This window comes from Muntiacus reevesi, chromosome 2, assembly GCF_963930625.1.
Source record: "Muntiacus reevesi chromosome 2, mMunRee1.1, whole genome shotgun sequence".
Lineage (NCBI taxonomy): Eukaryota > Metazoa > Chordata > Mammalia > Artiodactyla > Cervidae > Muntiacus > Muntiacus reevesi.
This window is the reverse complement of record NC_089250.1, coordinates 224,033,926-224,176,656: the sequence shown is the minus strand read 5'-3', so window position 1 is coordinate 224,176,656 and position 142,731 is coordinate 224,033,926. Positions and strand designations below refer to the sequence as shown.

Genomic DNA, 142,731 nt, shown 5'->3' with positions numbered 1-142,731 from the left:
CTTCACCGTATGAAATTTGAGGGGACATGAACATTCAGACAATAACATCTGGCTGTGGGTCTTACCCTTCTGACCTGGTTCTGTGTCCTAACTGTGCTGCCATTAACCCATCTTCACTGTGGAAATTGCTCAGTTCTTCTAGGGAGTCTCTGGATGTGGGCATGGCCCGGGGACCCCTGCCAGCATGGGTGTGTGTGATTTCTTGTTTTAAGTTTCTGGCAGGTTGTTATATTACTCTTGTGTGGAACAAGCACATAGGCTTTAAGATTTTGTCAGATGAATGCACACCCATGGTATTATTTCAGGAACAAGATCACGTTCTAAAAGCAGCATCCGCATGGATGTTTCCAGCAGCTGCTCAGCTGGGTGGTTTCCTTCCTACCCTTGGCCCTTGGCTCCGACCTCCCTCCATTGAGGAGATGGTCGGAACCCACGCCCGCCTTTCCTCCTGCCATGGCAGCCAGGAAATGACGGGGGTGTCCTGGAGTGGGGCCTCACCCCCTGGAAGGGAACCAAATGTGCTTCGCAGCCAGAAGCCAGGACTCCCGAACAGAAGAGAAGGGCTGTGAGCAGCCCAGGAGGCTGCTTCCAGAGACGGCACCAGGGTCCTCAGCGGCTCCGGGGGAGTTCCTCTCAGGGATGCAGAGGCGGGACGGGCCATTCTTTTCTGGAAACGTCACTGCTCGCTTCACATTCACTGTCCTGTTTGCGCCCCTGAGTGAGAGGATCAGAGCAGAGTGACTTCAGTAGGCAGAAAGCCATTGTGTCAACAATGCAAACCCAGCAGCCCAGATAGCTCATACATTGCAAGTCGGTGAATTGTGTTTCTCTGTCCCACCAGTTCTGGCCTGCCTGCTAGGACAGCTCATTTGTCCAGAGTTTCCCAGCTGGTCCCCAGGGGGCTGCGCTCACCCAGGAGATGACCTTGTCCTGGCCCGTGGAAGCCAAGGCTGGTGGAGGGAGGGAGTGGGAGTGGGCCTGGGGGTCCTCTTCGAAAGGCAGCAGACAAACCCACGGTCCCAAACGGGCAGGTGGAGTGACAGAGCAGGAGAGCACAGTGGTTATCACAAGGGCTGGGGCACCAGACGACTCGGGCCCCGCCCCCACCCCAGCTTTCCACAGTCACAGTGACTGGGGCATCACAGGGCCTCTCTGAGGGTCTGTTTCGCCATCTATAACATGGTGACTGTGGTTTCTACTTCACCCTGAGAGGCACTGAGGCTGAAATGAAATTGTGTCTATGAAGTGCAGGCGTTGGGCAACCGTTGTTAACTGCTGGCTTCCCAGGGTCATCTCGATCATATGCTGGGCAAGGGTGGAGGGGAGGAGGAACTAGCCTTTATCAAAGTCAATAATGTACCAGGAACTTCGCATTTTATTCACGCCAAACAAGAATCCTGTGAAGTGGGAAAAAAAACAAAAACAAAAAAACTTCCCCGGTGGTCCAATGGTCAGGACCCTGTGTTTCCACTGCAGGGGGCACACGTTCGATCCCTCATTGGGGAACCAGGATCCCATTTGCCATGTGGAGGGGCCAAAAATAAAATTAAAGAAAAGAAAGAAGAGAGGCAGGGCAGGGCTTTTCAAAATTTAATGTGCATACAAATTCCCTGGAGGATCTTGTTAAAATGTGGACTCTGGAGTCTGGGGCGGGAGTGGGGGCTGGGGTTCCGCATTCCTAACAGGCTCTCAGGCCATGCTGGTGTTGCTGGGCCGTGACCACACTGTCCCGCAGAGTGGCCTGATCCGCCCTCTCTTCTATTGTCCATCTCCTAAGCCCTCACCCTCCCTGATCAGGTGCCATCCTTTTGTGACCCTTTCTCCTCTCCCTGCCCTGTTGTACTATACTCAGAGCCCTTGTGATCAAGGGATTATGTCCATTTTACAGATGGGGAGACTGAGGCCAGCTGAAGAGCTGGTGCAGGTCACACAGTGAGGGAATCTGCAGAGCTCAGCTCCTCAGCCCTCTCTGGGGGATGTTAGGTGCATCACAAAATCTGTCCGATGGGTACTGGTCAAGGGGATTTTTGCTTTTAAATTCAGTGAATTTTGATCCTGTTCATGAGCCAAACCTGCTCTCTATTTCCTTTCTTTCCTCTGTGGCATAGGGCAGCAGTTAAGCTCACCAATTCTGAACCAGATGCTTGAGTGTAAATCCCAGGTCTGACCTCTTCCTGTGATTTCCAGAAAGTCTGTTAGCCTTTCTGTGCCTCCGTTTCCCCAGATGTAGTACTTGGCTAATGCCCAAACCTACCTCCTGGAATTGTGGAGATGATCAAATAAATCTGCCATTGAAGGGCCCAGAGCAGCACCTGGGCAGGTCGTGAGCACGATTCCTGGGTTTGGTGTTGTTATGTTTGAAAATAACAACAAACCTATGTTTGCACAAAGAACAGAGCTCTGTTGGAAGACTCTTTTGGTTGGTCCCTTGGTGGCCGGACCGGCAGTCTGCTCCGCTTGGAACCAGAGGTCTAGCTCTAGCCCTGGCCCTGCCCTCTCAGCTGTGTGACGTTGGGCAAGTTCCTAGACCTTTCTGAGCACTGTTTCTCCCATCTGCGAAAGCAGGGCTCATCCTCCCTGCAAGATTCCCCCGAGCAGTCAGAGAAATCCTGAGTCTTCAGCAAGGGGCTGAACCTGAGGGTCTCTTCCTCAGAACCAAGGATCTAATTCGCACGGTATGACTTCCGAGGTGGAATCATGTTTCTCTGAGCCTGGAGCGAGCACCGCTGGAAGGCCCCCGGGTCGTTGGTGGCTCAGCCTCAAATGCTGCAGGCACTGTCTCTCCACTTCCCACACTGTGGGCTGCGGAAGGACAGGTTTGTCACGTCCACGGTGGGGTTGATGACATTAGAAGCGAGCGCGTCAGGGCAGCTCTCAGTACTGACCCAGGAGGCAGCTCACCGGCAGTTCTCCCAGACCTCGGCTTCCACTGAGAATGTGCTAGGGCTCAGGCCTTTCACCCCTGCTCTGGTGTCACGTGACTTTCTGGAGCTGGGGGTTCCAGAAGGTCCGGGCAGCCTCTTGGACAGGCATGGCTGGCGAGGGTGGACTGTGCTTTCCGAGGGCGACTGACATGGAATCTTTTGACTTCTTAGCTTGGCTGGCGCGGCTGAACAAAAGAGGGAGACAGAGCCCTGGGCCGCGTGACTGTGGGGAGGCGAGGAGGGGGCTTGGGGTGAGCAGGAGAGGGGAAACCTCCCCCGGCCCGGGGTTGAGATGCTTCTCTGCACACAGGCTGCGAAGGCTGGGAGCAGCCTGACCCCCTGCCCCTGTTGTCACTGCCGAGGTCAGGCTGGGGAGGGGGGCTGTGGGGGTCAGGGCTAATCACTGAGGGGGCACGCCTAAGAGGGGGCTCCTGAAAGTGTGGTCTGGGGACCACTGGCTGGTCAGGGGGGACCTTCCTTGGGTTCTTCTGGGCTGGTGCTCTGCTGTTCCCTGGACTTTCATCTTTACATGAAGTAAGGGGTGTGTGTGTGTGTGTTCAGTCGTGTCTGACTCTTTGCAACCCCATGGACTGTAGCCCACCAGGCTCCTCTGTCCATGGGATTTCCCAGGCAAGAACTCTGGAGTGGGTCGCCTTTTCTTTCTCCAGGGGATCTTCCTGACCCAGGGATGAACCCACGTCTCTTGCATCTCCTGCATTGGCAGGCGGGTACTTTACCACTGCACCACCTGGGAAGCCCAAATAAGGGATGCTTAGCCATAACTCAAAAAATCAAGTTATTGAGTCCTTGTAATAAGTTGGTGTCCATGGGGAAAATCTTAACAAAAGTATGCACATCTGTCTAATCTCCCCAGTGGGACTGATGACAGGGCTGCTTACTGGCCCCTGCCAAAGCTTTATAGCTCTGAGCAGGGAAACGGGTTATGTTTTTTTTTTTGTTTGTTTGTTTCTGTATAACTTCATTTGTTAAGTACACACATAGCATACATATTTACCACTAAAAGTACAATGATATGAAAAAGTCATGTAATCACCACCCAGACCAAGAAACAGAAGATATAATGTACCCCAAACCTCGTTTACATTCCTCCTTTCCACAAGGGCTATCAACTATTTTGACTTCTGTATTATTCACTCTCTTGATTTTTAAAAATACCATCTTTACTACTTATATCTTACTTAGTATTGCCTGCATTAAACTTTATATAGATGGAATAATGCAATATGTTTCTTGTAAGTTGCCTTTTTCATTTGATGTTCTAAAGTGTCGGTGGGTTTGATCATTTCATTTTCACTGCTGTGTGATATTCCACTGGAGAAAAATACCGCAGTTATTTCTATTGCATTCTTTTATAAAGTTCTGCTGTGACACAGCCTTACTTATTTGTTCATGTCCACTTCTGTGCCCTTATGGCAGAGTTGAGTAACTGTGACAGAGGCCACACAGCCTGAGAGCCTGAAATGTTTGCTTTTGTACAAATGGGTTGTGTTTCTATCAGAAACGGAGCTGTGGAAGGATGCCCAGAAGAGGAGACAGTGTCTTTAAAAGGAGGGGAGAAAGCCTGGAAGAGAGGGGAGAGCACGGAGTCCTGGGGAGGGAGGGATGGGGTCGCTGCTTCTTGGGGTGGGGCTTTGGGAAAGAGACGAGCACAGAGGACCCTTGACGTGTGGTGGCCACACGCGCCTCAAATCCCATTCCTGGCTGTGGGGACCCACCCCCTGCTGAGTCTTGAGCTCAATGCCAAGTTGAACTCTGTGTCAATTCAGATGCCTGGTTGGACTTAGACATTGCCAGAGACTGATCGGGTGGGACACGTGTGATAGATTGTCGGGGAGGGAGCAGGATGGGAGAGACCCGGTGCGGGTCTGATCCCCAGGGAAAGGAGAGGGAGAAGGGAGGCCTGCAGGGCAGTGAAGGTGGGCTGACAGGAGCCCCACGTGGGGTGGCGGTGGCTCGGTCCTCCGGCTCTGCCCCTGGCTGGGAGCAGGGAGGCCACCAGGTCCTCTCTTGGAGGGCATCCCCTGCATCGGCAGGCAGGTTCTTTACCGCTGAGCCAGGGTGGGTGAGCACCTGCCAAAGGAGTTCTTTGAAAACAAAATCCAGCTGCCTTGAAAAATCTTATCAGGTGCCTGCTTGGAATTCCCTTCCCCGGCAGCTCGCTGGCCCTTCTGCCTGAGAACGAGGCTTATTTGGCTCTGGAGGTGCCTGGGGCAGCGGGGCAGTGGTCCCTAGGGCAGGATAGGGCACCTCGTGGAGCCTCTCCTTATGGAACGATGCCCTTGGGGGTGCTGGGTGAGTGCACATGTGTAGTCCTGGGTCCCTGCTTCCCTCGAAAGGTGGTGTTGAAAACCAGCCCGGGAGGAAGTTACTGCAGGTCTGGAGTAACTGAGAAATGCAAAGTCTTCTACAAAGCAATGCGTGTCGGGTTTTTTGCTTTTGAAAAATATCTTGTCTTTCAAAGATTTCAGTGTTAAAGTGATTTTGCTTTATGAAACAGAGGTGATGATAAATGGTAATTTTTTTTTTTTTAATGTTCTCATCAGTAAAGAAGAAGCAGATAGCCTCGTATCGGCCCCTCGGTGTTTTTAATTGGTTCCTGAAATCCACAAATCGGGAGACCTCAGGGTTCGGCCGTTGGTATAAAGGTACACGCACTAGGGTGTTAAGTGCAGCGTCACACGTAGAAGCAAAAGACAGGGAGCATTCGTGGGGCACTGGCTTCATCAGCTACATGTCCTCAGACAGCGGCATGTAATGAGAACAGAGGCTGGTAGGGCTCCATGATGAAGTGGAGGATGGAGAGGTACAAAAGTGTAGTTGGCCGCTGGAGTATGTGTTTAAGGGGAGTGGATAGTGGCGAAGATGGATTCATAACAAGAGTTCTGAGAAAATCCACAGCAAGCTTCTGGCCATGGTGGCCTCTGAGGAGCAGGACTGGGCACCATGGTGAGATTTCCTCCCTCTCTCAGCCTGTTTGGACTTGTTACTGCATTAGCATGTTAAGGTTTCAACCAACAAGTTAATTAACAAAGAAACTGGGAGCCAGAGTTGGAGGAGGATGTTGATCAGGAAGGAAGTAGCTGGTTTGTGGCCAGTGATGGATTTTTCTTCTTTATGCTGATGGTTCTGAAATTCCTACCGGCCAGTACGGTTGGAGGCTGTTAAATGCGCACAGAGTTCGGGGCTTTCACCTTGCTGAGGCTTTGTTCTCAAAACTTGAGGTGTGTGGGAATCACGAGGTGGGGGCTCCTTCACACACAGCTGGCCGGGCCCCTCCCCAGAGTCTCCGAGACAGGTCTGCCCGGGGCATGAGGGTCTGAATTTCTCCCAGGCTCCCAGTGATGTGCACTGCTGGTCCAGGACCCCTGCTTTGAGTGTGCCGGCCCTGGACTTGGGTGTTCCTTTCCCCAGATAACTTGCTGCTGTAGCGCTTGCCCACGAAGCATTAGGCGGCCGATGGGGGATGCGCCGGCCACTGTGATGGTTAACTGGGGAGGCAGAGCAGTGATCCCAGACTGGCTGAAGCTGAGAACCCCTGGGAGTGTAACAGACACCCACACCTGAGCCCACACCGCAGACTGGCTATGTCAGACGTTTTCCATGTGGGCTCAGTTAGGGGCAACTTTGAATACCGAGTGTCCTAGGGCTGGTGCAGCGGAGTATTGCAAGCCGCATGGCATGAACAAGAGAATTGTGTCCTCTCTCAGCTCTGGGAACCAGAAGTGTGAACTTATGACTGTGGGGAGATCTGCTCACCAGGTCTTTCTCCTTGGCTTGTAGTCACCTGTCTACTGTTTGTCTTTCTCCTTTTTTCAATTTTTATTTTATATTGAAGTATAGTTGATTTCCAATGTTGTTAGTTTCACATGTACAGCAAAAGGAATCTAGTTATACATAAATAAAATATCTATTCTTTTTCAAATTATATTTCCCATTATAGGTTATTGCAGAGTATCAAGATCCTTGTGCTATATAGTAGGTCCTTGTTTTTGTTCGTTTTTACGAACAAGAGAAAATCAAACTTTTAATAAGATGTATACATAGGGTAGATCCATAAAAATTGAGCAACTCCCCCCAAATAGCCCAAACCCTCACCTTTTAAATAATATCTTCAGCTAAAGACAAAAGAGGGTGTTCAGGGTAGGGGTTTGGGACTTCAAAGCCGAGGAAGCAATTCACCTGGAGATGGAACAGCAAGTGTTTGGTAAACACTTACTGGGCCATGCAGAGACAGTAGGACACAGAGTGGACCCTTATCTGAGGGCTTCCCTCCCATTCCTAGCCCGTCTTCATTGCAGGTGTCAGTGATGGAGGCGCTCTTACATGAATCTGTTGTTTAGTTGCTAAGTTTTGCGACCCCATGGACTGTAGCCCACCAGGCTCCTCTGTCCAGGCGAGCATACTGGAGTGGGTTGCCATTTCCTTCTCCAGGGGATCTTCCTGACCCAAGGACTAAACCTGTGTCTCCTGCATTGGCAGGCGGGTGCTTTACCACTGAGCCACCTGGGAAGTCCAGGCAGTTAGAGGAAAGTCAAAAGTTCTTCCTCCATCTTTTGTGGTTTGATTTTTTTTTAAAGCTCAAAACAATCCACGTGTCAAAGGCATTTTGGTGTGGCAAATTTTGTTCCTCTAAAGTCCCACCTTTGAAACTTTTAAGTTTCACATTCCAGGTGCTGAATTGGTGGATTGTTGCATCTCATGAAGGAGTCTTAGTGCTGACAGTAGGTCAGTCCTGTTAAATTGATTGCCAGAGGGAGTACCATATTGTTTTGATTACTGTATCTTTGTAATATAACTTGAAATCAGAAAGTATAATGGTGATCTCACTTTCTCGAGGTTGCTTTTGGCTATTTGGGCTCGTCATGGAATGTGCATGCTCAGTCGTGTCCAACTCTTTGCGACCCCATCGACCCCATAGACCTCAAGCTTCTCTGTCCGTGGCATTTTCCAGGCAAGAATACTGGAGTGGGTTGCAAATTGTATTTATTATTATTATTTTTGGCCACATTGCATGGCTTGTGGGATCTTAGTTCCTTGACCAAGGATTGGACCCAGACCACTGCAGTGAAAGCACCAAGGCCTTACTTATAGTAGGTCCTTCTTGATCATCTGTTTTATGTATACTGCTGTGTATATGTTCATCACAACCTCCTAGTTTATTTGCCTCTCTCACCTTTCTCCTTTGATAAGTATAAGTTTGTGTTCTATGTCTGTGAGTCAATTTCTGCTTGGTATTTTAAATATAATAATTTATTATATATAAATAAATTTATATTAAATATATATATTTATATTAAATAAATAAAATTTATTATATAAATAAATATAATTTATTGACTTATTTTTGGCTGTGCTGGGAGTTCATTGCTGCATGGGCTTTTCTCTAGTTGTGGTGCATGGGTTTCTCGTTGTTGTGGCTTCTCTTGTGGTGGAGCATGGGCTCTGGGTGCACAAGCTTCAGTAGTTGTGGCTCCCAGGTTCAATAGTTGTGGCACACGGGCTTAGCTGCTCTGGGACACGTGGGATCTTCCCAGATCAGGGATCGAACCCGTGTCTCCTGCAATAACAGGCAACTTCTTTACCACTGAGCCATCAGGGAAGCCCCCAATTTCTGTTTTTTAAATAAGTTCATTTGTATTATTTTTTAGATTACACAAATAAGTGATATCACATGGTGTTTGTCTTTCTTTTTCTGACTTCCTTCACTTAATAAGATAATCTCTAGGTCCATCCATGTTGCTGCAAATGGCATTATTTCATTTTTTTTTATACTCTGTCTCTTCACATCCTCTTCCCTTTATGCACATCTGTCTCTAATTTTTAAAATAAGGGCACTAGTCATGTTGGATTAGGAGCCACCCTCTGCCACTCTGACCTCATCTGAACGAATTATGTCTGCAGTGACCCTACTTCCAAATAAGGTCATAGTCTGAAGTCCTGGGGTTAGGACCTGGATGGGTCTTGAGGGAGACAGTTCTACAACAGACTGGATATAACGCTCGCTTCTCCAACTCGCAGGCACACAAATTCTTGGGAACCTTATGAAGATGCAGATTCTGACTGAGCAGGTCTGGGGCAAGGCCCAGGACTCAGCATTTCTAATCAGAGTCCACGGAGTGAAGACCAGCTTATATTAGGGAAATATTGTTGATGGCATTGTGGTTAGGTAAGAAAGTATCATTTTTCACAGAGATGCAGACAGATAGATTTAAAGCTAAAATGTTAGGATGACTATCATTTTCTTTCAAATACTCCCAAGAACAATAGGAAATAGGGCAAAATGTTGACGATTGTTTAATCTAGATGGCGGGTGTTAAGAAGGTTGGTTAATCTGCTTTTCCTCATGTTAGAAATTTTTCTCTTTTTTGCATGTGTGAATGTTTTTTTGTTGTTATTTTGTTTTTTAAATTGAGGTATAGTTGATTTATAATGCTATTAATTTCTGCTGCTCAGCAAAGTGATTCAGCTTTATATATACATACATTCTTTTAAAAATATTCTTTATCATTGTGGTTTATCATGTTGTTCAGTTGCTAAGTCACGTCCAACTCTTTACAACCCCATGGACTGCAGCACACTAGACTTTTTTGTCCTTCACCAACTCCTGGAGGTTGCTCAGACTCATGTCCATTGTGTCAATGATGCCATCCAACCATCTCATCCTCTATCGCCCTCTTCTTTTGCTCTCAGTCTTTCCCATCAAGCATCAAGGTCTTTTCCAATGAGTTACCTCTTCACATTAGGTGGCTAAAGTATTGGAGCTTCAGCTTCATCATTAGTCATTCCAATGAATATTCGGGATTGATTTCCTTTAGGATTGACTGGCTGGATCTCCTTGCTGTCCAGGGGACTCTCAAAGTCTTCTCCAGCACTGCAGCTTAAAAGGTTTGTCGTAGGATACTGAATATAATTGCCTGTGCTCCGCAGTAGGACCTTGTTGTTTATCCATCCTATAGACACCAGTTTGCATCTGCTAACCCCAGCCCCTCACTCAGTCCCTCCCCCAACCCCTTTTCCCTTGGCAACCACAGTCCGTTCTCCATGTCCTTGAGTCTGAGGTGGGTGGAAGGACAGGTGGACGCATGGGGGATGGGAGGTGCCTGGGAGTCAGGCGCCGGAGTCCAGGGCTGGCTGCTGACTTCTCTGCCTGGGAACCGCAGCTGTGTGTTCATATACACGTCAGCATCCTCCATACACCAGCGCTTTTTTTCTCCCCCACTGCCACTTCCTTTGGCTTGCCTCCCCCTGAGTTCTGAGAGGTGGGAATTCAGGAAGGGCCTGGGATGCTGGGATCCCCTGCTGGATTTACGTGCCGTGGGGACAATTCCTGTCTAAGCCAGAGTCTTTGCTTCTGTGTCCCCAGCCCTTAGGATAACGCCTGGCACACAGCAGTCACTCAATAAATGCATTGATTGAATGGACAGTTGTACATTTACTCTGAAAGCCTGGTCTGCTCCAGAGGAGCCAGGCTCAGGGAGGTCAGGTGACCTGTTCTAAAGGCCGAACTGGGTCTGAACTTCTAAGCCAGAGCTGTTCATAGGAAGGGGGCAAGCCCCATACATGATTCTAATATAGTGGCGCATTTTCAAAGTGAAAAGAAACGGGCAACATTCATCTTAATGATCTCTTTTAAAAAAAAGTTATTTCCTACATTTGACCATGCTGGGTCTTAGCTGTGTTTTGTAGGATCTAGTTCCCTGAGCAGGGATTGAACCCATACCCCCTGGGAGTGCAGGGTCTCAGCCACTGGACCACTGGGCAAGTCCCTTAATGATCTGTTTTTTGTAACCCAACACAGTTGATAATATTTGAACTTGTCATCTCTACTTTATAATCAAGGAAAGATAGCACAAGGGGGACCTTTGTGGTATGGGAAGAGTCCTGTATCTTGATCGTGGTGGTGGTTACATGAATCTACGCAAGTGATGAAAGGCATTATACACACATGTCAGTTTCCTGGTTTTGATTCTGTATAGTAATTACAGTAACTACATAAGATGTCCCCATATGAAGCAGAGCAAAGGGTACCAGGACCTCTGGGCACTCTCTTTGCAGCTTCCCATGAATCTATACTGATTTCAAAATGAAGCTGAAAAATTTGGAGATATTTTAAAATTAAAATCTCCTTAACTTAAAAAATTTAAAAATATATACACCCAAGACTCTGAACTCCAGCGTGGGTTCCACACTCACAGCCCATCTTGGTTGGGACCAGTTGAAAGGCTTGGTAGCCATGCGTGGCCTGAGGCTGCATTCAACAGTGATCCTTCTCAGAGGGGTGTTCCTGGGGGCCTCTTCTGTCTCTCCCGCTTGACAGTTGTCTGGTAGAAAAGTTACTTCTCTTAACCTTAGGTAAGTCGCTGCCCTCCTCTGAGCCTCACTTTTCCTTCTCTGTAAAGTGGGACTAATGGTGGTACTTATGCTGCTCAGCTGTGTGAGCAGTGAGAGCTGCGTGTCAGGCACCCGGTTCAGGCCTGGCCCATCGTTCGCAGGGAGCTGACATGTGCTCGAAGTGTCATCATTGAGAGCCCAAGCTGCAGCTTCATGTGCTTGCCCTAATGTTCTAGCACCCTCCTGCTGGCCGCCTGCTTCCCTTGGTGACGGATGCCCAAGCGTCTCTTCTGGTTTTAACTGCCAGGCAGGAGGAAGGCCTGTGTTTCCACACGTCTTTGGCATTTAACTCCTGCTTGTTAGCAGATACCCTGAGACACCCTTAGTGAGCTGGCTGCGGGCTGGTAGGCCAGACGTGCAGAAACCTCTGCAAAGCTTCTGTGAAACTGAGGACTTCCTCTTTGAACCCTGGACTGAACCCGCAGCCGCCTGCTTTTCACCTTATAAGGCAACCCCTGGAGGCACAGGTGAGTCGGGCTGCAGGGGCCTCGCCCGGCCCAGCCCCCACGGCACTCCCAGCGGAGCCTGTGCGGAGGGGGATGTGACACCTTTTAAGGTTTTCGAGAAGAAAAAGACCGAGCACCACAAAAGCAGAATCCCAGAGCGTTATCGTGATGAGAAGGGCTGCGTTGACCTCTCAGATATTTACTGCAAAACCAGGATGTAACTAACCCCGCAGAGAGCCTGGCTCACAAAATACCATGAAGGTGGCCGCTGTGTGTGCCCATGGGAGGCAAGAGGCAGCCACAGGAATCAGCTGCAGAACTTAAGCCTTGGGGGACAGGGGTGGGGTGGCATCCTTGGGGTCTTCCCTGCAGGCCAGCTTAGGTTTTCCCACACAGCCTTTGAACCCTGTTGAGTCTTCAAGGGACACCACCCTCTCAGCTTCCACTTCACTGCGGCATCTGGGGCGGGGGCAGGAAGGTCTCTGGGAGGTGGACTCTGACCCAAGGCCTGAAGGTGAGGGTATGGAGGAGGTGGGACCCTCGTCCTGGCGGTGGGAGGGCCCACGTGAGCTGGGGAGTCAGTCTGTTCCTGGCCTGAGGGCAGAGAGCTGGCTTGGCCCTGCTGGGGGGCCCACAGGGTCTGCCTTGGTTGGTGGGAAGCTGCTGGAGTGTTTTTTAAGTGCTTTAAGAGAGGTGTGATCTGGCTTAACAGGTGGAACCTCACTGAGCTAAGGAGGCCGGCCTGGATGGAGTGGGGTGGGGGGCAACCAGCCCCCATCCTGCGCGCCTCCTATGGGGCCGGGTGTGGGGGCGCATGCTTGATGCCAGGCTCTCTGGACCCCACACGCCTGGTGCTGCTCCCCGGGCAGGGTCGTACGGTCTGCTGTCTCACCGTTCTCCCTGGCTGCCCCCTCCTGGATTTTTCCTTCCTGTGACCCCTTCAAGGACACTGATGGTGTTTAACTTGGATCATTGGTGGGGCTGGAAGAAGCAAGAACCCCAGGTAACTGTCTTAGGGTCCAACCTTTGTCAACCTTGGGCTGTATGTCTCCACTTTGTTCTCACACCATGTGACAGGCAGCCCTGGCCCCCTACTTTTTACCCCACCCCCAGTCTCCTAACTGAACCAGGAGAGACAGGAAATGGTTTAAAAAAGTAAAACCTGTGAGAGTTCCCTGGCGGCTTACTGGTTAGGATTCTGGGCTTTCATTTCTGGGGCCTGGGTTCAATCGCTGGTTGGGGAACTGAGATCTTGTAAGCCACTCAGCGCAACCCCCCCACCCCCCGCAAAAAAAAAAAAGGAAACCTTAAAACACACACACACACACACACACACACATGATCCAAGGAGCTTATTATGGAAAAGGGGAGCAAGTGTACAGAGTATAGACTGGACAGGGTTGACCTTGGCTGGGTGATCAAGGTCAACCCCAGCAGTGAGGATTCTTGGGGACGGCATGGACCCTTGACATGCTGTGTTGTGAAGGGCACTGTACCTCTGGGGTCTTCATCCCCCAAAGTCCAACCCCAGTCTAACCATGAGAAAAAGCTCCGACGAATCCCCTTAGGCACCTTACCAAACACCTCTCCCAGTTATCATTAACCAGGAAAGTCTGAGAAACTGTTACAGCCCAGAGATGCCTAGAGATGTGATGATTAAGGATAATGTAACGAGGAATCAGTATTGGTTCATCAGTGGTGATGGATGTTCTTCACTAATGTATGATGTTAGTCACAGGGGAAACTCAGTCTGGGACTGAGACATACACAGGAACTCTCAGTATCCTCTTCTCAACAAGCTTGTAAATCTAAAAACTGTCCAGCAATGTTCATTGTGAAAGCTGACCAGCGCACAGTTTTGTGGTGATTATGAGCGCCACCTTGTGGGCACCTGTCTACATTAGCTGTGCCGCGTCTGGGCTTGGGAAATGGAAATGTCCTGCTTCTAGCCCCTCAGTGGTTCCATGTTCTGTGGGAAGAGCAAGCACAGGGTTCCTTCCTTGCGGCAGCCAGCATCTGTTTGCACCTTGACCGTGGGTTGGAGACTGAGCTGATCCATCCTGTTATCACTGGTCCAAGCTAGCAGGAGCCATCACAAAGCCAGCTTTATTTCCTGCTGTCCCTCATAGCTTCTCAGTGTGAAGGAGGCAGAAAGCCACCTTTCTGTCCTTAGATGAAAAGCCCAGATTTCCCTGGGTTTTTTTCCTCTCCATTCTTAGGAAATTAAGTCCCAGGGCCACTTTAGATGGAAAGTGGTCCCAGGTCACTCATTAAAACTGTGCCATACCTAGCTAACAGGTGTGGAGCTGGATTTAACATGAAATCTCTCTGCTCCCTTGGAGTGCATGCCCTGGATCTTAGGGGAAGGGTGGTTTTCTTCTTCTCTGCTCCATTCTTCTGCAGCTGCTGTTTCTGGCTAGGGTTGCCCGGTAAAACCAGGATGTCAAGTTAAATTTGTCTTTCAGATGAAGAAGGAATCCTTTCTTTTTATTTAAGTATGTTCCAGGCAATATTTGCTTCCCTGATGGCTCAGATGGTAAAGAAATCTGCCTGCAATGTGACAGACCCAGCTTCGATCCCTAGGTTGGGAAGATCCCCTGGAGAAGGGAGTGGCAACCCACTCCAGTATTCTTGCCTGGAGAATTTCATGGACAGAGGAGCCTGGTGGGCTATAGTCTGTGGGGATCACAAAGAGTTGGACACGACTGACTAACCCTTTCACTTTCAGGCAATATTTGGGATTATTCATACTAATAAATATTCATTGTCTGAAATTCAAACTCTACAGGGTGTTTTGTATCTTTATTTGCTACATCTGGTGACTCTGTTCTGCCCTCTGCAGGCTTGTGGGGGAGGGAGGAGAGGTGGTGACAGGCAGAAAGTTTTTAATTGACCCGTGAGAGTTTATTGGTTTCCCATTGCTGCTGGAGCAAAAGACCACGCATTTAGTGGCTTAAGATGTTCATTAATTCTGTTATAGTTCAGGAAGTCAGAAGTCTGAAACCAAGGTGTCTGCAGGGCTGTGTTCTCTCTGAAGGTTCTGGAGGAGAATTCCTTCCCTGCCTTTTCCAGATTCTAGAAATCCTTCATCTTCAAACTAGTAGGCTTAGCCTCTTCCAGTCCCTCCCTCCTACCAGTCCTCTCCCCCTCCCCACCTCTTCTATCATCACATCTCCTTGTCTGATTCTGACCCGCACACTCTCTCAGGAGGATCTGTGATGACATCAGGCCCACCTGCATAATCCAGGATGATCTCCCATCTCAAGATCCTTAACTTAATCAGGTCTCCAAAGTCCCCTTTGCCGTGTCAGCTCACATGCCTGCAGGTCCTGGGAATTAAGACATGAATGTCACTGGGGGCTGCTGATCGCCCTCCTGGGGGGCAGGCTGGCTTCAGGCCACCTGGGTCTGTCCCGTGATTTGAGCTGACTTTGATCCCTTCTGTGCTTCTTTGGGGGACTCCTGGGCCACTGCAGCTCCCCTGACCGGGCAGTGTCTGTCTCCACACTGGCAGCTCCCAGTCTGCCCTGGGCTGGCTGAGCCCCTGTAGCCTGTCACCGTGGGGCCCCGGGAAGAGTCACCATGATTCTAGGTGGCTGCGCCCAGTGTGTGTCCTGAGTCCTGTCCCAGATCCCGTACCTCTGACTGCTGCCTGGCACGATGGTCACCACCAGGAGCAGACCCCGCTCCACTGCCCCCACACCTTGGCTGTGGCATGTGCGATGTGGCCACTGACTGGAGCCCTTGGAGGGACACTGTGGCCCCCACCCCACAGCCCTGAGGTCAGAGGCCAGCTCCCCGCCCGCCTCCTGGGGATGGACTCAGCCCTGCAACACGTCTCTCCTCAGATCCCCCCTCAGCTCTGTGACCTTGACCCTCTGATACCTTCCTCCTTGGAGGCGTTCACCCTCCCTTCCATGGAGATGTGAGCTCATGGAGAGATGATAGAAGGTGCCTAGGCAGTTGAAAGAGCTGTGCCCAGTGGGGCTGGCAGAGATGGGGACTGTGCAGAAGGTCCAGAGAACCACAGGGGTCAAGGGTCCTGTGCCTGCAGGCCAGCTTGCAAAGTGGAGAAGCTGCCTTTGCTGGGTCCGTGATGGACTGAGGGTGCCCCAGACCAGGGTCACAGAGGGGCCTTCTGGTTAGAGGGGCCTCTTCTGTCCACACAGTTTATCACTGCTTTTTTTTTTTTTAATAATTAATTTGGCTGCACTGGGTCTTAGTTGTGGCATTACAGCATGCAGGATATATATATATGTCTATATATATATATATATATATATATATTTTTTTTTAAGTTGTGACACGTGGCATCTTTAGTTATGGCTTGCAAACTCTTTAGTTGTGGCATGTGAGATCTAGTTCCCTGACCAGGGATCGATCCCGGGCCTCTTGCATTGGGAGCAAGGAGTCTTAGTCACTGGATCACTAGGGAAGTCCCAGTGTATCACTGTTGATGTCAGTCACTGCCTGCGGTGGCCTGGTCAATCTCGTCGTCCATACAGTTCATTCCTGTCCTGTCCTCTTTGGAAGGAGGCTACTGTGTGCAGCCCAGGCCCAAGGAGGGGGAGCCATGGTCTACCTCCTCCCCTTGGGAGCAGCTCCGCAAATTACTGGGGTTCTTTGAGAGGGAGATTTGTCTTCTCTTGCACATTTATTTTGTCCATCACGTGTATATGAACATGTTTTATGAGCTTCGCCTTCCAGAAGCAACAGCTATATGAATAGAGAAAGCCTCAGGCTACATTTGACAGAGATTCACACAAATTTCATTTCATGGTACAGTCCAGAAATGGAAAAACCATTTATACTTTAGTTGCTTTGGAATTTATTCTAAAAGCTTTTTAGATTGTTCTGCAGTTGAGACTTTTTAACACAAAAAGTCCAAATGGTCGTGTAGAATAATGGCGCTGAAGTAGCCTATGACCTGTTTCCTAGTCTTCCCCATCACTGTGTTTCTGATACTTATTTCAAATCTGTTCTTTCAACCTGGGAATACATACCACAGGAGGGGCTGGAAACCCAAACTGTGCTGTAAGTGAGCTTGGAAAGTTCTGGGTATTTCCAAACTTACTATTGAGAAGTTGGAGCAAGACCTGTAACTGGGCATTCTCCAAATAAACACAGTTTTCTTGTTTAAAAAAATTCCTTTTTACTGATGTATAGGTGATTTATAAATATCGTGTTAGTTTTAAGTATACAGCCCAGTGATTCAGTTATTTGTATGTTTGTGTGTGTGTGTGCTCAGTCGTGTCCAACTCTGCCACCTCATGAACTGCAGCCCACCAGGCTCCTTCCGTCCATGGAATTCTCCAGGCAAGAATACTGGAGGGGGTTGCCATGCCCTCCTCCAGGGGATCTTCCCAACTCAGGAATCAAACCCGCATCTCTTGCTTTGGCATGTGGACTCTCTACCAGTAGCACCACTTGGGAAGCTATATATATATGGCTGGGAAACTGTATATATATACATATACACGCACATACACATATATGTATATATGGGCTTCTCTGGTGACTCAGACAGTAAAGAATCTGCCTGCAATGCAGGGGATCTGGGTTTGATCCCTGGGTCAGGAAGATCCCCTGGAAAAAGGAATGGCTACCCATGTCAGTACTCTTGGGGCTTCCCTGGTGGCTCAGATGGTAAAAGAATCTGCCTGCAATGTAGGAGACCCGGGTTTGATCCCTGGGTCAGAAAGATGTCCTGGAGAAGGGAATGGCTAACCACTCCAGTATTTTTGCCTGGAGAAGTCCACGGACTGGCAGGCTACAGTCCACGGTGTTGCAAAGAGTCAGACACGACTGAGCGACGAACACTTTCATTTTTTCAGTTTCATAATTTTTTATCATATTGCTTTTTAAAAAAAGATATTTAGTTATTTGACTGTGCTGGGTTTTAGTCAGGGTATGTTGGATCTTTAGTTGTGGCCTGGGACCTCTTAGTTACAGCATGTGGGATCTAGTTCCCTGACCAGGGATTGAACCCTGGTCCGCTGCTTTGGGAGCGTGGAGTCTTAGTCACTAGACCATCAGGGAAGTTCCCAGATTCTTTTTCATGATAGGTATTGAATATAGTTCCCTGTATTATATAGTAGATCTTTGTTGTTTATCTGTTTTATTTATAGTTGTGTGCGTGTTAATCCCAAGGTGTCCCATTTCCCTGCTGGTAACTGTAAAATTTGTTATCTGTTTATGGTTTGTATTTATGAGTCTATTTTTTAAATGTTTGTATTATTTTTTAGATTCCACATGTAAGTGATAGCATATAGTATTTGTCTTTGGCTTACTTCACTTAGTATGATCACCTCCAGGTCCATCTATGTTGCTGCAAATGACATTATTACATTCTTTTTTATGGCTGAGTAATATTCCATTGTATGTATGTACACATCTTTTTTTTGCATTCTTGTATTATTTCTTAAAATTTTATTTATTTTTTAATTGAAGGATAATTGCTTTACAGAATTTTGTTGTTTTCTGTCAAGCCTCAACATAAATCAGCCATAGGTGTACATATATCTCCTCCCTTTAAACCTCCCTCCCATCTCCCTCCCCATCATCTAGTATCATAATGATACTATACATTAGCCATTCATCTGTTGATGAACATTTAGGTTCCTTCCATATCCTGGCTGTTGTCAACAGTGCTTCAGTGAACATTGGGGTGCATGTATCTTTTTGAATTATGGTCTTCTCTGAATATATGCCCAGGAGTGGGATTGCTGGGTCATATGGTAACTCTATTTTCAGTTTTTAAAGGAACCTTTGAACTGGTTTCCATAGTGGCTGCACCGACTTACATTCCCACCAACAGCGTAGGCGGGTTCTCTTTTCGCCACACCCTTTGCAGCATTCATTGTAGACTTTTTGATGATGGCCATTCTGACTTGGGCTTCCCTGTGGCTCAGCTGGTAAAGAATCCACCTGCAATGTGGGAGACCTGAGTTCAATTCCTGGGTTGGGAAGATCTCCTGGAAAAGGGAAAGGCTACCCACTCCAGTATTCTCGCCTGGAGAATTACATGGACTGTATAGTCCATGGGGACACAGAGAGTCGGACTCGACTGAGCAACTTTCCCTTTTGCTTTCATTCTGACCAGTGTGAAGTGGTAGCTTGTAACATTGATGCATTTCTCTAGTAATTAGCAATGTTGAGTATCAGCTGCCTTCTGTCTGTCTTCGGAGAAGTGTCTATGTAGGTCTTCTGCCCAGTTTTTGATTGGGTTTTTCTTTTTTAAGTTTTATTTTGCATTGGATTATAGTTGATTAACAATGTTGGTTAGTTCCAAGTGTATAGCAAGGTGATTCAGTTTTATATATACATGTATCTACTCTTTTTCAAATTCTGTTTTGTTTTTTATTGGGTTGTATGAACTGTATGCATATTTTGGAAATTAAAACCTTGTTGGTGGCATCATTTGCAAATATTTTCTCCCAGACTGTAGGTTGTCTTTTCATTCTGTTTATGGTTTCCACTGCTGTGCAAAAGCTTATGAGTTTAATTAGGTCCCATTTGTTTATCTTTGCTTTTATTTCTTTTGCTTTAGGACTGAACTAAGAAAACACTGGTATGATTTGTATCAGAGAATGTTTTGCCTGTGCTCTCTTGTAGGAGTTCCAGGGTGTCATGTTTTATATTTCAGTCTTTAAGCCATGTTGAGTTTATTTTTGTGTATGGTGTGAAGGAGTGTGCTAACTGTCCTGATTTCCATGCATCTGTCTAGCTTTCCCAGCACTGCTTGCTGAAGAGACTGTCTTTCCCACTGTATATTCTTGCCTCTTTTGTCAAAGATTAATTGACCGTAGGTGTGTGGGTTTATTTCTGGGCTCTTTATTCTGTTAATTGATCCAGGTGCCTGTTTGTGTGCCAATCCCATATTGTATTATTTAGTTATTTAGGCCGCCCTGGGTCTTCACTGTGCTGTGTGGGTACTTCGTTGCAGCATGCAGGCTTTCTCTAGTTGCAGAGTGTGTGGTCTCTGTAATTGCGGCGTGTGGGTTTAGTTGCTCTGCAGCATGTGGGATCTTAGTTCCCTGACCAGGGATTGAACCTGTGACCCCAGCATTGCAAGGTGGAGTCCCTGGGCCACCAGGGACGTCCTGGTGCCATGTCGTTTTGATTCCTATAGCTTTGTAGTGTTGTCTCCAGTCTGGGAGGGTTATACCTCCTGCTGGATTCTTTCTCCTCAGGATTGCTTTGGCATTTCTGGTTCTTTTGTGGTTCATGTCAATTTTAGGATTATTCTAATTCTGTGAAAAAATGTCATGGGTAATTTGATGGAGATCACATTAAATCTATAGACTACTTTGGGTAGTATGCCATTTTAACAATATTAATTCTTTCAATTCAAGAACATGGCATATCTCTCCATTTCTTTGAATCATCGTCAACTTCCTTTATCAATGTTTTACACTTCTCAGCATATGGGTCTCTCAACTCACTGGTTAGGTTTTTTTTCCTAGGTATTTTATTATTTTTTGGTGTAATTTTAAACAGGATTGGTAAACCCAGGTTTTCATTTTATTTGTTAATTTTTGGCTGCGCTGGTGCTGGGTCTCTGCCGCTGTGTAGGCTCTTCTCTAGTCACCCTGTGAGTGGGGGCTACTCTCTAGCTGTGGTGTAGGCTTCTCATCGTGGTGGCTTCTCTTGTTGTGGAGTACGGGTTCTAGGGCATGTGGGCTTCAGTAGTGGCAGCATGTGGGCTAAGTAGTTGCCGCTTCTGGATCTAGAACACAGGTTCAGTAGTTGTGACATAGGGGCTTAGTTGCTCTGCAGCATGCGGGATCTTCCCAGACCAAAGATTGAACCCGTGTCTCCTGCAATGGCGGGCAGATTCTTTACCATTGAGCCACCAGTTTTTAAAAGGAAATGGAACAAGCCCAGGTTTTAAAGGAAATGTAGTAAAAGTGCACAATTTGGGGACTTCCCTGGTGGTCCTGTAGTTAAGATTCTGTACTCCCAATAGAGGGGGCAGAAGTTTAATCCTTGGTTGTTGAACTAAGATCCCACATGCTGCATGTTATGGCCAAAAAAAAAAAAAAGTACAATTTGAAACTTATATAAATATCAATTAAAAAATACATAGATTAAAAAATATAAATATTAAAACATGACAGTAACTGCAGTTTGGCCACTGTCTGCTTTTATAAAGCCAGTGAGCTAAGAATGATTTTCTTAAACAGTTGGACACAAAATCAGAAGAATAATATTTTCTGATGTGTGAAAATTTTATGTGAAATTCACATTTCAGTGTCCTTAAAGAAAGTCAGAGAGGAACACAGCTATGTCCAACTGTTTTTCTATTGCCTGTGGCTATTTTGGTGTCAACAGCAGCTTTGAGTAGCTGTGACAGAGATGGTATGGCTTGAAAAATCAACAATACTTACTATCTGGCCCTTTACAGAAAAAGTCTGCCAACTTCTGGTTTAGTGCATAGCCCAATAAAAGGCTTTTTCAGGGAAGCAAATAATATCACTTGACGATGCTTAGAATTGCTGGCGCTTGGTGATGAAAATCAGACTGATTTTTAGTTGGTTTTACTGTTGTGATCTCTACAACTGGGGTGCCCCCAGTGGCCCCCACCCCCAATGTCTGCCCCTGGGACCACCATGGCCTCCCGTCCTCAGTGGGCTACAGGAAATTGCCTTTTGGCATAGAATGCAGCCACCTTGGATATTCCTGAAGCTACTGTCATGAGTTTTGTACTCATAAGTTCAGTGGATCTAATCCTCTCACTCCACTGGCTGCAGGTGGCAGAAACCTGAGTGAGCAGAGATGGAGAGCTGGGGTTACTGCCTCATGTCCCCTTCCGCAGGAGGCTGGGGGCTTCTGGGCTTCGGGACACTTTGCTCTTATGGGACAGCCTCTGTGCTCAGAGTCGTCTCTCCACGAGGGACCAGGCATCACCAGCTAACAGCAACCAGGCAGCCCCCAGGCAGCAGGCAGGAAGGGGCTCTGGCCAGGAAGCATCTAATGGGCAGGAAGATGGGGATGAGGATGGACAGATAGAGCTTGGAAGACAGTAGACCCTTGATGCAGAAGAGGAAAATGTCCAGAGGGCCTTGAGTTCTTTCTTTTTTAAATTGAAGTACAGTTGATTTATACGCAATGTGTTAGTTTCAGGCATACAGCAAAGTGATTCATATTATATATATATATGTGTGTGTGTGTGTGTGTGTATGTATATATTATTTTTCAGATTCTTTTCCCTTATAGGTTATTACAACATATTGAGTATAGTTATCTGTGATATACAGGAGGTTCTTGTTGGCTATCTATTTTATATATAGTAGTATCTGTTCATTCCAAACTCCTAACTTATCCCTTTCCCCTTTGATAACTGTTCATTTATTTTCTGTGTCTGTGGGTCTATTTATGTTTTGTAAATAAGTTCATTTGTACCATTTCTTTTTAAGATTCCACATATAAATAATATCATATTTGCCTTTGACTTACTCAGCCTGATAACCTCTATGTCTGTTCTTGTGCTACAGATGGCATTATCTCATTCTTCTTTATGGCTGAGTAACATCCCGTTTGTGTACATGTACCACGCCTTCTTTATCCCTTCCTCTGCCGATGGACACTTAGGTTGTTTCCGTGTCTTAGTAGTAGTGTTAGTCGCTCAGTCATGTCCGACTCTTTGCGACTCCACAGACTGTAGCCTGCCAGTCCCTGGGATTTTCCAGGCAAGAATACTGGAGTGGGTTGCCATTCCCTTCTCCAGAGGATCTTCCCAACCCAGGGATTGAACCGTGGTCTCCTGCATTGCAGGAGAACTCTTTACCATTTGAGCTACAGAAAAAACATTTTGAGCTACAGGGAAGACCTATGTCTTCTATGTCTTGGCTATTGTAAACAGTGCTTCTGTGAACATAGGGATGCATGTGTCTTTTCAAATGATATTTTTCTCCAAATATATGCCCAGAAGTGGCATTGCTGGATTGTATGGCAACCCTATAGTTTTTTAAGGAGCCTCCGTACTCTTCTCTAGCTCTGAGCTCTTTGTAAGCCTGAAAGTCTCTGTGTACCTTATAACAGCCCATCTGTTTTCCCACCATAGCCTCTCATTGTCCTGGTCTTTCTCCCCCTTATCTTCCCAAGCCTCTCCTCCACAACCACACTCCCCCCTCACAACTATCACCTCCCTTCAATTTAATCCTCCTCCTCCCCACTCATTCAGCAGGTGGAACTGAGTGATAACGGACCCGCGGCTGAGGGGGTGGACTGTGACATGCTCACGTTGTGTCACCACGCCTGGCCTGCAGTAGGTGGTCAGTACTATTTGGGCACCTTTGACCAGCAGGGTTCAGTCCCACAGGTCCCTGAGCACCAAGGTCAGCCCTGCAGTCGGACAGATCAGGCCTGCACCCAGTGCATTGGGAATCCCGGACAGCTGAAACTGACAGAGGCAAAGAGAGTTTTCATAGGATATTGTAGAAAGGTGGAATTTGGATGAAACTTTAAAAAAGCAGTGTTTCAACAGGCTCAGGGTCAAACAGGGCCAGGTGGGAAGGGGCCAGCATCCCATCTGGGCTGTAATGTGGACCCGGCTCCTGTTCCCATGGGAACCACAGAGTTAGGAGGGCTGTGGACCATCATGGTCAGAAACCACTTATCTGGATCTGCACTTTGGTTGAAAATCCAGGCTGCTCCTGTGTCAAAGTTAAAATTCTCCCGGGGCGGAAAGTTTCATTCTGAATGGTAGAATTGCAAACAGCAAAGTGTCTGCTCATCTATAATTTTAGAGTTCAAAGTTTCTTTTTGAGTAAAACAGTCACAACACAAGAAAAGGGTTGTTAGGATGCTTTACAGTGGCAGCTGCGTTTTCTTGAGAAGTGCGGTTCCCTGTGAACTTGAGGACAGCGAAATCCAGCAGCTGGTTTTTTCTGTGTCTGTTACCCTGCCTGATCCTGTGATGTCATCTCTGTCTTGGAGGCAGGATAAGGACTTCTGTGCTGACTGTTCTATTGGCTCTGGCTGGAGCAGGGAAGGATGCTGTTATTGGGCTCTGGCTCAGACCAGGGGGCTCCGGGGATGCAGAGTGAAGTGGGTGGATGCCGGCCAAACCTTGGAGGCAAAACAGATTCAGGAAGTAATGGAACATGGGGAGAGAAACAGCAGGAGGGGCCTGGGGTGGTTTCAGGTCTCTGACTTGGGCCTGGAAGGTGGTGGCCAGCCCTCAGGAGGGAGGAGTTTGGGTTTGGCTGGGCTGAGTTTGGGTGAGCCTTGTGGATGTATGGGGTCAGGGTGCAGGCTAGACTATCAGTTGGACATGCAGGTTTGGGGGTCTGCAGCACAGACAGGTGGGAAGTGAAGTCACCAGGAAGGCAGAGAGTGGAAGGAAGTGACCTCACAGAGGATGTGTGAAGTATAAATTATCGGGTGGGGGTAGGGGAGGAGAAAAGCCAGGGCTGGTGACCTAGATCCCCAGGAAGGAGAGTTTTTATAAGGCAGGAATGCTGACTGTGAACTCCTGCACGTAAGGACTGGAAGTGCCCTGTTCAGGTCAGTTCAGTCGCTCAGTTGTGTCTGACTCTTTGTGACCCCATGAACCGCAGCACGCCAGGCCTCCCTGTCCATCTCCAACTCCCGGAGTTTACCCAAACTCATGTCCATTGAGTCGGTGATGCCATCCAACCATCTCATTCTCTGTTGTCCCCTTCTCCTCCTGCCTCAATCTTTCCCAACATCAGGGTCTTTTCAAATGAGTCAGCTCTTCGCATCAGGTGGCCAAAATATTGGAGCTTCAGCTTCAACATCAGTCCTTCCAATGAACACCCAGGACTGATTTCCTTTAGGATGGACTGATTGGATCTCCTTGCAGTCCAAGGGACTCTCAGGAGTCTTCTCCAACACCACAGTTCAAAAGCACCAATTCTTCGGCGCTCAGCTTTCTTTATAGTCCAACTCTCATATCCATACATGACTACTGGAAAAACCTTGACTAGACGACCTTTGTTGACAAAATAATGTCTCTGCTTTTTAATGTGCTGTCTAGGTTGGTCATAACTTCCCTTCCAAGGAGTAAGCGTCTTTTAATTTCATGGCTGCAATCACCATTTGCAGTGCCCTGGAGATTTAGTGAAAGGGTCCCGGAGACCGGGTTTCAGTGGTTTGGGGAATGAATGGAAGGTTAATAAATCTGGACAGCAGTCCTTAGACATTATGGAGTGAAGCTGGGGTGGAGGGCATGGGGGAGGGCTGGGGTGGCAGAAGTTGGAGAAGGCCTGAGGGTCAAGGAGAGTTAATTTATCAGGACTGGACAGACTTAATCACATGAAAATGCTCCTGGAAAGGACTGGTAGAGAACGCAGGCCGAAGTGAGGGTTCCCAGGAAGGGGTAGGGTCTGGGCTGTGGGGGAGCAGAAGTCGGGGGGACGGGGAGGCGGGAACCCAGGCTCGGGGATGGGAGGCTACGCCCAGGTTAGTTGAGGGGAGCGGAGGGGTGCCAGAGTGAGTGGAGGGTTCCATTGCTGGGTGACCTACCTCTCACTGGGTCTCCCTGGAGCCCGCTCTCATCTCTCTCAGCTCCTCCCTCATCCCAGCCACACCCCTGCTGCTCCCACAACCGCGGGTTTCTTCGCTCCAACCCGGAAAACCCCGCCCTCCCCACGTGCTCCTCCCTGGCTCCTCCCCTCAGCCCTCAGCCGCTCTCTTCTGGAGTCCCGCCTCCAGCTCCCTTCCCAGCTCCTCCCCCTGCGCGGCACTTCGGGAGTCCCACCTCCTTTCTTCCTGCATCTGGCCCCGCCCACGGCCCCGCCCTCTCCTCGCCTGTGCATATCCATTGGCTGGATTTTTATCACGCCCCGCCCCTGAGACTTTCACTCCTGCGACTGGGACAGAGAGCTGTCTGTCAGCGCCGTCGCGGTTGGGCCGCTCCAGAGGTAAATCTGTGGACTGCAACCAGAAAGGCAGATCCGGTGTGCTCTGGGGAGGAGCGCTAGGACCTCGGTGAGCGGAGCGGTGGACTTGCTGGGAGTAAGGGAAGGTCACCGGCCTGGGGCCGCAGAGGGAGCAGCCTGATCAGCGAAGCGATTGGGATGATGACCTTCGTCCCGGGAGCAGTTAGTGCCGGGGTGGACCTGGGCCCTGACCTTCCTGGCATCCGGTGCTTCTGCCTTGGGGTGGAGTGGGGAGTGATAGGGGGACAGCTGCGAGGGAGGGTCTCCCCGCTAGGTCACTGGGAGCACAGAATTACTCCTCTCCTACTTTTCACGTCGTTGAGGTCAGAGGGTTCTAGGCCGGTGCCTGCCGGAAGGTCCCCAGGGTGGAGGCCAGCTGTCAGGAGGGAGAGCGAGAAAGAGCTGTGTAGATGCAGGAAGAACCTGCGGAGCATCTTTAGGAAGAGGCGAGGCAGGGGGTTGTGCTGGAGTGTGTACTGGGTTGGACACAATCTGCTTGCTTTGTCCCAGGAGGGTGGAGCTGACGGCTAAGTTCAGGGCAGAGGAGAAAGTGCCCCCTCGCAGATCAGTCACCGGGGCTCCCTGGAGGGCGGGAGGCCAGCATGGGGGCAGGGGCGAGACAGGTCACCTTCTGGCCAGCAGGGACTCTGTGCAGCCGGTGGCTGGCCCAGGCTCAAGCTGACCCCTCCTGGAGGGCTGCTGGCTCTGGGATGTAAACAAAGCTTGATGCAGATGAGGTGGTTGGAGTCTTCCCAGAAAGGGCGTACCGAGGGACAGGGGGACCATGCTTCCTTGGAGGAGGTGGGGAGTCCAGGGTGTCTCCTGAGGATGAGAACCTTCAGAAAGGCTCTGAAAAGAGTCATCTGAGCCTTCCTTGGATGCCAGACAGTTTACTGTGGCCCATTCTGCAGGACAAACAGCTCCTGGCTCCCTCCCCAGTACTGAGGGGTTTGTTTTTTCCAAGCTGGGCTGTTCCCCTTGTTGCAAGGCAGATGTATAGATCTGAGTTCAAGGTCTCAGATCTTGTTGTTTTGAGCTCATGTGTCTCCTCTGGCCTCCAGAAAGCTGAGTTAAATGCCCTATGTTACCTCATTTAATCCCTCCCCCCAGCTCGTTACAGGACTGGAGGCACTTTCCCTGTTTTATGAGGGCTGGAAATGGCTTAGTAACTTGCCCACAGTCACACCAGCCAATGTCAGAACTTGAACTCAAATCTATGCATCTTTGCGTCCCCTGTCCAGAGAGGCAAACGCTGTGGAGATCAGCGCACTCCAGTGCCGACTGTCCTGCTCTGCCCCTCAGCTCCACCAGTTTCTCATCCCCAGCCCTCCTGACATTTGGGGCGGGGTCCTCTTTGTTGTGGGGGCTGTCCTGTGCCTTGTAGGGTATTTCGTAGGACTGCTGGTTTCTAACCAGTAGGTGGCAGCAGTGGCTAGAACCACAACCTCCCTGGCTGTGCCAAGCAGACATCATTGCCAGCTGTCCCCTGGCAGACAAAACCACCCCCCAGTTGAGAACCACTGGGCTTAGCAACCTTAAAGAAACATTTAGGTGTGTCCCCTTGACAGAGAACATGATATACTAAACCTGCAGGAGACCCAGGCCAGCTCTGGGTGGTTTTATGCACGACTTGCCAGGAAAAAATTCTGTTGCACGTATCAAGGTGCACCCAGGACCGTCCTGTGAGAAAACCATTTCAGGGACTGAAAGTTCAGAAATGTGCCTTTGGGGAGAAGTAAGGGCATGTCTAAGGCCTTCAGTTTCTCCCCAAAGTTAATTGAAAAGGTTTCAGGCCTGATTCAGGTGATGGCGTCCAGGCAGGATGAACTCGGGAACGTTGTACCACTGCCATCATTTCATCCTGCCTTTTGGGGGGCCTTTTTAGCAGGAGGTGGGGTATCCTTAGAGCTGTCTTTTCTTTTTAAATTGCATTCACTTATTCAATCATTCAGCCAGTTTTTCTGATTTTTTTTTTTTTTTTTTAGCTATGCTGGGTCTTCATCGCTGGGTGGGCTTTTCTGTAGTTTCGGTGAGCAGGGGCTATTCTCTAGTTCTGGTGCTCGGGTTTCTCATATCAGTGGCTTCTCCTGTTGTGGAGCACGGGCTCTAGAGCATGCCAGCTTCAGTAGCTGCAGCACGTATGCTCAGTAGTTGGGGCCCCCTGGCTCTAGAGCTTGGGCTCAGTGGTTGAGGTGCACAGGCTTAGTTGCTCCGCGGCACGTGGGGTCTTCCAAGATCAGGGATCGAACTCATGTCTCCTGCATTGGCAGGCCGACTCCTCACCACCGAGCCACGAGAGAAGCCTCCTAGAGCTGTCCTGAGATGCGTCCTCTCACCGGTGCCCTGTGGACACCCAGACTGGTGGGTGGGGCCAGGGGGCGTGGCCTCAGAGGTTGTCAGACTGGAGGCTGCCACACCCCATTCTCCCTCCTCCTGAAAGGAAATCCAGTGTTGCCGACTGCCCCGCTTCTGGGCCTTTCCTGGCATCTCCCCCAGGCGCCGCCTTGAGCTCTCCCCATGCCATGGGCTGCACGTCTCCTTGCATTTCTCCCCTCTGGTCCTCTCTGCAGGCGCCTCGCCCAGCCTCGGTCCTTTCCTGTGGGTGTTCGGGCCCCCTGGAGGCCAGGCTGCTGTCTCCCGTCAGCAGTGGAGGAGCCTGTTTCTGGTGGGTCAGAGGAGGGGGCTGGGTGGGCTGAAAGTGAGGGACTGGGTAGAGGCAGAGGAGGGCCGGCCTTGCTCTGTAGCTGCCTCAGGCGCCCTCCCCACACCAGACCTCGCCTGGACCATCTTGGATTCACCCTGCGCCTTTGTGCACTGTGCTGGCTTACTGGCTAAGCCACCTCTGGGTGCTGGAAAACCCAGCTGGATTGTGTCCTTCGGGACCCGTTCTCGCTGTTGCCTGTGTTCTGCTCACCCCCTCCCCGCCGATCTCCACACTGTTTGCTGGACGGGACGCTCCTGCAGGCCCTGTCTGAGGCTTCTGTCTGCCCGCCCCCTGACGGGGCCTGGCCCAGGAGACGCCGTCATCTGTGGAAGGACTTAGATGCCTGTGCCAGTGTCAGGAAAGCCAATGTCCTGGAGGCGGCGGGCCCGTGACCTGGTGGGACAGCCCCTGGCTGCACTGGGTCGTCAGCCGTGGAACACTTGGGGACGTCTGAGGAGAGGCGTTTACGGGCCGGCAGCCTTTCAGCCCCAGATGTCCCCCTTAAAGAGGCTGGTAGCCCCTGGGAGAGCGATTCCTCAGTCCTGAGAAGGAAGGCCGCTCTCCCAGGATGTGGGGAATCTGAGGTGCAGCATTTAGAGGCATCACCGTGAAAGGGGCTGGAGGAGGTGTTGGCTGGATCCTCTGCCTGCTTCCTGGGGACCCAGGTGCTGTGGGCCGTGGGGTGCAGAGGTGGGCAGGGACCGGTCACGAGTGGTAAGCTGAGAGCATTGATCCACGGGGCTGCTGAGTGCCTGGGGCCTAGGAGTGTGGCCCGTGGGGGCCAAATGTGGGGGCCTGGTTTTCTCAGGACCGGGGCCAGGCCGGCCTCCTGGGGTTTGCACCCAGGATCTCATGAGGTGGTGGGGAACGGGCTGTCCACCTGAGGGGCGGGCGAGGAACAACAGGCCTTGGACCAGTGTGTCCGCGTGTCCGCATGCACCAGGCTGGCTTGGGTGCCGGCCACCAGGTAGCCAGGGGGCAGAGTCTCCTTTATGATTTTCAGATTCTACGGGTGTGTGAGTCAGGCATGAACCTGGGGGAGGGTGGGAGGTGGAGGTGGGGTCCAAGCAGAGTGAGCAAGGAGGGGTCTGTGTCCCTCAGGGCAATAGTCAGTTCTCTGAAAGTCAGGAGCGCTGGGTAGTCTTGGAACCCAAGGCTGAGTAGCTGGTGAGGTGTGCAGAGGTGGACAGGAGCGCCCTCCGAGTCAGATGGGGGGCCCAAGGGAACTGCTCAGGGGGACTGGCGTCTGACATTTCGAGTGGACCCACATCTGCCAGGTTGGCCTTGAGAGCCTACGGGGGTGGGAACGGCTGTCTGCCGGCTCGGAGGGTCCAGCTCTGACACAAGCTGTGTTAACATCTCAAAAACCCCCCAGGTGTTCAGAAGGCAGTCATCTCTCCCAGCGTTTAGGTGAGTCATGGGCCTTCTAGTGTCACAAACTTTAAAGTTTTCTAGAGGATGTGAAAAGTCGTGATGACCTTTGGTATGAAGACCCTGAGAACAAACTGGAATTCCTAGGGTGTATTTTTATACACTTGCATTTTCAGGATTTCAGCAGGATAACAAGATAGGGATGCAGGGAAGGCTGAGGGATAAGTTTTCAGTGATTTGATAAATTAGCAGAGATCTTGAGAGAAATCTTGAATTTCCCTGCTTGGGGAGGGTATGAATCTGAAAATATTTTTGACTAAAGCTGTTGTGATTTACCAGTAATGTAAGCAAAGTGGGAGTAGCAACAAGCAGAAGCAAAACCACAGGCAGATCAGGTCACCGTGCGGGGTCCCAAAATAACCCACAACCCCCTTCCCAGTCAGAACAGTGCAGATGGCTAATCTCCTCAGCACGTCCTACTGATCAGATGGTATCTTGGGCTCTTAGAAGAGTTGACAAAGAGGATGGGTCTGCCTTGGCAAGGCCGCTTGGGCTGTGCCCCCCTGAAGGGGACCAGGCACCAGCGGGTGCCGCCCCCTTAATTTCAGAGACAAGGAAGCCTCTCACAGACTGGAATCCAAGCCGGGGGCTGGAAGCTTTCCTTCTTGGCTCTTAAGCTGCTGAGAAAGCTGAGAAGTGGAAGCATTTAGATCAAATGGCCTGTGAGTGACAGTTCCAAACTGGGCTGCATAAGCCCCCGTTTGGAGCAGCCTTTGTGAGTGTACTGGAGCGCCTCCTAGGAGCCCTGTGCTGGAGGCGTCCTCTTCAGGGCAGATGCCCCCCCTGCCCCACAACAGTGGGATTAAAAAGACGGAAAAATAACAAGAATGTTGGAGAGCATGTGGAGAAATGGGAACCCTCATGCTCTGCTGCTGGGAATATAAAACGGAAAACAGTTTGGTAATTCCTCAAAAAATGAACATTAGCTTACACGATCCCACAATTCCATTCCTAGGTATATCCATCCCCCTCCTAATTTGAAAATAGGAACTCGAACAAGTACATGTACACATATGTTCACAGCACCCTCAAGATAGAAAATAGCTCAAATGTCCATCAACAGCTGAATGGATAAGCCAAACACAGTATCTTCACACACTGGAATATTACTCACCCAAGAAGAATGGAGTCCTAATCATGCTACAATATGGATGAACGCTTCAAATGTCATACTGAGTGGAGAAAGCCAAACCCCAAAGACCACGTGTTGGATGATTTCATTTACACGAGGTGTCCAGAACAGGCAAATCCACAGGGACAGTGTGTTAGTGGTTGCCAGGGCCTGGGGAGCCGGGAATGGGGTGTGACCACTAATGGGTGTGGAGTTTCTTTTCGGGTCATGGAAATGTTCTGGGTCTAGATGGAGGTGGTGGTCTCACCACATTGTGCATGTACCAAATACCACTGAATCGCTCACTTTGAAATGGGTCATTTTGTGGTGTTATGTGAATCTCACTTCAGTAAGAAGAAAGGCCCCACGTGTACCCCGCTTCCTCTTGAGGTCTGTGATCCATGCTCCACCTGGATTGTGGACAGCCTGCCCCCTCCACGTGACCTGTGGGGAGCCTGTGGGCTGTTGCTTTGGAGGGGGAGGTGCCCCTCTCCCCAGCAGTTTGACCATGGTGGGGCCCGGATGAAGTCTAAAGACAGCAGTTAGGAAGTTGTGGCACTCTGCCGCCTATGTGGTTGTTTCATCTCGGATGTGCTTTTCTGTCTGAATCCGTGGATCGGATGGTGCTGGACCCCTTTCTGTGATGAGGTCTGGGACCCGAATGCAGCCCCTGGGCCAGCTGCTTTTGGGCGCCAGCCTCTCTTAGTATCCCTCCCAGAGATGAGGCCTGGGCTGGGTTCTCACAGCTTTGGCCAGCGTGTGCCAAGATCCCATCCATCTGAGGTTGGGCTGTGATTATTCCCACTTTACAAATGAGAAACCTGGGGTGCAGAGAGTTTTGGTCACTTGCCTGAGGCTGCCCAGCTGCCACGAGAAGCCAGGATTGCAAAGGAAGAATGTGTCCCACGGCACTTCAGCTCTGTAGTGTAGTGCTCTTCAGTTATGTGCAAGGTGTTGATTTTATTTAAATACGTGTAATCATCCACCCTTACAGATTATTTTTTCAACTCAGGTTTTTTTTTTAAAAAAAGAATATTTAGATTAAAATCCTGATTTTTCTACCTTTTAGTTACATTAGCTTAGAAAGTATTTTGGAACAAAGAAATCCAGACAGTTGGTTGGCAGTTATGAGCAGTCTTTGAGAAGTCAGAGGAATCTGATTGAGTTTTCCCATTTTATTTGTGTCAACTAATTTGTCCCCTGGAGAAGGAAGTGGCATCCCACTCCAGTATTCTTGCCTGGAGAATCCCCATGGACAGAGGAGCCTGGTGAGCTACAGTCCATGGGGTCACAAAGAGTCAGACATGACTGAGCAACTAAAATAATAATAATAATAATAATAATAATAATAATAATAATTTCTACCACATTGAAACACTACATAGGTCTGCATTTTTGCTGCATTTTGCAAGTATATCAGTGTTGCTTACCTTGACCATATAATTACTGACATTTATTTTCTATGATTCACATATTTTGGGGCTTCCTTGGTGGCCCAGTGGTTAAGATGTCACACTTTCAATGCAGAGGGCATGGGTTCAATCCCTGGTGAGGGAACTAAGATCCCACATGGCATGCGGCAATAAAATAAGATAAAACAGCAAAATAGTTAAAATATATATGTGGTTTAGTCGCTAAGTCATGTGCGACTGTTGCAACCCCATGGACTGTAGCCTGCCAGGCTCCTTTTGTCCGTAGGATTCGCCAGGCAAGAATACTGGAGTGGGTTGCCATTTCCTTTTCCAGGGGACCTTCCTGATTCAGGAATCTAACCCAGGTCTCCTGCACTGCAGGCGGACTCTTTACCGACTGAGCCACCTACACATATTTGATTTCTCTCTCTAACTGGGTGTGAATTTCTCTCCTGCAGAGTCCCACCAGCCACAGGGACAGATGGGGAACAGCAAGAGTCACCCAGAACAGGAGTTTTCCTCGCGGTTTCTCCCCGGGGAGCAGGCTGAGGTCAACAGGCTGTTTGATGCTCTGTCGTCGGAGAATCTTGGCTCCAGTACCTCGCACAGATCCTTCTCTCTGCAGGCACTGAAGGTAAGGGTAACAGTCGGGAGTTCATGTTTAGTTTGGAGCAGGGGTCAGGCTGCTGCTGACCCTCGGTTCCTGTAAGGCAGGTGTGGGAACACGGAGAGATGTGTTTTCTGTGAAGGAACAGATAGTACCTACTTTCACCCTTGTGGGTTCTGTGGCCAGTGTGGCAGCTGCTCCGCTCTGCCTTCACACTGTTTGGGGACTTTTCCCACCTGAGGTTGACCAGAGGGGCTGATTGCTTCCCATCTCTTGTACCACCATACCCTGATTTCTCCCCGCAAGGGTTGATGGGCTGCCCAACCTGTCCTTGTGGGTCTGATAACTGCCAAGTTTCAAGACCACCTTGGCCTTCAGGATTTGTAAGTGTTTGATGTCCTAGGAATTTTGTTGTTTCCCCAACAAAATAACGAAGTTTCAGGGTCAGGGTGCTCCTGACAAGGAGTGAGGACTGCCCGCTTCCCCATCTTTTGGCTCCGTTCCTTGGGGCTCTTAACCACGTGCATTCAGGTGCTCAGAGTGCGGACATCACAGACATCTTTGGCCCCTCTGGTGACTTTACAATCTTGTGTTAGTTTCAGGTGAACAACAAAGTGAGTCAGTTATACAAATACATGCACCCACTCCTTTTTAGATCCTTTTCCCACAGAAGTCATTACAGAGGATTGAGTAGAGGTCCCTGTGCTGTGCAGTGGCTCCTTGTTAGTTACCTGTTTTATATACGTGTTTGTGTTAGTCACTCAGTCGTGTCTGACTCATTGCGACCCCTTGGACTGTAGCCCACCAGGCTCCTCTGTCCATGGAATTCTCCAGGCAAGAATACTGGAGTGGGTAGCCATTCCCTTCTCCAGGGGATCTTCCAACCCAGGGATCGAACACAGGTCTCCTGCATTGCAGATGGATTCTTTACTGTCTGAGCTGCCAGGGGCTGATTTTATATATAGTAGGGGGTATATGTCAATCCCAATCTCCCAGTTTATCCCTCTCCCACTTTCCAATGGATATTGAGCACAAAGAAGTTGGATAGATAGTTAATATATCTGGAAATCCCTGATACAGAGGAGACCAGTGTAGCACTACACAGACCGTGTATTCCATAAGGAGATAAATTCAGACATGCACATGACAGCTGCTCGAACTAGAATGGAGAAGACATTAGCAGAGTGAAAAGCAGCTGATGGCCAGAGGCAGGAAGGACATGGCCAGTCTGCGAGACTGGGAAGTCTGGAGGGCAGTATGGGAACCGATGACAGAAGAGTTTGATGGCCAAGATGAGCCAGGGGCCGGGACACGTCAGGTGTGTGGGTCCTGGGGTGGTGTGATGCCCTTAGTGGGCAGAGATGGTGCACTGGGGGCCTGGGAAGGTTCTTTGCTGGTAGCAGCAGTTGGTCTTGGTCCCTTACCTGTTTTCCCGTCATCCTACCGCGTCTGACTTGCACCCTGTCTGGGCTTTTCACCCGCTTGTCCCCTCAGGGCCATGTAGGGGACGCTCTTCCCCCAGAGATGGTCACCAGACTGTTCGAGGGCATGCAGAGGGTGGACGGCAGCAGGAAGGCGAAGGGGCCCAGCGAGCACATCTCCCAGAAGCAGTTCACAGTGTCCATGTCCCACCTGTTGAAAGGAACTGCCGAGGAGAAGAGTCTCGTGATCCTGAACATGATTTCTGCTTCAGGAGGTCCTGTGAAAGCAAGAGATGTCTACAAGGTGAGAGGCCAGCAGGTGCTTCGCAGCCACCCCGGGCAGTGTTGGTGTGCCTTGCTGGGGGGCTCAGGATGATGCAGCAGCTGATGGAGGCCTTGTGCAGAAGTCCCCCCTGGGGGACCCTGGACCACATAACCGGTTGAGGTCACAACTCCTGGACAAAGAGGCATCAGCCAACTAGACCAGCTGAGGGCATCATTGGAAAACTGAATAACTACCCAAATCACGTGGTTCTTCCCACCCTGGGGTCCGCCACGTTGGCCTTAGTGAGACAAGACGCCCTTCTCCATGTTGATCTGATGTGGGTCAGAGGTACAACGGTGGTGTGATTAACGGTGAAATTGTGATCTTCCAAGTTTACAGAGGACCTGGTTGGCTCTGTGGTGCACGTGCTAAACTACAGACGGGAGCTGCGAGGCTGGAGTCAGAAGCCACCCCCAGGCTCCCTGTCCAGGGTGCAGTTGCTGGCCGCCCAGCTGTGCTCCGAGATGAAGCTTCAAGGCAAGTGCCCTGCCCTAGTCCCTAGACCTTGGCGTCAGAGAGTGGTTCCACGCCATCTTGTATTAAAGTTTGAAATCAGCAAAGTGTGTGTCTTTCAAATTTGGAGAACGGTTGAGATTATCTCTTCCTTGGCACACAGTTGTTCATAGTATTTCCTCATAATCTTTATTTCCGCCAGGTCCTTCATTTCTGATGCTAGTCATTTGAGCCTTCTCTTTTTTTCTGGGTCAGTCTAGCTAAAGGTTTCGTCACTTCTTGTTATTTTCAAAGAGCCAGCTTTTGATTTTGTGGACTTCCTCTGTTGTCTAACCTCTATTACATTTATCTTTAAGTCTTTTATTTCCTTTCTTCTGCTTCCTTTAGATTCCTTTAGATTTAGTTTGGTCCCCCCCCCCCGCCCACCTTTTTTTAAATGGAAGTACTGTGGATTGTGTTGTGTTGATTTCTACTGTACAGCACAGTGACTCATTTAGATTTAAATATATTCTTTTCCATTATAATTTGTAACAGGATATTGAGTATAGTTCCTTGTACTCTACGGTGGGACACTATTGCTTATCCCATTCCATATATAATAGTCTGCATCTGCTAACCCCAACCTCAGGCTTCCAGATGGCTCAGTGATAAAGAACCCACCTGCTAAGGCAGGAGACACGGGATGCGGTCGGGAAGGTCCCCTGGAATTGAAAATGGCAACCCGCTCCAGTGCTCTTGCCTGAGAAATCCCATGGACAGAGGAGCCTGGTGGGTTATAGTCCATAGGGTTGCAAAGAGTCGAACATGATAGAGTGCGCATGCATGCATGCACAACCCCAACCTCCCAATCTGTCCTTCCCCCATACTCCTCCCCATCAGCAACCACACATCTGTTTGCTGTGTGTGTGAATCTGTTTTTGTTTCACAGATGTGTTGGTTTGTGTTGTATTTCAGATTGCACATATAAGTAATATCATACTTTCTCTTTCTGACTTCCTTCACTTAGTATGATCATCTCTGGGTCCATCCATGTTACTGCAAATGGCATTACTTTGTTCTTTTTTATGGCTGAGTAATATTCTATTGTACATATGTATCATATCTTATTTATCCATTCCTCTGTCAATGGACATTTAGGTTGGTTCCATGTCTTGGCTGTTGTGCTGCTATGAACCTTGGGGTTCATGGATCTTTTTGAATTATAGTTTTGTCTGGGTGTGTGCCCAGGTGTGGGATTACTGTTTTTAGTTTTCTGAGGAACCTCCATATTGTTCTCTGTAGTGGCTGTAAACCAGTTCACATTCTCACCAGCAGGGTAGGTGGGTTCCCTTTCCTCCACACCCTCTCCAGCATTTATGTTTTGTAGGTTTTTTTGATGACGGCCAGCAGATGTATTCTTTTTTTAACTACTTAATTTTGGCCGCACTGGGTCTCTGTTGCAGTGCGCAGGCTTTCTCTGACTGTGAGTGGGGCTGCTCTCTAGTTGTGGTGCGTGGGCGTCTCATTGTGTTGGTTTCTCCTTGCAGAGTGTGGGCTGTAGGCACGAGGGCTTCAGTAGTTGTGGCCCGCGAGCTCAGTAGTTGTGTCATGCGGGCCCTAGGGCACATGGGCTCGGTGCTGTGGTGTGTGGGCTTAGTTGCTCTGGGTCATGTAGGACCTTCCCAGACCAGGAATCATACCCATGTCTCCTGCATTGGCAGGTGGATTCTTAACCACCCGACCACCAGGGAAGTCTTGTAGATGTACTCTTGATGTATTTGCGGGAAGAGGTGAGTTCCATGTCCTGTTACTCTGGCAGCTTGATTCTGATGTCTAGTTTGGTTTTCCTTGTCTAGTTTCTCAAGGTAGAAGGTTAGGCTGTTGATTTGAGGTCTCTCTTCTTTTTCATATAGGCATTTATGGCTATACATTTTCCTCTGAGCGCTGCTTTAGCTGAATCACATTTGGTATGTTGTGTTTCTGTTTTCATTCAGCTCAGTGTTTTCTTTTTTTTTCTTATTATTATTTTTTTAATTTTTAGGTGGGTTTTGTCATACATTGATATGAATCAGCCATAGAGTTACACGTATTCCCTGTCCCGATCCCTCCTCCCACCTCCCTCTCCACCTGATTCCTCTGGGTCTTCCCAGCCCACCAGGCCTGAGCACTTGACTCATGCATCCCACCTGGGCTAGTGATCTGTTTCACCATAGATAATATACATGCTGTTCTTTCGAAACATCCCACCCTCACCTTCTCCCACAGAGTTCAAAAGTCTGTTCTGTACTTCTGTGTCTCTTTTTCTGTTTTGCATATAGGGTTATCGTTACCATCTTTCTAAATTCCATATATATGTGTTAGTATGCTGTAATGTTCTTTATCTTTCTGGCTTACTTCACTCTGTATAATGGGCTCCAGTTTCATCCATCTCATTAGAACTGATTCAAATGAATTCTTTTTAACGTCAGCTCAGTGTTTTCTGACTCCCCTCATGATTTCTTCTTTGGCCTATTGGTTGTGCAGAGGTATACTCTTTAATTTCTATGCATTTGTGAATTTCCTAAACTGCCTTCTGAGTTGTAATTTTATTACATTGTGATTGAAGAACATACATTACATGACTTCAGTTCTTCTCAGTTTATCCAGGCATGCTTATGGCCTAACATATGGTCTGCTCTGAGGAATATTCCAGACCTGCTTGAGAAGAATGTGTTCTGCTATTGTTGGCAGAGAAACAGTATTTATTTCAATCTACTTGGAATTTAAAAATACCTTGAGGTGAATCTTGTAGACTTGTCAACATATAAAACAAAGTTGACTTATTTTATAAAAGCTTTACTGATTTATTATAAAGCTGGATTTCTAAACACAGGTCGTTGGAACTTAGAAAGAATAATAACATAATATACTGTTAATATATAAGACCGTAATATATGTGTGAAGTCCCAATAGTTTGTCTTCTGGTGCCATTGCCACGTCACCTCTATTCCTGGTAGGTAAGAGACAGAAATTGGAACCATAGGTGTTGGTCAGAAACAATGAAGCATAATTTGTAGTTAATGAAACCTGTTCTCCCCAGATAAATCGAGGGGTGCCCAGGAAATTACCAACCACTACCCTGATGTAGGGCTTCCCAGTTAGCTCAGTCAGTAAAGAACCTATCTGCCAATGAAGGTGACCAGGGTTCGATCCCTGGGTCGGGAAGATCCCCTGGAGAAGGAAATGACCATCCACTTCAGTACTCTTGCCTGGAAAATTCCATGGACTGAGGAGCCTGGTGGGCTACAGTCCATGGGGTTGTAAACAGTCGGGCACGACTGAGCGACACAGTCAAAGTTGGTGTAGCTAGCCCTCTCAGGAAGGGATGCTGGGGAGTTTCAGGGCCCCAGGTGGGGGGTATAAGTGTCTTCTGGGCCTCTGAAATACAGCTGGGACTGCAGAGAAAAGATAAGAGCATTGATGTTGAGTTGTTTAGATGAGCACATCCAACAGGGGTAGGATGTGAACTGCAAAGCAAACCACATGTAAAATTGTAAATATTCTAGTAACCACGTGAAAATAGCAAAAAGAAACAAGTGAGATTAATTTTAAGAGAATTTCCAAAAAAAAAAAAGAAAATTTCCAAAATATACTTTAACCTTGGCGATGTTAAAAAAAAAAAGAAAAAGAGTTATTTTACACTCTTTTTTTTCACACCAAGTCTTTGAAACGGGGTGTGCATTTTACACTCACCACGCATCTCGATACGGATGAACTGCACGTGTGGCTCCCCTGTTGGACAGAGCAGGTTCAGGAAACAGACAGAGATGATGTCATTGCCCGCCCCCCCCAGCACTGTTTTCTCCTCCCCTAGGTGGCGGGAAGCTTCTGGGGCCTCAGTGGCTGGACTGTGACTGTGACGAGGCCGTGCTCGAGGACTGGGTGTTCCGGGCCCACCATGTGGCCACGTTTCTGAGCCTGATCATCCACCAGGGCTTCCTCCTCCTGTGCTCGACCCTCGAGCTGGCCACCCTGGTCCCCGAGCGCCAGGTGGACCCGCAGCGGGAGTTTGCCAGCCTCCTGGACGTCCTGTCCGTCATCTACATCAACTCACACCTGCCCCAGGAGCGGCGGCTCCGCTGGCGCCTGCTCTTCGCGACTGAGCTCCACGGGAACAGCTTCGCCCAGCTCTGCGGGCGCATCACACACAAGGGGCCCTGCCTGGTGCTGCTTGAGGACTGTGACGGCCACGTGTTTGGGGGCTTTGCCTCCTGCTCCTGGGAAGTCAAGCCTCAGTTTCAAGGTGAGACTTGGCCGCCCAAGCCCCACGTGGTAGCGCAGCGCCCCTGGCAAGTTCTGGTCCCTCGGCCGCCACATGGAGACCTCTGAGCCCGCCAGAGCGTGTGCGCTGTTTGTTCCATCTCCTCCCCCAAGCATTTTTTTCTAGACATGTTTGGGAGGATGGGGAAGCATGGTGTTTATGGAGGTTTAACTTCACGGATTTCTGTATAGACTCTGGCTGCCAGGTCAGGTAAGCCGGACAGGTGTCCTCACCCCTGGATTTCAGGTGAGGAGACAGCGGCTCAGCATCATTAAATGGTGCAGTGCTGTCCAGCAGGGCTGTGTTAGAGCATCAGTGCCCAGCGTTATTTTTTTTTTACTGGGGAGCCAGCCATACCAGCACCCTCTGCCAACACCCACCCGTGCCCCAAACATGGAGGAGGACTGCAGGAGCCCAGCTCTGGCTCCTCTGTCTGCACACGGTTTAGGACAGAGAACTGCTTGCCCACCTTGTCACAGCATCACGGGGAGGGGGCCCTGGGGGTGATGAGCTGCATCTCTGTGTGATTGGAAGCTCTGCTCAAGGACGTGGAAGAACAGCCCCGAGAGTCATTATTATCTAGCTGAAACGTGCACTTCTTCCAGCTCCTCTCGTATTAACCCAAAGGTCAGCTCTGCTGCGTCTCCAGCTTACATTTATGAGAGCAGCATTCATTCCTCTGCTTGAAGAACCGTGGGAAAATGCAGTTACCAGGTTTTCAGAGGGGAGCTCTTTCTGTCGTGAAGTGTGAGGCCAGGATTCCAGCAGGGGGCAGCCCAGCCTCACAGATGCCTTTCACGTCCTGGGCGTTTCTCATCTATTGGTGCCCCAAACAGTCACCTAGAGTATTTGTGCCTTGGAGAGACGTGACACCCACAGGGTCACTTCATTTCCCCTTCTGCCGGCCGAGGGGCAACCAAAGGCCCATAGCACTGGGTGGAGTCTGGCTCTGTCCTAGGCGGGGTGCTTTACCCTCTCTGAGCCTGGGGTTCCCAGAACTATGGGGATGGTAGCCTGTAAACCATGGGGTGATGGGGGGTGGTGTGGTGGCGAGAGTCGGGCTAGGAGCACCCCCCCCCCCCCCGTGGGACTGACGCCTTTGCAGGTCATGTGACTCCTCGGTGCTTGCCCTGCGCCCTGGAGTGGAGGGTCATCCTCCCCAGGTGGCCCGTCCCTCTGGGCACGGATCCCAGGATGGACTAGCATGAGGTCCATGCTCTGTGGCCCGAACACCTCACTCAGCACCCAGGAGCCAGGAAACACTGGCCGACAGCCAGCCTTGGGACCGGCATGTGAAGTGACGGTCCCGGGGCTGGGTGGGACCAGGACGTTACTGGAGGCGAGACCCGCCCTTCTGGGGCACGTGGACTCAAGCCCGAGTCTTTAGCCTGGAGGGCAGCCCTGTGTCTCCTGGTCCCTGTGGCCTCCCCAGGCTCACCTCCCTTCCTCCCCGACTCCAGCGCCCACAAACCTAGCTCTACGGCCGAGGGGTCCCGCTGTTCCCTTGTGCCCGCCTCGTCCCCTCGGGGGTCCCTCCTCTATGGAGGGGCCCTCACCCGGCCGTCTCCATCTTCCCGGCTTCAGAGGAGCCGAGTCCCTGTGGAGGCCCCCGGGTCCATCTGGAGGGGAGGCCTGGGCATCGCGGGTCCTGACTCTGCCCATCCAGGCCCGCCTGCCGCCCAGGGCCGTCCTCCTCAAGGCCTCCTGGGGCTCAGAGCCCACTTCGTGTCACCCTCCATACTCGGGCCGCCTGCCTGCTTCCTGGGGCTTCCTCCCCCAGTGCCTGAGCTGGGTCCAGTGTCAGGTGCCCTCACACTATCCCCGCGGAGGGGCAGTGAAGATCCCACCTGGCTGGGAGGTCCCCGGGCGGGGTGTGTGTGCCCTCGGTCACCACCCCGCAGTGAGTGCATGAGGGTGGGGAAGGAGTCTGAGGGAGAGGGCTCCTCATTTCTGGAGCTCTGATTGCACCTCCGCTGAGTGGAGCGTGCCCACGCCTGTGCCCAGGTGAAGGTGCAGGGTCACCTCTCCCAGGGTGTTCTCCCCCTTCCCAGCCAGCTGCGTCTGCAGGCATCTTCCGTCCCCTGGGTGACGTGCCTGAGGCCATGCGGGTGCCCAGCCGGGGCCTGCAGTAACCACCTGCCCTTTGCTCCCATGCGGAGACGAGGCTGCCCTTTTTGACTCTGGGTGGCGGGGCCGCGTCCCCAGCAGGCAGACGCCACGTTCCTTTCTGGCGGTCACCCTCGCCTCCCAGCCACAGCTCATCCTACGGGCCCCGGGCAGCCGTGGGTCTGGGATCTGCCCACTGGTCTGAGGGCTCCGCTCCCACACGTGGGAGCCCCCCCGCCCCTGCCCCGCACGCCGAGGACCCCAAGAAGCTCCTCCAGCTCAGCCTCTGAGTGGGCCTGTTTGCGTTTCCTGCTCCTCCACGTGCCCGGCTGCGGTGGGTGATCCGTCTTCTTTGCGCTCTGCTCACTTTCAGGGGACAACAGGTGCTTTCTGTTCTCCGTCTCCCCCAGCATGGCTGTGTACACCTGCACGGGCTACAACGACCACTACATGTACCTGAATCAAGGGCGGCAGACCATCCCCAACGGCCTGGTAAGGACCAGGGTTGGGGGTGGCCGGGCGCGGGCCCCGTGGTGCTGTCCATCCCTCGGTGACGGCCCCAGCCCCAATGTGCCCCGGGGCACTCACCCCCTCGTTGGGCAGCGTGTGGTGTCCAGTCCATCCTGTCCGGATCTCGGGGTGGTGATGCCGGGAGTGACAGCCACGACCAAACTTCTCCCTCGGAAAAAACGGGGCCTCTGTTGGGGCATTTTTGGGCTTTGTGTGCGAACGACGGGTTCCACCAGGCTCCTGGTCATCAGGTGGTCGGTCCGTGGCCTTTGTGACTGGAGACGCTGCCCTGGCACTCGTGCCGGGGGCAGGGCTGGGCTCCCTGGACCCGTCAGGCTGGACTCAGCCTCAGGAAGAAGCGGGCAGGGGTGAAGGCCACAGGTAACGGTGGGGGACGTGGGGACAGGACTGGGCGAGGAGCTGGGATGGGCACCCGCACAGATGCTTAGCTTGGGTGCGAGAGGTGTCTCCTAGCAGCACCAGCCTACTTCTCTTCCCTGCTGCTTAATGAAAAGCATCTCTCGGGAAACTCCCAGTCCCGAGTCTGCAGCACCGAGGGGCGGGGAAGGTGGGTCAACCTCATCGGTGTGGAGCAGGCCCCGAGCTCCTCCCTGGTTCTCTCTGGGGCTCCCTTGGGCCTCCTGATGGCTTGAGATGCCTTCTGAGAGGGCAGTTTGGGGTCGACAGGGGCGAGGGTCTCGGCCTCAGTGGGTCAGTAGTCGGCTGGCGGGGAGAGGTGGCCCTGAGCTGGGCTGGTGTCCGCGCTGGTCTCCTGCTCAGTGTTAACTCCCGGGCCCGGGGTAGAGGCGGCATCCAGAGAAGGGGACCAGAGGTTGAACAGCAGTTCTGTTCCTGCCAACCACTCTCCTGGAGCCGGAAAGCTTCCTCCTTTGCCCCCTGCCATCACCGCCCCGAGTGAGTGACATGTCTGCTCCAGCACAGGGGCCTGAGGCCTGGGGACCGGACACAGCTTTCCCAGCCTTGAGCGCTGGGAGTTCCTCTCCCCTCGTTTTACAGACTGCAGTCTCTGGGTCTGATCATCTGGATTCTTCTGTCCTCTGTTGTCACTTGCGTTTCCTTTTGAGATATTTTATTTGTTTGGCTGCGCTGGGTCTTTACTTGTGGCAGGCGAACTGAGCTATGGCAGGTGGGATTTAGCCCCCTGACCAGGGATGGGGTCCGCCCCCAACCCCGCACTGGGAGTGTGGAGTCTTAGCCTCTGGACCACCAGGGAGGTCCTGACTTGTGTTTCCTGCCAGTGCAGCCCCTTGAGAAAGAGCCACTGGGTGGGACTCAGAACACCTGGATGAGTGTTCTAGGCACCTGCAGTGGGATCCTTCAGTTGTACCAATCTATATTATTTCACAGTTCCAAAAAAAAAGTTGCATTCGCTTCCCACACGCCCTTGTGGCCTGAGGGCTTCGGTGGGCTTTGGGGTGTGACGTGCCTCCCTCCGCAGGGCATGGGAGGACAGCACAGTTACTTTGGACTGTGGATCGATGTCGATTTCGGGAAAGGACACAGCAAGGCCAAGCCCACTTGCACCACGTACGGCAGCCCTCAGCTGTCGGCCCAGGAGGACTTCCAGTTCCAGAAGTTGGAGGTGTGGGCGGTGGGAGATGCCCCGAAGGCAGAGCCGGTGAGCGTGGGGGTGCTTCTCCCCTCTCAGCTTAATCTGTTGCACACGTTTCACACCTCCACCTGGAGATGGTTTTCCCCAGACTTGTTTCCAGCAGCCATCGCTGGCCAGAGGAATCCCCGTGGGTGCACAGCCAGGCAGGGAGTCCTGTCTGGGATCTGTGGGGGGTCTCCTAAAAGAACCACCCCAGGGAGGTGGGGTCCCAGATGGATGGGGGCTCCTTTGCAAGCTGAGGAGGGTCTGGGGTCCCTTCCAGATCCAGGGTTCAATGATGAGTTGTTGGCCTCCTTGCACTGCATCACCTCCCAGCAATGGCCTCCCAGGGTTGGGGGTGACACAGTGGGGGCGGGACCAGAGCCCCCGCCCCCCACATTTCCCTTGTGGCATCAGTAGGGCCCAAAATTCGCTCTGAGAAACATGCCAGCAGTGGGACGCCACCGGCTGGTTTTGGTCACTGAACACACCCCTCCTTCCTTCTTTCCAAGGCCAGGAACAGGAGCATTCTGGACGTCGACCCCGAGGCCCGGGCCCTGCTGAAAGTCAGTGGGCGGGGCTGCCACAGCGAAGGGTTCCGGGAGGTCCCCGATGAGCAGTGAGGATGGGCTGGTGCGCCGGCGCGGGCCACCCTGGAGCCGGAGTGCAGCCTGCCCACCCTCCCACATCCTGCGGAGGCCTGACTTTGGTCCAGAGCGTGCGGTTCATGTCCTGGTGGTGCCCAGTCCGCACAGAGTACAGTTCCTCTGTTGCCATATGTCCATCGGTGGGGGTGTCTCCCCCGGAATCCTGAGCATACAGCTAGCAACCTGATCCTTAGACTTGGCTCGTTCCCTAGGGATGAAATCCAAAGAGGACGCTGAGATGTTGAGACTGGCCAGAACTGGCGTCTTTGGGGACTGGAGTTCTTGTAGTGGTGGTGGGGGGGGCGTGTTTCCACTCACTAGGGGTCACTGGGCCTCTGCTCAGGTCCCCCAGTTAAGAGCTTTGAGGCTCCATTTCTTCTGGTCAAGGGAATCCCCATGCTTTGGGGAGTAGCTTCCTCTGATATGGAATTTCTGTATTTCTAAAAAAAAAAAAAGCGTTAGCAGTATACTAACAGCGTATAGCTGGAGATTTTGAAGGTGACAGTGACCTGGGTCTTCAGTGAGGTTGGATGTCGGCCTTTGTTAACTGTTCTAAGTGGGTCTGTGCTCTAGAGCACATGGGAAACCAGGAGGTGAGCAGAGAAGCAGAGTGGTGGTCCTGTTTCTGATGTAGACGTGGGGACACTCAGGGCTGAGAGTCCTGCTGATACAGGCCTTTCGCAGGAGCTGGGGGCGAGTGCCTTAACAGGACCAGCCTGGGCTCCTGGCCTCCCAGCATCACCTCGTGCTGCCTCCCCGGGGATGGTGTGTATCTTGGCCATGCTAGCAGAGATGTGGGTGGACTGGGCCCTGTCCAGTCCAGCCCCGTCCCTCGGGGGTGGCCCAGAGAACCACCTGACACGCTGAGCATCGAGCTCAGGGCTGTTGCAGGCCCGGCCCTAAGACTCCTGCCCCAGTCCTCCCTGCTCCACGCTGTCCTGCTGCAGATCTGACAATAAATGCTGCCTTATTCTCGAGTCGGCCCCGATTTTAAGCCATAGTGACCGAGCTGTGTGCACTTGCGGGCTCTGCGTTTTCTACTGGAGACTCATGAGACCTGCTGCTGAGCCCTGAGCAGAAGGCCTTGCAAACGGGCCTTCACAAGGAAATGCACACTCGCAACGGTGACACGCACACTCTGTCCTGACTGACTTTCCTTATAAAAGGGCCAGTTTTAACAGCTTCTCAGGTGCTTCTGTGGCTGCCTAACTGATGGGAGGCAGACACAGGATGTTGCAATCCTCAGATATCCGTACCATAATCTGAAGAATTAGGCCCGGAGTCTTCAGTCTGTTACAGACTTTTTATAAAAATGCAGTGGAATAATACCTCGCCAATTAAAGGTTCCTTCAACACCATTTACTGTCTGTGGCTGTCAGAGAGGCTGGAGGTGTTTCTGCGGCCTGTTTTCTGCTTCGTGTCTCTTCTCACAAGAGTGCAGGTCATGCCCAGGGGCCTGATGGTTTCCCAGGACAGCTCAGTTACAGGATGGAAGCAGGTGCCCGGCCCAGGCGCTAGGCAACCTGGGGGATGTGTGCCCTCGTGGAGGGCACGTGGGCGTGGGGCCGCCGTGGGACCCCCATGAGCTGAGGGCCTCAGTGCACTGACCGGGGACCGGAGGAACCACGCTTCTCCTGGGCCTGGGAAACCTGCAGTGCTAGTTTTAACACATGAGGAATTTGCTCTTTGATAAAAAGGGGGATAAAAGTTCGGGTTGTAAGGGAGGCGGTCTCCCTCCCTTATCAGGACACAGATCAGGGTCCGTGAAGGTGCCGGAAGGAAGGGCTGAAAAGTGCTGTGTGTTAACTTTTTAACACATGGCTTTTAAATAGCATAACTTTTAAAACAACTTTTCAAAGCATGGCTGTTGTTAACTTTTTTCCCACCATAGTTATTTTTTGGAAATTTTTTTCTTTCTGTTGAAGGAAGTTTACTTTAAATTCTCTACTACTTTACAATCTTCAAAAGTCTCTCACACGTGATTTTGTAACCCCATAATTTTCCCCCACCCCCCTCTATCGCCCCTCTCCACTGGTAACCCCTAGTTTTTCCTCTGTATTTGTGAGTCTGCTGCTTTTTTGTTTGATTCAGTAGTTTATTTCTTAAATTTCATGTATAAGTGATACCAGGCCATGTTTATCTTTCTCTGACTTCACTCAGCACAATGCCTTGTAAGTCCATCCATGTTGCTGCAAATGGCAGAACTTCATGGTTTTTTTATGGCTGAGTAGTATTCTATCACACACACACACACACATCACATCACATCTTCTTTATCCATTCATCTGTTGATGGACCCACTATATTTTTTAATTAAAAGATTAGCTTATGCATACATGGCAAAAAAGGTCAAAATACAAAAGGGTGTAACTTGAAAGCTAAGTCTAACTCCTGTGCCCCTCCAGCCTTTCCTTCCCTAGAGGTAAAGTGTTACACACTCTGGTCTGTCCCTCACCCTTTTTTGGGTAGAAATGGCTCGGTATCTACCCCTTTGTTCTCCCCAACTGTGTGACGTCCCGTGAGATGGATGCCCCATTCTTTCTGGCGTCAACTATCCCCAGCTGGGGAACAGTCTGTCTGTAACTATTCGCCGCTGGAGTGAACATCGTTTATGCTCATCTTTCTCTGGTTCTGTCTGGAGGATGCACCTTTAGAAGCCAAGTTACTGGATCAAAGTAACTTTTTTATTTAGATATTAACAAACTAACACACCTCTTTCAAGCTGTTTATACTTTTGAGACCTGGAGTGCCCATTGGCCATGTTGTCACCAACAACTGTATTAAAATTTAGTTTTTCTGTACCTGCTGCTCAAAAACCATTTTTTAATGCTGTGCTTTCTAGTCCTTCTCCTAAATCTTTGCTCCATTCAAAATGTATTTCCTTTTTTAAAATTTTTGATTCTCTTTAATATTTTTTAAATTTTATATTGAACTATAGTTGATTTAGAGTGTTACATTAGTTTTAGACATACAGCGAAGTGATTCAGTTTTATGATAGAAAGATATAAGAGCTATTTCTGTTACTACCTTTTTTTTCCCCTTCAAATGCTTGATTCTGTCTGATCGTTGGTAGCACTTTGACTACTTCTAACATGTTTGATAGGGGACTTTCCTGGACATCCAGTGGTTAAGACTCCATGGTTCCCCTGCAGGAACATAGGTTTGATCCCTGGTCGGGGAAGTAAGATCCCCCATCCCCAAACTGGTGGTCAGGGACAGGGTAGTGCCAACTCCTGCCCAAGCCTCCGGCCTGTCCTGCAGACTTCAGTCTCGCCAGCCCCAACAGTGAGGTGAGCTAATTGCTTAACACAAGTGTCCTTCTCTCTTTCTCTGCTCTCCTTCTATGGTTTGATTTCTCTGGAAAGCCCTGAGGGAGGGGGAGGTGATAGCTGTGGCCGCATTGCATGGCAGGTGGAGTTCCGTTTCTGGTTCCCCGTAGTCGGTTCTGCCTGGCTGCAGACCTCTCTGCCATCTTTCAGCTGCAAGGGTGTACGTGTGTTGAGAGCAGTCTTGGGGACTTGCCTGGCATTCCAGTGGTTGGGACTTTGCGCTTCCACTGCACTGGGTGTGGGTTCCATCCCTTTCAGGGAACTAAGATCCAGCGTGCCGCACAGCGTGGCCAAAAAAAAAAAAAAAAAAATACCACCAACAAAACCAGTCTTGGGGCTCAGGCTGTGGGAAGTCCTGGTTCTGGGAGGGGAGAGGTCACCCCTGCTCAGCTTCAAAAGCCCAGGCCCTCTTTGCTGAGGCCGCTCAGGCCGTGACTGGCTCTCACCACGTGCTCCGGGGTCACGAGCATGAGGCTGTGTGTTCCCCACTTGGCCACTTGTAGGAAAGCACAGACTGAAGCCAGCAGAACGATCGTCAGCCCCTGGCATCACCCTTAAAGATACCCAAAGCCCCCATGTGGTGGATGAGACAGGCAGAGTGACCAGAAGCCCAGATCCTGCCCCCTGCTCCTCCGTCCCCGCCCCCCACCCCGTGTCCCCCTCCTACCAGGGGCTGCGCGGCACCCAGCTATGGCACAAATACGCAGCCACACGTGGTTAATAAAAATCACTGTGATTTAATAAATAGTGCTGTGTTTCTTGGCAGACTCCTCACGGCTCATCCCAGGGCCCAGCAGGACGGAACAGTGGATGCACACAGGGACCGAGGACTCAGGGCTGGCCTGCGCTCCCCACTGGCTCCCCAGGAACAGCCAGGTGAGCGGACCCGATGCTGTCGTGTCCTTAGACACCTCTCAGACGGGACGGGGCAGGCAGAGGGCCACAGTCACATAAAAATAGAGATTTAGGGACTTTTCCACGGGTCAGGGTCCACTATACATCTTCCTGGGGGGTCTGGGCTTTCTGGGCTTTGCAGCAGAACTTTTCACATAGCTTGAAGAACTCTGACAAAATGAACACGGATGACGCCAATCCAGTTAAAAGCAATAAATCTGCCAACAGACAAAAAAGAGAAAAAGGTCAGAGAGTGCATGGCATACCCTCTGGTCCCTAGCCCCTCGATGCCCAGCACTGGCATAGTGCCCAGCATGGCCACAGAGCTCTGTCCTCTGCCCTTGTAGTTTGGGGCAGTTGCAGACAGAGGTGAGGGGCCCGGACCCAGGAGCTGAGGGCCAGACTGTCCATGCCCCCTGAGCGGGCAGAGATCTCCCCAGCCCGGGATGCAGAACACTGCAGAGCCAGCTCCACCAGGACCTACTGGTCTATGCAGGCAGCTCAGAGCCAGACTTCCCTGGTGGCTCAGCGGTAAAGAATCTGCCTGCAATGCAGGAGATGTGGGTTTGCTTCCTGGGCCGGGAAGATCCCCTGGAGAAGGAAATGGCAACCCACTGCCATATTCCTGCCTGGAAAAATCCCACAGACAGAGGAGCCTGGTGGGCTACAGTCCACGGGGTTGCAAAGAGTTGGACATGACTGAGCAACTAAACAACAGAGCCGGGGAGCAGGCCGGCCAACTTCTGCTGTAAAAAGAGCCTTCCTGGGGCAGACACCCCGACCGTGGCTCCCAGTCCAGTCCCACCCTGACTCATCCGGGTGGCCTGGCCCCTAAACTCCCCACCGAGCCTCTGCTTGGCTCCCTGTTGTCGAGGATTTGTGACAGCCGTGGTGCCTGGCACGGACCTTGCACTTCTTTAGACAGGCTGAGCTGATGGAATTCCCAGTGGATGGAAACAGCTGTAAAAACATTGTTGTTTTTTTTTTTCTTTCTTTTGTCTGCACTCTCAGAGACCCTGCTTTTTAGATTTCGGGGAAGAAAAAGCTGAGAGTCTCTACGTGTTTAGCGTCCTTGTCTCCACCTTCTCAGACACAACCGATGGTTTTGTGGTCCTCGGATCCTAGGCAGGGCCGGCAGTCTCACCAGCTCCCTTGCCCACTGGGATCAGATGTCCCCAGTGGAAAGCTGGACTGGTGGTCACCCCGGAGCCCTCCCCACACAGGCTCTGCTCACTGCCGCTCTCCAGGCCACTTCCTCCCTCTCTGTTCCCTCCCGTCAGTGTTTCAGGCACCGGAGGCCCAGCTACCCCGCACAGCTTTCACAGAAAGACGGTGGGGCTGCCGGAAGCCTGGGGAGGATGCTGGGGAGCACGCCTGGGGCTCCGCCCAGGGCGGGTGTGCTTGGGACCCGGAGGGCCGCAGTGGTCTCTACGTGTGGCCTTCTCAGTAGGAACTGCCGGCCGGCCGTCTGGTCTCCAGGTAAGCAGGGTCCCTGTCACACAGGCCCTGTTACAGCCGCTGGTGGGCTTACACACTCCTAAGGCTTACACACTCCTAGGCCCAGGCAGCATGTCAGAGGCTGAGCCAGCCACCAGTAGACTGTGGTCCATCCTGCTGCCCCGGGGCCTCACCGCACCCACCTGGGGCCTCCTGTCCCGGGATGGAAGGGGGGTGGCCAGGGTGTTGCGACCCCTCTGCCCTCCCCTGACTCCCAGCAAGGGCTCCAGCCCCTGAGTCTCACGCCTTCTTCACACCCACACTGCGCCCCCCCCCTCCGCCCCCCCCCCCCGCCGTCTCCCGCCTGGTGCTCATGTTCAGGCACAAGCCCAGTCCCCTGGGGACAGAATGGCCCCTTGAGGGGACTTCACACCCCGGGCAGGCAGTGAGGACGCCCCCAGTGAGCCCTCCCACTCACCAAGCGCCCCCAGGCTCTCCGTCTGGAAGACCCTCTGCAGGGGTGGCGTGTAGATGACGGCTAGCTGGCCCAGGATGGAGCCGAGCACAGAGTAAAGAAACGTGCGGTTCCGGAGGAAGCCGATCTCGAAGATCAGCTTGGTCTGCGGGGGAGAAGAGCAGTCAGCGCATATGAGCCGCTGGAGCACTCGGGCCGGGAGGCCGCGATCCCATCCTGCCGGGGGCTCACCTGGGAGCGGCAGGTCAAGGCGTTGAAGAGGTCGAAGAGCACGAAGCAGGTGAAGGCCATGGTCGTGGTGCGCGGGGTGCTTGCCCTGTCCTCAGGCATCTGGAACATGAGTGCGCAGGGTGAGGAGGTGCGGGGGAGACGGGGGATCCCGCTCTCGGGACTGTGTTAGAACCTGTGCCTGGCTGAGTGCCTGGACTGGACAAAGGTGGGGCCTCTCCACTTTCCGGAGGTCAGGATGCAGGAAGGAGCCAAGCCGCGCCTCTTGGGGTGGGATGAGGGCATGCTCGAGAAAAGCTGAGAAATAGGGGTGATCCAGCACCCCGGCCAGCCTGCACACAGGCGATCGGGTGCTCACACGCCGGCCTGATTCTCTCCCTAGGTCACTGGCTCTCTCAGCACAGGGGTGCCTGAACCTGCGGGGCCACAGAAAGGTGACCCATGGAAAGACCCCCTGCCTACAGAGGAGAAGAGTCTCTTCAGACTGGATTGCTACAGGTAAAAGAGTGAAATCAGAACATTCTCTAACACCACACACAGAGATAAACTCAAAACAGATTAAAAACCTAAATGTAAGACAGGATACTGTAAATCTCAGAGGAGAACAGGAAAAACACTGGCATAAACCATAGCAACACTTTCTCTGATCCTCCTCCTCAAGTAATGAAAGTAACAATGAAAATAAACACGTGGGACCTCGTTAAACTTACTTCAGAGCGCAAAATGTAACATGGCAGGGGTTTTTGTGTGCTTGACATCGTGTCCGGGAAGGAAGGGCCTGAACCTGGAAGCTTTGGGACCTGCTGGTCCAGGCCTCACAGGGCTGGCTGACCCTCAAAGGCCCAGTGGACCTTGGTCCAAAAGGTAAGTTTGTTGCTTTGTAAAGCCATTTTAGTGTCCTTGACCAAGAGGACGATGCAAGAGGCATCGTTGCCTGGATGAACAGAGGGTATGCTTTCAAGCCCTGAGACCCTGAGTCTAACAGCGTGAATTTTTTCCCCACGTATTTTTAATTGGAGGATAACTGTGTACAGTGTCGTGTTGATTTCTGCTGCACATGCCGTGAATTGGCCGGAAGTATGCACGTGCTGCCTCCCTCCTGAGCCAGCATCCTGCCCATCTCGGTCATCACAGAGCTCCGAGCTGAGCTCCCCACGTGGTGCCGCAGCATCCCACTAGATGTCTCTCTCACACCGGGGAAAGTGGATGTCTCAGTGCTACTTCCCGGAGCTGGATCCTCACAGAACATTTCTCTGAGGACTTTTCCGGTTGTCCTTCATATTTCTAAGTCAATGAGGAATACCCAGTTTTCAAGTCTTAACAGCTACTTCTGGGGACTTGGCCCCCATCTCTGGGATTTGAATGGGAGGGAGTCACGGCCCACCTTCCTGTCTTAGAAGCTTACAGTGATCATGTTTCTCTGCTCCCCTTGGGGACTCCTCTCTTTCTCGCCTCACAGTTTGCCGCTTACAGTGGAGGTTCAGCGGGCAGGGTGACAGTGCTGCAGTTCTTTCTGGACCTCTGGCAAAAGGGAGTCAGCAGGGAAGACCACTGCTCCCCCAAGGCTGGGTGTTCTTGGTACGTGCTGTCCACAGCCCTTCACTGTTCTCGGAACCCTTGGCCAGTGCACTAATCTCTTTGGAGATAGACATGTTAATTTTCTTTTGCACAATACTTAGTACAGTGTCTGAATTAATTATTAACATTTATAAAATATGTTCTTTCTTAACTCCCCCATTTGCTTTGCTCACAGCCTATTCTGTCCCTTCGTGTGGCAGAATTCTGCAACCTCACCCACTGCTGAGATCGCTCGGTCCCTGATGTATTGGTATTGATTTGCTTCTAGTGGCAGCTTGTCCTAAAATGTGGGTAACAAGCAGCTGTTTCATAATAAAGTTGTTGCGTAGTACATGCTCTGTGTGGAATGCAGAGAAAGATCCAGATTCCGCGTAACAGTGCCAAAAAATATAAGTAGCCATTGTTCAATTCACAGCAGTGCTATTTCTCTTTCGTGGCCTTTTAGACTTTTTGTTGCCCTAAAATTTCATTTTGTTGGGAGCCCGCATTTTCTACCTGGTATTTCTTGACAGGATTTTTTTTTTCTACTTTAGTTTCTAAATAAGATTCTGTATTTCAAGAAAGAAAACACTTTTGCACAGCAAAGGAAGTCATAAGCAAATGAAAAGATAACCCTCAGAACGGGAGAAAATATTTGCAACTAAAGCAACCAATAAGGGATCAATCTCCAAAATATACAAACAACCCAATAAAAAAATGGACATAAGAACAAAATAGACATTTTTCCAAAGACGATGTACAGATAGATGGCCAAGAGGCACATGAAAATATGTTCAACATTGCTAATTGTTAGAGAAATGGAAATCAAAACTACAATCAGATACCAGCTCCCACCAGTCAGAATGCCCATCATCAAGAAGTCTATAAACGCTGGAGAAGGTATGGAGGAGGGCAACCCTGTTACACTGTTGATGGGAATGTAAATTAGCGCAGCCACTATGGAGAACAGTATGGAAGTTCCTTAAAAAACTAAAAATAGAATTACCTTAAGATCCAGCAGTCCCACTCCTGGGCATATATCTGGAGAAAATCACAATTTGAAGATACATGCACCCTGATGTTCATAGCAGCACTAGTCACAATAGCCAAGCCATGGAAGCAGCCTGAGTCTCCATCGGCAGAGAAATGGAGAAAGATGTGGGGTGTGTGTGTGTATATTATATATAACGGAATATTACTCAGCCATAAAGAATGAAACAATGCCATTTGCAGCAACATGGATGGACCTGGAGATTATCACACTAAGTCAGACAGAGAAAGACAAATATGATATTGCTGGATGTGGAATCTAAAAAAAAATGATTCAAAAGAACTTATTTACAGAACAGAAACAGCCTCACAGACTTCAAAGACAAACTTCATGGTTACCAAAGGGGAAACGTGGAGGGCAGGGATAAACTGGGACTCCGGGATGAATTTATATACAAGGGCTTACTGTATATAGCACAGGGAACTCTACTCAATATTCTGTAATAAACTGTAAGTGATAATCTGAAAAAGGATGAATGTATGTGTCACTGGATCACTTTGCTGTACACCTCAAACTAACACACTATGGTAAATCAGCTATCCTCTAAGATAAAATAAAAGTTCTTAAAAGAGGTAAGGTCTCCCAAATAGCCACCTCCTGGGACTAAAACAGGACTTTCTCTCAGAGCTGAGGTTGTTTCCCAGGGGTAACAGCAAGCAGGAGAGGCACCGGGTCCCACCCTGTCTCTGGCGGCGCGACCCCGCGGCCTGTCTGCCTCCGCCCACCGCCTGCTGCCCCTCCCCCACACCCCACGGACCCTGAGCCCCGGGGGTGGACCGCACCGCCCGGCTGGCCAAGCCCGCGAGGACGCCCTCACCTCCTTCCAGAAGATGAAGAGGGTCCCGCTGATGATGGCGGTGGCCGAGAGGAGGATCCGCAGGATAAGGGCTCTGCTCAGGATCTGGTCCTTGACGTTCCGCGGCGGCTGCCGGAGTGTGTCCTTGTCCACTGGCTCCACACCCAGGCTGCTCGGGACAAAACCGGACGCTTTGAGATAAACCACTGAAAAGACGTGTAGAGGTTGAACGCACAAGATTACGCTGAAGTGACACGCCAGGGTCCACATGGAAGGCCTGGACAGGTGTGGGCAGCGCCTTCAGGTCATCTTGGCCACCTCCCTCATTGCCCGGGTCCCCTCGGCTCCTTCCCGGGTACCCCCCACGGCCTGGACCCCACGGACAGCCCTGCAGGTCCTCCACCTGCGGGGCCACAGAAAAGCCTGCCCTCGGCCGACCTAATGATCCTGAACAGTGCCTGGCCACCCATCACCTGGGGGACCCTTCCACCCCAACTTGGGCCTGGCCTCGTCCCAGCTGGTCTGGAGAAATGGGGTCTGCCTTCAGCCAGCTCTGAAATAGGATCAGCCAGCAAGGCGGTGTGGGGACACCGAGGAGGTAGCACGCTGGGGGAGACCCCTCTTAGGCAGGTACAGCTGCGGTCCATCTGTGTGCGCACCCCGTTCCCAGGAAGAGCATGGAGAAGAGGTCAGCCTCTGGCTGGCCGTGGGGGGAATGAAGCTGTCACTGGCGATGATTAGATCAGTAATAGTAACACTTTAGCGGCCCCACCTCCCCTGTGCTCAGACACAGGCAAGCCCCCCCCCGTGTGCTCACATGGTCCTCCCCGCCCCCAGAGCCCATCCTGCCTCCTGTGTCCCTCTGCTGGCCTCACACCCCCTCCTCACTCATCCAGCCACTAATTCCCTAAGCGCCTGCTGTGTGCCCAGCACCACTGCAGAGCCGAGGACCCTGCAGGGGACAAAGCCTTCCCCCACAAAGCTGCATCCTAGAGTGGAGATGGATCATGATCAGATAAACAATGAAACAGTTTCCCCTCTAGGCAAAAATAAAGCTGGGTAAGGTGGCTGGGAGGGAGGAGGCTGCTGCTGGAGTAATCAGGGAGGACTTCTTGGAGGCAGTGACCAGACTTCAGGTAGCCCCGGGAGAGCCTCTGAGGCAGAGTTTGCCATCGCCTGGCCCGCCCCCCGGATGCCTCCTCCCGTGCCCGTCGTGCCCCCTGCATTTCCCCACAGCCGCTGCCTCACCTCTGTGCCGGCGGCCCATCCATGATGATGTTGATCCACAGGATCTGCATGGCGTTGAGGGGGTTGGGTAGGTTGCACACGGTGGACAGCGTGATGAGGCTCAAGGCCGAGATGCTCCTGCGGGGTACACACACAGCCGGTCACCAGCTGCTCCCAGGCCCGGCCGGTAGGGGGCGCCGGCCTGGACTTACGTGCTCAGCTGAAAGCGGACAAAGTTCTTGATGTTATGAAAAATCCCCTTGCCTTCCTCCACCGCGTTCCTGCAAGAGAGGAGAAAGTGTTTACTGAGAAAGACGGCAGGGTGGGAAGAGTCAGCCAGCTCCATCAGTTGCTAAAGGAAGTGATGGTGTCACGAGTGGTAACATTTCTCCTTGCTGGCATTCTCAGGAATAGTAGAGGACGGGGATGTCCTAACAGGTGTCACCAGCCCCTGGGGACAGGTCCCCGAGCCACAATCACCCTTCTGTCCGAAGACTGCACATAGATTATTCTCTCATCTGAGCCCCGGGACGCCAGCCCTCACCCAAGACTCCCAAAGTGTTCACCAAGCAGAAGGGGTCCCTGACCCTGCTTTCCATGGTGGGTGGGCCTGGGGACACCGTGTATATCTGCCACAGCAGAGCAGGGGGCCGCCACCCCAGGCATTTCTGTGACTAAGGAGCCACCTGAAGGGAAGCTTACATGACGGCCGAGAAGTCGTCGTCCACCAGGATCATGCTGGCGGCCTCCTTGCTGACGTCTGTCCCCGTCTGCCCCATGGCGATGCCGATGTCTGCTGACTTCAGGGCGACCGCGTCGTTCACCCCATCCCCAGTCATGGCCACGATCGCCCCTGTCTCCTGCAGAGCCTTCGGAAAGAGGAGCCCCGGGGGGGCCTGCAGCCTGAGCACCTGCCTTCCAGACCCTTTTCCCCTGTCGCTCCTAGTCTCCCACCGCACCACAGCTGGGGCACCAGGTGAGCTGCGACCCTCTCAGCCTCAGCTTTTCCTTCTGCAAGGTGGGATCACAGCCCCTCCTTTTCAGGGCTGTGGTGAGCCCTAAACCAAGACCACAGAGGGGACAGTGCCAACAACAAAAACTGTCTGGCCACCTGCTTCTACAAGGATGAAGTCATTGGCCACTGCAGCCGCTGACCTTCCACACCTCCTGAAAGCTGCTCAGGGTGGAGATGGGGAATGAGGGAGAAACCCACAGAACAAGCTAGCTATTTTCAGGAGTGGATGTTAAGAGCCTCGATTCTTACATCCTTTCATATCCAGAAAAGCCCTAAAAAGTCATCAACAGAGACATCTGCCCCTCGTGACTAGCAGCAAGCCTCCACTAAAACGTGTGCTTGTCAGCACGTCACCAGAGTCGCATCTCTGGTGTCACAGAGTCCCTCCATCTGTCCTCCCCGCTTTGGGGTGGTTCCTCAGCGCTATCTGAGATGCTGTCTCTGGGCTATCGTCCTCATTCTGCCTCAAGTAAAACTTAACTCGCAACTCTCACAGGGTGCTTTTTTGTTTTCTTTCAATTGACAACCATCAACAAAGAATAATCAGCTTGTCCCCATGAATCCATGTCATGCTCAACAGGTATTAATATTTTCTTTGAAGAATGACTGGCACAGAGATTCACTCTGTAAAACTAAAAACACCCCAATAACACAAAAGAGAAAAACACAAGCATTAAAGAGCAACTTTTCAAAGCATCTGTGTGCAGGAAAAGCACACATCTGCAGGAGTCTCACTCTAGCCCTCTTGTTTATGATGCACCGTCGCACCAGCTCTCTCCTGGGCACTGCTGCACGCCAGGCAGCTGCCAAAGGCTTCATGGGCCTGGCTTCGTTTCACCCTCTCCTCTCCTGCCTGTGAATTAGCTGGTATTGCTCACATTCTCCCCAGTTTACAGATGAGGAAACTAAGGCCTGGAGTTAATACACCAATACAGGACTACACCAAGCAGCAGCAACTAACCAAGGCTGCGTTCCTCCCTTTGCACCACCCCGTTCCCACTCCCTGCCTTTGGTGGACACGGCACGGGGCCCGCCAAGTTCTCTCCCCAGAGGCCGGGGCAGCTGCCCTGGGGCCCCCGCTGGGCCACCCGTGAGCAGAGCCGCCACCCCTGCGAGCTGTGCCCCGAGGGACCAGAAGAGGCACATGACTGACCTTGATGATTTTGAGTTTGTGCTTTGGGCTGGTCCTGTAGAAGACAGACACCTGGAGCCAGAGACGGGGGGGACAGAGCATCAGCGCTGAGGACGTGGCAGCCCTGCACCCCACGCCCTGCCAGCGAGCCCTGGGGGGACACCACCTTCCCGACGCGCTCGGCCAGCTCGCTTTGCTCGACACTTTCCACCTCTTCCCCGGACATGGCGCTCAGCTTCCCGTTGCACAGACTGATGTTCCTTCCTGGAGTGGGGAGGGAACCGTCCCTTCTGAGGGCCTGGGACTGTGGTCCCTGCCCTCGGCCCTCGCTGCACCCGCCTGACGTCGGGCCCTGCCCCGGCCACTGGGAGAAACAAGGACAAAACCGCCGCCACTCCGGCTGGAGAGCACCTGCTGTGGTGTGCGTGCTCAGTCGTGTCTGACCCTGCGGCCCTGTGGACTGCAGCCCGCCAGGCTCCTTTGTCCATGGGATTTTTCAGGCAGGAATATTGGAGTGGGTTGCCATTCCTTTCTCCAGGGGATCTTGCTGACCCAGGGATCGAACCTGCGTCTCTTGCATCCCTGCACTGCAGGCTGATTCTTTACCCCTGGTGCCACCTGGGGAGCCTGCCCGCTATGGCATGTGACCTTAATTCCATCCTCAGAACAAACTGGCAACAAAGGCCTTATGATCCCCACTTTAGAGATGAGGAAACTGAGAGGGTGGTGGTTTTCCCAAGGTCATAGGGCAGGGACGTGCTAAGACTGGACCTGCCATGGTTCTTTCTGTCTGATTCCAGAGTCTGGGATCTTCCCCCAGTGTAAGGCTGCCTCAAGACAAGAGGGGGAAGAGAACCAAGGTGCGACACCCCACGCAGAAGTAACAGACACATAGGAGGAGGAGGGGGCTGGTCCTCTGCCGAGGCAGAGCCTGAGGGTCAGAGTGGCTCACTGGTTTGCTAAGGGCACAGGGCAGACTGGGTGTGCGCTGGCAGCGATGCGGCCCGTGCAGATGTGTCATCGTGGGCGGACGGACAGCCCGAGGACACACAAGCTTCTCAGTACGCACGGGGTCTTTCCCTCTTTGGGAGAACCTGCCAATGTTTGAGGGACAAACAACCACTCGGGCGGTGGGATGCAGGTCCTTGAACATCAGAAATCTCTCCTTAGCACGTGGAAGGCAGGCATGAACTCTGCTGACCAGGTCCCTCGAGGAGTAAGTGGTGGCAGTGACCCATACCGGAGAAGGCAATGGCACCCCACTCCAGTACTCTTGCCTGGAAAATCCCATGGATGGAGGAGCCTCAAGGGCTGCAGTCCATGGGGTCGCGGAGAGTCGGACATGACTAAGTGACTTCACTTTCAGTTTTCACTTTCATGCATTGGAGAAGGAAATGGCAACCCACTCCAATGTTCTTGCCTGGAGAATCCCAGGGATGGCAGAGCCTGGTGGGCTGCCGTCTATGGGGTCGCACAGAGTCGGGCACGACTGAAGCGACTTAGCAGCAGCAGCAGCAGTACGGGTCACCCATACCCTCCCCCTCTCCCCCCGGGTACCTATTGCCAAGGCTGTCTCCAGAGCATCTCCCGTTATCATTTTCACGGACAAGCCCGACTCCGAGAGAACCTGGACCGCTTCCTTCACGCCAGCCCTGGGAGGGTCGATGATTCCGATGAGACCCAGAAACGTCAGCTTCCCCAGCTCGGGCCCGGAGGCCAGGGCCAGCACTGTGGACAGAGCAGGAAAGTTCAGGAGATTTTGATCCCCAGTCGGCCCTGACCCCACCCCATCCACGAGGGGCTGGGGCGCTAAGTTCCTGGGCCACAGCAGGAAGGGAAGATATTCCCAGTGGTCCTCAGGCCCGTGCAGGGCAGCGGCTCTTGACGGCTCAGCCACGATGGAGAGCAGGGCCAGCGACATTGTGCCCCATGAGAAAGGGGACCCTGTCCACCGGCAGTGTCGTCCCAGCCCCAGCCCAAGGGGGGCGGCCAGGAGAACATCTGTGGGCTGACACACGGGACGTTTCTGAGAGCCTGCTGTCTCTCACTGCTCTGCCCTTCTCGGTCACTGCCGGCAGACTTGTGGGGGCAGCTACCAAGGTCACGAAAAGTGTGCGGGAGGAAGACAGGCGAGAAGACCGTGGTTCGGCAGCACCGAAGCCAGGCCCGGCTCGGGAGCGATGCTCTGAGGAGGGTGCGGTGAGAACTGACCTTACTGAGTCATCTTACTGATACTGCAGGGGGGCTGTGGCCAAGAAGTTTCAACTGTGACCCCTTGGTCATCAAACTGTGGGGGATGCAGGTGGGCGTGTACCAGTGGTGCTGGGGGCGTGTGCCAGTGATGCAGGGGGCATGTGCGGGGGATGCTGGGGGCATGTGCAGGGGATGCAGGGGGCGTGTGCTGGAGATGCAGGAGGCGTGTGCCAGAGATGCCGGGGCGTGTGCCGGGGAGGCAGGGGGTGTGTGCCAGATGCAGGGGGCGTGTGATTCAGGTGCCATGCCTCCTTTCCTACCTGCCCTGCTAAGCTCTGTCTCAGCAATCTGCCATATCCTCACCTTCAATACTTGTCAGCGAGCTACTAGCAATTTATAATTCCTGCCCCCTGCAAGAAAAAACTAAGGCAGTTGAAACCAATATAGCAAACCAACGCTGCTCAGTTTCCCCTGAGGGAGTACACATGTTCCAGAGTGTTTTAGACACTTTCTCTGGTAACAGACAGGCTGGCACATGACAGCAGGAAGTGAAAGGTTTAATGTTCAGCCCATCAGGGAAGGCGTTGGCTCTGGTGCAGCAAGCTGGAAATGGCCAAGAAATGAAATGTCTGTTCACTTACAAGAACCTTGGTTTTTCCTGACAGCAAGCCATGAGCAAGAAGACCAGTCGGGAAAATCAACGTTTCTGGGGCGGCCCATTCATGTGGACCTCAGGACCTCTCCTCGCACACATGAGGTACATCTGGGTTAACAGTGTCATCTGGCGGCTAGGATGTGGGGGGCAGCCTATGTTTCATCTGCCCAGGAAGGCTCACCCTGGCTCTGCCCCCATCAGCGCCCCACCTGATGCCCCTCTGATCATTACTGTGTTGACCAGGGACCCTGCATTACTACACTTGAGAAGTCAGTGTCATGTGCAGACTCAGCGCGGGGCTGGGAACACAGCCACTGACCTCGCAGGCCCAGGGATCCCATCTTCTTCTCCTCCTGCTGGCAGAAGGCTCGCTGCTGGGGCGTCAGCGGCAGGGGGATGCCCCCGTGGTTGTACGTGGCGCAGTAACGAATCACCTCCTCAAAAGCCCCCTTCATGAAGTACGTATCTTCCCGCTCCTTGGAAAATACAGAGGGAAAAACAGCGGTCACTGCCTGCTTCAGCTCCTGGTGACCATCACCTCATCCACTCAGAGGTGTTCACAGTGGGGTCACTGATCTGTTTCAGTTAACGATGATGGTCCGGGATAAATGACCCCACTGGAAAGAGAAGTTACAGGAAATCCACGTGATGGAACCACACGCAGCCCAGAGAGGACTGACCTGTGACCTGGACACCCGCCCCCTGCATCAGGGCTCCTGGTCAATGTCGCTCAGAACATCCACATGTTTCATGAACTGGTCACATCCCAGCTTTTACATGTGTGACTGACTCCTAGGTGTCCAATTCAGGGAGACTTCCGAGCGAGGGAGGCACCATGAACTTGGCTTATGAGGATGAACCCAAACGAGCAGCTGACCTTTTCTGCTGTGTCTCTTAAGCTCCGTCTCCCTAGACTGTAAGCTCCAGGCGGCAGGTGCCTTTGTCAGTATGACCCCCAGCCCTAGCACAGCGCCCACTTACTCATGGTAGACAGTGAAGGAACTTGTATGCACTGACGCGGAAAGCTGTCCAAGACATCATTTAAGGGAAAAGAACAAATTACACACACTATACACAGCATGACCTTCTTTAGAAACTACCACCCCACATATTGCTACCTGCACCTGTAGACTCTGGGAGGCTCTATCTCTGACTGCTGCTGAGGGGCATAGTGGGAATGGGGGTGGGCAGAGAGAGAAAAGGGGCAGGATTATCAGAAGGTTCCACGTTTTAAGTCACATTTCTGTCATTTTTTTTTTCAATGAAAATATATTATCATTGCCTTTGGGGGAAAATAAGATTTGAAGGTATTACAACATTGAAAAAAGCCCAGAACATCTCTTAAGCACCAGGAATCTGTATTATACCCGTCCACTCATGGCAAAGACTTGGGGAAAAAAAAAAAAAAAGACTTGGGAAAAGTTGGCCGAGCTGCCCGCCACTGTGAATGAGATGGAAAATCTCAGCATAGACAAGACGTGACAGGTTCCAGCAAGAGCAGAAAGTTTGGAGAAAAAGGTGGAAGGCAATAAAAATCTTTTTAAAGAGAAAGAAAAGTTTTTTTCTCTCAGTAGAAGATCTGAAAAGCCACAGAAAATTTTTTTTAAAAAGGAGAGGGGGAAGATAGGGTGGGCTATCCCACCCAGGGATAGCTGGTAAGAGGTTGGTACATATTCCCCTTGGTGGCTTAGAATATATATGTGCACATACGTGTGAGGTCATCCATCTATGGTGGACACTAGGGGGTGCGTCCCGGATCCCCCTTAAGGACCAAGGATCATTCCCCCATTGCAACATGAGCTCTTATGTGTAAAGAACCCAGCATGACAGGAATGTGACTAAAGGATCCCAAGTTAGCAACAGGGTCAGCGTCATCCATAGGAACCTGTAGTCACTGTGGCAGTAATTACTCATTCACTGTACTGCAGGCCATTGAGTCTCATATGAGAACTTGCATCAGAATCCCCAGCAAACACAGACGACTGGATTCCACCCCTGGAATATCTCATTCAGTGAGTCTGGGGTACAGCCTGAGGATCTGCATTTCGAACAAATTTCAAGGAGATGCTGCTGCTGGCCCAGGACCCCACGTTGAGGACCAGAGATTCAGATGACAATCTGAAAAGCGGTCCCAAGATAATCAGAGCTTTCATCACCACCAACTGTATTTTCACGTCTTCGGATGTCATAGAAGCAGCTGGGAACTTGAAACTCATCTGACCTCTGCATTTTGCTTTGCTGGGGTGGCGGGAGGGACTGGAAGGGGACAGAGAGGCAACCTCACCTCATTCTTGGAGCTGCATTGAACTGCCATCCACTTCTGTTCCGAACTGAATGGGATCTCTTTCTTTCGTACGTATGAATCTTTAATATCTCCTAAGTCCATCTGGGGTAATAAATGGGATGTTTTTGGTGAGTCATCCTAAACCAATCTCTATGCAAAGCTCGGTCCATTTAAATTATTCATTATTCAAACCACCTCGGGCAGATGAGAAATCCAAGCATTTAGCTCACAGAGAAAGGCCATTTGCTGAAAGGTCATTTGCTTTTAAACGTCCCACCAGGAAAAAAAAAATCTCTCTTTCATCTCAGAGGCAGAGCTAGATGGTCTGCTCATAGCTGGAACCTGTGGGGTTTCTGCCAGGAGGAATGTTTCATACTTGAAGAGGTGGCAGAAGGAGCCTCTGGGAGTGGGTGCCGGTGATCACCCCGGGGGTCCCTGCCAGGCCTGACATTCAATCGATCTTCGATGCCTTTCAGGCCAGTTCCTGGACAGATCTGAGCCTCCACTTCCCCAGATGTAAACCAACCGTAATGCATCCCACTGCCCACTCAAGGGGTCAGAAAGGGTCCTTAGGGGGTGAAAAAACCTAGTCCTTTTATGTATAATAAAGCACAGAAGAAAACACATACAGTATAGGAACAGACATAGAGTACATCTGTGATATTAAATACCTCTACACCTGCCTGTGTTAGCCATTCAGTCGTGTCCGACTCTTTGCAACCCCATGACTGCAGCCCACCAGGCTCCTCTGTCCATGGGGTTCTCCAGCCAAGAGTACTGGAATGGGCTGCCCTGCCCTCCTCCAGGGGCTCTTCCTGACCCAGGGATGGAACCCGGGTCTCCCACACTGCAGGCAGACTCTTTACTGTCTGAACTGCCGGGGAAGGGTGGCCGGAACCTCCCCGGTGGCTCAGTGGTTAGGACTTCACCTTTCAAAGAAGGGGGTGTGGGTTCCATTTCTGACTGGGGAGCCAAGAACTCACATACCTCGAGGCCAAAAAACCAAAACATAAAACAGAAGCAATACTGTAACAAATTCAATGAAGACTTCAAAAATGGTCCATGTTAAAAAAAAAAAAAAAATCTCATGGAGGGAGTGATTAGGGAAAAAACACCTAAAAAGGCTCCTAAGAGGGTGCTTATTTAACTTATATGCAGAGTACATCATGCGAAATGCTGGACTGGATGAAACATAAGCTGGGATCAAGATTTCTGGGAGAAATATCAATAATCTCAGATATGCAGATGATACCACCCTTACGGCAGAAAGGGAAGAAGAGCTAAAGAGCCTCTTGATGAAAGTGAAAGAAGAAAGCGAAAAAGTTGGCTTAAAGCTCAACATTCAAAAAATTATGATCATGAAAAAAAAAATTACCATCATGGCATCTGGTCCTATCACTTCATGGCAAATAGATGGGGAAACAATGGAAACAGTGAGAGACTTTATTTTGGGGGGCTCCAAAATCACTGCAGATGATAACTGCAGCCATGAAATTAAAAGACGCTCCTTGGAAGAAAAGTTATGACCAACCTAGACAGCATATTAAAAAGCAGACATGTTACTTTGCTGACAAAGGTCCATCTAGTCAAACCTATGGTTTTTCCAGAAGTCATGTATGGATATGAGAGTTGGACCATAAAGAAAGTTAAGCACCGAAGATTTGATGCTTTTGAACTGTGGTGTTGGAGAAGACTCTTGAGAGTCTCTTGGACTGCAAGGAGATCCAACTAGTCCATCCTAAAGGAAATCAGTCCTGAATATTCATTGGAAGGACTGATGCTGCAGCTGAAACTCCAACACTTTGGCCACCTGATGCAAAGAACTGACATTTGAAAAGACCCTGATGCTGGGAAAGACTGAAAGCAGGAGAGGAAGGGGACGAAAGAGGATGAGATGCTTGGATGGCATCACCAATTCAATGGATATGAGTTTGAATAAACTCCGGGAGTTGGTGATGGACAGGGAGGCCTGGCATGCTGCAGTCCATGAGGTCGCAAAGGGTCGGACACGACTGAGTGACTGAACTGAACTGAAGAGGGTGTCATGGGTTGCATGTGTCCCTAAAGACCCACTGAAAATCTAACTCCCCAGGGCCTGTGATGGGTTCTGATGTAGAAATAAGGTCTCTGCAGGTGTGACAATATTAAGACGAGGTCATTGGGGGAGCCGATTCCAGTATGATTGGTGTCCTTTAAGGAAGAGGACACGGCCATGTGAGAACCTGCCTCACTCAGATAGGACCTTGAATCCCGCTACTAATCCAGCTCCCAGTGAAAGGACTGCCCACGCGGATAGCACAGACCTCCTACCTTCATTGCCAGGGCCACCAAGGCACCCTCCGTTGGCTGCCCCATCACGGCATTTTTTCTGATGATGGCGTTGTTGGCGACGCAGCCGGCCTGCAAGGCGGGGGTGGGGGGGTTTCTGAAGGTCGTTTGTTAGTATTTGGAGCTGCACCCGTCGGGGTCCCAGGTGCACTCAGGCATGTGGAAAGGTCCAGCCCTGAAGGCTTGACCCGTTTTCAGGGCTGGGCTGGGCTGGAAGGGAGGGACGAATTTACTCTTCAAAATGTGCCAGAATCTCCACTCAGCAAAAGTCCTATAGTAAACACTGGGTTGACCAGAATGTTTGTTCAGGTTTTTCCATTACATTTGAACGTACTTTTCGGCCAACCCAATAATTTACTGACTCAGCTGAATGCTGGCTGTCACAAAGCCATCCGGAGGACTGAAGTGGGAAGGCAGGCAGACTGGGGGTCAAGCGTGTGGGGGGATGCGAGTCCCCGCTGACGGGGCACGGGCCTTCTGTGCCCGTGGGTGATGAAGGGTCCTGGGATCAGACTGTGGTGACCACCTCGCAGACACACTGCCACCCACTGAACTGTACTCTCTGCAGCAGTGAATTCTGTGGCAGGTGATCTATAGCTCAATTTAAAATAACAACTGAAAAAGCAGTAGAAACAGCTAAGGAAAGAACAAGGGGGTGAATACAGGGGGTGTGAGGGGTGGGAGCTAGCAGGGCCTCCCAGTTCTTCCCTGACCTCCCACCTCTCCATCTCTATCTGGACTGTTTCAATAACCTGACCCCTGGGGAGTGGCCCAGTTGTCCCCAAGAACCAGTTGGTCTAACTGCTGTCTCTTTCTGCAGACTGAATCCTCATCAGTTCTGTTTAAGATGCGTGTTTATTTCCACAGTGGCACTGTTGACGCTTACCTCCACTAATTTCCCCACCGAGACGTTGGAAAACTGCTTAATGACTTCCTTGGAGGGTAAAAGGCAGACAGTCCCATTGCCGTTGTAGCCAACTCCGCTGACCTGCAGGGCAAAACCGCAGAAAGGGGTGTCCCTGGGAGGCAAGGAGACACTCCCCTGGCTGACCCGTATCTCTTTTCTGGGGCGGAGGGTCCACCCTTGAGGACATGGTCCCACCATGAGTAAGGCTTCAAGCATGACTGTGTCCCCTGCAGAACTAAGTATTCATCAGATACCCAGTGCACTTCAGTATCGCAACAGGGTGTCTTGCAGTCAGTAAAAACTATGGCTGTGAAAATCAAGTAGTAGCATATAAGACTGCTTATGTTCTAGAATAGTGGTGGACAAGCTTGTTTTTATAGAGCCAGACAGCAAATGTTTTAGCCTTTGCAGCCCATGCAATCTGAGTTGCAATTACTCAGTGGTTGGCATGCGAAAGGAACCACGGACAACGTGCAAACCACTAGGGTGTAGCATCATGCCAGCCAGAGGGTAGCTGCCTTCCATCACTCATGTTCTTGCTATTTGTATTAATGGCAAGGAAACTGTCCAATAACCCACATTTATGTCTTCCTTATTGTTTTCTGGAAGACTTTGTGTGCTTTCTCTGAGAAGATAAAGGTCTGGCAGGGCACTCCTTGGTCTCGAACCTAATGAATTCATATGGACTCACCTCGGCATGGAGCCCATCGGACGTTACGAGTTGGGTGACAGTCATTTCGTTGGCAGTCAGAGTCCCCGTCTTATCGGAACAGATGACGTTGCAGCAACCTGGCCCAGGAAGATGTCAGAGTTGATGGGAGAGAGAAGTCATCACCATCAACTTTCAGCCTTATGAAACACCCAGGTTAAATTATCATTGCACCAAGAAGCACGTTCAGTCCGATTTGTAATAATTCAACCAGCGGGAGCTCCTTACCTAAGGTCTCCACGATCGGCAGCTTCTTCACAATGACTCGCTTCCGGGCCATGCGCAGCACTCCCAGGACCAGTGTAACCGTGACGACGATGGGCAGACCCTCAGGGATGGCGGCCACAGCCAGGCTTGATGGAAAAGGCCAGACAGGTCACCTTTAACATGCACTTAATGTGATGTGAATCCCAACTGGCGTTGACCACGTGTTTACCCGGTGAAGCTCACCTGTGGTTTCTCCACCTCTCAGTTCTATTCTCTGCTCCCAATCCCATGATCCACCTGCCTCCTTCTTCAGTGTCCACTGCTCTGAGCTTTCCCCCTGCAAAACCCTATTCTTCTATCATTCATCCACACTTTAGTGTGAATTAGTCTGTCCAACATTTTGCCTGTTTAAGTACTTTCACATTTAAATTGTTGCTATTATAAAAGTCTTGGACCCTTGAAAGAAATTTCCAGAATCACACAATAAGTGGACTTTTTGGGTTCAGAAAGTCCCTGGGTTAATGGTTTAGACAGTTTCTGTGAGAAAACCAGACAAGGAAATGAAAATTGGGGGAGATGACGTAACACAGTGATGCCTTTGCCTAGCTTAGCAAGTTGTTTTGGTGTCTGCTCACTTCCTTAGGACCCCCTCCTCACTCTTTCTGTACCACGTGGCCCTGCCCTCCACAGCTGATTGGATTAGAGGAGAGCATGTGACTCAAGTTGAACCAATGAGCTCCTCCTTGGGAATCTTCACTGGAACAGCACAGAACCCCCTTCCTGTGGGCAGTGTTGTCTTGCCAGTGACCTCAGACCGATGGGGGAGGCTGGAGGGGAGCAGACTGCAGAGCTGTACAGTGAGCGTCACCACACCACACCCCAATGGGGCTCACTCTTTGCACAGCAGAGGCCTGCAGGTAGTCAGTAAATATTTGCTGAACACACAGGCATGAGTGAATACATGGCAAGTGCAAGAGCCCAGACACACCCTGGCCTCACACATACTGAGCGCTCTACACAGGTGTTTCATAACCAGAAAGCCTGGCTGATGATGTCCATCCAACCAAAGCCACACACGGCTACAATATTTCATCAAATCTGAGGTGCTGTTGATTAGAAAGGGCACCATTATCTTCTGCATCACTAAAGAAAGGAAAAATACTGCCCATTAACCAACGACACGGTGCTTTCTATCATCTCACTTGTGAGAAGCAGTCTGACTGCAGAGAAGGTAAAAAGTGAACAAGAGTGTGCATCTCAGAAGCGAAGAAATATGGTATATGAACGGTGACCTTTTACCCGGAGACAAAGACGCATTCAGCGGTAAGTTATATAAACCAAGGTGACAGTTTGGTCAAGAGACTGTGCCTGGTTTCTATGGTGACAGCAAGAAGGCTTCCTTGGCTTTATGGCATGGGCTGACAAGACCAGCTAAGCAAACATTTGCAAAGGGTTATTGCGGGCCCTTCCCTCCTACATGGCACGGGAAGGACATTGTGTGTGTCTGGGTACTTTCGTCATAATAAAAAAATTAATTGGCAAACTAATAAAGATTAGACTAGATCAGGAAAAGCAAGTGGACCTTGGCTCATACTGAAGGTCCCTTGCAGCAGAGGGAAGTTTTTAAAAGGATGATTCTCGGGTTATTTATTTTGGAGACTCTTGCACACTGGCTATCTTGCCATTTCTACCTTATGATTGAGAGACCCTGAGTGATTTCACTTCCGCTAAAAACTGAAGAGTCTTGGGGCTTCCCTCGCCCTGTCCTCCATACCTCTGCCCTGCCAGTCCTCATCCCATGGGTCCAGTGGCTGAGACTCCGGGCTCCCAATGCAGGGGCCCCGGGTTTGGTCCCTGATCAGAGAACTAAATCTCACAAGCTGCAACTAAGAGTTCACATGCTGCAGCTAGGAGACCCGGCACAGCCTAATAAATAAGTATTCAAAACAAAACAAAACTGAAGAGCCTCATTTTTTCCAAGTCACAAGTGAAATAAAAAGAGTTGGTTTTCTTTAGAGTTTACCGGAGATAGAGTGTGATGAATGGAGTGAAAGGAGCTGTTAAGACCAGAAATCAGAAATAACCTTGGGGAGGGACTTCCCTAGTGGTCCAGTGGCTAAGACTCCACACTCCCAATGCTAGAGTCCTGGGTTCGATCCCTGGTCAGGGAACTAAGACTTGGTACAGCTAAATAAATAAATAAATATTAAAAAACAAATCACCCTGGGGAGTTGGGGTGGACACAGGAGCCTATTCTCTTACAGACCTGGAACTATTTAACAGTCTTTTTGGCTCATGGAACTTTCCATGGTTGATGACATGAGTCAGGACGCATCCTCACATGGAGGAGGTTCTCATTCATCATGGTCTGAAGGCTCTGCTTATTCTGGGAGCCCCTCATGGCTGAGGCTCACCCTCTGCCCCCACCCCAGCCTCTGAAAGACCTAGTCACCTGAGCCCCCTTTCCAGCGCCTAGCCTGCTCCCCGGCCCCACTTCTTGCTGGAGTCCCAGCCAGGGTGGTTGCAGCCACAGCCTCACTTCTCAGACTGACGCTTCCTGAACCAACAGCATCCCAAGGCAATGGGATGTTAGGAATTCAGGGTCTCCCAGCCTCCCCACCCCCTAGCCTGAGTCACAGTCCCTGCAATCTGTTTGGGACAAGCTCTCCCAGGGACCCTCATGTGGTGAGGTTAGTTACGCTCAAGTCCAAGGCCCCCAGCTCTACAGCGTCCTCCTCTTCCGGGAAGCCCTGCCCTCGCCTCCAACTCCACCGTCCACAGCGAGGCCAGCAGCGCACTCCCCTGCTCCCTCCTCCCGCACCTCGGAACACGCTGGGGTTCATGCCTCCCACCACCTCCCCGCTCCAAAGAAGAGCAGAGATGGCCTGGAGAAGGGTTCTGAGGATGTGATCAGGCTCTGGAGGAAATGGCGCCCATGAAGTCCCATGTGATCAGCCCCCAAGTGACCCGCCCCCCCCCGACCCCATCCGGTCTCATCCCTCAGCCAGCTGCACCTCCTTCTGAGTTCCATGGATAAGCCAGGCTTGCTCCCTCCTCACTTCTGCCCTGCCAGTCCCCTGCTGCCGTTCCCCTGTCTGAACGCCCGCCCTTCCCATCCCCAGCAGGTCCGCATCGCTCCAGCTTCAACTCCTCGGAGAAACCTTCAGCCGCCTTTTCTGGGGACACCCCTTCCGATCTCCCCATTTTATCCCTCTCTCAGCTGTCTTCTTCACAGTACTGATCAGAAGTTGTGATTATTTTGCTAACATTCATTTAAATTGTTCACGTTTACTTTCCCTGCCAGCCTGCACTCCAAGGTCCAGCTCCAACAGCACCGGACAAGGCAAGTACACAGTAAACAGTTGTTCAACAAACTTGCACAGGGCAAGTCAACAAGCCAGCTGCCAGGACCACAGGAAGCAGGGGCAGGAGGCGAGTCCCTGTCCTGCCTGGGTGGTGGCCGGGTCCTGCTGGCTTTGGAGCAGAATGCACGGGGTTGGCAGTCTGTCTCCTCCACTCCTGGAATCCTGTAACTGTGGGCAAGTGTGCTGGCCTAAGCTTCAGCTTCTCCATCTGTGAAATGGAGACCTGCCCCGTGGAGTGGTCCATGATGAACAAGGCCATGTGTTCCTCCAGAGCCCCACCCCTCCTCAACCCTGGCTGTGCCCCCTTCACTCTCCTGAAGATTCTAGAACCAACTCACTGAGTGGACTCAACATTCAGACACCGACACCAGGAAAAACGGCCACCGAAAGCTCTGGGTTCTGTTTGCCTTTATACCATTTAGGGTGCACACAGCTCAGGAGACAGTCAGGCCACCCGAGTCAACTTGAGATCGTGACTTTGTCTATTCAAAAGAACACCTTGGGGGACTTCCCTGCTGGTCCAGTGGCTAAGACTCCATGCTCCCAGTGCAAGGGAACCGGGTTCTATCCCTGGTCAGGGACCTAGACCCCACGTGGTACAACTAAAGATCCCACATGCTGCAACGCAGCCACAGTGCAGCCAGATAAATTAAAAATAAGTACTTAAAGAAAAAAACCCTAAAAAAAAATCATCATTGAATACTTCTGTAATAGGACACACACCTGCCCACAGGTGGACTTTGCCTGCCTGCCTCTCAATGCACACAGTGCTCCATGATTTAAAAAGAGGCATTTGGAATGTTAAAAGACCCATACCGGAATCTCTTCCTGCTGCAAACTGCCAGGTAATGGTGTCCATTTATTTATACACAGATGGACTTGACCAAGTACCAGAGACGTGTGCATTCCGCCCCCAATGTAAGGTTTTCCTGCCTACACTGGCCAGCACCCCACGGCCTCCACACTTCACACTGGACACCCCGTTCACTGGGAGGGGCGTCACTGTCATTTACTATAATGGCAGTTCCAACTCAGCTGTTTGCAAACAGTTTCCTTTTTTTTGTATAAATTAGAAAGGCTCCAAGGGTCCTTGTAATAACAACTTTCTTAATTACCTGCTGTTTTCTTTAAGATGTAATTCACATATCATAAAACTCGCCCTTCTAAAGTATACAATCCAATGGTTTTTAGTATATTCAGAGTTGTATAACCATCACCATAATCACTTTTAGAACCTCTTAATCACCCTCTAAAGAACTCCCATAACTGTTGTGGTCCCTCTTTATTTCCTGACCTCATCTCCTGGCAGGCACTTTTTCTGTCTGTATGGATTTACCTATTTGGGGCATTTCATAAAAACAAAGGGCTTCCCTGATAGTTCAGTTGGTAAAGAATCCACTTGCAATGCAGGAGACCCCGGTTCAATTCCTGGGTCGGGAAGATCTGCTGAAGAAGGGATAGACTATTCACTCCATTATTCTTGGGCTTCCCTGATAGCTCAGTGGGTAAAGAATCTGCCTGCAATGCAGGAGACCCCAGTTCGATTCCTGGGTCAGGAAGATCCCCTGGAGAAGGGATAGGCTACCCACTCTGGTATTCTTGGGCTTCCCTTGTGGCTCAGCTGGTAAAGAATCCACCTGCAGTGTGGGAGACCTGGGTTGGATCCCCTGGAGAAGGGAAAGGCTACCCACTACCCACTCCAGTGTTTGACTTTCACTTCACTTCATAAAAACAGAGTCATAGCATGTGGCCATTTGTGTCTGGTATCCTGCTCTTAGGGCTTCTCAGGTAGATCAGTACTAACGAATCTGCCTGCCAATGAGGAGATGGGGGTTCAATCCTTGGGTCGGGAAGATCCCTTGGAGGAGGAAATGGCAACCGACTCCAGTATTCTAGCATGAAAAATCCCATGGACAGAAGAGCCTGGCGGGCTACAGTCCATGGGGTCACAAAGAGTCAGACATGACAGCAAGCGCCATACATTTGCCCTCCTCTTAGCCTCATGCTTCTATGGCAACCACCCTGTATCAAATGCAGTGCTTCACTTTGTTTTGTGGCTGAATAATAATCCACTGTGTGTTGCTTATCTGTCCATTAATTGATGAGCATCTAAGTTTGTTTCCATCATGGGTTTGATGTACTAAGTATAAATTTTTGCTCACCAACATTAAATATTTGATAAATATTAAAATAATTTCCCACATATCACCTTTGGAAGTGGTCAAACAGGAGATGGCAAGAATGAACATCAACATTTTAAGAATCAGTGACCGAATGGACAAGAATGGGCAAATTAATTCAGATAACCATTATATCTACTACTGTGGGCAAGAATCCCTTAGTAGACATGGAGTAGCCCTCATAGTCAACCACAGAGTCCAAAATGAAGTACATGGGTGGCAATCTCAAAAATGACAGAAAGACCTTGGTTCACTTCCAAGGCAAACCATTCAATATCACAGTAATCCAAGTCTATGCCCCAAAAACTAATGCTAAAGAAGTGGAAGTTGCATGGTTCTGTGAAGACCTACAAGATCTTCTAGAACTAACACCAAAAAAACAAAAAAAGATGTCCTTTTCCTCACAGGGGACTGGAACGCATAAGCAGAAACTCAAGAGATACCTGGAGTAACAAGCAAGTTTGGCCTTGGAGTACAAAATGAAGCAGAGCAAAGGTTAACAGTTTTGCCAAGAAAATGCACTGATCATAGCAAACACCCTCTTCCAACAATACAAAAGACGACTCTACACATGGACATCACCAGATGGTCAGTACTGGAATCAGATTGATTATATTCTTTGCTGAAGATGGAGAAGCTCTATACAATCAGCAAAAACAGGACCAGGAGCTGACTGTGCCTCAGATCATGAACTCCTCATTGCTAAATTCACTCAATTTGAAGAAAGCAGGGAAAACCACTAGGCCATTCAGGTTTGACCTAAATCAGAACCCTTATGATTATACAGTGGAAGAGAACTCCATAACTGTTGGGGTCAAATATATTCAAGGGATTAGACCTGGTAGACATAATACCTGAAGAACTATGGACACAGGGTTGCAACATTGTATAGGAGGTGGATCAAAACCATTCCCAAGAATAAGAAATGCAAGAAGGCAAAATGGTTGTCTGAGAAGGCCCTACAAATAGTTGAGAAAAGAAGAGAAGTGAAAGGCAAAGTAGAAAAGGAAAGATATATCCATCTGAATGCAGAGTTCCAAAGAATAGCAAAGAAAGATAAGAAAGCCTTCTTAAGTGAACAATGCGAAGAAATAGAGGAAAACAACAGAATGGCAAAGACTAGAGATCTCTTCAAGGAAATTAGAGATACCAAAGGAACATTTCATGCAAAGATAGGCACAATAAAGGACAGAAATGGTATAGACCTAACAGAAGCAGAAGATATTAAGACAAGGTGGCAAGAAGAAGAACTGTACAAAAAAGGTCTTAATGACTCAGATAACCATGATGGTGTGATCACTCACCTAGAGCCAGACATCCTGGAGTGTGAAGTCAAGTGGGCCTTAGGAAGCATCACTCTGAACAAAGTTAGTGGAGGTGATGGAATTTCAGCTAAGCTATTTCAAACCCTAAAAGATGATGATGTTAAACTGATGTACTCAATATGCCAGCAAATTTGGAAAACTCAGCAGTGGTCATGGGACTGGAAAAGGTATATATATTGGATTTCATTCCAAACCCAAAGGGCAATGCCAAAGAATGTTCAGACTACCGCACAATTGCATTCATTTCACATGCTAGCAAGGTAATTCTCAAAATCCTTCAAGCTAGGCTTTAGAAGTACATGAACCAAGAACTTCCAGATGTATAAGCTGGATTTAGAAAAGGCAGAGGAACCAGAGGTCAAATTGCCAATATCTGCTGAATCATTGAAAAAGCAAAGGAATTCCAGGAAAACATCTACTTCTGCTTCATTGACTATGCTAAAGCCTTTGATTGTGTGGATCACAACAAACAGTGGAAAATTCTTAAGGAGATGGGAATACCAGATCCGCCTTACCTGCCTCCTGAGAAACCTGTATGCAGATCAAGAAGCAACAGGTACAATCAGATATGGAATGAGTTGGTACAAAATTGGAAAAGGAGTATGTCAAGACCATATATTGTCACTCTGCTTATTTAACCTATGTGCAGAGTACATCTTGCAAAATGCCAAGCTGGATAAAACACAAGCTGGAATCAAGAATGCCAGGAGAAATATCAATAACCTCAGATATGCAAATGATACCACCCTAATGGCAGAAAGCCAAGAGGAACTAAAGAGCCTCTTAATGAAGGTGAAAGAGGAGAGTGAAAAAGTTGGCTTAAAACTCAACATTCAAAAAATGAAGATCAGGCCATCTGGTCCCATTACTTCATGGCAAATAGATGGGTGAAAAAATGGAAACAGTGACAAATTTTACTTTCTTGGGCTCTAAAATCACTGAAGACAGTGACTGCAGCCACAAAATTAAAAGACACTTGCTCCTTGGAAGAAAAGCTATGATAAGCCTAGATAGCATATTAAGAAGTAGAGACATCACTTTGCCGACAAAGGTCTGTATAATCAAAGCTATGTTTTTTTTCCAGTAGTCATGTATGGATGTGACAGGTGGGCCATAAGGAAGCTTGAGTGCTGAAGACTTGATACTTTTGATACTTTTGAACTGTGGTGTTGGAGAAGACTCTTGAGAGTACCTTGGAGATCAAGGAGATCAAACCAGTCAATCCTAAAGGAAATCAACCCTGAATATTCATTGGAAGGACTGATGCTGAAGCTCTAATACTTAGGCTACCTGATGCGAAGAGCTGACTCACTGGAAAAGACCCTGATGCTGGGAGAGACTGAGGGCAGGAGGAGAAGGGGAGACAGAGGATGAGATGGTTGGATGGCATCACCGACTCCGTGGACATGAGTTTGAGCAAACTATGGGAAACAGTGAAGGACAGGGGAGCCTGGCGTGCTGCTGTCCATGGGGTTGCAAAGAGTTAGACACAACTGAGAGACTGAACAACAACATATCACCTGAGCCATCTTATAGACAACACAAGGTGGGGGTTCCACCCTGTGGAAACCAAGAAGGGCCTGAAGTGGCTGCTTCACATCCCAGATCACCAGTTTCCCCTCTGCTGGGACAAGCCTGTGTCCCTAAGCAACCATGGAAAAGCTGTGGCAACTTCACAGAACTCACCTCCCCCTGCCTGCCTCTGCTCCTCCAGTGGAACCTGGGGTGGGATGGTCGCTTATGAGCATCACCAGGTCGGGGAAGGCAGATTCCCCGGGCTTAAAGCGCAGACCCCAATTCCGCTCCCTGCCATCAGCCGTGTGGCCTGGGCTACATGTCTTCTGTCCTCTCTTGCAGCCGCCTCCATAAACCAAGGGCCGAGTTCCAAACACTAATTAAAACACGCACCCACCTTGTGCTCAGTCTGGCTGCAGGCACCTGCAAGGGGCACCAGGGCATCCTCACCGCACCCCTAGGAGGGTTGATGTCACCCCCATTTACAGAGGAGGACACAGAGAACCAGAAAGTGAAGATGCTTGCCTGGGGTGACCCAGCTAGCAAGTGGCAAAGTGTTGGTCGCTCAGCCGTGTCCAACTCTTTGTGACCCCATGGACTGTAGCCCACCAGGCTCCTCTGTCCATGAGATTTCCCAGGCGAGAATACTGGAGTGGGTAGCCATTCCCTTCTTCAGGGGATCTTCCCAACTAGGGATCAAACCTGGGTCTACTGCTTTGTAGGCAGATTCTTTACTGTCCGAGCCACCAAGGAAGCCAGCAAGTGGCAAAGGCAGAAACTAAACTGGGCAGGCTGGCTCTCAGTTCAGTTCAGTTCAGTTGCTCAGTTGTGTCTGACTCTTTGTGACCCCATGGACTGCAGCACGCCAGGCCTCCCTGTCCACCAACTCCTGGAGTTTACTCAAACTCACATCCATTGAGTTGGTGATGCCATCCAACCATCTCATCCTCTGTCGTCCCCTCCTCCTCCCGCCTTCAATCCTTCCACTCATTTGAAAAGATCCTGATGCTGGAAAGGATTGAAGGCTGGCTCTGGAGTCCACATTTAGCCAGGAAGACATAAACTCATGGCTCAGGGGGACAAGGATGAGGAGCTGTCATTCCTTTTTCTGACGTTCGTTGGACACCCCCACCCACCAGACAATGCATTGCAGGGAGACTGAGGCCTGGAGGGGAGGGGCTGCATCTGCCCCACACCGTTCTTGCCCTCCTAACTCCCCACCTTCTCTTGTTGCACAGATGAGGGGCAATGGCCCAGCACCCTTACCTGACCCCGATGGTGAACATGCTGAGCAGGTGTTTCCCTTGCAGCCAGCCAGTGAACATGATCAGGCCTGGGAGGAGATGGAAACACACACATAAGTACATATACACACATGTATGTTTATACACACACACACACACACACACACACCCATGTGTGTGTGTGTATATATATATATATATATATATATATATATATACATACAGGCTTAAGGAGAAGAGGACGGCAGAGGATGGGATGGTTAGACAGCATCACCGACTCAATGGACATGAATTTGAGCAAACTCTGGGAGATAATGGACAGGGAAGCCTGGTGTGCTGCAGTCCATGGGGTCGCAAAGAGTCAGATGTGACTTAGCGACTGAACAACAGCAACAAAATGTTTACACACGCACGCACACACCCATCCACACACACAAACAAGTACGTTCTTCAACATCCGAAGGCATTCCAATCTTTCTTAGTGTTTATGGGAATACAGACACAGGACAATTATGAATAACTTCAAACACTTTTAATCTCTCCCATTTTTAAGGAAGAAACTCTCCTGCTTACGAAAGAGGATGGTTTTCCTTTTTCAGGAAAGGATCAAGTCAGTTCAAGTAAATGAAAGAAACAGTCACCCAGTTTATCTGGGGTTGCTTGTAACATTTCTGTGCTATTTCAGAAGTTTCCCACAGGCTGTATGTTCCTAGGACTTGCCCCAAGGTGTCTGATGTGACCAACGACAGCCGCTCCCCTGATGGACTCATGAGCTGCTCTCTCTTAACTGACTTTATTCTGTATTTTTGTGATTAAAGACATCCCTTATCCCATTTTTCTCTTTCATCAATTGTTGACCCAGTATTTAAACACCAGGCTGTGTTAGACATGGGGTATGTGGACAGTCAGAGATGGAGCCTCCAGGTAAAGAAGTGGATGACTCATGCTGGGGCCTATGAAAGCTCTGAGATGTTCTGGCAATGGGGGAAAGTTCAGGGTCCGCCAGGCATGGCCTCAGTTTGCTCATCTGTAAAGTGGGGGAAATGACCACATCTTCCTCATGGGCTTGTTTTAGGATTTAAGATGTAACAATGCACTTGGAGATCTCAGCATGGCTCCTGGCCTACAGTAACACCAAGTCATGAACTGCTGCGGCCACAGTTACAAGACAGGCGAGGGGGAAGTAGGAGGTGAGAGGAGTTGCCTGTGACACGTCCTGGAGGACTTGCCGAAGAGCATCAGCTGTGTTTTGCAGGGAAAGCAGAGCCAGGGTGAGCTTTCTGCTGGGCAGTAGTGGTGTGTGTGTGTCTGCATGTGTGTGGGTACGTGTGTGTTGGGGGTAGAGAGGTCATAAGATCTGATTTATTGGGGTTTCATTTTTTATTTTTTTTTCATACTTTGATTAGCAACAGAACTCAGTAGTCGAAATCTTAGCAGGAACCCAAATGAACCTAGAAAGATTCGGGGGGAAGTTTTATTAAAAACAGGGGCAGAGCCCAACCCATAGGACCTGCTCCCATCCTGGGCCCTGCCACAGTAGGAGGGTGGGGGCCTTACAAAAGCCAAATGTGCTTATTTCTTCCCAAATTCAGGTTCGGTAATTTTCCACCGGTGTCTAGAAATAGGATACTGTGAGTACTGAGACCACAGAGGTGACAAACACCACTTTCCCCTAGAGCCGGCTGTTAAGCCTTTACCAGCACACCACTCTTTCCCAGCATCCCTAGGCCTTTCTAAGGGTTCACAACTCCCACTCTGCCAGAGCAATTCTTGAAATATTTATTAAAAAGAAAAAACATCTGAGCTGTTATCACAGGCCTGGCCATGGACATGCCAATTTAAGCTCTAAGTTAACGTGAGGAATAATGGCTTATACAAGGCAGTAACCCTGCAGGGCCTCTGACTTGGAACATTTTTTGAAACAGATTTAATCTTGTGGAAAGGCCTGCTAAGAGCATCTATTTGACAATCTGTCTTGAAGCACACCTACTTGGTATTTTCTCTGGGAGCTATTATTACAGCCCATTCTCCTTCTGGCAACCCCAGGGTCTAGAGCAGGTGGCAGACAGCTTTTCCTCTAACAGGTTGGGTAGAAAACAGTACTCACTTTATGAGCCATATGGTCTGTTGAAACTCAACTTGGCCATTGCAGTGTGCAAGTGGCTATAGATACTATATGAATGGGTTTGGCTGTGTGCCAATAAAGCAGTTATTTGTGAACATTGAAATTTGATTTTCATATAATGTTAATGTCAGAAAATGTTCTTCTTCTGATTTTTTTTCAGTCATTTAAAATGTAAAAAAGTCTTGGCTTGTGAGCCACACAAAAACACGTGGTGAACTCAATTTGGCCTGGGAGTCAGAGTTTCCACCCCCTGCTCTAGAGAGTAAAAGGGCCCTCTGGGCAGCCAGGGGCATGTAGGCATCCATCCACCCTCTCCCAGACATTTGATCAGTGTAACCCCCGAGGAGGGCAGGTGAATGGTGACATAGAGCCACTCTCCCTCCATGACAGACATCACTAATCTATCACAGTCCTCCTCCACCATGCCTGAGCACAGCCTTCAAATCCTCTCACAAGCACAGGGCCCCTCTGGCTATGATAAGACTTGGCAGGCTAATATAAAACCCACTTCCCATGAAACTGCTCCAGGGCAAACTAGGGCAGAAAGGAGGGAAGAGGACATAGAGCAACTCAAAAACAGGAAACCTACTGACTGAACAAACTCTGAGTACAACATCCAAAACTGACATTTGGAAAGGAGACTAGAAACTAGAGAGTGGGGAAGGGGTGGCCAGGGAGGAAAGGGCAGGCAGGTCTATCTCTAGCACAACAGAATTGAGAGATCCAACTTCAGATCGTATCCTCTTAACACTTTGCTAAATGGCAACCCACTCCATTACTCTTGCTTGGAAAATCCCATGGACAGAGGAGCTTGGTAGGCTACGGTCCATGGGGTCGCAGAGAGTCGGACACAACTGAGTGACCTCACTTTCACAAGTTATAAAGGAATGGGAGATACCTTCCATGCCTTTGGATATATGTTTTGCTTGGTCTGAAATTCCCAATCTTCTCTTTTTTTTATTTGGAAAACTCCTACCCAGCCTACAAGACCCAACTTAATGTCACCTCCTCTTTGGAGCCTTCTCAACTCTCCCATGTAAAATTAACAGCTACCTTCACATTTCATATTTGTTCAGGTATCTCTCTCCTATTTCTCTGGAGTCCTCCAAAGGGCAGAAGCTGTGTCTGACTCATCTTAGTGGCCCCAGAACCTATCGCAGGATCAACTGTGTCGTAAGATATTCATTAAATGAACCAATGCATCTGGATGACCAGAAGCACAACAAAACTGCTGCTAGGAGGGCCAGCTGCCTCTTCTCCCAAGAACTTTCTCCACTCTGCAGTTTTAGCCAGACTCACTAGACCTTCCTCTCATCACTGCTTGTGCTATGGGCAGTGGTTGGCTGGTTTGTTCCTTTATTCACTAAACCAACATTTATTGAGAATCTATAATGGCCCAGGCACTGGTTGACCCTGAAAGCTGAGAACAAAGGATACAGACTCAAAGCCAGAACTGAAGACAGCAGGAAGGGGCAGGTGCAGGGACCAGGGTATAATTCAGGAATAAGACCTTAATTTGGGGCTGCAGCACCATGGGGATACTGTTTGGTATGCTGCCAAAGGTCAGGAGGAACAAGCCTAGGCACAGCATAGAAACGTGGCTGAGTGCACCACCAGACTACATTTCCCAGTCTCCTTTGCACTTAGGTAGGCCATGTGACTTCATTCTGGCCAATCAAGAATGGGCAAAAGTGATGAATTCACTTCCTGGTCCCTGCCTTAAAAAATGCTCCCCCCTCACCCCCACTCCCCACAAGTCTCTATGTTCTTTCTTTCCCCATCTGCTGGTTTAACAGAATTATGGCCCACCCCTCCCAGGAACTGGAGGAAGGCAGAGCAACAATAAAGCAGGAGCCTGGGACCACATGCCAGTGTTTGGAGGTGAGCTACCTGGGAAAGCCATTTCACCAGGAATGTGCCCACAGACTGCAGTGTGAGCAAGAAATAAGTTATGATCATGTTAAGTCATTAAAATGTAGGAGCTGCTTGTTACAGCTGCTGGCTTGTTCAGACTGACACAGAAACCTCTCGCTGCTGACCAAGAACCTCTGATCCCAAACCCCAGTCCTCACCCAGGTGAGTAGTAAGGTATTTGAGAAACAGGGTGCTCAGGATGGCTCCCTTCCACACACCCCCACCCCCTCTTCCACCCTCACCAGGACCCCATGCAGAACCTCCTTCACCCACCAATTATGCCAAATGAGAAGAGTGTCAGTTGCTTCCCCAGCTTGTCCATGCTTTTCTGTAGAGGAGTTTTGGGCGTCTGAAAGGATGAGAACAATGGGTTTGTTAGATGAGATCCGGGAGTATCCCTCCTGCTTCAGTTCTCTCTCTCTCCTCTTTTTTATTTTTGGCTGCACTGTATAGCTTGTGGGATCTTCGTTCCCTGACCAGGGATGGAACTCGTGCCCTGTGCAGTGGAAGCACAGAATCCCAACCACTGGACCACCAGGGAAGACCCTGCTTGGATTTTCTTTTAATATCTTAAGCTGAGTGGTGATTACACAGGGCACGTATATAGAAATCCACAGACTGCTACATTTCAGATCTGTGCATATCACCGTAAGTCACATCTTGACAAAAATCCTAATGAGTATTTCAAAGTAAAAAGTTGTTAAAAGTGTACTCACATTAACCATATCATCCTTGTTCCTAAGGAGTAGGCGGGGCAGGTGTCACCAGCTGATAATCATCTCAAACCCCACCTTACAAGAAACCCAGGACTTTCCTGCTGGTTCAGTGGTTGAGAATCCGCCTGCCAATATGGGGGACACGGGTTCGACCCCTGATCCGGGAGGATCCCACATGCAGTGAGGCAGTGGGGCCCATGTGCCACAACTACTGAACCCCAGGGCCCTAGAGCCCGTGCTCCACGAGAGCAGCCACCGCAGTGAGAAGCCTGAGCACCACAATGAGAGAGGAGCCGCTGCTCGCCGCAACTAGAGAAAGCCTACACGCAGCAATGAACATCCGGTGCAGCCATAAATATACAAATAATCTAAAAAGAAGAAAGAACCCAATGCCCCCAGCCCCTCACCTCTTCAGCCTGCATCATCTTAAACACTTCTCCGAACTGGGACTTTTCTCCTGTTCCGATCACGACGCCCTGCGTCCAGGAGAGAGAGGTGTGAGGTCTGAGCTGAAGGCCTACAGGTGAGGGACGTCAAGGCCCCGGGCTCACCTGGCCCTTCCCGCACTGCACCAAGGTCCCCATGAAGACGATGTTGCTCAGGGTCGCGAGGTCGCCCTCGCCCGTCAGCGGGATGTCTGTCTTACTGCTTGGCTCGGCTTCTCCCGTGAAACTGGACTCGTCCACCAGGAGGTCTGTGACCTGCGGGGAGCAACGAGAGGTGTGGTACCAGCTCCCCAACCTGTGAGCTGGTTTTCAAAGCCCAGGATAGGGTCTAACACCTTAATGTCACTGGTCAACAGACAGCAAACAAGAAATCAGGAAACAAGAATCAGAGCACGGCCTCGGGTGCCTCGAGGAATCAGAAAAGCTTTGAATGTGGGACCCCTTTCAGAAAACATAGCAACCTCAAATCCTGTTTTAATACGCTTTTAAATTTTAATAAAAACTTTTTTAAAAAACTTAGGCAATGGTTAAATTAGAGTATCCCTTTCGGAGCATCCTATTTCTCCCCTAACTCCCACATCCCGCCCACACTGGAGTTCCCACACAATCTGTGTGATTTGGGTAGCAGTGAGCCGGGTTACTTGATGACAGCCTAAGGTCATGTCAACACCCGAAACACACATGCAGTTACAGATACACACTTCCTGATGTTTCCAGGGTGACATTTCCAGAACACCTACTATGCACCAGGTCGAGCACAGAGCACTTCACAAGGCTTATTGCTTAATCCTCACACCTGCTATGAAAGACACTATTATTTTATCCACTTTATAATGTTGTTTAAAATATTTAATTAATTAGGCTGCACCCGTCTTAGTTGCCGCACAGGGGGTTTTCGATCTTCTTTGCGGTGGGCAGGACCTGTTGGTCACAGCACGTGAACTCTTAGTCGCGGCATGTGGCATCTAGTTCCCTGACCAGGGATCCAACCCTGCATTGGGAGCACAGAGTCTTAGCCACTGGGCCACCAGGGAAGTCCCTTATCCACTTTACATTTGGGGAAACAGGCATGGGCTGATTAAGAAATCTGCTCAAGTTTACACAGCTCATTAGCGGCAGAGCAGAGGTTTGAACCAACATGATGGCTCCAGAGACTGCATTCTTAGCCATTCAAAGTCTTGCAGAAGTGACCACAGGCCCAGTAGGTATCACTCAGGAGGTAGGTCTTCCATGGCCAGAACCATGCCAGGGACCGCCAAGGATGTGCAAGGTGTCTAGGGTGTGCTCTGCCCCTAAGGGACTTCTCACTGGAGCAAAAAAAAAAAGAGCAACTAAAAGAAGTTACCTTCCTTCAAACTCCCAAAAGAACAGTGAGATTGGCCTTTCTCAACCAGAAGTCTGTGAGTTCTCTATACTCCCAAGTTTTACAATTCAATAACAATCTATAAAAATGTGCACACTTCCAGGGGACTCCAGTCCCCGAGGATGACAGGAGCCACCACTTGCCAAGTAATATCCATCTAACCTTCTAAGTTCCTCACAGAACCCCATGGCGTTGGGCGTGATGATGGCCCCCATCCCACCCCATTAGCCCTGTTCCCCAGCTTCCCTGGCAGCTCACGGTGTCTCCACCCTCTGGACAATGGGATGAATGGTCTTTGTGGAGATCTTTGAAGGGGGCTGAGCTGACAGGTCCTCTTTGCCCCCTTCACCTTTCTCTCTCTCTGCTTGGGTCACTGTTTTCATGGCTGGAGCTCCAAGAGCCATTTTACAGGCACTAACAGGATGCCACAGCCCAAGGGGGCAGAAAGGAGGGCTGGGAGAAACCCAGGGCCTTTCTTCCGTGGTGAAGCCACCCTGTCGGCTCCCCCTTCAGGCTCTCATCACGTGAAATAGGAATAAACCCCTGCCTGTTTAAGCCCGTGTATCTGTCTCAACCTACCACCACAAACACAACTACTAACGAATCTTCATGCTTTATCTCCAGGACATCGGAGCGAAGTCACATGAGCTCACAGGCAGCTCCTAACCCACAACGAAAGAAGAAACGCAGAAAGTGAGTCATCCAGAACGACCAGATGTTGACCCCACAGGGTCCCAGGCAGCAGGAACTACCACACCTCTGTGGTTCAAAATTGGGAAAGGAGTATGTCAAGGCTATTTATTGTCACCCTACCTGGCATGCTGCAGTCCATGGGATTGCAAAGAGTCACACACGACTTAGCAACTGAACAACAGTAACCATGGCAAACAGAGATTCCGTTTCTAGTAAATGTGGTCTAACTGGACATGATAATAATTAGAATAAGTTGTAACTCACTTAATTTGAAGCACATAGATTTTGTACCTAACTTTATGTTTGTTCCATTGAAGTTACATTGTAATAAAAATGGTAAATCAGCAGTGAAAGAGAATCCTGCCATTGCCTGAGTTTGAGAGGTGTAGTTAGAACAACCTGATGCCCTAATCAGATCTATTCTGTCTCAGAAGGTTCAGGAAACAGGAGTGTGGAGTGGTGGTGGTGGGGCGGGGGATGAGCTGCAGAGTTTCTTGGAGGGTCTAGGACATGAAACAAGCCTTGAGGGATCAGCAGACACTGGTAAGAGAATCAGGCAGGTGTTACAGGAGGGAAAAGAAAGCAAGTTGGAGAACTGCTGGTGAGTGGACTTGGTAATAATGAGTTTGATCAAAGTAATGGAAGAGATGGGGGGAGGTGAATAAAGACCTCTCTTCCCCCAGCACCCCAGCCACAGACTAAAAGAACAGAAGCCCTGCATGCCGAGCAGTGAACAGGGTCATCCTCTCTGGGGACAGGTTCTCGGGAGTGGACAGAGGTGGGCACTCTCCCAGGTGCTGAAACCAGCATGGGGGTTTGCTGGAGGGGGAAGAGTTGGCCATGCTCTCACGGGGCCTCAACTCCATCAACGCGAGAGGGCGTGAGCAAAGAGACAGAAGCTTTGGTCTACATGGGGACCCATGTGGGGACCAGCATGACGAGCAGAGGATGTGTGGGAGGTGTGGTTGGAACCCAGTTGTGTTTGGCATTGGTTAAGAGATTGGGATATAATCTTGGGATATAGTCATGAAAAGTCTGGAGCACAGGAGGATAAACATGGGGAAAACGTGCAAAACTATATTAGACATTAGAAGACAGGCCAGTTCCATCAGGAGAGGAAGCCTACAGTCCAAGAAATACAGGCCACGTGAAGCACAGTAAGGCTGTCAGTGAGGGAGTACACATGGATGGGAGTGCCGGACAGAAAGAACACGGAGCAACTGGCAGCAAGTGGAACGAAGTAGACAGGTTAATTTGTCTTGGGTGTTCTGTTTAGTTTTTTAATCTTTGGCCATACCCGGAAGCATGTGGGATCTTACTTCTCTGTCCTGGTATTGAACCTGCACTCCCTGCACTGGAAGGCAGAGGCTTAACCACTGGACCGCCGGGGAAGTCACTCTTCTGTTTTTAATTCTAGTCTTCACACTTGTACCAGGTCCAAAAGCCCCCTGGGCCTCCATTCTGCTTTCCTAGTGGACCCACGAGGGTTAGAGACTTCTTATGTTAACAAAAATCACATTCACATCTTTGTGATTTGGGGAGCTTTAGTTTTTCCAGGTATAAAATGGATGAGTCATGAGTTAGAACATCATTTTCCCGCTTGTGTCTTGGGAGACCCTCCTTCACAGGATGTTAATTGCTGCTCTGTGGAAAGAGGGTTCCATGGTGGAAAACAGTTTGAGAAACATGGGAGTAAACCCAGTGAACTGGTTCTCTTTACTGCAAGACTCCTCAGGGTCTTTACTATGCAAATGGATGCTGACACTCTCCACGTGGGGGCTGCAGTGTACGGACCACCCTGCAGGGCAAGTGTGGGAGACACTGGGTCACAAGGTCACTACGTCTCCTCTTGTTCCAACAATAACCCCTTCAGACACACTGAGGCTCACATGATTTGCTTATTTTGACTTTTGCTGCTTAAAGGAAGAACAATTAGAATATAACCTGCTCACCCAGTTTTTCAATTGACCGAGTCAACAGGACTTTAAAGTGGATGCCGATTATACGCCCAAAGAATTTTAAGTCAGGTTCTTTTTTCCAGAACTTTGGAAATCAAATTCTTGAAACAAATGGATGGTGATATACTAAATGGGATGATGCTAAATTAGAGTGCAAGAGAAACTAAGGGAAGAATTACTGTTGTTGATGAGTATGCTAATGCTAACACACATTTGCTGAGTGTACTTTTCTCATGAAACATTCATGACTATGCCATGGAAAAGATGCTGCTCTGATCCCCACTCTACAGATGAGAAAACTGAGGCTCTGAGAGCTTCAGAAGCTTGCCCGAGGCCCCACAGCCTAGGTCATGTCAGAGATGGATTCTGCTGCATTTTCTTAGCTCAGGCATCCATTCTCTCATAGGGTCTGGGACGAGGCGATGGGGCAGGCCAGACTGTGAACAGTCAGAGGGCAGAGTTCAGTCTTGATCCACATGGTGTGGGGTCACTGCAGTTTCCTCCTATGGCAGGATGAGCCCCATGAACAGAGCCTCAGAGGAGGACCTCTGAGGGCCTGTTGGATTGATAAGATGGGGCACTTTCCAGCTGGAGTGACGGCTGTGGTTCCCCAAACATGAGGATCTTTCACAGAAAGAACCCCTATTTATTAGTTCAGTTCAGTCGCTCAGTCACGTCTGACTCTTTGCAACCCCCTGGGCAGCAGCATGCCAGGCTTCCCTGCCCATCACCAATTCCCAAAGGTTACTCAAACTCATGTCCATTGAGTCAGTGATGTCATCCAACCATCTTCTCCTCCCACCTTCAATCTTTCCCAGCACCAGGGTCTTTACAAATGAGTCAGTTCTTTGCATCAGGTGGCCAAAGTATTGGAGTTTCAGCTTCAGCATCAGTCCCTCCAATGAATATTCAGGACTGATTTCCCTCAGGATGGACTGGTTGGATCCCCTTGCAGTCCAAGGGACTCTCAAGAGTCTTCTCCAACACCACAGTTCAAAAGCATCAGTTCTTCGGCGCTCAGCTTTCTTTATAGTCCAACTCTCACATCCATACATGACAACTTGAAAAACCATAACTTTGACTAGACGGACCTTTGTTGGCAAAGTATGTCTCTGCTTTTTAATATGCTGTCTAGCTTGGTCATAAGTTTTCTTCCAAGAAGTAAGTGTCTTTTAATTTCATGGCTGCAGTCACCATCTGCAGTGATTTTGGAGCCCCCAAAAATGAAGTCTCTCACTGTTTCCCCATCTATTTGCCATAAAGCGATGGGACCAGATGCCATGATCTTAGTTTTCTGAATGTTGAGTTTTAAGTCAACTTTTTCACTCTCTTCTTTCACTTTCATCAAGAGGCTGTTCAGTTCTTCTTTGCTTCCTGCCATAAGGGTGGTGTCATCTGCACCCTATTAATTGGTAACACATTAAAATGTGAGAAAACAGACCTCAGCCAGCTGATCAAGGTCAGCATCAGCAGGGATGGGTCATGGTGATTGATGGTCGGGTAACTAAGATATCATAAGCTCTTGGCATGGTCAAAAAAAGAAAAAGACTTTAAGAAATAGAGTCTATTTTCTTCCTTAAAAAGAGGAAAGAAGAGAGAGATGAGACAAAGATGCCTCCCTTGAAGACAGCTGGCCAGAGAAACAGGAACAATGGGGGTTAGGGGATTGGGAAGGGGTAAGGATGCAGGCGGGGAGGTGGGTTTGGGTTTGGATATGCTGGAATGGAGGTGGGCTATCTGTCCATTTGTGTCCTGCCAAGGGCCAGGCCTTCTTCTGGGCCCTGGGAATCCAGTAGTGACCAAGACAGACAAACTCCCTGCCTTTGTGGAGGGACCTTTGCCAACAAAGGTCTATTTAGTCAAGGCTATGGTTTTCCCAGTAGTCATGAATGGATGTGAGATTTGGACTATAAAGAAAGCTGAGCGCCGAAGAATTGATGCTTTTGAACTGTGGTGTTGGAGAAGACTCTTGAGAGTCCCTTGGACTGCAAGGAGATCCAACCAGTCCATCCTGAAGGAAATCACTTCTGAATGTTCATTGGAAGGACTGAAGTTGAAACTCCAATATTTTGGCCACCTGAAGTGAAGAGCTGACTCATTTGAAAAGACCCTGATGCTAGGAATGATTGAAGGCGGGAGAAGGGAACGACAGAGGATGAGATGGTTGGAGGGCATCACTAACTCAATGGACGTGAATTTGGGTGAATTCTGGGAGCTGGTGATGGACAGGGAGCCCTGGCTTGCTGCAGTCCATGAGGTCGCAAAGAGTCGGACACAACTGAGTGACTAAACTGAAGCAATAGACAGGAAAGCAAACTGACACTGGAATGAACAGCAGGAATCCAGGGTGGGGAGAGGGAGGGGAGGTGACGCCTCAGGAGAGGGATCAGGGAGGCCAGTGTGGAGGGGACGGGTGGGGGCCGAGACCTCAGGAATAACAGCTAAGTCCTGTCGGTGGGAAGTAGGTTCCGGATGGCAGGAACGGCTCTCCTGTGTGAAGATGTGTTGCAGGCAGCTGATAGCAGCAATGCATCTGGCTTCCTAGTCAGGGCTGAGCACACAGCTTGGGTCTCCTCTGCCTAGAACAGCTGGTTAACGTCCATTCCACAATAGCTCAAAAGGCACTGCTTCCAGGAAGCCCTCTGTGACTGCAGTGGGCCAGTCAAGTCTGTCCTGTTTGGGAAGTCCAGAATCCCCTGGGCTTTGCCCATAAGGTCCCCTGTGGTAGATGTGGTCTGTCACTCCAGGCTGTAAAAACAGAGGTCTCATCTGTTCTCACTGCCTCTTCAGCACGCAGCACAGGTCCTGGCACATAGTAGTTCTCAGGATATATTTGTTGATGGACTGATTAATGGGGATTTGGGAGGGGTGCCCTCAGGCAGGGAGGGAAGGAGGAGAGGCTTAGAGGAGGGCTTTGAGGGTGGTGGGTTGAATAGTAGCCCCCTACCATCCAATCCCTGAAGACACCCAAGTCCTAATCCTTGGAATTTGTGAAAGTGTTGTCTTAGCAGCAAAAGAAACTGCAGGTGTGGTTAAACGGATGGGTTTGCCACGGGGAGATTAGCCTGGATGATCCTGGGGGGCCCTAAATGTCATTACAGGGATTTCCCAGCTGGTCCAGGGGTCAGGCCTCCACGTTCCCAATGCAGCAGCCCCAGGGTCGATCCCTGGTTAGGGAACCAGATCCCACATGGCACAGCTAAAAGATTCCTCACGCCGCAACTAAGACCCGGGGCATCCAAATAAATTAATTAAAAGAAGAAAAAAGAGATCAAGTGATTTTAAAAAGGGTCCTTACAAGAGGGGAATCAGAGCAGTGTCTGAGAGAAGGAAATACAAAGACAGAAGCAGTGGTTGGAGCGATTTGGGGGCACGAGGCAAGATATGTGGGTGACCCTGGAAGCTGAAAAAAGCAAGGGAACCAATTTTCCCCTGAAGCTTGGGAATGGGAAACACAGTCATGCCAACGCCTTGATTTCCACCCAGTGAAACTGAGTTTGACTCTGACCTCCAGCCTGTAAGATAACACACTCTTGTTGTTTACGCCCCTAAGTGTGTAACAATTTGCTCAGCAGCTCTAGAACTGAACCTACTGAGGAAACCTGGGGGGAAAGTCAGAGAGCCAGGAAGGAAGTCCGGAGAGCCGGCTGCCGGGAAAGAGGTGATGGCGTGGGGAAGCCGGTCTGGCATTTATGACTTGGCTTGGACTTTATGATCACCAGCACAGCCTGTGCGCACCGTACATGGTACACCTGCTTTCACCATCAAAGAAGGACGCGCTACCCAGAAGCAAAGAGCGCTCACTTTGAAGATAGGGGTGAACGCCTCTAAGCCAGGACTCCTTCGGAAGATAAGGCTCTCTTCCCAGATGCCAGGGTCCTGCCTCTCACTGCATACGTGCTAATCTGTCCTTTTGGCGACCTTGAAGGAATGTACCCCTGCCATGTTTGATGGAGTTTCTTTTTCTTTGTTGTGATAGGATACAAAACAGCGCTGAAAACCATGCTTCTCCGGAGCAGTCTGTCTGGGCTATGGCGAGCCTGTCTCCTGGGCTACAGTCCTCGGTTTGGCTCACGTGCTCTGTTCTTGTTAAAATCGTTTGCATCGACACAGGGCCTGGAGTCCGTGGTGAAGGACCTGGGCTCTGGAGCCAGGTGGCCCAGTTCAAGTCCCCTCTGCCCCACTGACTGTGAGCTCAGCCCTCCAGGCTTCTGTGTCCTCCCTGTAACAGGAGAGCACCGTCCTCTTAAGGTCACTGGGAGATGAAGCAAGGCGGCTTTTACACAGGAGCTAGCGCCGATCTGATTGTTACATACGGTTGACCCTTGGACAGTGCAGGCGGTTGCTTCAGTGCCTCGGAGCAATGAAGCCCCACTGAGCCTGTGCTCTCAAGCCCAGGAGCTGCAACTCCTGAGCCCACGTGCGGCAACTCCTGAAGTCCGGATGCTCTAGAGCTCAAGAGAGCTTCCGTATCAAGAGAAGCTGCTGCAATGAGAAGCCCTTGCACCGCAACGGGAGAGCAGTCCTGCTTGCCACAACTAGAGAAAGCCCACACGCAGCAAGGAAGACCCAGCACACCCAAATAAATAAAATCATTTTTTAAACAAATTCTACTATGAGTAAACAAAGCTATTGACTGCAAAAGGACCAGAGAGGAAATCTGCAGAGTGTTGGTGGCCGGTAGCCTTGAAAAAGTCCTCATGCTGGCAATGACCAGCTACCATCTAATCTGATAGAAGCAGGGCAGGAAGAAAACCAGTTGAAGTAGGAGAGGAGTTATTTGGGGTTTCAAAAATTCTTTCAAGGAACTGTTGTCAAGCCTGCTAATGATAAACAGTTTAATCAATGGCTGATATTTGGGACCCTGTCCCCACCTTGGGGGGCTGCACAAGCAGGCTGATGGTCTTGGCTCAGTTCAGTATCATGAGAGACCCTTGAGTTGGGAATGAACATTAACCCCTCTGACAGATGAGGAAACTGAGGCACAGAGAGGTTAAGCTACTTGCTCAAGGTCACACAGCTTCTGAAGGATAGGACTTGGCTAATGCCCAGCCCCAGGGCACTAACCACTTCACCACTCTGCCTCCCTATAGCGTCCACAGTATACGTGCGTCCTGCTTATCAGCTGCCCATTATGTGGACACCCCGCCCCTGGACCTGGGGACTCCTCCACATTGCAGGGCAGAGCCCATCCCTAGGAAGGTGTGGACAGTGTCAGACTGGTTTCCCTAGCTTTCCCTGCATGTGGGGCTTGGCCACTGGACAGCGGCTCTTCTACTGGGCACCACATGCCCTGAACTTGGAGGCCAGATGCTTGTGTGGGGAGAAGCAGATGGAGAGGAATTCACCCTGGTGTGGGGTACACTCGCTGTTCACCCTCATCCTGCCCTGCTTGGGGATCTGAAAACAGGGGCAGAGGGGCTGGAAAGCCCAGGTGCCCTCTGGCCCCCGCCTCACCTCCAAAGGCAGGCTCAGGGAGCCGTGAGCGCAGGTCCCGGAGGTTGGCTTCAGTCTCTTTTGTCTCTTTTCCACTCCCCACCTCTCTCCAGGCCACCCTTCCAACAGCCTGCTATTGACCCAGAGAACACGTCCTCCTTAAATAAATAAATCGGGCTGATAACCTGGGCTTAATCCTTTATCACTAAAAGCTTTGAACAATCCTTAAACCTTCTTGGCAGGGATCATAAAATAGGTTACTCCCATCAACGGATCTCTCTGAACCTGATTTCACCTTTTCTTTTGCTTCCTTTTCTTAAGGATTCAGGATTATCTTCGAGAGCCTCAGAGAACGTTCTGTGAGGTCGTGACACCCTGAGATCCACAAAGGTTGGGAACGGAGCCCCACACCCGATGTCCCAAACTGCGCCCTTAACAAAAGCTTGTGCTACTTTTTACGGCTGGACTGGTTGTGCGCATCCTTGAGATTAAGCAGCCTAACAGTGCTTCTGTCTGCCATCAGTGTGGTTTTTTCTAGAAGCAACTTCTCCCTCATTCCTCAGCCCCACTGTGGTTCAGTTCACTACTGTAGTAGGCTACAAGCTAGAAAGTCACATAACCAAGACGTGTTAGGCTTATACTTACATGAGAATACATAATTAATGAAATGCCATTGGAGGAGCTTTGTGCTTAAAATTGGCTTGCTTGCTAACTTTCTGCTTGTGTGCACATATGCCTATGTCTGTGTACACGTGTGTGCAAGAAAGAGAGAATGCCTGCCTCCGAGAATCCAAGTGTCTGCATGGCCCCTGCACCCGGGTCTGGACCCCTCACCTCTGTGAGACGGATGTCGGCAGGGATGCGGTCTCCGATGGAGAGAGACACGATGTCTCCGGGTACCAGGTCTCGAGCTAGCAGGTGCTGGAGCTTTCCTTCTCTTATGCTGCATTTTAAACAGGGAAAAAACAAAAGCATCCTGGTTGACATCTCAATTTTAGGCACTTTGATAAACTTGAGCAAAGGTTACAGAAATACATTTTCTCTTTCCGATGTGGACGAATGCTTGCGCCTTAATGGTTTTATTATTTTTTAAATTCACATGTCCTAAAAGACTCTTGGGAAAGAGCTTGGCTCCTGGGAGAACTTGGGCTTCATTTGAAAAGTGGGGTGACTACTGTTCACCCTGCTTGGAAACAAGGTGGGACCACATGGCCTCCAGAAGCTTCTGCAGGTCTAGAGAAGCAGCTCCTCGACAAAGCCAGCAGCTGGCGGTGCTTCTGTCCTCGGAGAACACAGCGCCCTGGTGTGCAGAGCTCAGCTCCGACCTCAGGGACAGCAGAACCTTGTTAAAGCCAGGAGGAGCATCTTAAGTGCCAAGAAGCCAGGGAGCACCACCCCCAACCCCCAGGCCCGGGACTGCTCTTCGCGGCTGTTTGCTGTTAGACATAGACATGCTTCTGTGTACAGGCTCCCACTGAACCCACAACATGCTGCTCCTTACCCAACGTGGCAGGACCCCCCAGCTGGACCCATGCTCCTCCCTGGGCCTCCTTCATGTAGCAGCCAGAGAGTTCTTAAAGCACAAAATCAGATCACAACTTCCTCCTGCTCTACACCCTCTCCAAGAGCCTGGGAGTTAGACCCAGACATCTGACCTCCTGCCAATCACCCCCTTGAGTACACCCAGATCTTTCTAGTCTCAAGGTCTTTGTGGACCTTGATTGGTGGAGCAGACACTCCCTCTTCCCTGTTAACAGAATGCAGTTATTCAGATACCTGCCTTTCTCCCCACAGCAGAGTGCTCCAGGGGGTGGGTCCTGACAGGCTGAGACGGTCAGGGTGATCCCATCCCCTGCCCATGACCGACATAGACACAGGCATGATCTACAACACTGGCCAAAGAGACAAGAGTGGTATTTGGCAGGGGCTCAAGAGAAAGGTTTTCTCATTCTTTATACACACACATGACCTCTTCTGTTGGGCTTTTTCACCTTTATCATGTCTGGTTGTGACATGTGGAGCTATGGCAGCTTGGGGTCATGAGGGAATCCACTATAAGAACAAAGCCAGCAAGCTGAGGATGGCATAGTAAAGAAATAAAAGGACCAGGTCCTTGATGCCATCTTGAATTAACTAACTCCACTGGCCCCTCACTTCAGATGCCTTTCCATAAGACAACACAGTTTCCTTGTGGTTCGTGCAGCTGAATTTTCTGGGTTTTATAGCCAAGAGCACCTATCAGATATACGTCTGCTCTTCTCTCGACTCTTCCCACAGCTGGCCCCTGCCATTTATCAGGCCCCAACTTAAAGGTCAGCTCCACCGTAAATGTCAGAGCAGGGTAACCTGCCAGCCAGCTATTCAGGGTTGTTCCCACACCTCCACCAGTCACTGCATCTCCACGAGGTTCTCTTTAATTTTTGTGTGGCTTTGGCTTTCAGTCTTTTTGACTTTAATGCACCTGCCTCATTCCAAAATCATTTCATTCCTTCACTTCATTATCTGCCTCCCCTGTTAGGAGTGTGAGAGGTCCAAAGGCCAGGGCTTTCCTATCTCTTCACCTGGGACAACATCGCCCTGCACACAGTGGGTGCTTTGTAAATATTTAATGAATGCACAAAGGATGGAGGTAACACAGGAAGGGTCTGCAGGGCAGATGCTTCTCCTGTTCTGTGACATGAGTCTCAGGGGCTCGGGGAGGGAGGCTGTGTCCCGTCACTGCTCTTTCAACTCTCCCAGGCTGCCTGCCTCTGCTGCTCTTGAAAATAAAATTGTCTTTCAGAAGCAACTCCCAGGGACATCAATAATGCATACTGTTCGCCTGAAAGGCCAAGACTTGATATTTAAACTTAAGATCAGCTCATCAAACCCCATAAATCATGGATGCTTCTGTCTGCTTATAGGATTACATCACACATCACACGTCTGGATTTCTGACACCTTGTTCATCCCGTCATTAAGCCCAGACATTTTTACTGCCCCCCAAAGAACCTTCTAGAACTGACTCATGCCTCTCAGGCTTTCACAGCATGCTCTTTTGGTCTCTACTTCATTGCTCATTATTCTCTGCCTTGCATCTCTCTCTCTCTCTCTCTCTCTCACACACACACTCTTCACTTGCTGATTCCTTGAGAGGAGGGACTTCTCACTAGACCTTTCTATCCTCCAGCTCTATGCTCAATTACGCCATCTGTATCCAAACATATGTTAAGGTTCTGTCTCCCAGCTTATCCTTTGGATAAAAGAGAGTTACTGTCTGTTGAAATCCTTCCAAAGTACCTTGGATCACGAGATACCTGCAGTGACTTTCTCATGAGTGGCAGTGTGTATTTGGGAAAGACACATGACTTAGGACAACCTTAGCTGATGCCAGGAGGGGTGAGGGAGAAGACCTGAGCCTTTTCCAAAGTGGTTTCATGTTTACAAGGAGAGTAACTGGTTGGAGATTGTGGGTACACTAAAAAATTCAATAGAAACACACACACACACACCAGCAGGCCGGCAACATTCTCACTTCAGCCTCTGCCGTTTCCTTGACCAAGGGCAGTGGCCCCTGCAAGCCCTCTAAGCTGAGCTATCTGTGATGGCAGCCACTAGCCTGTGAGGCTGCTTGAGTTCAACTTAAATAAAATGACAGCCACATGTGACTAGTGATACCGTCCCGGGCAGTGCATGTGATAGAATCTTCCAGGGAGTCCCCTCGCACAGCACTGAGCTAAGCAGACAGGCCCAGGAGGTAAGGGGAGACATTCTTGTCTTTCCTTTTTAAACGTCTTTGGGGAGGGTGATGTGATAACAAAAGGCAAAGCAGGAATATTCGGGTGGGAAAGAGGTTGGTGGGCAGCTGAGCACATGGCCAGGGTTCATCACCGACCTGTCCACACGCTTCAGTCAGAGTTCTGAGGCTCAGCTTATTATTAAAGTCCTGCCCCTCAGCTTCTTCTGAGCCTCAGGAAACATGCCAAATGCCTTCTAGGAAAAATGCACACAACTTTGCACACTTCATCACAGGTTTCGTGGGCCACCCTCTTCCCAAAGCCCTGCCATCCGTGGCCCCCAGGCTGGGCACCCTGATTAGACACCAGTGACAGCGTGGAGGCCCAGAGAGGCTGAATGACACACCTAAGGACACACAGCAATCTGCTGGCGGGGCAGTGATCAGGTTTGCTAACCCCTAGTAAGACATGCCTGGTGGGTTGCCGTCTATGGGGTCGCACAGAGTCGGACACGGCTGGAGCAACTTAGCAGCAGCAGCAGTAAGACATGGTTCTCCCATATTACATGGCAGAGGATATAAAGGTGGCCAATGTTTTGCCAAACTCGCCAGCCCACTGACTCCTCTGATGAACCACAAAGTCCCGGGGTGGGCTGGAGGTCTCCGACTTACCAGTTGCATTCAGGAGGAACCAGCTTTGTCAGCTCTTCCAGAGATTTCTCTGACCTGTACTCCTGGACGGAAGCACACGAAACACTGTGTTTAAGCGGGGTCAGGGGTTGGGGGGGTCCCCACAAAGCTCCCGTCAGCCCAGGTGACCCCGCCCGGGAACTCAGGGCACATATACACACCTGGATGAAGGCGACAGTGACCACGATCAGCACAGCCTAGGGGGCAAACGGGAGGGCATGTTAACACCCATTGCCAATGAGCAGGTAAGTGATCCAGGGGAGGACACTGTCTTCCAAAATGTATTTCCTTTTTCCTTGCAAAATAGAGCACTGTGTGCAGAGATTTAGAAAACAGAGGAGCTAAAAAAGCACCCCCAATTCTGCCTCCAGAGGTTCACATTTGGGGGTTATCTTTCTAGATTTTTTGGCATAAATACACTTGTAACACAGGATGATGATACAGTATAGATCCGATCATTCATATCTCACCAGCATTTAATAACTGGCCACCTGACGCAAAGAGCCGACTCATTGAAAAAGACCCTGATGCTGGGAAAGATAGAGGGCAGGAGAAGGAGCTGACAGAGGATGAGATGGTTAGACAGCATTCCTGACTCAATGGGCATGTATTTGAGCAAATTCCAGGAGACAGTGAAGGACAGAGGCGCCTGGCATGCTGCCATCCACAGATCACAAAGAGTCAGACACAAATTAGTGACTGAACAAAGAAATACAAAGCTTCTAATAAACATGATTTCACATCAGAAGATGAGGATCTAGCCTCAGGCTTTCGAACAGAAGCGCTGAATTCCACCGCACGGAAGGAATCTGTTTTTGTATTTCAAAAGACAGCATTTGACAGATAGAAGGAAGCAGGAATGAAAGTCATTAAACAAAAGGTCACATATAAGAGCCACGTGTAAAAGGTCACACGGCGTAGGATTCTGTTTATAAGAACTACCCAGGATAGGTAAATCCGGACACACAGGAAGCAGACGGTGGTTTCCAGGGGCTGGTGGCGGTGGAGGGGAATGACTGTTTAATGAGTACGGGGGTTACTTTCAGGGCAACGAAAACATTTTTGAACCAGATACAGCTATGGTTTTTCCAGTAGTCATGTACAGATGTGAGAGTTGGGGAGCATAAAGAAGGCTGAGCGCTGATGAATTGATGCTTTCAATTGTGGTGCTGACTTCACCTGAGAAATCGAATTCTTCATTTTATTTAACTTGAATTCAAACAGCCTCACAGGCTAGCAGCTGCCCCTTCTCCTTCTGCCCTCAGTCTTTCCCAGAATCAGGGTCTTTTCCAATGAGTCAGCTCTTCGTGAGGTAGAGGAACATGGACACTTCTTGCCCTTTCTTTATGCTGTGTTTTCTACTTTTTTCTTCTTTTTACAACCTCGTTTTTTCTCCTTGCATAACAAAAATAAGCAGAGACTCAGCAGGACCTCGGCAGCCAGGTCTGGGATGGGGGGGCACTTTCCCCCAACTCCGTGACTCCCCTGGGGCGCACTCACCACGGCGATGCTGACGGCGTCCTCGTACTTCTTTGTGAGGACACTCACCAAGGCAGAGGCCAGGAGCAGCAGGATCAGGGGGTTCTTGAACTGAAAAATGAAAAGCAGGGTGGTGGGATCTTGTCTAGTTTCACGGACATCAGAGACCAGGCCTGCTCTAGTGGAGCGGCGTCAGCTCTGCATCCAGAGCCTGGCTTCCAGGCCGGCCCTACAGTGATCTGAGGGCCAGGAGGGGAGGAGGACTGTCACCACCCGATGGTTCTCCTCCGCCTGAAGACCCACCAGAGCGGTCCACCCGACACTGGCTTCCTGGGGTCATCTTGACAGTGTCCCGTCCCCAGGACACCAGCCCTGGCCCTGCCTTCCGTTCTTGGTCTTGTCTTGCCACGTCTCCTCGCTGCTCCAGGTCAGAACCTGCCCCTCTGGTGGGACGCTGGCCCTGGGCCAGCATCTTGTGTGCTCCATTCACAACAGGCCCATCTCAGAAACTTTGGTGCAGCTTTCAGGATTTTGTGGGAAGCTCTCCAATAGGTCTCTGGGGGTTACTCCCACTAAAGTGTCTCAGACTGGAGCGCCGGGGCCCCCAGGCAAGCCGGCTTCCTGAAAGTGTGATGACCCCCGTGTCCCAGCCCAGCCCTGGCAAAGATTGATGGGAAACTTCCCCAAGAGCGGCAGGCCTGTGTCTGCACAAGGGACCCCTCCAGCCACGGGCTCAGGGTTAGCTCCGAGGTCCTCAGTCCTGGCTGGGGCCACTCTGAACAGCTTGGACCAGGCACTGGCCTCATCTTGAACTCTAATCCCAAGCCCAGAATCTCAACCCCTCCCCTGGGGCTGGACCCGAGCAGCCCTCCGAGCAGTCCTCCAGACCAGCAGTCTCCCTCTGCCCCTCCTGGAGACCATGCCAAACACCCGCCTTGCTCCAACTGACACAGGTGAGTCACCATGAGATACGGCTCACAGGTGTCAGGCCAATGCGGAGACCCCACCATGGGCCAATAGTGCCGCCCTGGCTATAAATAATGAGACACTTCTGGCTCTGATGGGGCCCCTTTTAAGCCCACACGTAAAGGGGGACAGGCAGAAAGCAGTCTGCTGAAACCTTACTATGTGCAGAAGGGATGGTCACCAGAGATTTATTACAATAAACAGTAAGAGCCCAAATAACCGGCATTTTCCGAGCTCCTCTTCCAAGCCACGCCCTGTGCTCAGCACTTTACTGCATCATTTTATAGGCTCCTCCCAACCCCATGACACTTGCGGCTCAGCTGGTAAAGAATCTGCCTGCAATGCGGGAAACCTGGGTTCGATCCCTGGGTTGGGAAGATCCCCTGGAGAAGGGAAAGGCTACCCACTCCAGTATTCTGGCCTGGAGAATTCCACAGACTGCATAGACCATGGGGTCGCAAAGAGTCGGAACCGACTGAGTGACTTTCACAACCCCATGACACAGGAACTGTCAGGAAGTCCTGCTTGATGGTAAATGACCAACCCAAGTTTCTGAAAGAAACTGAACTGCTGTGGATTCATTTAGATCAGGCAACTCCAAAACCTGTGCTCTTAACTGTTACGCTCGAACCAAGGCTAGCTGGCAGACACTGGGGCTGGGGGCAACCTTTATTAAGCATGTAATACAGGCTCGGCTTCCTCTTACGTAAAATTCAGAACAGGAGGAACTTACTAGCCCCATTTCCTAAATGGGGACAACTGAGGCTCAAGGCAGATCAGTCGAAGACTCAAAGTCACAAGGCTGGAAAGTAGGATCAAACCCGGCAGCCTGACTCTAATCTACCTCTGCTTCATGACTCCGGGGCAGGGATTTGGGGCCACGCTAAGGTAGAATTCCTAGTGGTGAGTCTTCTGAGATGGAGAAGCAGGATCGCCTTGTGAAGTGGTGAGCTCCCTGTCACTGGAAGAGACAGACAGGAGAACCACAGCATCCGGCATGGAGCAAGTGCTCAATGAACACAAAGAATTAATAAGTGAGGGCACATGGACTTCCTGTGTTCATTGAGGGCGAGGAAACATGGGCATCGGGAGCTGCCTTCCAATCCCACAGGGATACCCTGAGATGCATCCTTGAACCGATGAGGTTAGGATGAATAAGCATGTTTCCTGTTCTTAGAAACTGAAGAGATTTCATTCGTGGAAAGGTCCCAGCTGGAGTCTGGCTGACAGCCCTGGGTGTGAGGTCTTGGCAGGGCAGAGGCCAGGTGAGCAGGGCCTAGTGGAAGAGGCAGCCAAGGCAGAAGTGACCAAGGCCCTATTTCAGAGGGAGAAGGCCCCCCACAGCCCATGTGTCAGTCTCCTTCCCTGAACTTCGACTTCCAGGAGCCTCTGCTGCCTCTTCCCAACACTGGCATTCCAGGAAATTTCTGGGTTGGCCAGAGTCACCTGCATACCTAGAAGCCTCTTCTGGTGCCAAAATGTGTCAATGAATGACATCCGTAGGGCTCTGAGAACTAACCAATGAGCAGGGTGGGGACGGGAGGAGACAGGGGAGTGAGGATGCTACAAGGAGGGCTGCGATTGGTCCCTGAACCGACCGATCAAGGAAGCCTTAAACACGAGCCATGGGAAGGCAGCAGAAGCCTGGGGTATCCCTGAGATTGACTGAGAGGCAGGTGTCAGGGATGGGAGAGGGTGCAAAAGCCAGGGAGGGGAAACTGAGGCAACTGTGGCTTCAGGTATTTGGGAAATTCTGCCTGTTAGCTGGAGCTTTCTGAGCTGGTCCTGGGTGGGAGGTGGGGTGTTGATTTCTACACTGGAACTTGCAGCAGGATCTATTTCTATTTTTTCCCCCTTCTTTCCCGTGGTTTCCAGGCATTTGACTGATACATTGTGTATTCAGCACCAGTGGCAAAGGCTAAGAGGGCCTGGGGCCCTGGAGCCAGCTGCCTGGCTTCACTTTCCAGCAGCGACACGTAACACTGCAGACTCTGGGCCCTGGCTCCCAGGTAAACTACAGAACGACTCAGTTAAATGTGAATTTCAGATAAACAAGGAGCTTTTTTAAAATTTAAGTACAAGTAGGCCCCATGCAACATTTGGAACATACACTAAAAAAACTGTCCTTTGCTTATCTATCTGAATTTCAAGTTCAAATTTACATCTGTAAATTTCTTGGCTGAATCTGGCAGCCCTACACAATCTGGGAATGTTTCAGCTTCTCTGTATTTCACTCTCCTCAGTTGGTAAAGAATCTGCCTGCAATGCAGGAGACCCGGGTTTGGTCTCTGGGTTGGGAAGATGCCCTGGAGAAGGAAATGGCAGCCTGCTTCCAGCATTCTTGCCTGGAGAATCCAATGGACAAAGGAGCCTGGTCGGCTACAGTCCATGGGGTTGCAAGAGTCGGATACGACTTAGTGACTAAACCACCACATCTCAAAGTAGTGATCTGGAGGAAGAGTAAGTTGAGGTTTACTTATTTACTTAGCGTGGTGCCTGGCACATGGTTACCTCTATGAATGGAACGACTATTATTCGTGACAGTGGCCTCCAGGGTAGTGAGTGAGCCCAGCTCTCAGCTAGGAGTGGCCTGAAAGGGGCAAGCCTCCTTTGACCTTGTAGTATAGCTGTCCCATGGGCTGAGATTCGTCCACGGAAAACCTCAGTCCACAGTTACACAATGAACGGCGCTCCCTTCCTCACCCCCAGGGCTACACTGGTTAATGCACAGAATGACGGCCATGGTCCCACCTGATCGAGATATTTCTTCCACACAGGTTCCGTGTTATCAGCAACAAACTCATTCCAGCCATGGACCAGCCTGCGCTGCGTCACTGAGAACTCCGACAGCCCGTTCTGTAAATCTACCTGGAGGGAGAAGGACGGGCAGGTAAAGATCAAGGAGCCCGAGTCACAGGATTCGCACTCTGGAAGTCAGCCACTTCCATGATGATCAAGGAAAATGGGCTGTCCACAGAGGAGAGGGGACCAGCTCAGAGACTCCGAGCAAATGGGCAGAGACAGAAGGAGACCTACAATCTCATTCTTCTTCAACGAGCCCGCACTTCTGCCCTACAGATACTACAGAGAAGACAGTGCTGGGTCTATATTTCAGGGTCTGCAGTTATAGCATGGACACCTGGAGATGCAAGATCACTTACATTTTCACCTTTAGGAAGATGAGTCTGGGAAGGTAAAATGGTGCAGCTGCCATGTGGAAGTACCCCCCAAAATTAAACATAGAACCACCTTATGATCTGGCAATTCCACTACTGGGTGTATGTATCAAGAGAACTGGAAGCCAATCTCAGTGAGATATCTGTCTATCCATGTTCGTAGCAGCATTATTTACAACAGCCAAAAGTGGACGTGACCTAAGTGTCCATCAATGGATGAATGGATAAGCAAAATGTGGTACACACACACAGACACACAGACATACAAACACACACACAGGAATATTATTCACAATTAACATGGAAGTTTCAGCTTTGCAAGAGGGAAAGAGTTGTGGAAATGGGTTGTACAACAACGTGAATGTACTTAACACTTTGGAACTGTACACTTAAAAAGTAGTTAGATGGTCATTTTTAGGTTGTATATTTTGCCTCGAAACAAACAAACAAAAAAGGCCTGCCCTTAGAAACAAAAAAAAGCTCCATGATTCCATCATGCATACCTTGTGCCAGATACAATTTCAAGCTGTTTATACAAACTGACATTAAATACAGATGATTTAAGAGTCAATAGCTATGTGGTGGCAACCAAAGCTTCACTGTCTTTAAAAAGTTGATAAGAAAGCTCTACCAGGAACTTCCCTGGTGGTCCAGTGGTTAAGAATCTGCCAACCAATGCAGAGGATGCTAGTTTGATCCTTGGTTGGGAAGCTAATATTCCACCTGCCTCAGGGCAACTAAGCCTGTGTGCTGCAATGAAGACCCAATGCAGCCAAAAATAAAGAAATAGAGCAAAAACAAAACAAAAAAGTTCTACCAGATGGTTGAGGTGATGGGAAGGCTGGGCTTGTTTCTAGATTCTTTTGAATAGAGCAAGAAAACCATGCTTTTTCCTAGGGAGGGGAAAATGTCTCGGCAAGGAAAACACATTTCCTTCCCCTCTCCAAATGCTAACAAGTGGGACTTGAATTTAGATGGGCTTTTGAGTATTCTCAAGGAAAGGCTGGCCTGAAACACTGACCTCCAACTTCTTTGAAATTGTGGCATGTGACCTATTAGTGGATTTTTATTGGCTTTCCCAAAGTGTGGTGGGTTATGAGTCAACACACACACACATACCATGCTTGCTTGGCTAAGTAAAGATAACTGAAACCATAAAGCAAGCCAACTCCTTCAGCCTCACAGGGGAGCCTCGTGGAATGGAAGTGGTCTTTGGTTTGGCTTTTGTCTTGTCCTGGCCAGGAATCCAAATTCACCAGAAGAAACGCAAGAAGCTGGTTTCGGTCACTGGCAACACCATGAATTATAAAACACGAAGGGTGGGAATGGCGGGTGGTGAAGAGTTTGAGCTTGAATGTCAAAACACCCAGATTCGACGCTGACTGGGCTGCTGCGGAAACTTGGGGGTCCCCTGAGGCACTCTCTGTCTCTCATCAAGACGGAGGGGACATATTTATACTTATAGCTGATTCAGGGTGTTGTGTAGCAGAAACCGACACAGCATTGTAAACTATCTTCTAACCAAAACTAAAGATAGAGAGAGAGAGAGAGACATGCAGAGAAAGCTGGGAGGATCCTGGCCACCAGGAAGGGCTTCCAGGGCTCACGGCCGTCCACATGGGTGCCCTTCCTGGCGGGGACTCAGAAGGTTCAACAGCAGGAGTATTTTCTAACAGTGATGATAACAGTGTATCATAGCTCAGGACTGTGAAGCCATTTTCAGGACCTCGAGCTGCTTTCCTCTTAATCTGAAAACCCCACCGCCCCAGGCCTCAGAGACAAACTCAGTTCTTACGTAAAATGCTTTGGCTAGGTCCTCTCTGTGGCATTTGCTTGCTTCCTTGGGTGCCAGAGCCACCACCGTCTTCTCTTTCTCGATGGCTTTCAACTCATTTTGTCCATCAATCTGTGAGAAAAAAAAATAGGATTGCTCTTAGGTACACTGGTCTTATATGGATATGTCTTTTTAATGCATAACACATGGAGAAAGCGTGCATATCTGAAGTGTATAGCTCGAATTTTTACACACAGACCCATATGACCAGCCTCCAAATCGAGAAACACATATTAACATAAACAGCCCCCAGATTTATTTTGCTGGGGTTTGAACTCTGTGTAAATGGTAACATGCAATATATATGCTTTTGTGTTTGGTTTCTTTGATTCAAGGTTATTAGTGAGATTCATGCATGATGGTATGTGTGGTGATGGTTTGCTAATTTTCATGGCTGCATAGTATTCCACCAAATGAGTATAGCACAATTTATTTTTCTGTTTTATTGCTGATGGATTGTTTCCAACTGTTGGCTGTTACTGATGCATCTGTTTTCAAAGAAATTTATTTTACTGAACAGAAAATCACAAAGCTGACAGAGCAGGCAACAATTTACAGATTTAGAACCATGGACCTTGAACTTCTGGGATTCTCAGTTAAGAATGCACCAAACCACAGAGAGTGGTTCCTGATGGTGACTGGTGGTATTATGGCCTGTTTTGGGAGACATTTGCAATAACCTAAGGAAAGGGGGAAACCCAGTTGAGGTCTGGGTGCCCAGCAGGTCTGGGAAGAAGTCACATGAAACACCTAAAGGGCATGTGAGGACATGGTAACCTCAGAAATAGGGGGATGGCGAGTATTTTTACAAAATTATTCCTAGTATTCTGATACCCAGGACAAGATAATCATCTTTTCCTTTTCCACCAGGTAGTTGGCACAGGGAAGGAGGAAGGGGAGAGGCTCTGCCTAACAGCCTCTTCCTTCGGCTGGAATAGAGATGGCAGGTTCCCTTTTACTTCGTTCCAAACTCCTCCCTGCCCCTCAACTCCCAAGGGCCCCATTTGCTCAGAAATGGGCTGCAAACCACACCTACTTCCTGAGGTTGCTTTTCACTATGCCAACGACCAGGAAGCAACCAAGGATTATTACACAGATCACTCGGCCGACTCTCTCCCCAAGTCGACCCCACCATCTTCACTGTGCGAGATCCACCTCCTGGAGAAATGTACATCACAGCCTGAGACAGGATGTTTTTTCTGCTCTCAAGACCTGGTTCAAGTGTACCAAATCGAGGGCTTAATTCTTGCTCACACCACAGATGGAGGCAGTCCTGGGGTTACAGGATCTTCCTGCCTGGCTGTTCCCTAGCTTACCATTTCTGTCTGGCCACGACCACACCCAATTCACTTTTTAGGCAGCAGCTCAGGCAACCCTGAATGTATAAATCTAGCCCTCTCCTCCATCTTCTCCTCTCTGTCTCTGTTTGTCTGTCTGTCTCTCTCTCTCACAAACACACACATATCTCCCATGTTTGAAACATTTGGATAGATTCCAGTTGCTCTCAGGACAGAACCCTACTGTCTCCAAAATGGCTGCAGCAGACCCCACCTCACACCCACCTTCCCTGTGTTCCTGGTCTGGGCGGGGCAGCAGCATACCTAGCTAAAAATGCCCTGCCCACTGGAGGAGTCCTGTGTTCCCCAGGAGTGTGCTGCTCCAGTGCCCCTGCCGAAGATGGCACATTTTCCCAGCTGCCAAACCAAACATAAAATTGGGGGTTCTTGGCCAAGGGCAGTTTCCCCCCGGGGGACTTTGCTAGTGCCTGGAGATGTGTTCAGTCCTCATAGCTGAAGCAGGGATGGTACTGACATCTAGTGGGTAGAGGCCAGGCATGTGGTCAAGTACCTTCCAAGGAATGACCTGGAACAGAAAGGTCTATACTGCTGAGGGCAAGAAGTCTCGCTTCAGAGGTCAAGGACTGTCTTGTCCTGCCATCTTCCCAGACCAGGTAGCCACCTGCTCTACCCTCTCAGCACCCTGGACGTCCCCTTGATGGCGCCTACACCACAGTCACTTGTGTAATGACCAGCAAGTGACTATCACTTAAATGCCCCCCTCTGCTCACAGTGCAGCCCCTCCAGAAGGCGGGGCCCGCGCCTGGTACCCAGGGGCTGCTCTGCGGGCACTCATCAGCTGGAGCCCAAGGCATCAGTGCAAGCGCACAAGCACTTAGCTCCACAGGATGGATGACTAGACGCACGCTCTCGGCCACAAGCCTCAGTTTACCCTTATCATCAGTGCTGCCCAGGAGATGGTCCAGCTCCACTTGCCAGCATGTCACCTCGGGCAAGTGACAACCTCCCTGACTGATCACAATTTTCTCCTCTGCAAAGTGGGGGTGATGCTGGCTAGCTACCCTCATCCTGCCTTTTTTGGGAATCAAACAAATGTGTGCCTGGACAGGGTGTGACATGGTCCAGACTTCCCATGAACCCCTAGGAAATGCAGGTCCATACCTGCCCCAGGGACCAGGCCTCTGGCACATGGTTGGAATAACAATGATGGTGATGTCACTTGGGTTGTTTAGCCACGTTTAGGAGCGACAGAAGGGGCATGGAGCTTGGAATTGCACAGACCTGGGTTCAAATCCTCCTCTGTCATTGACCAGCCCTTTAACCAGGGACAATAATCTGTCTCAGGTTGTTTTGAAGATTTAAAAACAGCCAACGCTGGGGACTTCCCTGGTGGTCCAGTGGTTAAACACCCACTTGCCAACGCAGCGGACAGGAGTTCGATCTCTACTCTGGGAAGACCCCATGTGCTGTGGGGCAACTGAGCTCGTGTGTCCCAACTACTGAGCCTGTGCTCCACGCCAAGAGAAGCCACCGCAATGAGAAACTCGCGCACCGCCACGAAGAGGAGTCCCCATCGCCGCAAGTAGAGAAAGCCCGAGAGCAACAACGAAGACCCAGTGCAGCCAAAACAAACAGAAAGCAAAATAAAAACAAAACCCAGCTCTGCAGTTGCGCTCTGCACGGGGCAGGTGAATTCAGTAAATATTCCATAGAAGATCAGTAGCCTAAAGACCCAGAGGGATTTAGGAGGTGTGGTGACCCCAACATTTCACAGCCTCTCTCTCTGACTTTGTCTTGCCGGGGAGATGTTTCCTGACATTCTCAATGGGGTTTCTACAAGTGGCTCTAGAAGATACATAAATGCTTGAATTTGTGTGGTTTTACTTTTAAATTTTTAGTTATTCATATTTTTGAATCTGCACAGAAGGAAGGTACAGATAGGAAACCTGTGAATTCTATTTTTTTTAAAATCTTTGATTTCCTTTTGATGATAGGCTTAAGGTACAGATAGGAAGGTACAGATAGGAAACTTGTGAATTCTATTTTTTTTTAATCTTTGATTTCCTTTTGATGATAGGCTTAAAAAAGGTACAGATAGGAAACCTGTGAATTCTATTTTTTTTTAAATCTTTGATTTCCTTTTGATGATAGGCTTAAAAAATTTCCCTATAAATTTCAATTTTTTTTTTAAAAAAGGGTCAATCAACAGATCAGTGGGTAAGCACAATGTAATCAAGCCCAAACAATGGAATATCATTCAACCTTAAAAAGGGAGGAATTCTGACACCTGCCACAACAGGAATGAAGCTTGAGGATGTTATGCTCAGTGAAATGCACCAGTTACAAAAGGACAAATACTGTAATGACACCACTCATGTACGGTACCTAGAACCGACAAACTCATAGAGACAGGAAGTAGAATGGCGCTTACCAGAAACCGGGTAATTGTTGGTTTGTTTTTGCTATGCCGCTTGGCTTGCGGGATCTTTGTTTCCCAATCAGGGACTGAACCCAGGCCACGTCAGTGAAAGCTGAGTCCTAACCACTGGGCCGCCAGGGAACTCCCAGGAGTTAGTGGCTAGTGGGGACACACTCAGTTGCAGAAGTTGAAAAAGTTCTGGAGACGGTGGTTGTGATGACTGGACAACCATGTGAATGTACTCAATGCCACTGAACTGTGTGCTTAAAAACAGTTAAGATGGTAAATGTTTTCTACATCTTACCACATACACACAAAATTCAGAACAAGAAAAAAACAAAACAAAACAGGATCAAAGGAATCCAGTCCCTCTGCCTTTGCAGGTCAAGATGAGGAAGAATTCCCACCCTTTCTTGGGAACTCTGTCCCTGGGAGCCAGCCAGACGGCTAAAACAGGCTTGTGTGGACAAGGGGAGGGGCTGGGAATGCAGCCTGGAGGAGGAGGGTCCAGCGGGAGACTCCTAAGCCCCAGCTGTGTTCCGTGACCGTGACCGTGGGGACAGGGTCTGAGCCCAAAGTGGGAAGGTGTCTGGCCTCCACCTGTGCTCTGTAAGTGAAAGCCACAGACACACTTCTGGGTCTGTGAACAAGAGAACTGAAAAAAAGAGATGCGAATAAGTACAAGCTCTTGGCCGTTCACAGCAGCACCATTCGGAACAGCTCAGAGTGCACCAGCAGATGACGGAGTAACAAGATGTGCTCTTGCACATAATGGAATATCATTCAGAGAGGAAGGAAGTGCTGGGACCTCCCGGGTGGTCCAGTGGCTAGGACTGTGCTCCCAATGCAGGGCGCCCGGGTTCGATCCCTGGTCAGGGAACTAGATCCCACATGCCGCGAGCAACTAAAAATCCCACATGCTGCAACTAACGAGCCCACATGTCGCAACTAAGACCTGGCACAGCCAAATACATAAAGAAAAATACAGATTTTAAAAAAAGGAATGAAGTGCTGATGCACGCTACACTGTAAGTGGAATTGTGTCTTCAAAAAAAGGTATTGATATGGAAGCAACCTAAGTGCCTATTGATAGATGGATGGGTAAGGAAGATGTGGTGTCTACATATGTACACACACACACACACAGTATTCCTACTACTCAACCATAAAAAAAGAATGAAACCTCACCATTTGCAACAACATGGATGGACATAGAGGGCCTTATGCTCAGTGAAGTCAGACAGACAAACACTGTATGATGTCACTTATATGCAGGCTCTAAAAAGCAAAACAGATGAACAGATGAACAGACATAACAAAACAGAAAGAGTCACAGACACTGAGAAAAAACACAGGGTTGTGAGAGGGGAGCGGGTGGGGGGAGGAGAGCAACAGATGAAGAAGATGAAGACGTGCAAACTTCCATTTGCAAAAGAAGCGTGTCACGGGTATAAACACACAGTGTGAGAAATATATGGACTAATTAAGTGATGTCTTTGTATGGTGACAGATACAAGTCTATGGTAACTAGACTTATCCTGGTGATCATTCTGACATGATCATCAATTGAAATGATGTATACCAGGAACTAACATATTGTTGTAGGTCAATTAAACTTCAAAAACAAACAAAATCTGATCTCATAGAAAAAGAGATCAGATTTATGGTTACCAGAGGTGGGGACGGCGAGTTGGAGGAAGGCAGTCAAAAGACAGAAATTTCTAGTTATAAGATAAATTAGTACCAGGCGTGTGATGTACAAAATGATAAATATAATGAACCCTGCTGTATGTTATATACAAAAGTTGTTAAGAGGGTGAGTCCTAAGAGTCCTCATCACAAGGGAAAAATATGAGATGTTGGATGTTCGCTGAACTTACTGTGATAATCATTTCACGATGTAAGTCAAATCATGATGATGTACACCTTAAACTTACACAATGCTGTACGTCCATTTATATCTTGATAAAAATGGAAGAAAAAAGAACTTATCTTGAAGTCCTAACCCCCTAAAGCTCAAATGTGACTGAATTTAGAAACAGGGTCTTTACAGAGGTAACCCAGTGACATTGAGGTCATCAGGGTGAGAGCCAGTTGAATACGACTGATGACCTCGTAAGCAGAGGCCTGGACACGGGGACAGGCCCACACAGAGCGATCCCACTGGACACTACTTGGCCAGCAGCACTGGAGGCTAAGAGAAAGGCACGGACAGGCTCCCCACCATGGCCCTTAGAGCCAGGCCCTGCCCACACCGCGGTCTTGGACGTCTGGCCCCAGAACTGTGGGAGAGGAAATTTCTGTTGTTTGAAGCCATCATAATCTGGGGTGCTCTGCTTATTAACCCTAGGAAACAACATTCTCCAACACGGACAGACCTCGAAAACCTCGTGCGGATGAAGACAGACACAAAAGGCCACGTTATCACTTGATTTGGTTTTTATGAAATGCCCAGAATAGGTGATTTCCATAAAGATAGAGCTTCCCTGGTGGCTCAGCGGCAAAGAATCCGCCTGCCAATGTGGGAGACCTGGGTTCGATATCTGATCCAGGGAGATCCCACATGCCGCAGAGCAACTAAGCCCATGTGCCACGACCACAAAGCCTGTGCTCTGGAGCCCGGAAGCCTCAGCTTCTGAGCCCACATGCTGCAAATACTGAAGCCCCAGAGCCTGTGCTCCACAGCGAGAGAAGCCACTGCAATGAGAAATCTGCACGTCGCAGCTAGATAATAGCCCCTATTCGTCACAACGGGCAAAGCGCCTACGCAGCAACAAAGACCGACCACAGCCCAAACTAAATAAATGATTTTTAAAAGCCAAAAATGAACCTGTTCTAGTCATTTCTTTTGCAGATTCATTTACTGCAGAATGGTTTCTGTTCAAAGTCAGCCACCGCAACAGTGCCTGTAACAACTAAGTACTGAAAACAACCTACATGCCGCTAATAAAGGATGGTGCCGTGGAGGAGAACAAGGAGTCCCTGGTTGCCCTGGATGCACTCAATACTGACGATGACAACGAGAAGCGGGAAGAGGAGGATTGGAAAGTTCGGGCGCTAAAGAGGATCAAGAGGGACAGTGAAGATGGAGAAGCACTTGAGAAGGCAAAAACGGAACGCACGTGAAGCCTGACTGAGGAAGAGAGATGAGCTGAGTTTTGGGCAAATGGCGAAGTCATCACCAACAAAGCTGTGAAGGGCAAATACAAGCTCTTACAAAGCATTATCACTGGGGTGCCTTCTTCACGCATGAGGATGAAGACGTATACCAGAGAGATTTTGACACACTTCCTAGGTGGTGCTAGTGGTAAGGAATCCGCCTGCAGTGCAGGAGACACAAGAGACACCAATTCGATCCTGCGGTCGGGAAGGATCCTGGAGTAGGAAACAGCAACCCACTCCAGTCTTCTTGCCTGGAGAATTCCATGGACAAAGGAGCCTGGCGGGGCCACAAATTCACACACGACCAAGGGACTGAGCAACAGACATTGCCCAGCAGTGGTGGTACCCAAGTGGTCCCAAGTGGTGGGAGCTTTAGCAATAGACTGAGAAGGAAAAAAAAAGGGCAAGGCATATCATGAGCAATAGGTTATCCTGGCTATAACCAAGAAGAGGATGGATTTGCTAGCATAATCAGGGCACAGAGACCGGGGGCTGGTTGCCCTCATGGCTTGAAACTGGGTGGTGGGAAACAGGCAGTGAGAGACTTCTACTGGACCCCCTTTGGCATCCCGTCGGATCCTGAACCCTGAGTAAGATTTGCTGATTCCAAGGAGGAGAAACCAGTCTTGACTAAGCCTGGGGCAGAGCCGGAGCAGGAGGGGAGGGCTTTCCTAGGCCGGGATGCTCAGGATCAATGACTGGGCCAATGTCAACTTGGAAAGGGAGGGCAGAGGCTGCGATGGGAGGGACCCATGAGGAGGGCGGCAGGGCTGGGCACACAGAGCAACTGGAGGCAAGAGGGATGCGAATGAACTCAAAGGGCCGGTCCACTGCTGTTTAAACTGGGTGGGGGGAGCATCACCAGGCCCATGTCTCACTGACCTGGGCCCTGATTCCAGGTTCCCCAGCTACCAGCCGAGCAGCCCTCAACAAGCCCTCTGACTTCTCTGAGCCTCCGCGTTCTCTTCTGAAAATGGGAATAACGATACCACACATGGAGCATTGCTGAGGCAGAGGTTCTCAAGGTCCAGCCTCAGGTCAAGATGGGTTTCAGAGAGGTGTTTTCCAGCTCCTGAAATCACACCTAGTTAGTGTTGGTGTTCTCTGTGTGTGAATGATGGTGGTGTGAACCCAGACAGCAAAGAACTGCCAATACAATGTGAGGTGCTCAGAGTACGGGTCTTGTGGGGGAAGCAGGTGGTGCAGCGCGATCAACACGAGAGAGGACAGCTGGGTTAGGAGGAGGCCGCTGCGACTGGGGGCCAACAGGTGGGTGGCAAGGTGAGGAGCCTGGTTACGCACAGGGAGATTAGGTAATAAGCAAATATATACCAAACATAATGTGAGCTGGCACTCTTGCTGTTGGGGAAGGGAGTTACAAATATACACAGAACTGGCACCACCCCTGGATTGAAAGCTATGGTCAAATATATAAAATATACATGTATACACACACACACAAGTGTAAAACTGAATATGGTTCTAACAGTGTACACATACACATACCTGCCCTGAGAGGGCCCAGAGGCCATAACACCCCAGGAGCATGGTCACACAGCACACCAGATCTTGATTTCTAAATACCCTTCTTCTGGGACTTCCCTGGTGGTCCTGGGGCTAAGACTCATCACTCCCAATGCAGGGTGCCTGTGTTTGATCCCTGGTTAGGAAACTAGATCCCACATGCCACAACTAAGAGTTCGCATGCCACAGCTAAAGAGCCCATGTGCCACAACCAAGACCTGGTGCAGCAAAAGAAATGTTAAAAAATAAATACATATCCTTCCAGCGAAAAGAGCCAAGATTCCTAGAAGAAATGGCTGGCTCTAGGGCTGGATCAGGGAAGGTACACAATGAGCTTGGAATTTCTTGTTATGCCAGAGAGTAAGCACATGCTCAGAGAATGACGGAAAGTTGTCCAGAGGACAGAAAAGTCGCCATGAGAAAAGGCTTCTAATGGCCAAATCTGGGCATAAGGATAAAAAAAACAATGAGGGTAACAAATTTTAACCCACCTAATAGAACAGGAATTTGTGAGTACATGAATGAATGTATGAATGATGTGTGAATGAATACACAAACAACTAGATAAAGAGGAGAAAGGGGCAGCTCTTCTTCCCTTTTAAACTTTTATTTCTGTACTGCGGTATAGCTGATTAACAAACAATGTTGTGATAGTTTCAGGTGAGGAGCGAAGGGACTCAGCCATACCTACACACGTATCCATCCTCCCCACAAATTCCCCTCCCATCCAGGCTGCCACATAACACTGAGCAGAGTTCCACGTGCTATTCAGCAGGTCCTTGTTAGTTATCCATTTAAAAAAAAAAAACATTTATTTATTTGGCTGTATTGGGCCTTAGTTGTGGCATGTGGGAGCTAGTTCCCAGACCAGGGATGGAACATGGGCCTCCTGCATTAGGAGCATGGGATCTTAGCCACTGGACCACCAGGGAAGTCCCTATCCGTTTTAAATATAGCAATGTGTACACATCCATCTCAAATTCCATAGCTATCCCTTTCCCCTGTCCTTGTGCCCCGGTAACCATAGGTTTGTTCCCTAGGTCTGTGAGAGAGGGCAACTCTTTCTGATACCAAGCACCAGGTAATAAACGAGGCAGGAATGATAAAATTGGAAAACTGCTGTTCAGCAAACATTCTAAAAGTAATGGGTTCACCAATCAAAAAATGGGCAGAAGACCTAAACAGACATTTCTCCAAAGAAGACACACAGATGGCCAATAAACACATGAAAAGATGCTAAACGTCACTCATTATTAGAGAAATGCAAATCAAAACTACAATGGACATCACTTCACACTGGTCAGAATGGCCATCATCAAAAATCTATGAACAATAAATTCTGGAGATGGTGTAGAGAAAAGGGAGAACTCTTGCACTGTTGGTGGGAATGTAAATTGATACAGCCACTATGGAAAACAGTATGGAGATTCCTTAAAAAACTGGGAATAAAAATACCATATAACCCAGCAATCCCACTACTAGGCATATACCCTGAGGAAACCAAAATTGAAAAAGACACATGTACCTCTATGTTCATTGCAGCACTGTTTACAATAGCTAGGACACAGAAGTAACTTAGATGTCCATCAGCAGATGAATGGATAAAGAAGCTGTGGTACATATATACAGTGGAATATTACTCAGCCACAAAAAGGAATGCATTTTAAGTCATTTCTGATGAGGTGGATAAACCTAGAGCCTATTATTTAGAGTGAAGTAAGTCAGAAAAATAAGCATCGTATATTAACGCATATACAAGGAATCTAGAAAGATGGCACTGATGGACCTATTTGCAGGACGGCAGTGGAGATGTGACGGGAAGGGGAGGAGCGGGTGGAACAAATGGAGATGCAGAGAGTGCATGAAAACATACATCCTACCATATGTAAAATAGCTGGTGGGAATTTGCTGTGTCACTTAGGGAACGCAAACTGGGGCTCTATGACAATCTAGAGGGGTGGGATGGAGTGGGAGGTGGGAGGCAGGTTCAAGAGGCAGGGGACATGTGTGTACCTGTGGCTGATCCATGCTGATGTATGGCAGAAACCCACATAATAGTGTAAAGCAATTATCCCTCAATTAAAAATAAATATTATTTAAAAAAGTAACAGACTCAGGCAAGAATCACCAACAGATGCCAAAAATGAGAAACAGGCTATTGACATAGCCTCAACACAACGTGTCATAAAATACTGGGTTGGCCAAAAGTTCATTTGGGTTTTCCAGACGCTCTTCCTGAAAAATCCAAAGGCACCGTTTGTCCAGCCCCAATTGATTACAACAGGGAAAACAGTAACTTCACAGAAGAGAAACCTGGCCAGTGGGAGTGGAGAATTCATGCACAGAATTTAGGCTGACCTGGGTCCGAACTCCTTGGGGAGTTGTGTGGGCCTGGGCAAGTTACTTCACTTTCCAAGGCTCAGATTCCTATAGGGATTTCTGTAATGATTCAAAATAACATGCTGCATCTATAGGTGTTCAGCAGAACATTGTTCTGAAAATGAAAGGAGGGAAGCTACCTAAGAGTCCATCAGTTGGGGATGTGGGTTAAATAAAAATGCCTCCACAGCCATGAGGAAAGAACGTGCTTCTGTTTACAAGAGCCAAGACGCGGAGACAACCTAGATGTCCATCAGCAGAGGAATGGATAAGGAGGATGTGGTGCATATAAACACACTGGAATACGACTCAGCCATAAAAAAGAAGAAATGCCATTTGCAGCCACATGGATGAGCCTAGAGATTATCATACTAAGTGAAGTAAGTTAGAGAAAGACCAACACCATATGATATCACTTACATGTGGAAACTAAAATATGGCACAAATGAACTTATCTACAAAATACAAATAGACTCATAGACATAGACAGCAGGCTTATGGTTGCCAAGGGGGAAGAGGCTGGGGGAGAGATGGACTGGGAGTTTGGGATTAGCAGAGGCAATCTACTATACTGACATATAAAATGGATTAGGAACAAGGTCCTACTGCAGAGCATAAGAAACTATATTCAATATTCTGTAATAAACCATAATGGAATGAAAAAGAATATATATACCTATAACTGAGTTGCTTTGCTATACAGAGGAAATTCACACAACGCTATAAATCAACTGCACTTCAATACAATTTAAGAAACAAGAAAAGAGGACTTCCCTGTTGGTTCAGTGGCTGAGAATCTGCCTGCCAATGCAGGGGACGCAGGTTCGATCCCTGGTCCAGGAAGATTCCACATACCATGGAGCAATTAAGCCCATGAGCTGCAACTACTGAGCCCATGTGCTCTATAGCCTGTGCTCTGCAACAAGAGAAGACACCGCAAGGAGAAGTCTGTGCACTGCAATGAAGAGTAGCCCCCACTTGCCGCAACTAGAGAAAGTCTGTGCACAGCAATGAAGATCCAGCACAGTCAAAAATTAAAAAAAAAAAAAAAGAAAGAAAAGAACATGTTTGATCAGGATGCACTGTGGGGAAGTGTGAAGGGCGGCGGAGTTTCCCATTGTGTGTGCAGTAGGACTCTATGTATGTACAAAAAAATAAATAAAAAGACACTTATGTTGTATATAAATAGTAATTACTGTGTGATCGGAAGCTGCCTGAATACTTCACACACAGTGAATCATTCCACTCCACAACAGAGCTCTGAGGCAGGTACACTTGACCCCATTGGATGGAAGAAAACTCAGAGGCGAGGGAGAATTAAGAAATTGGCTTAGAGTCTTCTGTTGGCAGGTGGCAAAACTGGACTTTGCCTCCAGGTGACTGGTGCTGCGGACGCCAGTGTTCCTAATCACAGCCTCTCTAGAACTGCGAAGAAAGGACGCCGAGACCGCCCAAATCAACGGCGATCTGATTACTGCAAACTGATTAGTTGCGAAGGGCAACTAATCCCTCCACCTCCCCATCAAGGAGTAAAGAAAAGAAGCGAGGGAGTGGAGGAATTTCAGACTCTGCAAACTTACTCTGGTTTATGAGGAAAATAAAAAAATCAAACCATAAAACTAAGACAAGTTTCGAAAGGGAAAAGGGAAAAGGACAAAGAAGTGGGGTGGGGGGGGAGGATAAAGAAAAAATAATGTAGTGTTCCTGGTTCATAAAAGAGAGTAGAACACTAACATTAGCCTAATTCAATGGTCAGTGAAGGCAAAACTCACTCAAATTTCAATATGCTGGCACTTGGGGAAGGGAGGAATGGGCAGCCCAGTGGGGGGATTTCTGACACTGGAGATGCAGTGCCGCTGAATGAGACTAGCAACCTACAGAATCCCCCAGGTCAGAGGAGGGAGGCCATCCTCCAGGGCGTGTGTGAAATGTGGCCTATGTAAAAAATTAAAACGAGAATGGGTAGCTTGCCTTCAAATCTCAGTTCTCCAAGTCCCTGCCACCTCCTCCAGGAAGTCTCCCCAGACTGCACCCCGATGGCAGCAGCAGCAGCATCCCCACAGGCTACAGGCACACACAGGCTGTGTCTAACTCCATTCTTACACATGCTGCTTTCCTTCATGGGGCTTATCTCAGCTTGTAATTATATACTCACTAGTATAATTTCTGTCTTACCCACCAGACTATAAGCTCCCCTGGGTAGGACAAGTGTTTAACTCACTAAAAGGATCTGGCCTCAGGAGGGCGGATGTCACAGGGATGGAGAAAGAGTGGTTCTCACACTCAGGGAACATCAGAACCACCAGAGAACTGGTTGCGACTCAGACCTCAGATTCCTGGGCCCCAGACCACGTTTGGGGAAGAGCTATTCTAAAGCAGCCACAGAAGTATGTGAAGGGCAGAAGAAGGCTGTGCGGAGCCTGAAAAGGAGAAAAACAAACGGCAAGAACGTCTGGCATCTCCGACTACGGACCTCACACAAGGATGCCCCAGCAGGCTGGCTGTGCTGCCTGCAATGCCCTGCTGGCACTGACCTGAAATTCTTAAACTGTTTTTCCAGAAGGGGCCCCACATTTTCATGTTGCAATTTATGTAGCCAGTCTGGCTCCTGAGCATCTCACTGCACACTCCACCCGAGCTCAGAGAGCAGCAGGACAGGGGTGATTCCTAGTAAAAACCGTTGCCGCTGTTTGAGCTAGGCACTGTGCCGAGTCTTCCTTACATTCCCTCGTTTATTCTTGCCTTACGACTATACTCACCCAGGGGAAGCACACTTGCATCAGCAGCCACACACACCACCTGATCTAATCTTCACAAAGAGACATGAGGAACCCCGAAACCACCAAGGGCACATACCCGCTTTCAGAGACAGACATTTGGACATGCAGAGACAGAGAAGGTGCCCAGACTCACACAGCCAGGGCGATGGAACCCAGGGTGGGTTCCGGCTCTGGGCTCCTGGCCCCAACCCCTGCCTAAACCAAGATCTCCTGGTTAGGTGCGGTCTTTCAGGCCAATACTCTTTCCCCCGACCCACAAGATCCACCAGACTCAGTCTCACTGGAGAGGCACAGACAGAAGGATTTGGAGATCCTGGGTGTTAGCTGTAAACCTACTGGACCCAGTTAGCACAGTAGCCTGGGTTTAGTGGTTTGAACTATAAAGAATAATTATGGGCCTGACTTTATTCCGGAGGTTTCAAGTTTCTCTCACCCTGGGGACTCCAGAATCATGGATTTGGAGCACATCTTCCTTGGTAAGTACTTGAGTTTCAAGTCGCATCAGACACGTGCTCTGCTGGGCTCCACTCCTCACCCATGAGAAGGTCACAGGGAAGACGGCCCAGCCAGAAGGACACAGGTCCTCTCCAGGGGTTTGGGGCAGACAGGTAGGGCTGACAAACACGGCTTTAAGAGTGTCCGTGCTTTGAGGGTGAACTTATGGTTGCCAGGGGAGATGTATGGGGGAAGGGACAGTGAGGGAGTTTGGGATGGACATGTACACACTGCTATATTCAAAATGGGCAACCAACAAGGACCTACCGTACAGCACACAGAACTCTGCTCAGTGCTGTGGCAGCCTGGGAGAGAGGGGCGTTGGGGGAGAGTGGATATATGTATATGTACGGCTGAGTTCCTTTGCTGTCCACCTGTAACATCACAACACTGTTAACCGGCTATGCCCCAACACAAAATAAAAAGCTTAATTTAAAAAAAAAGAGTGATTGAGACCTCCACAAAGGTTACCTATTCGCTCCTCCCCATGGCCCACAGAAGTCCACCCCCCCCACAACAAATACCCTCCCAGATATTTTCTATAAGAACTCATATTACAGGCAGAATTGTCTTTCCCCCAAACCCACATGCTGATGTCCTAACCCCAGCACCTCAGGCTGTGACTGTTTGGAGACAGGACTTTCCAAGAGGTGATTAAGTTAAAATGAGGTTATTAGAATGGGTCTGAATCCAACACGACTGGTGTCCTTGTAGGAAGTAAAGATTAGGACACGGAGGGACGACCATGTGAGGGCATGGTGGAAGACGGCCGGCTGCAAGCCTGCTAGCCACCCCACCGTTAGGAGCTCGAGGAATCCAGGGTCCTTTACCCTTAACAACAAGGCTCAAGACACTAGGTCTGGGGCAGGGTTTCCAACAGCGTCTTCAGACGTGTTCTCAAAAGCCTGCAAGTTTTCAAAGATCTTACAGACTTTGAATATGTTTTAATAACTAGCCTAATATGATACAGCATAAAGACCTTCTGGGTGGCTGGTTTATAACAAAGAGGTGTCATATGACCCTGGTGTCACACCCGCATCCAGGACAATAATCACACGGCACGCTGAAGGGATGCAGGCTTCTCGGAAGTCCAGAGAGAACTTGGCGGGAGCATGGAGCCGTTGCATGGCATGCGGTGATGTCGGCGTATCAACTTCAGGAAGTCTGACCTGCAAAGGGGGTAACCAGGCTGCCAGGGAGGCCGTCTGCAAGCCCAGTCTCTGCCCGTGGCTACCTGCCACGGGCGATGAGGAGTGAGTACGCTTGTCAACACACGGTAAAGAAACACCGCTTCCACAAGGCCTAGCACTCATCTTATCTTCAAGTGACCCAGCCAGTTCTACGATGATTACGTGACGGGCAGGTTGTCCTGATCTAGCAGACACAGTCTCGGTCTGCATAAATGCCATTTTATACACATATGGGTAATTAAACATTTCCAGCATAAACTTTATCAAAATCAAAATTCAAGAGTCTGAGGATTGGACCTCAAGGCCTTCCCTGGTGGTTAAGAATCTACCATGCAGCTCCGGGGACACTGCTTTGATCCTGGTCCAGGAAGATGCCACATGCCGCGGAAAACTAAGCACGTGTGCTACAGCTTCCGGGTCCACGTGCCTAGAGCCTGTGCTCCACGACGGGAGGAGCCCCGCGACAGGAAGCCTGCACGCCGCAACTAGAGAGGAGCCCCCGCTTGCCGCAACTAGAGAAAAGCCTGTATGGAGCAACCAACACCCAACACAGCCAGAAAAAAAAAAAAAAGACCGGACTCAAGACTAATAAAAACACTAACAAAAACAGACAGCTGTGGAGCAGACTTCGTACCAGGCGTGGTTCTGTTTAGCGAGTGATCTCATTTAAGGGACGATTTCTTTCTACCAGTGTGGCAGGTAGCCTCTAGGTACCTCCATCACCGGGTCTCCCTTTATTCACACCCTGGTGTCATCCCCTCCCTTTTGAGAACCAGCTAGACCTAGACTCCTTCCAGTCAACAGAACACGCCAGAAGTGAGGAGACCTCCGTGTAATGAGGGCCAGAGGCCCACCAGCAGCCTCAGGCGGCATCCCTCCCCCTTCTTCCCTGAGAGCCTTCAGACGAGACCACAGCCCTGGGGAGAGATGGACAGCAGCCTCACGAGAGACCTGGAGTCGAAAGAATCCAGGAAAACCACCCCTAGACCTGTGACTCATAGAAACTGGGAGAGAAAGTCATTTTCAGCTGCCACGTTTGGGAGTAACGTGTTATGCAGCAATTGACAAGGAACACAACCACTCCACATCACTGGTTGACTTTTGGTACAACGTCACCAGTCACGTCAAAACACAGTTGCTACATGCGTACTTCATAATCTTATAAATGTAGTTTTCATAATAAGCATGTGACTATGTTTACTGCCAGTTTTAGTTTTATACTTATTTAAGTCACATTTTGGTATGAAGGGCTTCCCAGGACTCAGAAGTAAAGAATCTGCCTGCTAGTGCAGGAGACATGGGTTCAATCTCTGGGTTGGTAAGATCCCCTGGAGGAAGAAAATGGCAACCCACTCTAGTATTCTTGCCTGGGAAATCTGATGGACAGAAAAGCCTGGTGGGCTACAGTCTATGGGGGTCGCAAATAGTTGGACATGACTAATGTAAGACAATGCTGGGGGGAGCTTCCCTGGTGGTCCAGTGGCTAAGACTCCATGCTCCCCAAGCGAGGGGCCTGGGTTCGATCCCTGGTCAGGGGACTAGATCCCACATGCCACAACTAAAGATCCCATATGCCATAACCGAGACCAGCCAGATAAATAATAAATACTTAAAAGACAATCCTGGGTGCTTCCAATACTTTTCTTTAAGATAACATATATTGCTAAATTTTGAGAAACACCAAAGAGCTCTGTGGGTGCCTCTGTGCGTGTGTGTGTGTGTGTGTGTGTGTGTAAGCCTCAGAACTCCTCTTTCTGCAACCCAAGTGTGATCTCTTAAAAACTCAAATGTGACTGTGTCTGTTCTGTTCACTGCATGCCTCATGTTTGGCACATCTGCGAATAAATGAATGACTGTCCTGCCCCAGCATAAAACCTTTCCATGATTCCCTGTTGCTCTAGGGAGGAAGCCCAAATTCTTCACAAGGCCCAGAGCCTCTGTAGGGTCCACTTCTGTAGTCTCATCCTCTCCCACTAAGCCTTGCACCTCACTCCGTTCTGCCTAGAACTCTCCATCAACTCTGCTCTTCCCACATCTCCTGGTCTTTGCCGTGCCAATGAATCTCTTAAACATCCCTTCTCATTAAACAGTCAGCTGTGATCTGTAGTTTGGGACCCATCTCAGGACAGGGTACCACGAGGGCAGGGAGTGTATGCATCCTTTCCTCCACTCCATCCCTGGCGTGCAGCACCAGCCTGACACAGGGCAGGTGCTTGGTGAATCTGGGCTGAATGAATGACCAAGACACGGGTCGGCTGGGACCTAGTCTTCACCCTGCAGAGTCCCAGGGAGATGAATCAGTTCACCAACCAGCAAGGCAGTGCGGGACGGAGCCATGCCAGTCTCAGTTGAGAGATGGGAGCCCTGAGGGTCAAAGATAACTTTCTGAGTTGGCACCGAGTCATTCAGGAAGCAGGAATTTCTGGTCCAACATTTTCCTTAGCCAAGGTTCTGATGGGCAGAGAAAGCTTCTTCCCAGTAATGAAAGCAGGTCTCTCAAATGCTTTCCTTTTCCTGACGCTGGAAATGCAGCAAGAATAAACCATCTCCAGAGCCATAAGGACTGTGCTGACTCAGGCTCGGATGCTCCTGATCCTGGGTCCTCCTCCCTTGACCCCTGTCTCAACCACCTGCCCCCTCCCCAGTCACTCCAGTTTTTTTATTCTCCTTCCTACTAGAAACTGGTGGATTTCTCTGTTGATGGTCAGTCTCCGCCATGAACTTTGTTTTGGACACAGCTGTATCCTTACCACCTGGCCAATCTGAGAACTTCCAGAGCCTCATCTATCACGTGCATACAATTAACACAACTCAGGGGTGAAGAGACACAACAAGGTCTCAATAATAATTAGTATTATAACTGGGGTGACTCGGCAAAATGGAGGGGAGGTTCAGAGCCTGCCCAGGACACCACCTATAACAAGTGCTCATGAAGGAGAGTTAGCACTATTGCGGAAATGATCACAGTAAGCAAACTTTGCTTCTTTTTCAAAGTGGTGGACATAAGTGTGAGAGCAAAGACTGTGAGCTGAGCTGGCAGGAAACAGGTGACCTGGCCGGCTGGCCGCCTCCCTCATCACACTCCTCATTTACTTTTTTATAATTTCCTGGGTTTGATGAGCTGCCTTTAGAGACAGGATACCTGGTTTCTCAGCCAGCCTTCGCAGCTGGCTACCTGGGTTTCCTGTCTCACCGCCCGTCCGCTGCCAAGTCGTCATACATGCTTCGGGGTGCTGTTGAGAACACGTCAGGGAGGTGAGTGCCCCTCCACCCCCGAACACCTACAGACAGGTTGAAGACCCGTCCCACTTTTAAGGGCCCCTCTGCAAAGCTCTGGGGGCATGAAGCCCATCTTGGTTCAGAGATCAAATTCTCCCTAGCATCTCCATTCAGGATACGTCATCCCCATACCTGGCACACGTAAGTGTTAGTGTTGGTCACTCAGTCATGTCTGACTCTTTGCGACCTCGTGGGCAGTAACCCACCAGGCTCCTCTGTCCATGGAATTCTCCAGGCAAGAATACTGGAGTGGGTAGCCATTCCCTTCTCCAGGGGATCTTACTGACCCAGGGGTCTAACGAGGTCTCCTGCATTGCAGGCATATTCTTTATCACTGGAGCCACCAGAGAAGCCCCAGGTACTTGGCAAACCGAGATATCCCATAGAATCTGGCTGTAACCAATGACATCAGGAGTGCTTGAAAAATAAATACCCAGCTAGACGCAAAAGTCAAAGATGGAAAAGAAAAACAGAAAAAGTAACATATAACAGGCAACCAGGCTAGCAAATTAACTTCAAATTCCTTCAACAGAATGAGTTACACGGCATAGAGGGAGAGAAATGGATTTCAGTGAAATGACTGGACTTTGTGTCCAATCCATGGTTAACATACAAAACCAGAGATTATTTGAGAACTGCCAGCTACACAGCCCTGTGGTCTCCCATCCTAGCCCCAGAATTCCCATGCTAGTGTCCATCTGCAAAACACTATTTCAAGAAAACACACACAACTATTTAAGACCCATACAACCAAAATGTTTTGGCCATTGTCAAGATTTTCCAACAGCTCTCATTCATTAAAAAGTCAATTTAACTTTGAGGTTTCCCTTCAGCCGTCAAAAGGCCATGAGCACCTGCAGAGGACTGCTTCAGGAATTTTATTTTTTATTTTATTTTATTTTATTTTTTTAGGGATTTTATTTTTGAATGACTGACTTAAAATTCAAAAAAGTGAAGAGACCCAGAGATGCATCTGCAGAAATACCACATTCTCTGCTCTTGGTATCATGCGGTGAGTTCCACTTACAAGCTAAGGAGAAAGTTGGTGACCCCTTGACCCCGCTGCCTCTCTGGGTCCTCCACGTGGATGGGCTTTTGGGGACAGAAGGGTCAGCCTGTCCACTGGAAAAACTCTCCTGGCCCTAGAATCCTGTTGGTTTATCCTAGAGGGTCCTCTGGAGGCTGCAAAGCTAGCACACAAATCTGGGTGGTTTTGCGAAAGTGGCCCTGGAGATGCGGGAAGCAGAACTGAAAGGCATGGCCAGTCTTACTCTGATTTCCACCATTACTGCTACTATTTATGCTCAAACATTTGCACAACACTTTTGTCATCAATGCCCCCCACCCCACACCATCCCGCCCCATTCAAGTAACTTAAAAAATTCCGATAGCAGTCTAGATTGGGGGACGTGGGAATTTAAATTCTCTGGAGTCAGATAAACCTAGGTTAGGTCCACTGCTCAGTCATTGCTAGCCGTGTGCCCCTTATCGGACATATTTACCCTGTTTCGGCCTCAGTCTCGCATCTGCAAAATGGGCTGGCATGGGAGAGTTAAAAAGTTTAAAAGGCGAACGCTGGGCCCAGAGCAGAAATGCGAGCTGGCTTTGTTAAGAAGACACCTTCTTTCTAGAACCAGGAGGAGGCGGGCGAGCTGGGGTAGAGCAGCCCGCGGTGCGCGGACGGGGTCGTGGGGTGGGACGGGGTGGGGGTCAGGTCGCACGCCCCGCGCCCGGGCGCCCGGACTCACCAAGGTTTCCAGCTCGCCCTTCGCCAGCAGCTCGTACTTGGGGCTCGAGCCCCAGAAGGCGAGCTTCTGCAGCAACTTGGAGAAGCGTCCCTCGAACATAGTGAGCGGGTGCAGGCCCCTCGCCCAGCTTCCCGTCCCGCCGGCGGCCGCCTGTGCTTGCGTCCCTCGATCCCTGGCGTGGCCGGGGCTGGCTGCGCGCGCCCAAGCCTCCCGGGCCAGGCCCAGGTTACCAGGTAGCCGCCTACCTGCCTGCCGCAGGTGAGGCCCCGCCCCCGGGGCGGAGCTGCGCACAGGGAGGCCGTCGGCGCACCTGGCCCCGCCCCTCCCGGATTTTCCCGCCCTTGAGGGGCCGCGGCGGCCCGGAAGGCCCGGGGGCTGCAGAGGCACCTCAAAGCTTGGGCTGTTTCCCAAAGTTGCCCAATCGTGAGATGCAGCTGGAGCCGGTGGGTTGGGGTGGAGATGGGCGATAAACCAGACCCCTCCCTACCTGAGTCACTGAGAGGGCCGGGAAGCTGAACTTTGCCGAGCGCCCAGGTGTCTCTCCTGGGGAGCCACGTGAGGTCAGCTAGGATGCTGGGAGCACGTTTAATGTGAGCGGAGGCTCCTATAGCTGCTGGGAGGCTCGGGAGCGGCCACGTGGCCTCTGTGAACGCCACTGCCAGTTTGTTATTGCAGGGGAAGACAGCTTAAGACCTCCCCTCCAGGAAGGGCCCTGGGAGGGAGCCCCATGAGCTGGACAGTTTGAGGAGCCGCTGCTTTTGGGCTACACCTGGTGCTGCATGGTCTATGAACTCTTTATTCTCATTTGCAGAGCGGGCTCCTGTGTTTGCTAATCGAGGGACCTGGAGCAGGTTTCTTAAACGTTCACAGTATCAGTTTACTCATCTGTAAAACAGGCACCATGATGGCACCTCCTTCATAGTGAAATTGAGAGGAAATCTGGACCGTCTTATATGGGAAGAGCTCAGGGCCCGGCTTGGCATAATATATTGGGTATGGGGATGGCATATTCACACTCATCACTGGGCTCACATGGCTCCCAAAGCTTGTGGGTGAATGTGCAGTGTAGACGGTTTTCAGCCTCCAAGAAGATATACTGAGAGGTGTAAGGGCTTCGGCTTCACACAGCATGGGAATCCAGAACAAGACCCACTGCTTAGTAGGGAGGAGGCTGTGCCGCTATTCTGTGCCTCAGTTTTCTTATCTGTCGAGTGGGATTACCTAAGGACTGTAGGGCAGGGCACGTGTGTTTGTCCATTAAATTGTGCTGCCTCTTCAGAGCAAATGTTTGCCACTTACCCCAGCTGCTCCCCAAGGGGTGGCCACGTCAGCCCCACTCAACCCAGTGGGTTCTAGAAGCCGTTCTTGTTTCTCCCGCCTCTTCCCCTCTTTGCAGAAACGTCGCTGCCCGCTTCCATCAATTTCAGCAAAGGCCCAGAAGTGACGGGAAAAGCAAGACTCTGGTGTGAGTCAGATTTTAATCCCAGGCCTGTTCCTAGCCGATGGGTGACCTTGGACGATTCTTATCACCTTTTTGCACCTCAGTTTACTCACCCACAAAATGGGGGTGACACCACCTATCTGAGTCAGGGTCTGGTGCCTCCAACTGAGTGCTTTGGGGAAAGTTTGATAAACAGATTATTTGTGAGCAGGGGGTGATGTGTTGCGCAAATACCTTTGCCTTGAAAGCTCCACCTCAGCTCCAGCTCTGATTGTCAAGAATTTGTGGGTCAGGCGTGAAAATGTCCAGGGCATTCAGGAAGCAGATTCTGGGCAGTGGATATTGTGCAACATTCAGACCTGTTGGGATTAAAAAAAAGAAAAAGATGGAATGGATTACAGAGAAAGTAGTTTAAGAGACCAGCTTTGTGCCTGGAATGGCTGAATGGACACTGTTAGGCTTAAGCTTGCTTAACTTTTCTTTTTGTTGCCTTGTGATCAGAAAATGTATCCATACACAGGTCTGTGAAGCTTTCTTAATTTACTGAGACTTTGTGCCTGATGTGTATGCAATTTTATAAATATTTCAATCTCACTAGAAAAGTTGATATATTCCTTGGAAGGGTCTTGGTAAGCTGTACTTTTCTTTGTAAATTTGTTCTGTATTTATTCACTCTGACTTTCTGGCTCCATTGCTCATGTCTTTATTTTTGACCACTTGACCTGACAAAGGAGGATAAGAGAGAGTTTCAAATTTCCCAGTTGAATTGCTTTCCTGTCCAGTTTTCCCTTTTGCCTGCAGCCTATTGGATTCTAGAGTCCACTCTCAAGGAATTAATTCAGACAAGACAGGGAATTCCCTGGCAGTCCAGTGGTTAGGACTTGGCACTTTCACTGCCGAGGGCCTGGGTTTGATTCCTGGTTGGGAACTAAGATCCCACAGGCTGAGTGGCATGGCCAATAATAATAATAATAATAATAATAGTAAAACAATCTGTGATAGGAGAAGGAGAGCTGAAAATTAAAGGAAAAAGAATTCAGACAAGACAGTTGCTGCGAGACTTTCTGAGGCTGGCAGCTCTGAGAGTGATGGGTCGTGATGCTGTGGCCAGCCCAGAGAGACAAGGGTACCATGCAACCCAAAGCATCTGGCCTTTCTTGAAATATCAGCTCTGGGCACCTTGAACAGTGAGGTCACACTCTTCAAGTCCCATTCACTCTCGGTATGAAAGTGGTGTCATTTCATGATCCATAAATTACCTCCCAACAACACACCCTGTTGGGATACCTCAATGCAATCCCAAGGCACCTGAAATATATTTGGTAATAAACCTCACTGGGAAATTCTAAGGTTGGAATTTGAAGGCATCCTATTAACAAGAGGTACAGAATACAAGGGCTACATGAGTACTGGAGTGGGTTGCCATTTCCTTCTCCAGGGGATCTTCCCGACCCAGGGATTGAACCCAGGTCTCCTGTGTTGCAGGCAGACACTTTACCATCTGGCCACCAGGGAAGCCCGTGTGTGTGTGTGTGTGTGTGTGTGTGTGTGTGTGTGTGTGTGTGTGTGTGTGTGTGTTTACATATATTAGTTTTAGAACTTCATTTGAAGTTGATGCTCTTTGCATAGACCCTCAGTTCTGTTTGTTTTTTTAATGACTGAGCATACAAGCAGTAATATAATCACGTCACGGATGAAGAAATTAGAATTTAGAGAAGGAAAGCCACTTTCATTGATTAAGCAAACATTTTTAAGCACCTGCCACATGGCCATGGAGACCAACCACTGATACACGTGACCTCTGTCCCTTCTGTCTTGCATCTTATCTCCCAGTGGGTGTGACAGGCTACAAACAAACCAGACTGTCATGCAGTTGCAGGCAGTGGATGTAGTGGGTTGATTAAAGGGCCCCCTAAAAGTATTCATCCATGTCCCAATCCCCAGAAGCTGGGAGATGTAACCTGATTTAGGAAAATGATCTTTGAAGATATAATTAAGATAAGGATCTCAAGATGAGATCATGCCGGGTTAACTGGGTGAGCCCTAAATCCAAGGACTGGTGTGTCCTTATAAAAGACAGAAGAGGAGAGACACAATACAGAGGAGAGACCTCATGAAAATGGAGGCAGAGATGGGAGGGATGCGGCCACAAGCCAAGGACCACCTGGAGCCACAAGAGGTAAGGCTGGGTGCCCACCCTCCGCCAGAGCCTTCAGAGAGAGCATGGTCCTGCCAACACCTTGATTTCAGACACCTGGCTTCCAGACTGTGGGAGAATTTCTGTTGGTTTGTGGTCATTGGTTGTGGCTGCCCCAGGAAACTAGCAGAGCGAGCAAGGCGATAAAGACAAGGAAACGGAGTGAGGTCTGGAGAGTGAGTGGGGCCCCTGTCACTTGAGCAGTCAGGAGAGGTGACGTTCAAGCAGAGACCTGAACGAGGTGAGAAGTGACACCTGTGGATGTCTGGAGGGGTGGGGGGACAGCATTCCAAGCAGAGAGAAGAGACGGGATCAAGTGAGACCTGCTTCTGTGAAATGACTCTCCCATTTGCACCCAAACTCTGGCCACCCTCCCCACCCCACGCCCACGCCAAGCCATATTACCAGGCACTCTTCACGTTGCGTTCTGTCACCTCCCACTGTCCTTGTTTGCTGAGTGATGGGGAAACGCTGGCTGAGAACTTCCCACAGCTGTGGGCATTTCTGGGTTTCCAAGGGGCTTAACTGTGCCGGGGAGACCAGCCCTGTGGAACCTGATGCCAGGTGCCAGGTGAATATGCCTTGGGTCTTGCTAAACACAGAGAGGTAAATACCGCATACGGATGTCACCCTCCCTCCTCCTACACCCCTGGTAGGTATCACCAGCCCATCTCGGGGTGACATTTCCCCACTGGCTGGGACAGGCCTGGGAACCCTTCTACTTATTACACTTTAACTAGCTACCAACAAATTGTTTAGGCCTGGCACCTGAATAAACTTGTTTACTGAAAGATCTTCAGAAGAGGAAGGAGTGACCTTGGGTGGGGGCAGATATAAAACCTTCTAGAAGGCGGTGGTATGGCTGAAGACCCCCACTTAAGTCCATCATTTACATGAGGATTTACTTTTTTTTTAAACTTTGTATTTTGTATTGGGGTACAGCCGACTAACAGTGCTGTGATAACTTCAGGTGGGCAGTGAAGGGGCTCCGCCGAACATATGCATGTATCCATTCACATGAGGATTTACTCTTGGTGTTCTGTATTCTGTGGGTTTTGACCAATGTAGAATGTCATAGAGCCATCATTACAGAATCAACCAAAGGATCTCACTGCCCCAAAATCCCCTATTCATTCCTCCCTCACCCCAACCTCTTGGCAACCACTGATCCTTTTACTGTGTCTATAGTTTTGCTCTTCCAGAATATCATAGAGTCAGAAATTTGAGGATATACAGTTTCTTTAGGCTTTTGGACGCAATCAGTTCAGTTCAGTCGCTCAGTCGTGTCCGACTCTTTGCGATCCCATGGACTGCAGCATGCCAGGCCTCCCTGTCCATCACCAGCTCCCGGAGTTTACTCAAACTCATGTCCATTGAGTGTAATATAGAGTTCAAAATTCTCAGTGACTCCCTTTGAAAGTTCAGAGAGCCCCAGGGCACCCCGCTTAGGTGGTGCTGAAGGGGTGTGGTTAGTTCTCAGCCAAGTGGCTGTTAGAATGGCCCCTCTGTCAGCCGGAGCCTCCTCCCCTACCGCCCCTCAGTCTCCTGGCTGTTTGTCAAACAAGCTGAACTCAGTCCAGCCTCCCCCGTCTTTGAACTTCAAAGGTGCCTCTGCCAGCTGCATTCTCCCCCAGCTACTCACAGGACCCAAAACTCCCTCCCTTTCAGGCCTAGACTTCAGTGTCTACTTTGTAATAACTCATGGAGTGGAACTCCCATTTTGTGTACTTTTCTGCAGGTAAATTTTGCTGCAATAAAATATTCTGTTAAATAGAGAGCAGACTTGTGTTTACCAAGGAGGAGGAGGTGGGAGAGGGATGGACTGGGAGTTTGAGGTTGGTAGATGCAAACTATTGGGCTTCCCTGGCGCTCAGACGGAAAGGAATCCGCCTGCAGTGTAGGAAACCTGGGTACAATCCCTGGGCTGTGATGATCCCCTGGAGAAGGGAATAGCTACCCACTCCAGTATTCTTGCCAGGAGAACTCCATGGACAGAGGAGCTTGGCGGGCTACAGTCCATGGGGTCACAAAGAGTCGGACACAACTGAATGACTTTGAGAGACAGACAGAAGCAAACTATTAAACAGGATGGATAAACAACAAGGCCCTAATATATAGCACAGGGAACTATATACAATATGCTAATGGGAAATAATACAAAAACAGAGGCTGTGGACCTGAGTCACTTTTCTGTAGAGATTGGCACAACATTGTAAATCAACTATACTTCAGTTAAAACATTCTGTTAACATTTTAAAACAGGAAGCAGATGAAAGTTGAATGACAAACAAGATATTTACACCATCTTAAGTGTGTCTTGTCCACAAGACAGTTATGAATTACAAAGGGAAACAGTCACTCTAGATTGGAGAAATCTGGCCGACGCCACGTTGATGAAGGGATCAGGGTCGCCAGGACCACCGTTGGGATGAATGACACTGTGCACCTCAGATACGATGCACCGAGGGAGCATGGCTTCACTTTGGGGGACTCCTGGCAAAGTGCTGAACCCAAGTCCCATCATGAGGAAGCGGTTTCCCATTGGAGGGCATCCCAGGGAGTAACTGGCTCCTCTCTTCAGAAATGTCTGGAAAGGCCATGAAAAGTTCCAGAGGGACTAAAGACTCATAACAATCAAATGCAAATGTAATCCTGGACCAGATCTCAGAGTTGGGGAAATGTCTTTATCATTGGCTATAAAAGATATTAGGGTTTCCCTGGCAGCTCATCGGTAAAGAATCCACCTACCAACGCTGGAGACGTGGGTGTGATTCCTGGGTCTGGAAGATCCCCGGGAGAAGGAAATGGCTACCCGCTCCAGTATTCTTGCCTAGAGAATCCCATGGACAGAGGAGCCTGGTGGGCTACAGACCATGGGGGTCACAAAGAGTCAGACACGACTGAGCGACTAAAACGACAAACACCACACAGGACATTAGTGCGACAGCTGGTGAATCTGGGGACGCTCTGGAGACAATAGTATCGCAGCGACGTGAACTTCTGACGCTGACCACTGTTCTCTAGTTAGGGAAGAGAATGTCCCCTTTGGAAGGGCACCCTGACGTTCTTAGCGGCAAAGGAGGGAGGGGGAGCAAGAAAGTGGGGAGGGGAGCTCGCCCACAGACTTGGATAATCTAGGAAGAATATACGCAAATCTGAAAAGGTCCCGTAGTGTATGGCTCCACCTATAGAACCTTCTTGACAAGATGAAATCAGAGAGATGGAGAGCGGATTAGCGGCTGGAGGGGGTTAGGGGTTAGGGTGTGACGACAAGCAGCGAGAAGGAGACCGATGTGGTGATGGAGCACCTCTGGAGCTGGTCACGAATCTGTACTTGAGATCCAGCACCACGGAGACCACGCCCCCACACAGCAGCGTGTCAATTTCCCGACTTTGTGGTTATGCAAGACAGGACACTAGGAGAATCTGAGTGAAGGGGACCCAGGGCCTTTATAATTTTTATAGCTTCCTATTGAGCTGCAATTATCTCAAAATAAACAGTTTAAAAAGTAAGAGAAATAGCATCCACTTCTGTGACCCTGTCCCCCCACCCCCACCCCCTTGCTTTGGGTTATCTGTAGCAGCCAGCCGGGACACAGAGAGACTTATGATAACCAGCCTGGGCAGCCACGGGGGACCCGGTTTAACCAGTAGGCAAGCTGGTTCACTCATTCCACAAACATCTGAGAGGCTGCTCGGGCTGGGTGACGGCGCTGCTCCTGCGGCGCCAGGCTCTGCCTTCACTTCATCCTCAAGACACCTGCCTGGTTTGCCGTCAGCACCCCTCTCCCAGAAGAGGGGCTGTCATGAATGATGGGGTCCTCCACCCACATGCCCTGGGACCCCCTTTCCTGTTTGTGGGCTCCCCCCTCTGACCTTCAGCACCTGCCAGCTCGAGGTCACAGCGCCTGGAAATGTGCTTCCCCAGGTTCCCCTTGACCAGCACGGGCAGAAAGCCCACTCCTTCCCCAGGGGAGGGACAACCCTAGAGCCCCCCTCTCCGGGGGCCGGGCTGAGCCTGGGACCTGGCCTGAAACCTTGCCTCTGCAATTCCCCTGCCTGCTTCTGCTGGAAAGACATCCTTAACAAACCAAGTCTCATCTCAGGCTCTGCTTCTGGGTAACCCGACCTGGGACCCAACCGGAGGCACAGAGTGGTTGAGTGACTTGGCCGCAGCCACACAGCCAAGAGCGTGAGCTGGAAGTTCTACCATGAGTCTGATGCTGGGACCTGCATGTCTGACTGTCAGGCTGCCAGCCTCTGAAAAGGGGCTCATTCTCCCTTCAGGAACCCGCTCAGACCGTCTCCCTCTGCCAGGCTCTGAGCTGATGGAAGGCTAATTGGATCCTCAAGTCCCTCGTCAGACACTCTCAGCCGACTTAGGAAGGCAGACCCAACCTCACCCATGTGATCAGTCACCAGGTCAACAGTCCAGCATGGAGGACCCACTGTGTGCCTGAACTGGGCTGTGTGCTGGGAGGGAGATGAACTAGATGTGGTCTTGCCCTCCGTGAGCCCCGGGTCCCAAGGAGAGGCCCACACGGCATGTGTCACAATGTCATGCAGGACCCAGTGGGGATATGAGGGGGCATGCGTCAGTCTACCCGGTGACTCAGGGGAGACTCCCAGGAAGGTGACGTGGAGCTGGGGCTGGGGAAAGAGAGGAGTGGGGCGGGGGAGGAGGGTGGAGACGGACAGTCTGGACAGGGGCAGCTGAACAGTGCACACGGCTCCTGGTTCGGGCTGAAAGGAGGACGCGTCATCGCAGGCAGCGTGCCACTAGCAGCATGGGGGTCATGCCCACGGAGGTGGCCCCATCACACCCTCCGTGGGACGCCCTTAGTGTGGGGTGCGGGCTTCACTACGTTGGGACCTTGGGCCACGTTTGTCACCCTGTCTCATCGCTAAGAGGGAAACTGTACACACCTGGTGGGTGGTCCTGGAGGTCAGAATTACCCGGCGCTGAGTGAGCCCAGCTGGGATCCATGGGGCTGCCAGGTGGGCTCAGGCAGGTTGAGCAGAGGTCAGGGACCAGGGTACCAATCGCATCACTGTAGATTCACAGAGGCTCGAGGCAGAGAACAGGTGCCCTCTCTGAACCCCTAAAAAGCAGGGACTGGATGGACTAGCAGCGGTGCTGTCACCGGGGGCTGTTATCATTGTAGGGCCCACGCTAAGTCCTGCCGGAGGGGGTCCTACGTTTCCTATATTTGTTTTAACTTAGAAAAAATCCTGTCTACTCTTCAGAGTCTGGTGAGCGTCATGGGATATGATAACTTAGAGGAATAAAAAAAGGTTTTTCTTTCTTGATGAACTGTCCACTTCTTTCTCAGCATGGAACTTTTGGTCTTAGCTGTCAGGAACCTCGGTGCTCTGGTTAGTACTCAGTTAATGCTAAGCTTCACCCAGCCGTATCAGTTACCAACCTCTTGGAAACAAGTGGCAGAAACTGACTTGGGTATTTTAAGCAAAAAAGGGAATTTGGTGGAAGGATATCAGATCTGCCAAGACCATGAAAGGGGATGGAGAGAGACCATCCTTCTCAACATCCCCAGTGGGAGTGGGGTGCTGCCCCCAGTCCACCCACCAATCCAACCAGCAGAGAGTTGCTGAGTGGGAGGAGCCGGGGGCGGAGCAGTGGTGATGGGAGACATTGATGGGCCAAGACCACAAGTGTTCTCTATATGCGGGTATTTTAGGGTAACCACCTCCTCCCACTTTGCTGGAGTTTTTCTCAGTGTCTTGCTTTGGGTTCTCCCAAACCCAGAGATTTGAACGCAGGTGGTTTATCTGAGAGGTGACTCCCAGGAAACACTGGCAGAAGGAGATGAGGCAGGACTGGGAAGGAACCGACAGAGGGGGGCATCTGGTCTACCCTGATGGGGGCTGAGTGAGCCCTCAAGGGGGAGTCAGCTGTTCGCTGGAAGCAACTTTCTACAGAGGTCAGGGATTGGGGACAGTGCCACGTCTGCTACACCAGGCTTGAGGTGTACACAGGCAAACGTTTTCACCCCTCCCCATATTCCATGTATTGATAAGTCTGCTCTGTCTCACTCTGTTGCATAATACAAGTTATGAGCTCTGCAAACCTTTCTTTCCCCTTTGTGCCAACTGCTGTGCTGCTGGTGGAAGGAACACCAGCAAGATCAGGAGGAGGAAATGCTTTTGTCCTTGACAGATTCTATTCCACCCCAGGAAACCATCCTTGCAGTTGTTAAGATTTTTACCCGGTTGAATGGAAATCAAAGTCTTAGAGAACCACATAAAACAACGGCACCACTTAATGAATGATTTGCCAGATGCATCCCTTGGAACCACCAGCGGGACAAGTAGAACTTTTCACCCTCCCCGGGCTCTGCCTTGTGTCTGCTCCAGTGACAGCCCCACTCCCCACAGGGGGACCGATATTCCCAACTCGGTATTCACCTCCAGTGAGATGCACTGGTTCTCATATGCTCATCATCACTTCCTATGTCCTGTATATTTCTTTAACCAACACATTTCCCATTGCATATCTGTTTCCTGGGGCTGCTGTAATAGATAGTCACAAACTTCAGTGGCTTGGTTCTCTTACAGGTCAAATGTCTGAAACAGCCCCACTGGACTAAAATCAACTAAAATCTGCAAGGTGGCATTCCTTCTGGAGGCTCTAGGGGAGAATACGTTCCTTTATCTTTTCCAGCTTCTAGAAGCCGTGGCATTCCTTGGCTCATGACCCCTTCCTCCATCTTCACAAACTGCGATGCTGGCTGGATCTATCTCATGCTGCTTCACCCTGTTGTCAGCCCCCTGCCTCTTATAAGGACATTGTCGTAACACTGGACCGACCTGGCCCATCCGGGATCATCTCCCATCCCCAGGTCTTTAACCCGGTCACGCCTGCAGAGGTCCTTTTGCCAGGTCAGGTCACATATTTACAGGCTCTGAGGACTAGCATGTGAATACCTGTAGTCAAAGCTATTGGTTTTCCAGTGGTCATGTATGGATGTGACAGCTGGACCATAAAGAAGGCTGAGTGCCTAAGAACTGATGCTTTCGAACTGTGGTGCTGGAGAAGACTCTGAAGAGTCCCTTGGACAGCAAGATTAAACCAGTATATCCTACAGGAAATCAACTCTGAATATCCATTGGAAGGACTGATGCTGAAGCTGAAGCTCCAATACTTTGGCCACCTGATGTGAAGAGTCGATTCACTGGAAAAGACCCTGATGCTGTGAAAGATTGAAGGCAGGAGGAGAAGGGGATGACAGAGGACAAGATGGTTGGATGGCATCACTGACTCAATGGACATGAGTTTGAGCAAACTCCAGGAGATAGCAAAGAACAGGAAAGCCTGGCATGCTGCAGTCCGTGGGGTAGTAAAGAGTCAGATATGATTAGGTGACTGAACAATAACCTTTGAGGGGCCGCTATTCAGTCCACCGTTCCACCCATCTTTTTCCTTCCACCCCTAACATTATATCTGTTGAGACACCCAGGCCGTCTGACCTGTAGCAGTCCCTACAGGCTAGTCTTTGATGGCTGTGTACTCCAGGCCCAGAGCTGCTGCATGGCCTCTGTCCTGGGAATTTCCTGCAAGCTGGCAGAGGGACCCAGGGGCTGGATTGGGCTCAGGCCCCATCCCCTTGGCCTTGTGGGCTTGCATCAGGACCACAGACCCCATCATGGCCGGTGGTCTCTTTTTGTGATGTCAGTATCATTGGTGTTCAGTGCCCAGATCCACTCACTCACCACTGCATTGCAACACTGATGTTCCAGTCCTGTCTCCTGCAGTTTACTGTGTTAGTTGGAATACTTTCCTCAAGAGATGCTTTCTGTTACATATAGTATGTCACCAGTGGAACAGGGAGGCAGAATGACTGCCCGACTCCTTCTCTTTACCACTCTTCCAACTAACAACCCAGTTCATATCATCCTCTGAAGGAGATCCACTAGTTTTTTAAAAACCTGTCCTCTCTATTAGATTTTTTCATTTTAAACAAAGGGTTTGAGAGCCCGTGTCCTATTTAAATTAACTATTTTAAAAATGAATATTTATGTTTATTTGGCTGCACCTGGCCTTAGTTGCAGCAGGTGGGATCTTCAGTCTTTGCTGTGGCATGCAGGATCTCTAGTTGCAGTGTGTGGGATCTAGTTCCCTGACCAGGGATTGAGCCCAGGCCCTCTCCATTGGGAGCACAGAGTCAGCCACAGGGCCACCAGTGTGCATGCATGTTAAGTCACTTGAGTCATGTCCGACTCTTTGTGACCCCGTGGGCTGTAGCCTTCCAGGCTCCTCCATCCACGGGGATTCTCCAGGCAAGAATACTGGAGTGGGTTGCTGTGCACTTCTCTAGTGGATCTTCCCGAAACAGGGATCGAACCCACCTCTCTTATGTCTCCTGCACTGGCCGGCAGGTTCTTTATCGCTAGCGCCTCCTGGAAGGCCCTGGGCCACCAGGAAAGCTCCTAAATTAACACTTCTTAACTGAAGTTTCAGAACCTGGGAGGACAACCACACCTGGTCAGTAAGCCCTGACCTCCTGCTCCCTCTACAGCTGCCCCCACCCCCCAGGCTTCAGGAACCCCCAAGCTCCTTGACTGTTCCTGCCTACTGTCTCCCGGCCAGTCCCCGGGGGAGAGGAACCTTCATGAGGCTCCCAAAGGCATCTCTGCTCTTGCAGCTCAGAGGCCCCCTCCCGTCTTCTCCCTGGGACTCCAGGGAGCTGTTGCTCTGAGCAACCATGAGCTCCTCCTCACCATCTCTGGCCACGTCAGTGCCTATAGCCTCCCCGCCTCAGGGGGACTCCCTTCTCTTTCTAGAAGCCCCCTATCTCCCTTCCACTCTCTCCTAGGATGCTCTGCCCCTGCCCCTGCCCCAGCTCTGCTCAGGGGAAGCAGTTTCCTGGTAACCTGTTTTGGGTGGCTTCCCAAGCTTCCTATGAGTGATGGTGTGTAGGTCTGGCCACCTCTGTCAGCCCTGACGCATCTGTTGGATAAGAACAGCTAGTCCTTCCAGAACACCTGCACCAGGTACCATCCTAGGCACTTAACTAGTCTCACATCACAGCTAGACTAGCAGGCTGGTGCTGTCATCACACATTTTCTAGAAGATGAGACTTTGGCTCAGGGCCACCTTGGGAGTGGGAGGAGGAGCCAGGACCCAACCACTGACTGCGGGGCTCCTGAGTCGGCTGGAAAACAACGCCGCTAAGACCAATCCCTCAGCATCCTTTGGGGAAGGAGCCGGAACCTGCATAAGGAGTCAACAGTGTCAGAGGAGACTGTCTTGGGAGCAGTAGTTCTGGAGCTCTGGCCAGCATCAGAGTCACAGGAGGGTGTGATAAAGCACAGACCACCGGGCCGACCCCAGAGTCCCTCACTCAGTAGGGCTGGGGAGGGCTGAGAACCTGCATTTCTAATGAGTTCTCCTCCAGGGATGCTGATGCTGCCAGTCCCCCTTTGGAAACGGCCTGGCTGCTGTGGGAGAATAGGGGCCAGGCTCCCTCCCGGGGCACATGGTGTGGTGGTTCCAACACAAACTCTCCCATCCAGGTGGTCCTGTGAAAACGTGTGTGTGTGTGCGTTCTCAGTCGCCCAGCTGTGTCTGACCCTTTGTGACCCCATGGACTGTAGCCCACCAGGCTCCTCTGTCCATGGGATTTCTCAGGCAAGCATACTAGAGTGGGTTGCCATTTCCTCATCCAGGGGATTTTCCCAACCCAGGGATCAGACTCACATCTCCTGCATTGCAGACAGATTCTTTACCACCGAGCCATCTGGGAAGCCCCAATGATAACTTTATGATCATGTTAAAAAAAAACAAACACAACCCTTCATCTGTTAGAGATGCATTCTGAAGCATTTACAGGTATTGTATATGTCTGGGATTCACTTTGAAATACTCCAGACTCTACCTCTGCAAAAGGTTGAAGGTCTAGATGAAGCAAGGGTAGCTGGCTGATGAGTCCAGAGAGGTTCATTCTACCAGTTTCTACACCTTGTTTATATGTGAAAGTGTTATTCATTCAAGTGTTATCAACCTTGTTGATTTCAGGTAGGGGAAAAGCTCTGGTTCCCCACTTACAACTGACCTTGAGCTAGAAACTTGCAGTATCTGAGCCTCAATTCTTTTTGCTGTCAGCGCAACTGATGGCATCTTTCCAACTGAGTTGTCGAGGACACCATGGATAAGAGCTGTTAGTACTCACTTTGGCACGTGACCCATGAGACTTTAATTCCCCTGACATACTCTCACATATCCTCCAGCCCAACTTGGCCAAGGCAGCACCTAATGGGTAGGGGACTCACCCATCTCAAGACACCTGTTCAACAAGTTCCTGGGATGAGTGTGGAACTTTCCAGAAGCCTGCCCATCTGCGAGCAGGCAGTGTGGGTGTGGAATGTGGGGTGGGGAGGCTGTGGGTGTGTTCTCGGGATGTGAGGCTTCTGGGCAGTCATGGGCAGGTTGGCTGCTTGGATGCCTCGCTATTGCCTCCACAATACAGCTTGGACTTGCCAGGGGCAAGGGGGGCAGGGGGTTCTTTACAGAGCCACCAGGTCGGAGGCAGGAGATCCCTGGTTTCTAGTTCAGAGGTAGTTCCGGTGGATTCCATGGGGCCTTCAGCTTGCCAAACCGTCTCCAGTCAAGCAGTGCTGTGGCTGGTGTTCTGTATTGTTTTGGTTTTGATTACAAAAAAACAAAACCCCGTTTGTGCTAGCCCAGGGCAAAGTTGGGGCAGCCAGTGACGGAAACCTGGAGCTGTTTCCTTGAACCTCAGTGCAGGGAGGGCGGCCAAATCTCATATCGGTTGGCGCCAACTGAAAACCTGTCAAGAACGTGTTGGCTTCGCTCTCTTTTTCCCTCTCCTCTTCCTGCTCCTCCTCTTTCTCCGAGTCTCCCTCCCGTCCTTCTTCCTCATGGACAGGACAGGAGGTGGCCTACACAAAGCACCAAGTCCCACCCCTCTGTCTGCACCAGGGCTGGCTGAAGTTTGCTCAGCATTTTCTGTGTGCCAGGTCTTGGGCAGAAGACTTCACCACCTGGATTTCATGTAATCCCACAGCAGCCATAGAAGAAGCTACTGCTTTCATCCTTCCAACTTCCAGAGATGAAACTGAAGCACTGAGAAGCTCAAGAAGTTACCTGAGACCATGTTGTACATTCAAGAGCATCTTCTTGGGGGGAGGAATCTGATTGGCTCAGCTTGAGTCAGGTGACCTGTTTCTCCACCAATCAACTGTGGTGAAGGAGGCAGGTCTCAGAGCATCAGGGTGGAACCTCCAGGCCCAGCATTAGAGAACTATTCTCAGATGGGGCGGTGAGCCTGGCACCTGATCCCACTCTGTTCCTTTCCTCCTTCCTGAGTAGCCTCCCATGGACACAAATCCCTGCAGCATTTGTCTTCCCACTGGTGAAGTCAGATGGGGCTGGAGTTCAAATCCTGCCTCCGCCATTTTCCTGATGGTCTACTCTTGGGCAAATGACTTCACTTCCCTGAGCCTCAGTGTTGTCCTCTGTTAATGGGGATCATAAGACTGGCTTCTCAGAGACATGTGTGTGCTCAGTCACTTCAGGTGTGTCCAACTCTTTGCGACCCCAAAGGACTATAGCTCACCAGGCGCCTCTGTCCATGGGGATTTTCAGGCAAGAATACTGGAGTGGGTTGCCATTTCCTCCTCAAGGGCATCTTCCTGACCCAGGAGTTGGACCTGTGTCTCCTGTGTGTCCTGCATTGACAGGCGGATTCTTTTACACTGAGCTACCTGGGAAGCCCTTCTCAGAGACATGGGGAGAAGCAAATGAGATCATAACCCAGGTAAACCCTCCAGTGGCTTCCCATTGTTTTCAAGGTCAAGTTGAAACTGAAGGTGTAAACTGCCTGGCACCTGCTTAACATCCTACCCTGTATCTTCCCAGTGCCAGAGTACCCCTAATCCAGCTGCACCTCTGCCTGAATGCCTTCCCTCTTCTTCCCAATCGATGTTAGCAGACCTGTCCCCAAGTGGGCTGAACTGTGTCCCCCTAAAAGTTGTGTCCTCATTCTGACTCCATGACCTGTGTATGTGGCCTTATTAGGAAACAGAGTCTTTGCTCACATACTTCAGTTAAGGGTCTTGAGATGAGATGACCCTGGGTTTAGCACAGGTCCTAAATTCAAACACGTGTCCTTACAAACCAAAGGAGAGTGAAATTTAGGACACACAGACACAGTGGGAAGGCCATGGGATGACGGAGGCAGAGAATGCAGTGATCCATCTAGAAGCTGAGGAATGACACGGGCTACCAGCCACCCCTGGAAGCTGGAGAGGGACACGGAACCGCCTCTGGAAGGGACCAAGCCTGCTGACACCTTGACATGGACCTCTGGTCTCCAGAGCTGGGAAACGCTACATCTCTGCTGTTTACAGGAATCATGTAAACAGAAGTATGGTATGGTACTTACATACAGAAGTTACAGAAGACTCCTACTCAGGAACTCAGCTTAAAATCACCTCCTCTGGGAAGCCCTCCCTGGCTTCTCATCCTCCACAAATGCTGAGCCTACAGAAGCTTTATCCTAGCCTTTCCACCGTGCCTGTGATCATCCACACACCTGTGTCTCCTCCTCCAACCTTTGCAGGGGAATCCACATTCCACAGAGCACCAAGCTGTTAACAACTGGTGACACCCTGATGGTGGAATTTCAGGCAACAGACTCTAGGCGCCCAGAGGGAGAAATCTGTCTGAAGCTGGGTGCCACCACCATCTCACCCAAGGGCCTGCTCAGTTATTCCCAGGTGGAAGCATGCAGAGGCCTTGCCTGGGGTGATGAGATAAAGTCTGTCCTGCACTATGTCCCCAAGAATCCCACCCCCACTCCACCCCCACCGCCTTCCCTTTCCATTACCTGGCTGATCTCTGTGAGATGTTCTAGAGAAAAGGTCTGGGGTTGGGAAGATCCTGGCAGCTCTGATGGAAACTGGCCCCAGGGAGGACTGTGACCAACTCAGCCCGCCCGACAAACCGAAGCATTATTTCATTGTTTGTTCCTACAGAAAAGCTGACCCCAAGGGTGAGGCTCACAGTCCCTGTCCTCAGCCACGTGCCCCTGGGGTCCAGCAGCTTTTCAGGTGCCTTAGAGGAGGCCAGGCTGACTTGCCCGCAGCTTGCTGGCTTCTAGGGGCCCCGCAGCTCTCTCAGAGGCTGGGCACCCCTCACCCTGGGGCCTCTGCAGTTGTGTGTGGGGGGGTCCCCAGACCTTCTGTGTATGGCAAGAGAGAAAACCCCAGACTGGGGGTTCGGGGGAGTGGGGCTGGCCTCTCGTACTTCCTGGAGACTGGGAACATGGCCAGTTCCAGCGGGGTGACCCTGGGTGAAGAGCTCTACTCCCTCAGCTTCCTCTGTGGAGCCAGAGAAAACCCCCAGGCTCTGTGGAGGGTGCCAGCTTCCTGATGGTGGGACCGCACTGTGGTTACGCAAGGTGTGACCACATGGGAGGCGGCCTCTCTGGATTCGTCTTTGCATGTCCTGTGAATTTACTATTATTTCAAATTAAAATTTAAAAAATTATTTTAAAAGAGAAAAACAGGTAGGGGACCTTAGTATGAAATATAATGACTTCAACAATTAATGTCAAAAAAAAAAAAAAGAGAGAGCAGCTGTGTTCTTTCTTTTCTACACTCTTTTTCAGAAAGCCCTATAATGTGTACTTCCTGGGAGACCAAAGATAACTATGTAATATCTGCTCCTCTGCTCCTCTGAATGGCTGCAGATATGAGAATGTCATAATCAAGTCAACTATTTCATCCAAAACTCAACAGCTAGATGTGTTCATAAACCACACAAATTAAAGACTTTCTCCCTGATTAAAAAGGAGAGAGAGAGACAAAGTTTGTACCTTCCAGAGGGGTCAGAACTGGAGTTGGTTTACTGGCTCTGTGATCCTTGCTAAATGATTACTTCTCATGCCTTAGTTTCTGTCATCTGTAAAATGGGTGTCCAGAGTCTCTTCCTCAAGGGTTGGGAAAGCACAGACAAGTGGGTAGTTTCTGGAGGGCTTCCAGAGGGCCCTGGCATGCGGCCAGTGCACTGAAAGTGCTGACCACATTACAGTCGCCCTGAGAGCAAGGACATAACACAGGGCAAGTGCCGACAGGGGCAGTTCCCGTGAGGATGGACCGGCCCCTGTGGCTGCCTGGCTGTGTGTGACCCTGGGCATGTCATGAGACACTGGGGGACCTTTGCTGCCCTCCCTGTGGAACGAGATGTAGAATCTAGGAGACTGTCTGCCCAGCCCCACGTGAGGTTTTCCTGGGATCCCCCCCACCCTCGCCCCCACTGCCATTGCTGACTGGGGAGCTGCCAATTCTTCCTTCCTGCTTCCCACAGCCTCAGCTGATGGACCCAGAAGTGGGGTGCCTTCCCTCGGGTGTCAACTGAGAGGTGTCCCATATGCAGGGAGCTCGGGCAGAATGGAGCTCTAGGGCGGCCGGGGGCCAGTATCTCATCCCAAGGAGACAGTGGCTCTGCCCAGAGCACTCAGACATCCGTGGGGGGGACTCCATCTCTGGCTGCCACTGTCCCTGAAGCCCAGGCGTGGTCCTGTCCTCCCAAGCTGTGACTGCTCACTTCTGCCTTAGAGACAGTAACAACAATAACAATAGTAGCAGCGACCGCTTATAGAACATGAGCTATGAGCCAGGCACCGTTCTGACACCCACACACATTTCAACACCTTTACTCCTCATCATAGCCTGGAATATCACCACCCCCTTTCGCAGATGGGGATACTGAGGCAGTGACTAACTTGTGCAAGATCACACGCTAGCGAGTGGTGGGACTGGGACTTGAGCCCCGTTGGGTCAGCATCAAAGAGGCCACGCCCTCCTCCCGTCCCTCCCGGTGGCCCTCTTTGTCCCAGCTGCTCAGAGCCAGGGTTCTGTCACTGCCGGCAGCACCTTGGACCTCTAGTCCCTGAGGTTCCTTCAACTCTGCTCCAGTGCTGGGCCTCCTCCCTCCCTCTCTTAGCCCCAAGGACTGGGGACAGGCCTTTCCAGGTTTCCCAGTAGCTTTCACAATTCTTATCTCTTTCATCCCATGAAAGGTATGGCAGGCATCATCCTGCTCCATCATGGTAAAAACTGAGGTTCAGAGAGGCTAAGCTCTGTGTCCAGGGACACACAGCTCCGACCAGCAGGGCCACCACTGGAACCCAGCTCCTAGGCCGGAGCTGTCTTGTGCCCTGGATGTCAGGACCTCTGTTCACACTTTAGCTCAGGTGAGCAGCCCCGTCACCTGTCCAAATCAATCAGGTCCACAGAAGGGCGATGCCAGCTCCCAAAGGGGGCCGTGCTCTGGGTTCAAAGCCAAGAAATATAGCTGGGCTCCGGGTATGTCCCCTACAGACTGCAATCACCCACACGTCTGTGTGTCTCCCTCCAGACTGAGGACCCAGGGCAGGGATGCAAGGGAAAGCTGGGGAGGCAGGGAGCTCGCAAGCCCATTCCTGGGGCCGTGTGATGGAAGGGCAGAACCTTGGAGTCAGGAGGTAGGGGCTGTTTCTGGGCTGTTCCCCTCCATATCTCAGACTGAAACCAAGACAGGCAGCACATATAATAATTCAAGCATAGCTGTATGTGTAATTAAAAGAAAAAAAGCACCACCAACTAAGCTGCTATGACGCTTTCACCTCTCTGTTGCAAACTTGGTAGAAGCTTCTTTCAGATTTATGTGGACATAGATTTTGATCATGTCTCAGTCTTACGCATACATAAAAGAAGACATACATGAAATAAACGGGACAAGATTTTTCCTAGAAGGTCATCTCGCTAGGCTCCAACCCTTTTCAACCACTTTTCCACTTGGCGTTGCCAGTATCTGAGTTTTCCTGCCAACGTGGCTTCTCAATCCCCGAGGTTCTGATGACGCAGATATTCCCAGAAGATGGTTCCTCGGTTTTTCCTGAAAGTTTCCACTGAGCTGCTGAC

The 142,731-nt window shown here is 50.1% G+C and overlaps 2 protein-coding genes across 2 annotated transcripts; one reads left to right on the top strand and one right to left on the bottom strand.

Annotated features, from left to right (window-relative positions):
• The first annotated feature begins 25,605 nt into the window (after window positions 1-25,605).
• Window positions 25,606-48,512, top strand: MEAK7 (MTOR associated protein, eak-7 homolog). Its single transcript, XM_065925118.1, has 9 exons — window positions 25,606-25,738; window positions 32,806-32,981; window positions 34,449-34,679; window positions 35,033-35,177; window positions 38,986-39,414; window positions 41,912-42,030; window positions 43,508-43,687; window positions 44,173-47,597; window positions 48,403-48,512. Exons 2-8 carry the CDS (start codon window positions 32,829-32,831, stop codon window positions 44,281-44,283), a joined length of 1,368 nt encoding a protein of 455 aa, XP_065781190.1. The 5' UTR covers window positions 25,606-25,738; window positions 32,806-32,828; the 3' UTR covers window positions 44,284-47,597; window positions 48,403-48,512.
• ATP2C2 (ATPase secretory pathway Ca2+ transporting 2) lies at window positions 48,360-105,236 on the bottom strand. Its single transcript, XM_065919330.1, has 27 exons — window positions 105,075-105,236; window positions 102,833-102,943; window positions 100,613-100,729; window positions 96,917-97,006; window positions 95,578-95,613; window positions 95,399-95,460; window positions 91,846-91,954; window positions 81,667-81,816; window positions 81,523-81,591; window positions 80,673-80,748; window positions 76,383-76,449; window positions 66,753-66,877; window positions 66,507-66,604; window positions 65,795-65,896; window positions 64,891-64,980; window positions 62,581-62,682; window positions 60,616-60,772; window positions 59,006-59,176; window positions 57,615-57,712; window positions 57,470-57,520; window positions 56,004-56,170; window positions 55,514-55,582; window positions 55,323-55,439; window positions 54,096-54,243; window positions 50,674-50,772; window positions 50,446-50,587; window positions 48,360-48,748 (listed from the first exon to the last, which is right to left on the bottom strand). Exons 1-27 carry the CDS (start codon window positions 105,234-105,236, stop codon window positions 48,630-48,632), a joined length of 2,904 nt encoding a protein of 967 aa, XP_065775402.1. The 3' UTR covers window positions 48,360-48,629.
• Window positions 105,237-142,731: the final 37,495 nt, after the last annotated feature.

What these genes read in the sequence shown, in the direction of transcription:
- MEAK7 (XM_065925118.1), top strand. Translation starts at nt 32,829, where the DNA reads ATGGGGAACAGCAAGAGTCACCCAGAACAGGAGTTTTCCTCGCGGTTT. An exon ending in AGTCAAGCCTCAGTTTCAAG is followed by an intron (nt 39,415 to 41,911) that starts GTGAGACTTGGC and finishes GCTCACTTTCAG; the next exon opens with GGGACAACAGGTGCTTTCTG. An exon ending in ATGCCCCGAAGGCAGAGCCG is followed by an intron (nt 43,688 to 44,172) that starts GTGAGCGTGGGG and finishes CTTCTTTCCAAG; the next exon opens with GCCAGGAACAGGAGCATTCT.
- ATP2C2 (XM_065919330.1), bottom strand. Translation starts at nt 105,236, where the DNA reads ATGAGGGTAGCTAGCCAGCATCACCCCCACTTTGCAGAGGAGAAAATT. An exon ending in TGCAGTGCGGGAAGGGCCAG is followed by an intron (nt 81,592 to 81,666) that starts GTGAGCCCGGGG and finishes TCCTGGACGCAG; the next exon opens with GGCGTCGTGATCGGAACAGG. An exon ending in GGAGACAGCCTTGGCAATAG is followed by an intron (nt 57,713 to 59,005) that starts GTACCCGGGGGG and finishes TCCCCACTCCAG; the next exon opens with GAAGGAACATCAGTCTGTGC.